Source organism: Jatropha curcas, chromosome 11, assembly GCF_041381405.1.
Source record: "Jatropha curcas cultivar XTBG-Jc1 chromosome 11, XTBG_Jcur_1.0, whole genome shotgun sequence".
Lineage (NCBI taxonomy): Eukaryota > Viridiplantae > Streptophyta > Magnoliopsida > Malpighiales > Euphorbiaceae > Jatropha > Jatropha curcas.
In genome coordinates, this window is record NC_143161.1 from 3621136 (window position 1) to 3740326 (window position 119191).

Genomic DNA, 119191 nt, shown 5'->3' on the forward strand with positions numbered 1-119191 from the left:
AAGAAATTATATTATAATAAAGAAAGAAAATAATAATAGAGAGAAGGGAAGAATAAATTAACAATTTAAAGCACTTTTGAGATCTTGCAAAGTTATCAGATAGATAGTGTAGGGCATAAAGGAATAAATTAAGGTAGATGGGTAGAGAGGGGGACAATTCTGGCCTGCTTAAAATATACATAGTTAAATATGTATGTGGTCTGGAGGGCACTAGGGCCAAAAAGGAAAAATTTGTGCCTTAAAATTTTATGATCCTGCTCTTAAATAAGAAAAAAAATCTAAGGGCACCAAAAGGGCTATCTAACCCTATTAGTATTATTATATATATATATATATATATATATATATATATATATATATATATGTATCTCTTTTTGCATGGGATTCTTCAGGAACTTTGTTACTACCTTTCAAAGGTATCAAAATTACTAATTATGACCCTTTATTTATTTGGTCCCATCTTTTACTTCATAGAAATTGTAGCAAAGGGTTGGGTTGTAATTATTGGAATGACAAAAGTGCTTCATTTGGCCTTCAACTACAAGGTTTTTGGAAACATTAAACATAAACTTATTAGGAAAAAGAAAAAAAAAATTATGTCTTGATTTTAACTATTGCTTTTCAAAAGAATTTTTAAGGTTGTTCAAGTTTAGAATATAGTAATATTATGCAATTCTCTGTTTTTATTTTATTTTATTTTAAATTGAGAATGGACCCTCAATTTCTATTTAATTTATGAAGAAAATTGAAAGTTCAGAAAATTTAACATTTTATTCAGGCCCAGCCCGTCATAAGTCTAGCATGAGAGTACATTCTTTAGCTTTTTAGAACCACCTACAAAACCCCACTTCGTTATGTGCATTTCACCTCCTTCGATTGCAGAGTCCAGTTAAGCTTGGATTAACTCAAACAAGCGGAATTTTAGTTAGAAATTTTAAAATTCTAATACCTGAAGCCACCAATAATTAAAAATGGTAAGAAAGAAGGCCTATTGTTTGCCAAGGAAAATCATGAACCCTACACCAACCTTTTCACTTTTCACTGATCTGATCAATTCAGTTGCCGATCACCAGATTACATAGTACATATGCCATTTGACTGCACCAACTATTTCTTAGGGTTCTGAGGAAAGTTGAAGTTTTTAGAGTACAAAAGTGGCCAAGTATCACTCCTCTTCTCCAAAGTCCATGAGAAAATCAGTCAAGTTTTCTGAATCTTCTACTGCCTCTTCAAGGGACATGGAACCCTTCTTTTTAGGTTTTGCCTGTAAGATTCAACGGAAGCAGGAAAATATTTAGTGGTTTGAGATGTGTAAAAAAACTGGTAGGTTAATTAGAATACAAATTGGAAAACCAATAGGATTCTTCTAACTAAAAATGATGTGAATGCTTTAAAACATTTTCAGTAGAATGATATCATAAGAACGATTTCTAACTCTAGAATAGATAACACTCGTATGTTCCCCCGTCAGGAGATGAGAATGATATAGGTCAAGAATGCTTTAGAACCACGAGATAGAGATTATATTTCTTCTGGCAGCATGTGTACTGGTGGGTCTCAGTAAGGCAAGAAGTCCCACATGATTTAATGAGCTGAGGGACACTACTCGGAATGGTCTAAAATGCAAGTTTTTTTTTTTTTTTGCATGTGTCCATCTATCTGTCTGACTCAGCTGAGGCAAAATAATCAGAGGATTTAATGAGGAATGCCGTACTTTTGATTTGCGAATCTGAGGAGTAGACTTTAGCACACTCCAATTGCGTGTAATTTCCCCCTCCTCCTCTTCTACTTCTTCTTCTTCTTCTTCTTCTTCTTCAACATCAGTATCCTCTCCTCCGTCCTATTCAAAGTGTCAATAGATAAAATGCCATCACATTTTTAGAGATATTTTCCACATATTTTGAAGAGACTGATGATCATAAACATCATACAAGATGATGAAACTCACATCATTTTCACCAATGTCAACCGCTTGCGCCATAGCTTCATCCATGTCTGTCATCTGCTTTAAAAATTAAAACGGATTAAAGGATGAACATATAAATGAAAAAACAAAAGTCCTAACCATCCATAAACCCAATATCCTTTGCTGTATATCGGTACACAGTTGTCCCCATTTTTACATGCTTCAAAATTGAACTATAATTTATCAGAAACTAGAGGCATATGTTTTCCAACTGCCAAGACAATTAATTTTGCTCTCAGTTGTATCAGTGCAGTCAATATATTAAGTTCTCATATAAATATCAAGAAATCTAGAACTTTTGTTTACAAGGTTAAGCCAGTGGGAAGCCGCATGCCACCCTGAATAGCTAAAATATCATGCATGTACATCTGAAATTCCTTTATAACAGATAAACCAAATCAGTGTTTTAAATATATAAATTGGTTTAGGATAATATGCTTCACAAAAGGCCTCGATTACTTCAACAAGTACCTTTCAACATGAGATAAGTTCATCAGAAAACCCTAGACGTGAAGAGCTTCTAATATTTTTAGTTTATTTCCCAGTGTTTCCCTTTGAAATTGCACTCAGACATCATGCATAACCATAATGAAAATATATTTTTTCCTGTTATAAAGAAAAAAATTATACCCAGCCAAAAAAAAGAAAACATCAAGTTGATATTTTCAGTGAATTACCTCAAGTTGTTCCGTCTTCTCTTTTGCCAAAGTTGCTTCAAACTCCTCCCTGGGTACAATTTTTCCATGCTGATCCATGCAAGTTGAGGAAAAAAAGCTGTTAATAAAAAACGTCAATGAATATAACCACATGCCTCACCTAAAGCACAAGTTATTCCACTCATCTTGCATATGATGTGATTTCAAATAGGTTGAGAAGACATTTTTGACATTATAAGCATATACTTGAGAATAAAGTTATTGCCAGGATCACCATAAGTGCTCTTGATGTTAGAGAAATTCTTGATGCTGCTTTGCTTTTCCAATTCCTTAGATAGAGCTCTCATTTCATACTTATGCTATCTTGGTTAGTTCTAAGGGGCGTTTAATTGCTTGAATGTTACGGGAAAGTGAGGTACATTCCAAATTCATAGGTGGATCTCATCCCTACTTTCCCCTCTCAAAGGGTAGAAAAGTTGAATTCCTATTGCAAAAAAAAAAAAAAAAGGATAATTAAAAAAATAAAGTGACATTAATACTCTTAATTATCTTAATTTCCTAAAAAAATTTATTGCCATCCAAACATGATAAAATTCAACAATCCTAAAGTTCGTTTCTAGGAAATCTACTTTTCTAGGAATGCATTTTTCCATAGGAGAGTTGAATTCTGGTAACCAAATGCCCCACTAATGTGATTTATCATGCTTGAAGAAATCCACCAAAGCAACCATGATTCAATTGGTTGAATGCCAGGTTTGGCAATAGAAAAGCTAGTTGACAAAACAAAATTAAAGTTGATTTCTTTAGGCTAGACTTTTGCAGTAAAACCTTATATCCAGGCAATGAGAATTGAAACTCAACCAGATTTATGAAACCTATATAATAATGATCAGTTGGACGATTGTAAAAATGATCCTACTTGAACTGACAATCAACAATACAATTCATTCAAATGCAGAAAAGCAATATAATACCTAAATAAGCAATGAAATTGAGGTTCTTAGAAATCAGATGAGAAGAGCAACTCAATCAATTTGCAGCAGACTGCTCGCAAGTTAGTTCCCCAGCAGCCTGCTGATTTCATTGACTTCTCGACTTCTCGAGATCATTTAACAAATGCTTCAGCCTTGAGCTTTGCACATGATCCCTCAGAAACTGATTAATTTCTATTCATCAACCAATTTTTGGTTTCATAATAAGAAAAACATTAAAGATAAATGGCCAGCTTCTAGACTATAAACCTCTTTATGATATGATGGAATGGATACGAAACAGATTATCCACCTCTTTTAGGTAAGCCAGCATATTGGGTGTCGGTTCATGAAAATCAGGGCCCCTGTAGTCAATTATTTCGTCTGGATCTTGGATGTAGTTGATTGTTGGATAAACTGGATCTCCACCCCAAACTGCAAAGATCAACTAAAATGTCAATCTCAAAAAGAGAATGAAGCAAGTTTCATTTTTATTTCTTCAAAACTAATTGGTTTTGAATAAGATACTTTGCTTTATTAGATCCTCTCGCATTCTCATTGCCAAAGGATCCCTTTTAATACGAATATCTGTCCCCATCATTATGCGATATTCCCGATCTGTTTGATGGCAGAACATTTCAATTAGTTGCGTGTTTTCATCTTCACCAGTCTCTTCAAAATGCTTCTGGATAGCTTCCTGTGAGGTGTCTCCCTTCCATGCTTTTACCCATTCTGAGTAATATGCCATAGGACCTATTTTCTCCAGTCTCTCATGTTCAGCTCGAAGCCTACAGAGAGTAGCAATGACATAAATCCATGCTACATGCAAATTTTTTTCAGTGAAAAACAATCACTGGCAGCAATTGCAAGGGATATCAACAGAAAAAGAAAAAAAAAAAGAAAAAAAAAAAAGAAAAAAAAAGAAAAAAAAAGAAAAAAAAGAGGGGAATAGATTTTAATCCAATGGGATATTATCAATTTTCAGGCAAGTTAAGGACATTTTCAAAATATGCGAATACAAAGAGGTGTAGAGGATCTAGAGTTCACATAATGCTATATCAGAAGTAGGCAAACAATCTAAGGAACCAGTTTGTTGCAACTAAGCAGGACTTGCGAAATTTTCAGTTCTCTGGATATTATGATGCGAGTAACAAGGAAATGAAATAAGTTTAGTATATTAGTTATTGAAAAGGTAATTTTCACTCTCCCTTATTCTGTAGTTCATAACGTAGTGTCTTAAACACATTGCCATACTAGGCAGATTAGCATATAGAATGTTCTTTTTTCATCTTCTAATCCTGTAATGCATATGTATAGGTTCCTTTCGGTAGGTGAGGAATGAGGCATACCCTTCTCTTTTCTCTTTACAACCCCCACCCCCTTATTCTCCTTCCTTTCCCATATGCAAGACTGAGTCCTTGAAGTTCCTTTAACTATGTTTACATTTTTCTCCAAACTTGAATTGAATTTACATTTCATATATTCAAGTCCAATTCACATGTCAGTTTTGAGTAGCTTTCATGTTTCTTATACCCTCGTATACTATAGTTAAACTTAAATTAAAATATCACGGATTTTTAATAAAAAAAAAATCGATTAAAAATATCAATATTACCTTTCTTCTTTGAAAAGATGTTTTCTAGCTCTGTAAAGAGCAGTCTCTGTCAGTGTTGGTTCCTCACCATGAAGCTTTACTTGCCCAGTTTCAGCCATTGCTTTGAGAAAAACCTTCAAAAATTAAAATAAGTGCATGATAACTGTGTTCCAGCAGGAAGCAGCTTATATATTATTGAAGAAGAAAATATTATTGGGCTATTGGCCTCAATGCTACAAATTTGAGAAAAAGAAAAAAATAGCAGTGAAATAGCATGGATAGCTGCCTAAGGTAAAAAAAGGTGTTCACTCTTGAAACCAGAAGTTGCAAGGAGCTGCTTTGTCTGAAAGTGCTGATCAATTTTACATACCAAATGAAAAAAAAAAAAATGGCAGAAAAGTGTTAATATTTTAAACTGAGTAGAAAAGATACATTGCTGCATAGCAAAATGCTATTACTGCTAAATGCTGAAAGGAAGTAAATTCCTAAAACTCATTGATCTTTTCTCTAAGACAACTATACTAACCGTTTCCACATCAGGCTTCCTCCTTTGCCATCTGGACCATTGTTCCTTCTCCGGCTTTCTCCAGTTCCACCATAATTCTTCACTTGTAAGTGTCCCCTCTATTGGCTTCTTCACTTTTGGATCAATGAAGGGATGAGGGCGTCCAAGTTTTTTGTCTAAATCATATCCAGTTTCTTGTTCTTCCTCAGGCTCTGTCTGATAAACCACATAATCAGACAAGACATCTTTAGGCTCTTCCGTCATCTCATCAATGCTTTCAGGTGCTTCTACGTTCACTATAGAAGATTCAGGAGCAGTGGCTGACGTTCTATACTTCTTCCTTCTACTGCCAGGCATTTCACCATAAGATGGAGATCCTGTCGACGTGCCTGTTGGTTCAGGAGCCCTGGCAGCCCTAACGCGATCGGCAGTACCTTCTGGCCAGTACTCCTGTCCTGGAATACTAGCACGAGCTCCAGATGCTGGTTCAAGTTGCCCAGATGTGGAGTCCATGTAACTATGATAGGGAGGACGTTCAACAGATACATGCTCAATATATTCATCCTTCTTCTCACACTTAATACAAGGAAGTAACGGAGCCTTTGGGAATGCCTTAGAGCCAAATCGAACTTGCGGTGTTCTAACTGAAAATGAACCAACAAATGATGTCTGCATGATCCAAAGAAAATTATATGTTACATAGCATGTATAACTAATGAGATGCTCCAGTGAAATGGTCTTTTGACAACCGAATAGAAAACAGGGAAATTGTCACCCCTCCGGCCCTCCCCCAACTTACTTGGTAAATTCTAAGCACACAAGAGCCACTGCGACAAGCGATTAAGTACTCATCAAACAAAACGTAATATCAGTACATTATTTGCATCATTTATTATCCATAAAACACTTTTAACATGGTTGATGGTAGAACTTATGTAGTAGGGGCATACATTTCTGTGCTGTTTTGCATACTCAACAGGATTAAAGATGAGACTAGGAATGAAAATCTATTCCCAAAATAAACTGGCAAAGAATAGACTGAAATTATACATAATTCAACTGTAGATTCTTCAGTATTGCGGCAAACAGATAGCAGCCTAGTTTGGGGACAACACTGTATTATGTACCAAGAAAGACAAGGTAAAAAGAGAAAAGGAAAGAAACAGAAATTAAACCTGTAGATGACTGCAACCTGGCTTCCCAGCAAAACAGCTATCTACATAAACTGTACTCCTCAGCCCCCTATCTGCCATACCCCCACCTACCCCCCAAAAAAAAAAAAAAAACTATTTAGTATTAAGTTCCATTTTTATATAGAAAAAACTCATCAAACAGATAAGAAGATAATGAAATACAAAACCCTGATAAATCCAAGTTGCCGGAGATGTCATTTTTATTCAACTAGCTATACAGCTATAAATTATCCAGAAAGGCACCAAATCATTACGTGGATATTGAGTCATTTTTTGAAAATTTAACCAATTAGTATCAATGTTAACAGAAAATAACAATATCAAGCGCACGCAAGTTAGAGGAAAGTTTGCTGAAAACTGAAAAGGAAATGGAGGGATGGGACAAGAAACGAACCGTTGTGGAGTCGAATTGTAGAGGGAAAACAAACAACAATCATGAAGTTCAGAAAGTTTTGATTTTGAACTTGAGGGTTTATGGAAATGGAAAAAATGGATAAGGGTTTTGGATACTGATGTAATTTATTGAAACATACGGGGGAAAGTGAATTGGTGAATTTGTACCCGGCACCGTTTTCCAGGTCGGAGCTCTCACCTCACCTCTCAGTCTCGGAATGCCGTTAAGCGGAAAGTAAAATTTTCTGAAACCGAACGACACGAAACGACAGGATTTTGTGAAACGGTAGGAACAGAACTGCTTGTCGAACGACCGTCAACTTTCTTTGTCTATTGTGGTATTATCCTGAAGGAGATACAAATTTCATACGACTAACGACACCATGTTGTAACTTTGGAGGAATATGGAAACGGAATTGGCTGTCAAAAATTGTCGTTTTTTATCTCTATTAGTTTGACGATTGTCAGGACAATTGTCATATTCTTGCAGGCCAGAATAATTGTCGTTTTTTAAAGATGACTTTCTAATTGTTTTAGTATAAAATAATTTTCAGTCGTCCTATCAAAAAACAAAATGTGTAATTTTCAATATAAAATAAAATTAGTTTTGGCTTGCATTTTGATATTATTTTAATTACCAAATTTAGTGAGCAATATAAGGTAATCAAATACATTATCAAAGGGAATGTAACATATATATATATATACATATACTCTCTCTAGATTAGGACATTAGGACATTGCACCCGCTTGCCTGTTGGGCCGGAAAGCCATACAGTAACCAACAATGTAGACCTCCTACTTAATTTCGATCGGGTAAGTGTAATTTCATGGTTATTAAAAATTTAATTAAGAAGTTATTGTTTTCTCAGAAAACTAAACAATATCTTAAGTCCTTCGTTATATTTTAATATCCAACAAAATAATATTTTTATTCATATTTTAACTATTTATTTTTTTGATAAATAAAAAACACACTGCCCATAAACACAAATTAAGAATAATTTTTTAAAACTATTTTAGACTTAAAAACAGCAAATTAATGCCTTTAAAATTAAATATTAGCAATATAGCGATTTGATAAAAATATTACATATAATGAAATTAGTGGATCTATAATTATATTTTTTTTCTTTTTTAATTGTAAAATTGAGGATTTTTAGATATAAATTTTACTACGTCCGTTTCATAATATTTGTCATATTCAAGAACGTAATTTATTTCAAAATACTTATTACATCTGTGATTTTCAAAAAATATATATTTTTCATGTTTACTTTTTATATTTATGTTTTCAAAATATTTCCACCACTGTAATTGGAGAAAATATGAATATTGAAAAATTTAAAATTTAATTTGATGTTTAGATATATTAAATTAAAAATAATATAATTAATTTATACTAAATAATTCATTATAAATTAAATAAATTGAATAATTTTTTAGGATGTGAAATTTCAAATCTAATGCTAAATGCTACGCAACAGAGTTAATATTAAATATTGAAGGTTTTAATAAGTTTTTCCTGAAATGTTTCATCATCAAGCCATGGATGAGAGAACGAGAATCCAACCAGGTGCATACAATTGGCAGACTCTAAAATTTGGCTTTACGAAAGTTTACATTTTAGTCCTTTTATTCATTTCATTTTCTATATGGGTCCCTATTCTAACCTACCCTACCCAGCCACATACACAAGCTGTAGATTGCAACATTTTACATTTTCGTACTTTCATTTGCTATTATTTGTCTGTATGATCCTCTAACCTACCCCCATACACACGTTTTAGATTACGCACTGTATTTTCTTTCTCTCCTCCCCCCACCCCCCTTCTCCACCCTGTCTGCTTTTCCAATTTGTTCTTTCCCTCAAAAGTCAAGTGTTTCACACTTTTCAGTTCCGAAATCAAGACTGCATTCGTTTTCCGGGTCTCAGCTTCTCTGATCAATCGATTAATCTTTCTGTGCTCTTTATGGGGGGAAATGTTGGTTAAACATTGACAAATTTGGGATTTTGGGTCCCAATTTTTGAAGGGTTCTGCATGTTTTGATGTTCAATTTGTGATATCGGTTAATTGCCAACTTGATCTCTTCGAACCCATCAAGGTTTGAGTTCTCTTTTCGTAATTTGATCCACATTGGTGTTTTTCTGAAGATTTAGGTACATTCGGTTTTGCATGTTCTGTTGGCTTTTAAGCTTATTATAGGTGCTTTATTTATTATTTAGCGCAATATATATGTGGGATTTCTGGATTTTATGAAGTTCAAATTGATACCATCAGAAAGGGGTTTGTTTTGAAGATTCGACCACGCATTTTTTTGTGCATTCTGTTGGTTTCAAGCTTATTCGTGGTGCTTTTGATTAGTTATGGGAGATTATTGGGTTTTCTAGTGTATTATTTTTGCTTTGGTTTTTGTTGGGTCTTATAAAATGAAGAGGTTAAAAAGTGAACCTCCGAATGGTAGGAGGTTCAAATTGTCACAATTCTTGCTGGGTATAGGAGCATTATACTTGGTGTTTTTAGCATTTAAATTTCCACACTTTTTAGAGATTGCAGCAATGTTGAGTGGAGATGATAGTTATGTTGGGTTGGATACGGCTGCAACAGAAGATGTGGAAGATTCAGACTTAAGCAGACCATTCTTTGGTTCTGTTTATAAGGATACATTTCACCGAAAATTAGAAGATAACCAAAACCAAAATGCACCGACAATGCCTGATAAAGAACCATTGGAAGAAGTAAAAGGAATGAATAAACCTATAAAGCCACATCAGCACCGATATGGTCGAATAACAGGAGAGATAATGAGGCGAAGAAATAGAACTAGTGGTTTGTCAGTGCTTGAGACACTGGCAGATGAGGCTTGGACTTTGGGATTGAAGGCATGGGAAGAAGTGCAAAAGTATGATGGGAAGGAGATTGGACAAAATTCTGTTTATGAGGGGAAGCTTGATTCATGCCCTTCATGGGTGTCAATAAGCGGGGAGGAGTTGGCTAGCGGGGAGAAGATGATGTTCCTTCCATGCGGATTATCCGCAGGGTCTTCTATAACAGTGGTAGGAACACCTCATTATGCGCATGAGGAGTATGTCCCTCAACTGGCAAGGTTCAGGAGTGGTGATGGCAATGTTAAGGTTTCGCAGTTTATGATTGAGTTGCAAGGACTAAAGGCAGTTGATGGGGAGGATCCACCAAAGATTCTGCATTTGAATCCTAGATTGAGAGGAGATTGGAGTAAGCAACCAGTTATTGAGCACAACACCTGCTATAGAATGCAATGGGGGACAGCTCAGAGGTGTGATGGCTTGCCATCCAAGAAAGATGAAGACATGCTGGGTAAGAGCCGTTACTGTTTGCATATCTTAATATTTTCATTGTCACTTGTTCCTTTTGCAAGTTATTCCAAATACATTAGGACTCAAAGTATCATCAATGAAATAAATACATCTTCAAGATGAAAAGAAATGTGCAAGAATAACAAAAAGTAATTTTGTAATAAAGGAAGATGAAATAAATTATGAAATTCTGTTTATATCTCAAGATGGGAGTAGAATAGATGGGTTGGGAAATCCAAATTTGATTATTTATTTAATTTTTGGTATATTTCTATTGGTCAATTGGAAGCATTGGCTTCTGCACTAGATGGGATCAATTTTGAGCTTCTAAAAAAAGGATTTCAGGAACAGCTTGAGCCATAACCTTGTGGCCAAGTCCCCTGAAATTCACATTTTGAAGTTTTAGTCATCACGTAGGCTCCTTGAAGCACTTGCAGGGACCCGTGCTTTTATTTGATATTTGCTTATTTTGTAAAGTTTGAGCCCATACACTTCTTATGTGTCTGTGGAAGCTTGACTCTGAAAGGAGAATCAAATTAGTAGAAATGAACCAAGCTGCTCTTGCAACTTTGCTTGTGGAATTATGATTGGTTAGTGAGCTCCTCAAGCCACCTGCACAACCCCATGCTTGATTGAATGCTTGCTGTTTATGTAAAGTTTGAGTTTCTTTGCTTCCTCTTTTCTTATTTTTATGTGGAAGCTTAATTCCGATAATATGAACTGCTGGAAAGTTTTTTTGCGAGGTAGGCGAATAGTCCCTATGCTGATTCCCTAGCCGTAAGTGACAGAGGTGGGCCCTTATATGGGTCCAGAGTGCTGTCAGTAAAATGTTTTTGCTAATCTGGTTTTGTACTGAACTACCTGCATTTTGAAGTGTTGCCTGTAAGGTTATGCATGACCAATTATGCTTTAATTTTTTTTATGTATTGTTAAGTTTATTTATTATCAATCCAAATGTAAAGGTGACTCCTATCTACGGTAGCCAATGAACTGAATGAAATTGCTCTATTTCTATTAAACCTGTGTGCACGCTCACACAGATGCACATGAAGAAGTTTTTGGTGAACTTTAATCCTTTCTACTCCATGTCATACCATTGAGATTTTTTAATACGTGCATTTGGCAGTTGATGGATTTATGAGATGTGAGAAATGGATGCGGAACGACATTGTAGATTCAAAAGAGTCCAAGACGACTTCATGGTTCAAGAGATTCATAGGCCGTGAACAGAAGCCAGAAGTGACATGGCCATTTCCTTTTGTGGAAGGAAAATTATTTATCCTGACATTGCGTGCTGGTGTTGATGGCTACCATATAAATGTTGGGGGTCGGCATGTGTCCTCTTTTGCATATCGTCCGGTATGTTGTTAAGGAAGAGAAAATATGATGTTACCTCTTATGACAGTTCCTCGTATGGTTAAAATTGATAATGTAGGCCTAGACTACATGATTGCATGTCTGATGCTTTGTGTTTATGTCATCAGTCCTAACTATTGCAGAGAAATTGTTCTTTTGAATTGTCTCATTCTTGCATTATTTTCTTTTAATGTTTTCTTCATTCTTTATTTTCCGGTATGTTGCTAAAGAAGAGAAAAAATTGTGATGTTTACCTCTTATGAAGTTCTTCATAATGATAAAAAGTGATCATTTAGGTCTAGGCAATAGGACTGCACATCTGATGCTTTGCATTTATTTTTTCGGTTCTAACTACTGCAGATAAATTGTTCTTTTGAATTGTCACATTTTTGCATTACTTTCTTTTAATGTTCCCTTCATTCTTTATGCACTTCCCATGTACTAAGCTTTTTGCTCTTTCTTTCTGGTTTTTGATCCCTTTTCCTGTTCTCATCTTTCTGCCATGTTTCTCTAAGTTGATATGTAGGTTTCATGCAAACATGTCCTTACTACCTCTGAATATTACAAAAAAACCTTCTCTTGTTCAACTGTTCACTATGCAAGTAGAGCTCCAAAATTTTCATTTTGTTGCATTAAGCTTGAAATGATGTCTTAAGAAATTTTATTTATCTTCAGGGCTTCACTCTTGAAGATGCAACAGGATTAGCAATCAAAGGAGATATAGATGTTCATTCAGTTTATGCCACCTCTCTTCCTAGCTCCCATCCAAGTTTCTCTCCTCAAAGGGTACTGGAGATGTCGGATAAGTGGAAAGCTCTTCCTTCACCGAAGAATCCAATTCAACTTTTCATTGGGATTCTGTCTGCTACTAATCACTTTGCAGAACGTATGGCAGTTAGAAAAACTTGGATGCAAGCATCACCAATCAAATCTTCAAAAGTAGTAGTTCGATTTTTTGTTGCTCTGGTAAGAGTTTGATTCACTGATACCATCTTAATTTTTCGATTTGTAAACATGTGGAAATGATGGGGTGATACAGGGGTAAGTCACACTTAGAAATGTGGCTAGCGGTACTTAAGAGCTTCAGCATTTTCATTAGAGGGACGATATAAGGATTGCTCTTCATGTTAGTTCAGGGAAAATGGAGATATTAAGGCACTGGTTGTTTGAAGACACTCATTAGCAATTATTAGCTCTCCAATCATGGGTTATTAGCTGAACTAGAGAGACAAGCAACCATTGATGCTAGGATGAATGAACTTGGTGAATCATGTAAAGCTAATTAGTTCTTTGAGAATAAATATATGAACATAAACAGTTGATATTACATTCCCTTGACATAAACATTGTTGTTGCATGGAGACACATTTTAGTTTATCTATTCTAGTATACAACAACAACCATTATCCCAAACTAGTTGAGATTGGCCTTATAAATCCTTTTTGATCATTTCCGCTCTGTTCACTTAATAGCAATTTATCTACTCTAGCATATGAGTTGGACTTGCATGGATGAACCTACATCTTATGGTTTTTGAATTTTCATTTATGGTTTTCCATGAATACATGCACGCAAGGTGACAAAATTATCCATTGAATATTGCAAAATAATGCATGTGATATTATCTGTCCATGGATGGCTTTCTGTCACATTCTTATGTGCCTAAAATTGTGATATCAAATTCCCATTCTTTTTTTTTTGCTATAGCTGTTGCTATAATTTTAATTATATCATATGCATAATTAAAATGTGTTTATCATTGCAGAACCCCAGGAAAGAAGTGAATGTAGTGCTGAAGAAAGAGGCTGCTTACTTTGGTGATATTGTGATATTACCATTTATGGATCGCTATGAGCTTGTGGTTCTTAAAACTGTTGCTATTTGTGAGTTTGGGGTATGTCTGCTTTATCCATTAGTTATCTAATCATAGGATCTCTTGGTAGGATTTTTTTTTTTAGAATCTAGTCTGTGTATATATCTACTTCCTTGGTTGTAAAATTTTCTGAATCACATCAAATATCCTTCACACAGGTTCAGAATGTTTCCGCTGCATATATTATGAAATGTGATGATGACACTTTTGTTAGGGTGGAGACTGTCTTGAAAGAGATTAGTGGTGTCTCTCCCAAAAAATCTCTTTATATGGGCAATCTCAACCTCTTACATCGTCCTCTGAGAACTGGAAAATGGGCAGTCACTTTTGAGGTATCCTCTTTATCCTTCTAGTAATAAGTTTTGATCTGGGAAAGGGGGTTGGTGTCGAGGGAAAATTGTTAGAAACTGTCAATAAAATATAAGCATGATGATATTAGTTTTAGGGTCTAAAAAACCAACCCCTATGCCTATCCTTTTTCTTGAAGCAAAAGTGGGTGCTTTTCTCTATAACAACCAACTACCATATGGCTAATCCAACAAAAAAACAAGCAGAGTGAAACAGTTTCATTTTTTTGTATAGGATTGAGTTTAAGTTGTCTTGCTATGCATGTGATTACTATTAAGAAGTAAGCAAATATTACTCTCAATATACACCCTACTTGCAATGGTTTTGTCATCGCCTAAAATACCCATTCTGTTCAACAGATTATAGAAGTTAAGGTAATTGCATTAATAAAGGTAGCTTGCCTGCTTCCTTAATCATTATTAAATATGAGAAGGAATTTTTAAATTATAGAGTGAAATAGTTGAGCTTTAAATCTATTGGCCTTGCTGTGTCAAGGGGATTGCAATTATGATTGAGATATTTTCAATGGCAGAAACAGGAAAAGAATACTTATTTACCTTCTCGCAGATACTGGTGTGTTGGAAGTTGGAAGCCATGTCTTATTAGAGTACTTTATGATTCTAAAATTTGATGGATTCTGTTACTTGAATTAGGATTTGAGAGTGGAAAAAGAAATGATATTCTACAAATGAGTCCTATATTGCTGTTATGTTCTTTAAAAGCAGTTTATTTGTTTGCAGGATAAACATAACTTTTAAATTATAAACTTCTATATCATGCATTCTAGCTTAAATCTGAATGGATTTTTTCATGTGACAGGAGTGGCCTGAATCAGTATATCCTCCTTACGCCAATGGGCCAGCATATGTAATTTCCAGCGATATTGCTAAATTTATCATTGCTCAACATGGCAATAGAAGCCTTCGGGTTAGTAGTATTTAACTGTTATCTAATATCTTCTTCACTAGGAAGACAGCCTCTTTATATCTCTCTCCTTCTTGGTTGCAGCTCTTCAAGATGGAAGATGTCAGCATGGGAATGTGGGTTGAACAATTTAACAGTTCCAAGCCTGTCCAGTATTCCCACAATTGGAAATTTTGCCAGTATGGGTGCATGGAAAATTATTACACTGCGCATTATCAATCCCCTAGACAGATGATCTGTCTGTGGGACAAGTTGGCGAGAGGGGGGGCTCATTGCTGCAACTTTAGATGATGACTGCCTTATTGTGCATCTCCACGGAGTCTTTCGAAGATAACAGCAGCTCTTACTGCACTAGGTGATCATATCTCCATTATCTTCTTGTTTCCCTACTTGCATCTAACACTTCCCATTTAAAATGGGATCTATTATAGAGATGGCTGTGTATTGAGTAACAGCTGCGCCATTTTGGAAGAACACGAATTGTTATCGAGATTGAGGAATGGCTGATAGTTAGGTCAAACAACATTTTGGCTCTGAACTAAAAGCAGGGAAAAATTGTAGAAGCATGTTGTATATCTTTTGACACTGGATATCTATTTAGTTTTGGAAATGGCAAGAAGCCTTAAAATTAATGCAACTTCGTGAAGATGCTAATGTTTTTCTTTAATTCCTTTTTGTTCCTTTAAAATAACTACTAGTCCTAGTAATATTAGAAGCATTGCAATGGCATGGATTTAAGTATGAACAAGGTAAAATAGAAACAAATGATTCATATAGTCAATCTTAATTATTTTGTGACTAGGACTTATTTTAAAGTTTTTGTGAAGGCAAAGGTTTGATCTTTCTTATGATACAAGCACTCAATTTTCGAGTTACTAATTGAATGATTATCCCAAATGAAAAGATTGAATAGTTGGATTGCATTTTACTCTTCTAAACATATAAATTTGAGTAATTATGTTTAGAATTTGTTTAAGATACGAACCATAATACTAATTTGAGCTGCTAAGCTTATAATCAATTTGTGGAGTCCCACCACACAACCCATCATCCAATTATCCAAATTACCAAATCAATACAAATTTCATAACTTTCCAACTGTTTTTACAATTTTGTGGAGCTCCTCTCAACGATTAGACTAATAATGAATCCAAAGCTGGTCCCCTCTAGTGTCGGGCTGTCACTAACTATAGTTTCTGTTGTGACTTTAAAGTTTCAATTTCTCAATTTATTTTTGTTTTATTTAAAAGGACAAGTATTACTCTTACTCTTATCTTTACATCCATAGACAATACATATTCTCCAATTTCTACACCTTTCGGATCCTGAATGTTTTAGCTCTCTCTCAGTAAAAACGTGCTTTCGAGTTACTTTTACAGACTTTCAATGAATTTTCTAGTCCACAACTGAGCTTAGTTAAAATTAAACCACATACTCTTCCTCTCCTAACTTGATCTCTCAGCACAGTCTTCAACTACCATTCTTCCTCTCGCTAGACCACGTTTTAGTACTAGGCCCAAAATGCCACCTCATACGTTGAAAAAATTGAAAGCTAAAAATAAAAACATGTGTCGAAAAGAAATATTATTTATCATATTTTTTATTTTCAGAGGATTTATTAATCAGGTGTGATTCATTTTTTTTTTCTTTTTATTTACTTTTTTTCTTATTTTTTTATATCTCCTCCTTTATTTGTACTCAAATTACTTTTTACATTGAAATTGATTTTTTTTTTTCATGCTTTAAAAATTATTTTTAAAATTTAACATATATTCATAATTTCACTATTCATAATTTCTATTTATTAAAATCATCCGATCCATGTTTGCGTCAGATGCCGTTACACAACTCTTCTGAAAACAATGTCGACTGTCGACGTGTATATTAATTATGTAATCGAACCCTCTGACTTAACGACACCTGCTCCGGTCATTCCCTGTCGGCAAACAGATGTACTGCCACGTGCCAGTCTTTATCCTTGGCCTTTCCTTTTCCTTCTAAACGCCGTGTTTGTCGTTTAGTGCAACCTGCAACGTAACATTTTTCAAAGTGAGCTGCGGAAATTTCACGAACCATACACACTTGTTTTAGGACGCGATGACGCGTCAATTGCTATAGTTTTGCGGTGTCGTTTTGATAGCTCTTTTGGGAGAGTGGAGTTAACTGGAGTGGATGGAGACTGTACAAGTGAACTGTATGATTAACTAAGGACAGGTTTTGGAGTCTAGTGACGCCGTGAAGGTGGCGATTTCACAGTCACGTACTCTTTACTGGATAAGGCGAGTAGGTGAGATTTACTCATTTCCTTTATTAAATGACAACTATATCCTTCGAATCGGCACATAATTGCAATCGGAATTAAAATTCCAATCCGCTCAGGTTGGGTTCAAAATAGTATAAAATCTGAACCAAAATGTAATTGATTTGGATTTAAGTGTATTAAATCCAGCTCTGAGAGTTAGATTTATATTCAATTGCTAAATCAAATGAGTTTTATAAGAATTTTAGAAGTTATAATCAACTATTAATCTATCAAAATTTTTTTCCTACTAAATGTTAATTGGTTTATATTTATACCGCATGTGAATCTATTAATGTTATGAAAATAATTATTAATAGATTTTTTAAAATAAATATTTTATGTGATAATTTTATTTATAATTATATAAAAATATAAATAAACTAATAAATACTACTATAAAAAAAATTTATATATCATCTTTTATTTACATCACATTATGATAAAAACTAATATATTCCCCTTTATATATAAAATATCTAATCAAAATTCATTAATTAACATTTATTAGCTGACAAACTTTATGAATAATCAGTTAACACTAATAGTTAAACCAAACATGTGCTAATAAGAACTAATAACTTAAGAGTTTGTCAATTAAAGTTTAATAAAAACAATATAGGAAATAGAAATTCTTGTCAGATACCTTTATATAATATAATAAAATCCATTTCAGCTTATTACTATTCTAGATCTCAAAAAAATTATTTTTTTTAAAAAAAAGTTTACACTATTTTCTAAAAATAAAGAGAGCCTAAATCAATGTATTTGTCACAAAACAACTTTTCACTCTTTAGTACTACAAAAGTAACATAACCACAAAAGAAAAATAATAAAATGAATCAATTTGTTAGAAGCGAACAAAAGAAAAATTAAAATATTAGTTATGGTCAAGATGAGCCGTTACAGACAGTTAAGTACCTAACGAGTTAACAGCTTTAAAGAAAATGCCCACTTTAGCACTTTCATACTTACTCCGAGCCTCTTCTCCCTGTCTCTCTCTTCCTACCTTCTCAATTCTCAGTATCACATGCTCGTCAAATCTCCTATTGGAAAGACTGATTTGAAACGGAAAACAGAGAAAGTAGGAGAATTTGTAAAACTAGAGAGAGAAGGAAAAAAAAAAAAAAAACAGAGAAACCCCACAGTAAAGAAAGGAGGAAAACAGTCACATATCAATGGCCATATTACAACCACCTTAGACAAAACCCCTCTTTAGATATTTTCTTCTTCTGCTTCTCCTTCTCTTTTCCCGTTTCCACGTTATAACCACCACCCGTTAATGAATGCTCTTCTTTATTATCTTTCCCTTTCATTTCCCTTTTCTTAACGGCTACTTTAATTTCCTTCTGTGTGTTTTATAATAACCAAAAACAACTCCTCCGAACCCGTTTCTCATTTTAAATAGACGAACAAGAAAGCTAGTTCAGTAGTGTCTGCTTTGAAGGATGGATTTCAGTTCATTCTTGACGTCTTTAGCGACGTCTTTTGTGATCTTTGTTATTTTGATGCTGCTTTTTACATGGTTATCCAGGAAACCTGGAAACGCTGTCGTTTATTACCCCAGTCGGATCTTGAAAGGCTTGGATGCCTGGGAGGGAGGGTCCCGGACTCGGAATCCGTTGGCTTGGATCTGGGAAGCGTTTTCTTCAACCGAACAGGATATCATTAATGTGTCTGGTGTCGACACTGCTGTCTACTTTGTGTTCTTGACCACTGGTTTGCCTCTCTGTCTGTCTGGATTTGGACATCTTATTTTTGTCAATTAATATTTATGTTGTGCTTATTGATCAATTATCATTTGAGCTATACTTTTCAGAAGCTAAGCTTTTTATTTTCCTTTACCTTCCCCATTTCTTCCAGAACAGATATTCCCCTAATCTGAAAATTTAATTTGCTTTCAATTTTAAAATTAAACAATCTTTGGTTTATGACTTCAACTTTGTAAATTTCATTATTTCCCTGGAAGAAATTAGAAAAGAAATCTACTTTGCCTTTTGTTGGTCATCTGTTTCTCTCCTCCTCTGTTACAGCAGCTTGTAATTGGAGTTGGAGGTGAACTTTAAACTTTTATTGTTATGATGACCATGAAGAAAAAGAGGATTGATTAGATAAGTGACAACTCGAAAGTTGGAGAAGAGAGGAATCAAACAAGGGAAGGATTGCTCAGGCTAAAATATAAATTTCCAGGCAGAAATATTTAAACTACAGTTTTTTTTTTTTTTTTAATTCCTTCATTATTTGGCATAAACATATGGACTTTTTTAAGGAGAAAGATTAAATTTTTAATGTTCTTTCATTTTATTAACAACGGCAGTGTTGTCCATATTGGTTTTATCCGGCCTCGTTCTTCTACCGGTTCTTCTCCCTGTTGCTGCGACTGCTAGAACTCTTACAACCGTAAATGGTACAAGTAAGGGAACTTTCAATGATCTTGAGAAGTTGTCCATGGGACATGTTGAGGTAACCTCTGCTACCTTTCAATTAAATAATTTATTCATATAATTGAGATAATTCCATTTTTTTATTAATAAATTCTTCGACCTTCTTTGTATATCCCATCATGTTTTAGATTATTTTACATGCAATTTTTACGCATACAAGTGTTGTCTTGCTCTTCTTACACGCAGGAGAAGAATCCAAGGCTGTGGGCATTCCTGATTGCTGCCTACTGGGTTTCTTTTGTTAGTTATTTCCTGTTATGGAAGGCATACATTCATGTGTCTGGACTGAGAGCTAATGCACTAATGTCTCCTGAAGTGAAACCAGAGCAATTCGTGGTTCTTGTTAGGGACATACCTCCTGTTACTGAGGGCCGAACTAGAAAGGAACAGGTGGATTCATATTTTAAATCCATCTACCCTGAAACATATTACAGATCAATGGTGGTCACAAACAATAAAGAGGTATTCATTCCACTGTTTTCTTTTCTTCTATTTAATAATTGTTCGCCCTTAACAAATGGTTGTTGAACTGAGCATCTAAATAGTTATGTGCTTCATATTGAGAAATATCTTCTTGTTTCTGATTCCCACATAAACGATTGCCTCTCAAGTTCATATTACTGTTTTCCTAGTTTCAGAAGTTTAACAATATAACTATGATGTTATGCAACTAGGTATCTTCCGGGTAATATATATCAGATGGTTACAATTCTTGACCATGTTAATTATGTGTTGATATGCTAGACAAGTTGTACTGATCATAAGCTACCCAAAACCAGGTTAACAAAATTTATGACGAGTTGGAAGGATACAAGAAAAAGCTTGCACATGCAGAAGCCGTATATGCTGAGTCCAAAACATTGGACAAACCTGAAGGAACAAGACCAACCACAAAAACAGGTTTCCTTGGCCTCGTTGGTGAAAAAGTAGACAGTATAGAGTACTATAACGAGAAGATTAAGGAACTAGTCCCCAAATTAGAAGCTGAGCAAAAAGTTACACTAAGAGAAAAGCAGCAAGCTTCTGCTCTGGTCTTTTTCACAAGCAGGGTGGCAGCAGCTTGTGCAGCTCAGAGTCTACATGCCCAAATGGTTGACAAATGGACTGTCATAGATGCTCCTGAACCTCGTCAACTCTTATGGACTAATTTCACAATTAAATTTTTTGAAAGGGAATTACGACAGTATGTGGTATACGTTATTGTGGCTCTAACCATAATGTTTTACATGATACCAATTGGATTTATTTCTGCACTAACAACATTGGACAATCTGAAGAAATTTCTCCCATTTCTAAAGCCAGCTGTGAATATTGCTGCAATCAAGACAGTATTGGAAGCCTACCTCCCTCAGATTGCACTCATTATCTTTTTGGCAATGTTGCCTAAACTGCTTTTATTTCTATCCAAGGCAGAGGGAATTCCTTCAGAGAGCCATGCAATAAGGGCTGCATCCGGAAAATACTTTTATTTTACTGTATTTAATGTTTTTATTGGTGTTACACTTGGTGGCACACTATTTAGCACATTCAAACAAATTCAGAAGGATCCAGGTTCTCTTGTTACTGTGCTAGCAGATAGCCTTCCAGGGAATGCAACTTTCTTTCTGACCTATGTGGCTTTGAAGTAAGATTTTCTTTCTTTTTGTTTTTATGTTTTCTCCTGCACTTACTTTATTTGATATTTTCCTTCTAAAACTTATACTTTATGCTAATGTACTGCCTTTTAAAAATTTTTCATCTTTGCTGAGATTACCGAGAGAAATTGTATTTGTTTTTGTCCCTATGATAAGTGGGAGAAACGAATGCTTCTATGTGTTGTATTATCTGTGAAATGAAATGTTCATTAACTTTTCCATATTTCATTGATACCAAAGGTTCTTTGTTGGATATGGACTTGAGCTATCCCGCCTGGTTCCTCTAATCATATTTCATTTGAAGAGAAAGTATCTTTGCAAGACCGAGGATGAGTTAAAAGAGGCTTGGGCTCCTGGAGACCTTGGGTATGCCACTAGAATTCCTAGTGACATGCTTATCATCACAATAGTTTACTGCTACTCTGTCATAGCTCCCCTAATTATTCCATTTGGGGTGGTGTACTTTGGCCTAGGATGGCTTGTTCTACGAAATCAGGTAACTATCTTGTATACTTGTGTTTATAAAATGATGGTAAATGTTAGTTATTCATTCTGATAATCATTAACATTACTTGAAAAAAAATATTAAACAGGCACTTAAGGTCTTTGTTCCATCCTTTGAGAGCTATGGAAGGATGTGGCCCCATATTCATATGCGTGTCCTCGCTTCTCTATTATTGTTCCAAGTCACAACATTTGGTTATATGGGTGTGAAGAAATTCTACTATGCACCATTTCTAATTCCACTTCCCATAATTTCATTGATATTCTTCTTCGTCTGTAAGAAGAAATTCTACCGATCTTTTTGTAACACAGCTCTTGAAGTTGCTTGTTGCGAGCTGAAGGAAGTTCCTAACATGGAACAAGTTTTCAGATCATTCATCCCACCAAGCTTGAGCTCTGAAAAGGTTGATGAAGATCAGTTTGAAGATGCATTATCACAAGTTTCAAGAATGGGATCATTTGCAGCTTGATGTGCATTTCTGTATTTTCACTTCCCATGTTTTGAAAATCTTGCAGCAGAACTTCTGTATTTCCACTTCGAACTTCTGTATTTCCTCTTCTGTTCATATTTTAAGTTAGAAAGGGATCATTCATTAGTTGTTTGTACCATAGGAAGTCCTTTCCTTATTCTCTTTTTTGTTTGGTTTTTTGGTAGTTTTTGTTTGGATGTTATGTAAAGCGATCCTGTTTTTAATGTTATAGCATAGTTAAATTTGATGCAAGAATTTTATTTGCACTAGAAGAGCCTTTTTGTGTTGGTACATTACAAATTCTCAAAACTTACTGCATTTTGCAGGACAGAAACTCAATCATTAGGCTACTACCCTTTACAAATCAGAAAAAAGGAAAAGAAATATAATAATAACAGACAACACAAACAACAAATCTAAAATGTTAGCTCATGATTCGATAATTCAGTACTAAATGGTGAAGGAATATCTTCAGGTTCTCTAGTTGGCTTAACCCATCTGCCATATTTGTTCAAAACAAGCCCTTTATGTGGCAACTGATACCAAAACTCAGGTATCTTTAGCTCTTCTATCAACATATCACTGCTCTTATTCACCAAAGCCAAATCTCTCCTTGCATGCCATCTGAACTGCAATTTCTTTCCCAAAAACCCATCTAATAAATGGAGGTAAACTTCCAAATTATGAGACCCTGAAAAATCAGATACATGCTTCAAATAGGGTGACATGAACATATCAAGCTTCAACTGTGTTCCCACATGCCTATAAACCCAATTCAATCTTTGAGTGATTGTATTAATCTTCCTTAGAATTTTATTCACTATAATCCCAGGAACTTTAGGTACTATATCTTGTTTAACAACCACCCTAAGGGTCTTAACCCCTAATTCATTAAGTTTCTCTTTAAATGCTAAATTCCCAACTCTAGGTGCACCAAAAGAAATAACACTAACAAAAAGATTAGGAATTGAATTTGCTGCCTCATAAGCATTAAGAACGGCTAATGCCCCTCCTAAACTATGACCAGTAACTGTCAAACTAACTTCTTCACCATTTTCTCTATAACAATTAACTAACTTTCTTATTTCTTGCATAACTTGCTCTGATGCGCTCAACTTATTATACCTAGTGAACTCACTTTTAGATTTATATATGCTATAAAAACCATATTGTACCTTAATTTTTTCATTTTCTTCATCTATTTCTTCTAGTTTAGTCTTTAAGTCGGTAAACCACTCGGTTGGCGCCACCGTGCCCCGCCATGCCACGACTATGTCTCTCCGGCCAAGTCTTTTGGATTCTTGATCATTGCTAACAGCAACGTATCCCATCCAATTAGAATCTTTGCTCCATATACTATGTGCCCTAACAAACCATTCAGGCACATCTACATGTGACATTGCATAAATGTACTTAGTCACATTATAATTATGCTTATTAAGCCCTAATTCTTCAAAAATCTTGTGCCGGTTATATCTACAACTTCCACAATACTCCGATAAAGGATCGAAATCGAAAGCATCATAAGTTGCAGTAGCAAATTCTCCATATTTGAGAATTTCTCGTCTAAGACATGGGTCAAGAGGATCTAGAAGATTCTCCCAGTTGCAAGAACCATGGATCTCGCGCCATTTTGCTGATACATTCTCTTTCGGAGATAGTGTAGGTGTCATTTGATCTCCTCTATCAATAAAATCAGATGCTGTATAAGGTACATGAAGAAGGTTTGCCAAGGTTTTATGGGGTTTGCTAGAATTTTTCCTTTTTTTGGCATCTTGATGGATATTAATCGTGGAAAGCTGTACACAACTTAATCGAAGAAGACGGTTCTTGCTTGTAAATGCTTTCTTGATAGCTTGCCATGTTATATTAAGCTTTAACTTCCATACTCTTCTTGTTTTTCTTGATCTTGTTTTCTCTGCTAAGACTCGTCGTTTCAATGGTGGCAGCTCCATGATTGGTGGTCTTAAAAGATTGATTTTGATTGACAGAATTATAATGAAAGCGATCCTTTTTATGGAAACGGAATTAAAGAAGGGTTTATATATAACTTCTGGATAGATGAGAATAGAATTTGAATTTCAAGCACGCCAGGAAGGTTGCTTAAGGCATTCTTGGAAACGGCTCACCCTCAAAATTGGACCAAACCAAAACCAGTGGTACAGTTGACCATTTTTCTTCCTCGACGTGCAATATTATTATATTCATGGAGATCAGAGACATTAATGGAGACAGAACGGATTAAAAGAGAGAAAAAAATTGGACTCACGTGATGTGGAGAAAGACTAATATATAATAATATACATTAAATATAGTATTTATTTGACCAGAACATTCTAAATAGACCAATAGCAAACCTAATTGATCGAGAAGCTTGAGTTAGCAGCCATTGGTGTCTTAAAGCTTCCATTAAATCTTTCCTCCTATGTTTCTACTGGCAAAAAGGATATCTGGTTAAGAATTGAATTCCCATTATAATTCTCAAATAATTCTGTTTAATGAAATACAAAGATTAAACGAAAATGGAAAATTTGTCTTTAATGTGCATAAATTGAGCATAACAAAAAAAAAAAAAAAAAAGAAGGAAATATTATATATCACATATCATTAAAAGGAAAAAATAAAATTAAGTTTTGCTTAGGGAAGCTAATTCATTAGTTAATGATTCTTCATATAATTGCATGGACTAGGTCAAACAATTGATCACCTACTCCTTTATTTTTTTTCCTTGATTCATCATGTTAGGCAAATATGGAAAGAGTGTAATTTCTTGGAAGGTATTATTCTTAGGTAATAAGATTAAAGCCCTATATTATTTGCAAATCCAATTCAAATTTAATGGTTAAGCTCCAATCATTTTGTCTTTATATATGATTCCAAAAGTAAAATGCAAATACTCTCTTGCTTGTTTGCCCTACCTCAGTAGTTGAGAGTTTGGGACTGAGAGTTTAACTAAAAGTTTCTATTTTGGGCGTTTAAATATTAATTACATTTTATTGAAATTTCAACTTATGATTTTACTATTAAAAAAATATTGTATTCATTCATTATGTATTGATTAGAATGGTAAGCGGCTTCAATTTTCATAAGATTGAGAATATTGAACACAAATTGAAATATCTAAAATTATATAAAATTCAAAACTATTATTAATTGAAAGGACTTTGCCTTAATAGTATTTAGGCATATATCTATTATTGGGATCGTGAAATCTCCAACCCATCTATCATACCACAGAGAGACCTACGAGCCATTCTATTCGAATGTTAAATACTTGTGTCAAGAAAAGATCAGTGAGATCATATTTTTTTTAATAAAAAAGGTCAGAGTAGAAAAGCATGGAAGTTGGGCCACTTGGACTAGGCCAGATTAGAGTTCTGGAAGTAGATTGGCCCATAGACAAAAGTATAAACATGTTAAACAAATAAAATAGCTAGGCCCAAAGACCAATCTTTTTCTCCTGTATGAAACTGAACCCGGATCAAAGCAGAAAAGTGCATTGAGCAAAAGAAATTTTGAGATAAAATAAATAAATATTTTAATTATTATTAAAATTTTCTTATGCACGTGTTAATAAAGATATAAAATAAAATATACTATCTCTCATCAATAATTGGTAAACTAATTAAAGAAATAAAATCATTTGATTCAACAAAATGTAATTTACTTCATTTGTCCCAAAATATAAGTCGTTTCAATAAGTAATAAATGATATTTTTCAATGTTGCCCTTGTTTACACTAAATATAATAAATACTTCAAAAGCAATTATTGATTTTGAGATAAAGGATAATTTGGTCAAATTACTCTTGAATTTGTTATAATATAGGAAAATTAATTACTTCTTTAATCATTATGTAAAAAACTTAAATGACTTATATATCGAGATAAAAAAAGTAATAAATACTTTTATAAATCTTCTATCTTTATGAAAAAAGAAACATCGTCATCTCAAATAGATTTTGCATGTCGGGACTGATGTGCATGAATAAGGTTAATTATTTTGATATTTGGTATTTTAATAGTATCATTTGGATCCAAAAACACAACAAAACCTAAAATCTATTGAACATAGCCGATCATATGATAAACATGCAATATGACACTTATTTCACATGAATCTCTTGAATTTATAGATATATGGATGAAATACACTTTTATGTTTTGCTGTCGAGTACCTTGGCCCACTTTTGTCGACTTTCTCATACTGGACTCTTGCCATCATGAATTGAGAACTGTAAAACTATGATCCTGTAAGTAAGGGCAAAGTCTCCCATCAATGTTCAGGGATCAGGTGCATCTGTTTGTTTCCATTATCTGCCATTCTATTCTTTACCTGCCATTCTCCTCCCAATAGGATGAGTTTAAGTGCTTGCGAGTAATTCTTAATTATTGCAATTGAATATTTGTTATCATGATTATTTAATTAGGGCAACATTAAACATTATTCACCCATAATATTTTAATTTTAATAAGAAATTTTTGCTATATATGCATTATTAACCCTTTCCCTCGTCTGTTTTTTAGTCTCATTTTGTGTAATTGGGAGAGTATTAAGAAATTTACACCACAATATTTGAATTCAATATAAATTAATATAATTCTTAATATTAAATCGGTGAAAACTTTTGTTCTCGAGAGGATTCAAAACTAAAACCACACACTCTCTCATAAATAATTAAGTAGACCAATCGGATTACATTTAATTAATTAATAATGAACCTATAAAATTATTTGGCAAGATATAGAAACTACTTTGATATATGGAAATTTAAATAATTTTGTATTGGGAAATTTATATTTGTGCTATGTATGATATATTTTGAAATAATTTACTTTTTTTTCTTTGGCAAAATTATTATAATATTGTTAGGAAAATGTCATTTCCAATAATTATTGTAATGTTGTTAGGAAAATGTCATTTTCAATGATGTTGAATGTGGAGAATCGGACCCCTAATATTCATTTTGAATAATTGGATTTAATCCAACTAATTCTACTATTAAGGGCTTTTTCAATATGAAGAGTTGGATTGAGTGTTTTTTTGTTTCTTCTCTCAGCGAGAGCATCCCCCCTCCGATACAATCACAATCACCAATTATTATTATTGTGATATTAATTATTCCCTGAGAATTATTACAATAAGATAATTAATTGTAAATATTATTTTTTTTTATTTAAAGGACTTGAATCATTTCTAGTCAAATGTATCCCATCTATAATTGTATATATTATTATTAAATAGTAAAATAGCTTACAATTTTCAATCACATCTTCTGGGGCTTGCTGTGTGCATTAAATTTTTACATTTGCAGAATTTTTGTTTAAAAGATTTATAAATCTAAAATAAATGAATCATATATGTCTGGAATTATTGATTATGAATTTAGTAATACTAATTTTTTTAATTAATATTAGTATTAATAATTGAGTTTCTTTTTTAATTTTCACTATGCAAATTCTAGATATTCATATTATGTTTTAGTTAGTGGAATGTAATGCATGGCACATATTTATATAAACACATGACAATTGTTGATAATTTCTAAGAAAGAACATTGAAATTAGATAGAACACACCTGTAATTACTTTCCTAATTAACTTTTTTTTTTTTTTTTTTTAAAAAAAAAAAAGTAAACTTTCTCTAGTACAATTTTCAATGCGTTTAGTTGCATTCATATGTCTTCATAAACAACCAATATGCTTTGGTGAGAAGAATGTGACAAATTCACCTAATTGTGGTTTCTATATTTTACTCATAGCCACCTTAATAATAAATTGATAAAATTATATAGTTACTAGAACATTGTATTTCCTCAGATTTGTATTTTACAAGGTTGTTTTTTCAAGTGTGGCTCCTCGTATTGTCCTATAAACAATAATCTAAAGAGGAAAAAGGGATTGAAACACTTCAAGTACAATAACATTTCATCCACCTTTTGTTTTCAGTTTTAGGCTCTACTCATCATTTGACTGCTAAAAGGAAATTGAGATTTTAATTTTAATTTTAATTATAGATTAACAATAAGAAGAGATAACACTATCATTTCCACATTTTATGATAAAAAAAACTTTATTTGTATAATTTCTATCTTTTATAGGGACGAAGTCATAATGTAAATAGAAAGTGGTTGGAGTGCCTTGAAAAAAAGTAGAGAAAGTAGGATTTGTACCGTAAAAATATAAGCCAAACTAGGTATTAGTTGGAGCAATAAGCCATATCAATTCACTTGAAGATAATAATAGAAGTTTAACCAACTCATAAGGAGAGCTAAAAACTTTTTCACGATTTCCACACTCCATCGACCCGTCCACTATCTCTGTAGCCACCTGATTTGAGCAAAATAATAATAATAATAATAATAATAATAATAATAATAATAATAATAATAAACATGGATGTATTGAATCACTACAACTATAAATAGACTCCCATATCCCTGCATGGAAAAACATGCACCAATAAAATACAAAGCAAAGCAAAAGCCTTAACTATCATTTTCATTCTCTCTTACATTTCCATTCCAAATGGGCAGCCTTGATTTCAACCTAGACATCGATAACAAGCACAAAACTGTGAACCCTTTAAACGCAGATGAATTTAGAAGGCAGGGCCAAATGATTATAGACTTCATTGCTGATTATTATCAGAACATCGAAAAATACCCAGTTTTAAGCCAGGTTGAACCTGGTTATCTTCAAAAACGCTTGCCGCATTCTGCCCCTGACAATCCTGAAAGTATAGAAACTATTCTTCAAGATGTGCGAAAACATATACTTCCAGGCATTACACATTGGCAGAGTCCTAACTATTTTGCGTACTTCGCTGCAAGTGGAAGCACTGCATCTTTTCTTGGAGAAATGCTTAGCACTGGCTTTAATATCGTTGGATTCAACTGGTTGTCTTCTCCAGCCGCAACTGAATTAGAAAGCATTGTAATGGATTGGCTTGGTCAAGTACTTCAGCTTCCAAGCTGTTTTCTTTTCTCCGGAAGTGGTGGTGGTGTTATTCAAGGCACTACCTGTGAAGCCATTTTATGCACTCTAATCGCCGCAAGAGATCAAATGTTACGTAGTATTGGCAAGGAAAAAATTGGAAAATTAGTTGTTTATGCTTCTGACCAAACACATTCTGCACTCCAAAAGGCAGCTCAGATCGCTGGAATTAGTCTAGAGAATTTTCGAACTATTAAGACAAATAAATCAACATTTTTTTCAATGTCTCCTGATTCACTGAGGGTGACTATTCAATCAGATATAGAAAAAGGTCTAATCCCGTTGTTTCTCTGTGCAACCATAGGCACAACTTCAACCACAGCTGTTGATCCATTGAGGCCATTATGCGATGTAGCGAGAGAATTTAACATTTGGATTCATGTGGACGCTGCTTATGCCGGAAACGCCTGTATATGTCCAGAGTTTCAACATTTTCTTGATGGACTAGAGGATGCAAATTCTTTCAGTCTGAATGCACATAAATGGCTTTTGACAAATCTTGATTGTTGCTGCCTTTGGGTTAAGGATCCAAACGCTCTTATAAAATCCCTTTCAACAAATCCTGAGTACTTAAAGAACAAAGCTTCTGATTCAGCACAAGTTGTAGATTATAAAGACTGGCAAATAGCTTTAAGCAGAAGGTTTCGGTCACTGAAACTTTGGCTTGTGTTGAGAAGCTATGGCGTGCGTAATCTTAGAACATTCCTCGGACGGCATGTCGAAATGGCTAAAGTTTTTGAAGGACTTGTAAGAGAGGACAAAATGTTTGAGATAGTTGTGCCAAGGAATTTTGCAATGGTTTGCTTCAGGATTGTACCAGGAGCCATTGAAATGGGAAAAGATGGAGTTCAAATGTTGCCTGATCGTGAGATACTTGCAAATGAGCTGAATAGAAGATTATTGGAGTCAATTAATGCCTCAGGATGCATTTTTATGACTCATGGGATGGTTGGTGGAGTTTATTTCATGAGATTTGCTGTTGGTGCCACTCTTACAGAAGATCACCATGTCATTATGGCTTGGAAGGTTGTTCGGGAACATGCAAATGCCATTTTAGGAATGTCTTGAATCTTCTGCTCCATATATATGCCTACCTATATATGTCCAATGCTGTTGTGATTTTTGACTTTTGTTTTTGTTTTCTTTTGAGCTTTATTTTCCTGTCCTGGGATGTAACATGTCTCTTTTAGGCATGTCAATAATAATTTGAAAAATGTGAGAAGTTTAGTTTTGATTAGCTTCGGAATTTTGATGAACACGTTGTTGTCAGGTCATTATTCTATGCAAAAAACGTTGGCAGCGATCACAGATTTTAAGAGCCTTACAAGATTGCATTGCAATAGTTATCTTTCAGGAGGGAAAAATTATGTGTTTAGGCCTGAAAGACATATGAGTAGTAACTGAGGGGATTAATAAATGATTCTAAAATTAGATGCTGAACAACAAATTATATATCTAGATTTAGAATAAAAGGACTTTTAATTATTAAAAAATAAACGGAGAAAAGAAAAAGACAAGAAGACCTTGATTTGGCCTGCACTATTAATGAGTATTTCTAATTTATCTTTTTTTTTTATCAAATATATGATTTGAAATACCTCATTTTAAGAAAAATAATCATTTTTTATTGATTTAATCCATGAATCGATCTTAAGACCACATATCTATTACTCATCCATAAAATTAATAAACCTAATATATACGGATTCTACTAACTGTAAATACCATTGCACAAGACTAATATTTGGCCTGAATTTGACAAGAGAGGCATAGATTACTGACTATGGAGTATTTTATATATATATATATATAGAACAGCTCTTTGACATCAAATTAATGAATTGTCGTTTTCTTAATCTAGGAACACGTACTATATGAAAAATCACGTAATTTGATCTAAGTTTTATTATCTGTGCAACAAAATTCAAATTTTAATCTCTCTCTCTTCAGGGTTTTGTTAAGTCTGAATTGCAACTTCCAGACTTAATTCATTGGAGCCGTGACAATAAGGTAATGTAGATATCGTTATTCATTCGTTATATATATTGAAATCACCACTAATGCCAAATATATACATTTTAATATTATTTTATCGATATATCTTGTCATAATATATAATATTACGCATATATTTTTAGAAATACATAATTTTATCGGTATACATTAACATCTTAATTTTCAATTTTATTCTAACACGTTGTACCTTACTTTGTTACCAAATTCCATCCAAATTCATATTATCGAGAAGGCCAGACTTCAATGAAAAATCTCTATCAATTTCCAGCCTAATTGATCACTTAGCATATCTAAATTAGGGCAAATTGACGCTAGACTGAAAATACCCTTTCCTAACCCCCCATAAATGTAAAATTTGCTTCATGAATTTCATTCTTAAATTGTTAATTAGGATTTGAGTCTCAAAATCAACTACATGAATATAACTCTTTAAACGTATCATTCAGTTTCAAATCCCTAACTTTATAAATAAAATTAACTAAAAAATGCAGTTTGCGATCTATTTGTATTTTCTTTTCTAATTTATTGTAATAAGGTGCTTACTAATTAATGTATCATCAGCTGAGTCAAGTTGTTGGTAGGTGAAACATATTTGGGGCCTTTGGATTGAAACACAGCCAATCTTGTGCATGCAACCAATTATATGAAAATAATTTTCAAGTTAATTTCTTGAATTATAAAATATAAATTGCTTTTTATTTTAATAAAATACACTAAATAATTACTCACTAAGACTAAATTTACTTTTTAAGGTTAATGAAATCTCATCATCCCTAATGTTAAAACTAAAATAAAAATATTATGGATAGTTGATTTTATTTTTGCCCTTAATTAGTTTTAAGTAAAACAATTATTAAAAAGCATTCCTATAAAAATGTTTTAAAGGAGATTAGGTAAGCATATTTACTTATTTAGAAATAAAAATTCTTCATAATTAGCAATTCCATCCCTAATGAAATTCATCTTTTGCTTTTTATTTTTTTTATTACTAATTATAACGAATTTGAATGTCACAATAAAAAAATCAAGCAGAAAAATTGAGACTCTTCAAAACTAAAAAGACAAACACAAGAATTTCAAGAATTTGTTAATTTAATGAGGTACATAACTACTACATCTAATATATATATATATATATATAGATAGATAGATAGATATATATGTTGTCCTTACTCCATAAATAGGACCGGACCATGCATTTTTTTTTTCTTTAAAGTAATATTACAAATAATAATTACTTCCATCCATAGGATATTATTGTTATTTATGTCCATTGACAAATGGGCAATTAGTAAGTTCAATCAAGAAATTGAAGACAAGTACAAAATGATAAACCCTTAAAAACTCGAGTAATCTAGAAAGTAGAAAGTAATAAACAACCCCATAATATTTCATTTTCATTTTTAATCTTTTAAAATCTTAGTATTATCAATTTTATTCTGTTTTAAAAATAATACTAGTTTCAATTCTACCATATTATTTCAATTGTTTATTAAAATAAATAATAATAAATAAATAATAATTCGCAGGGTAATACTACACAGTCTACGCTATAAAGCCATAAAAAGTGTAAAGTTATAACCATCATTTTGATTTCTATTACCTTGCATTTCAAATGGGCAGCCATAATTTCAACGTAGACATCCACAACAAGCACAAAATTCCGAACCCTTTAAACGCAGACGAATTTAGAAGGCAGGGCCACATGATTGTAGACTTCATTGCTGATTATTATCAGAACATCGAAAAACACCCAGTTTTAAGCCAGGTTGAACCTGGTTATCTTCGAAAACGCTTGCCGCTTTCTGCCCCTCACAATCCTGAAACTATAGAAACTATTCTCCAAGATGTGCAAAAACATATACTTCCAGGCATTACACATTGGCAGAGTCCTAACTATTTTGCGTACTTCGCTGCAAGTGGAAGCACTGCATCTTTTCTTGGAGAAATGCTTTGCACTGGCTTTAATATCGTTGGATTCAACTGGTTGTCTTCTCCAGCCGCAACTGAATTAGAAAGCATTGTAATGGATTGGCTTGGTCAAGTACTTCAGCTTCCAAGCTGTTTTCTTTTCTCCGGAAGTGGTGGTGGTGTTATTCAAGGCACTACCTGTGAAGCCATTTTATGCACTCTAATCGCTGCAAGAGATCAAATGTTACGTGGTATTGGCAAGGAAAAAATTGGAAAATTAGTTGTTTATGCTTCTGACCAAACACATTCTGCACTCCAAAAGGCGGCTCAGATAGCTGGAATTAATCCAGAGAATTTTCGGGCTATTAAGACAACTAAATCAACATTATTCGCGCTATCTCCTGATTCACTGAGGGTAACTATTCAATCAGATATAGAAAAAGGTCTAATCCCGTTGTTTCTCTGTGCAACCATAGGCACAACTTCAACCACAGCTGTTGATCCATTGAGGCCATTATGCGATGTAGCGAGAGAATATAACATTTGGGTTCATGTGGACGCTGCTTATGCCGGAAACGCCTGTATATGTCCAGAGTTTCAACATTTTCTTGATGGACTAGAGGATGCAAATTCTTTCAGTCTGAATGCACATAAATGGCTTTTGACAAATCTTGATTGTTGCTGCCTTTGGGTTAAGGATCCAAACGCTCTTATAAAATCCCTTTCAACAAATCCTGAGTACTTAAAGAACAAAGCTTCTGATTCAGCACAAGTTATAGATTATAAAGACTGGCAAATAGCTCTAAGCAGAAGGTTTCGGTCACTGAAACTTTGGCTTGTGTTGAGAAGCTATGGCGTGGGTAATCTTAGAACATTCCTCAGACAGCATGTCGAAATGGCTAAAGTTTTTGAAGGACTTGTAAGAGAGGACAAAAGGTTTGAGATAGTTGTGCCGAGGAATTTTGCAATGGTTTGCTTCAGGATTGTACCAGGAGCCATTGAAATGGGAAAAGGTGGAGTTCAAATATTGCCTGATCGTGAGATACTTGCAAATGAACTGAATAGAAGATTATTGGAGTCAATTAATGCCTCAGGATGCATTTTTATGACTCATGGGATGGTTGGTGGAGTTTATTTCATGAGGTTTGCTGTTGGTGCCACTCTTACAGAAGATCACCATGTCATTATGGCTTGGAAGGTTGTTCGGGAACATGCAAATGCCATCTTAAGAACCTCTTGAATCTTCTGCTCCAAGTATATGTCCAATTATTTTTCCCATATATCCCATTTGATAAGTTCTCTCAATTCGAAATAAAGTTCTGATGTCTTAGAAATTTTGAGAGACACCTTCTGGTTATTATTCTAAATCTTCGAAGATATAGGCAATGGGAAGTTATTTGTTCATTTAAACTTACAGAGATCAGTAAGTTTTATCATTTATCCGTAACATGGGACGTTTACGTAAAAATAAGACAAAAATTAAAAGATAAATGACAATTATATTTTATAACGATTATTACAATAATAATTAAGCTTGCTTTATTATTATTATTATTATTATTATTATTATTTTGAAGCAAAATATGCTTTAAAATTTCCACTATCTTTATTGAAATGGAAATACATTCAACGATATACAAATCAAATTTTAATCTCGTAGATTAGTCCTAATTTTAGGTATGTAATCAATCAAATATCAAAAGAGATTAATAAATTAAGAAATTCATCCTAACAGTTGACAATCTTCTTTATATAATATTATTGCAAGAATGATTTATTTAAATGCAAAAGAAATGGGATTTCCTCTGTAATTTTTTTTTTTCAACTATACTATTTTGTTGCTAATTCCTCTGGAGTTCAATATCATATGATATAAATGACAGCCGCCACACTAGTGTATAAATTTTATTTATTTATTTTACTTGAAATTTTAAGCAAACTTATCAAGGTACTGATCAACAGCAGCGTATTTGACTTCTGGATAAATCTCAGAGGCTTCTACCCCCAAAAGATTCCTCAATCTCATAGTTTATAGCTTCTCCCTTCACGAATGCAGAGTGGCTAAGAGCCATTATTAAATTCATTGGAGAAGGAGCTTCTGCACATGCACAAAACCAAAAAAAAAAAAAAAAATGAATTTCGTAAATAATTAATCTATAACTGTTTTTTAATATCAATTTTAATTTGATCCCTATTTGAAAAATTGAAATTTAATTGAATTGGAGTCTGCGTTTTCTAATTTGGCCAAACTAGACAAAATCTATATCAATTTGACTCAACTTGATTATACTCTAAATATTTCTCAATCGAAAAAATAAATCCATAGTATAACTGATTTTAGATAATTTATCAAACATTCAATATTTTTAACCAGTTGCTGTTCAGGAACATAAATCTTTTCAAGGGTATTGTCAATCTTCTTCTCACATATAGCAACTATTTCTTTGAATGATAAAACATTGGCAGGTGGCTTTATATACAGGGTCTTGTTCAAGGTTCTTGGATCATCCACTGCTTTTACGGTGTAAGTTGCTGTATCTTCTTCAGCCACCAAAATTAGTGACAAAAACATTAAAATAACATCCTGTAAGAACTATTAATTTCTTTAAAAATTATATTAAATTATTAATTAGATGGTCAAATTTTGTGTACCTTTAGGGTTTCCATCTCCCAGGATGACAATCTTGTCTCTCGGAGGAGCTTGGACATTGCTTGTCCTAAAGTAGGCAAGAAAAATCCAGCAAAGCCACTGGAGACTATGTAAGTGCAGTGAATCTCCGCAGCCTCAATAGCTCGCCGGATATTAACTTTTTGCCGGAAAAATGTTGCGGCTGGCTCCACCGGTTGGCTACGGTCAACTTCTGTGCCAAATTCTGAGGGCAGAAATCTCTATATGCACGTGTGTACATCCAACGACTAAATTATTTTCTTAAAAAAAATTCTATTATTACATTTAATGGAGTGTTAGAAACGTCGACGTATATTCATACACTGACATTGCCGGCTTCTTTTATGGCAGCGATAATCTTGGTTTGATCAGGCACCTGCAATCCTCCAACTGCTGAGATCACAACATCAACTTGCTTGATCGCTTTCACTAAGCTTTCATGATTATAGATATCTCCCTGTAAAAAATCACAAATTAATAATGGTAATTAACTAAAAATATACTCCTTAAAAAAAAAATAAATTAAAAATACTAGCTGGTTAATTTTAGGAACTTACGTAGAGGATAGTCACTCCAGAGCTCTTGAAACTGTGGATGAGGTTGGACCTGTTAGGATTAGAAATAGTGAGTTCTCTGACAAATGCAAACGTTGGGTGACCTAGTTTTGAACTTGCCTCTACTATGAATTTTCCTATGTGCCCTGTTGCTTCAACTACAAGAACTTTGTTTTTCTCAGCCATGGAAACCTTCGTCTTCTTTTTTCGATTTTTTTAATCTGTAATGGAAGTAGCTAGCTAGTCTGGTTTTTGTTTAGAGAATAAACATTTTATTAGGAGACTTAGACTCAAAGAGATGAAACGGGGAGTTTTGAACAAAAGGCAACACAGCAAACAAAAGAAGGAATTAAGTAAAACGGTGCGGATTAATTAATTTATTCTAGAAGAATGTTAGTTATGCTGTCAGTCCTAGTCGGCACTAGCTGTTAGCATAACTAACATTCTTCTATATTCCAACGGTCCCTCACATAAATTATCTTAATGGTTTTTTCCAATGGTCACATTAATTATCTTAATTATATCCGATGTTTATATTTCATAGTTCAGGAAATCGAATATTTCTGATGATTAAAAAGAAAAGAAAGAGGCTGATACTTGATAAATATAATTAAATTCACTCAATTAGCAATTAATATTTGCTTTGGTTGGTAATGTTACTTTCATTTGTCAAATTTGAGAACCCAATAGCCATTTAGCAGAAGTTATTGATGTATTTAATGACACCTGGACATTTTAATTGAACATTTAGTATCCGTTTATTTCCGTAACATAATTTGCAGTAAAATATTTTTTACAATTTTTAATTGTTTGGGCGCTCAAGAAAACAATTCAAGGAAAAATATTTTTCTGATCAAAGCAAAATTAAGTCATTTTTAAAGAAAATAACTTTCTATTTTTGAAAGAGTAAAATATTTTTCGGATATTAACAAATCTTATAAATTCATATTTTTTAATTTATTTATTACCATAGCCATTATCACCCGTCACGATTTACCACCGACCACCACCACCGGCTACCGGGGGCTTTCATAATTTATATATATATATATATATATATTTTGCATTCTTTTCATGTTTAACAATAAATTTTTTAAATTGTAAAATTTCTATTATTAATGGTCTTATGAGATAAAGATTTCAATATTTTCAACTAATTTTTCAATATTACAACCAAACGAGAGAAAATAAGTCATTTGAAAAATATTTTTTAAAGAAAATGTTTTCTATAAAAATATTTTTTAACAAATTATTTTAATACAAGTTATTTTATAAACAAACGGAGCCTTAATGACAAATTTCTTGGAGGAGGAGCCTTTCCACATACATTAAAAGACTGGAGTAAATTTTTCTTTAATTTCATAATAAATTTATAAATTTCAATTCCACTAAACTAAAATTAAAGAATTCATTATAGAAATAATCAAACCTTGATATTCTTAAGCAACTTCAGCAACATAGATCTTTTCAAGGGTATTGCCAATCTTCTTCTCCCATATCGCAACTATATCATTCCGGGACAAAGTATTGGCAGGTGGCCTCGTATACAAGATCTTGTTCAATGTTTTTGGGTCGTCCATTGCTTTAATGGTGTAAGTTGCTATATCTTCTTCAGCAACCAGAATTGCCGAGATATTAGAAATAATCGAAAGAGATTAGCTCAAGTGGTATATTTTTCTTTAAATAAGAAAGGTTTAGCTTATATTATATCACTTTTTGCATTTCCATGTCGCACTCCCAATATGACAAGCTTGTCTCTAAGAAGAATTTGGCATTTGGTTGTCCCAAAATAGGCAAGAAGTATCCAGCAAATTCATTTGAGACAATGTTAGTGTAAGGAATCTCATCAGCCTCAATTGCTTGCCGGATTTTACTTTTCTGCCTGAAACTACTTGCAGATGGCTCCACCGCATGGCTCCGGTGAACGCCTAACCAAAATTCAGATGGGAAGAAACTCTGTATCCATCCCATATATTACGATGAAATGGAGAAAATTTGAAAAAGAATATATATTATACATAACAGTCGAAATAGTGGGGAATAATGAGATTTTTTATATCACCCTTAATGAAATTTAAAATGTTCTTAGATATTTTTAATGACGGCTAATTAAAAAATCACAATTTGTCAGTTGATTGAATATAATTTGTAAAAATTATTTTTTATTTTAGCCCGGCAGGCCTCCTAGTGAATAAAAAAAATAATTTTAAATAAATACATATAAATAATTAAGCATTTCAAAATTTTAAGTTTTATCTTTATTAGATTTTTTTTTTTTAACGAATATATATGATAATGAGATATTTGAAAATTTTTATATTTTATTTATTAAATATTTAATTCTTTTAGGAAATATATATAAAAAATAAAGAAAATATTTTTTTTCTTTATGTTTATATAATATGATTGGATATTTTAAAAAAATAAATAAATTTTCAAATAAAAAATATATAATATTTTATTTAGGAGAGATAAAAAAAAAAAGAAAAAAGTATATTATTTTTATTAATGTTCTTGTTTTTTATTCGTAAAATTTGATTGGATAAATTTTTTAAAAAGTAAATTTTCAAATAGAATTTATATAATTAAACTTACATGGTAAACAGTTGAAAATTTTAATTTTAAAAAAATATATTTTATTGATATATTTATATATCTATATATTTTGAATTTTTTTTTGTTAGGTGAGTTACCAATTTAATTGTTGTATAGCTCGCAGTATTATTTCGGCCATCAGGCCTCCTAATGAATAGAAAAAAAATATTTTTTTAAAAAAATACATATATATAATTAAGCATGTCAAAATTTTAATTTTTATATTTAATAAATTTATTTTTAATGAATATATATGATAATGAGAAATTTGAAAATTATTTATATTTCATTTATTAAATATTTAATTCTTTTAAGATATAGATAAAAAAATATATTTTTTTATTAATATTCTTTTTTCTTTATGTTTGTATAATATGATTGAATATATTTTTTTAAAAAAATTTCAAATAGAATATGTATAATATAATATTTTATTTAGGAGAGATATAAAAAAGAAGAAAAAAGTATATTATTTTTATTAATATTTTTATTTTTTATGTTTGTCCTATTTGATTGGATATATTTTTTAAAAAGTAAATTTTCAAATAGAATTTACATAATTAAATATGGGATGGTAAACAATTGAAATTTTAATTTTAAAAAATATACATAATATTCTATTGATACATTTATATATCTATATATATTCAAATATTTGTTTGTTATATGAGTTTTGAAAGAGTTTTATTCTTAATAATAATTTTTTATTTTTTTTCATTACTGAATAATTTGTAATTACTGTTATTTTAATTTAGTAAGAGATTTATATTTCCCTTGCAATAAATAGATGGCTATTGATGGTTAAACATTTTTAAGTTTCTTGATATTTTTTCTCTTATATTCTAAATTTGTTTAACTTAAAAGTATGTGCATATATTCCTTTCTCTGATACGCTGGGTAAATAATAATGCTGTCACTGTAGTCAAAGTGATTCTATTATCAATTCAGATCATCTTCTCATTTCTTTTCTTTGACCTAGCAATAAAATAATTTATTATTTTTTTCATTATAATTGTATATAGATATTGATTTGGGGTAGAGAGTAGGGGTTGGAGATTGAGTAATGACTTGATTTTCTTTTTAAACACATATTAGAGTTTTAAAAATCTGCATTTATAAATTATGAACTAAAGGATTAAGTCTTAGGATTGTGCTGAACTTTATTCTAAGATCACTTCATTATTTAAAAATAAAATCAAATACATAATAAGTAACACTACAAGTAATTTGTACGGCAAAGTGGAATACAAATTAACTATTTATATTTATTTTAATCTAAACAAAATTTATGATATATATATATATATAAAATGAGTATAGTTAAAGTAGATCGCACCTCATTCAAAAAACTAGTATATATAAAATTCCAGAAGATTTTATTAGAGCATGTCAGGGTTAGAAAAAGTGCTTTCTCTAACACAAGCAAAGGTTGGGCGACCCAATTTGCCACTTGCCTCTAATATGAATTTTTCCTATACACCATGCTGCTCCAACCACCAAAATCTTGATCGATATACCAGCCATGAACATAGCCATGCCCTAAATAACAATTTAAAGCGAATCATCTGTTCTTAAAGTTCAGTTCTTTTTTTACCCTTTATATATGTATTTGTTTTCGTTTGTCTAACTTTAATCTAGCAATTGCCATCATCTATGTACAAATGATTTCACTTTCTTTATATGTACAGAGATTATAAGACATGAACGAAAGAAGCCAAGAAAAAAAGATTATAAGTACAGAGATCATAAGAGAAAACTTAGGCTACAGCAATCAAGGAAAATAAATTAAAAACTTCCAATGAGAATTCACTAGTATGTTTTTTTTCATGGTTTTCATTATAAAGTTGCTTGTGAGTTCTACTTGATACAATCTTGGCACCAGCCATCACCATCAGGGATCTTTCTGCCGCTCAAATCTCCTTTTATATATTGTCTATTGGGACTATACTCAAACCATCATAAATATACATCTGGAGAGAAGCACAAAACAGCAATCCCACCCATCAGTCCCCAGCATGCCACATGATGTCTGTCCGACATAATTTTCAAAAAAAAAAAAAAAACCAATCAGCCAAATAAAGTGAAAAACTTGAAGGAAAATACAGTTAGCTTGGCAAAGCAATTGATAGGAAAATATATTATTCGAAACATGAGGGCTTTTGGGTATGTTTAGTAATCCAACTATACCTTACCATGTTTTCTCATGTTGGGCTGTCATTTGCCAGAAGGACATTTATAGTCCATTTTGCCGTCTCCTCTAAATGAATAAATCAAACACCATCACAACTATTAGGCAACATGAAAGTAGTTTCAAGAGACGAAAAAAGTAGTTCTAAATTTAAAATTCATTTCAAAGAACATGTGTGTATATTATAATAACCAAATACTCCATACTTTTGCATATCTAGAGATTGGAAGTTGTAACATAAAAATAATGTGATAGATGAACAAAGACCTGGTCTAACCATCCTGATTATTATACCCCGAGAAAGTTAAACATGGGTACTTAATTTCACGATATAGAAAGAAGATGGTCAATTAACAATTGTCATTGAGTGCCATCCGGTACTACACATGAGCAAATGAAATATATAGAGGAGCAAGAGGTAAATGTGCAATGTAAAAAATGCAAGTGATTTAAAAAAAAATGTTATATAGTCAATATCCATTCAAAGCTCAGTGCAATGCAAATGCAATTCAGTGAAAACCTTGTTATGCTGTTTCTTCAAGCTCTCAAGACCAGGTTCTATTCCACTTCTTTTCCTATCCTTATTATTACTCCCATCCTTGTTGCGATGTTTATGCTTCTTATGATCCTTGTCCTTATTCTTATCTTTGGGCTTTCTGTGCTTCTTTGTCTTATCTTTTGTGGATTTGCTGCTTGCCTTCATCACTGGAGTAGGGATACCTTTATCTGCCTGTTCACAGCAAACCAACCATACAAGCAGAAGTGTCCATTTCAAAAATGAAAATGGTTTTTCCTTTAAGCCACCCAATCATAAATTTACAAATCAAAACTAGAACTTCAAGCATAGGGTACACCATACTAATGCTAAGCCAACAAAAATATATATGCAAAGCAGCAATTTTTGTTTTTGATGTGTTCAGGGGGCTGTATAAAAGATAACTTGGTCATGTTAATTTGATCCAGTTTAGAATAGCACAGTCAACTTCAGATATTAACATATATATACATGTCTAAAATACGTGTTATGCTAAAACAAAAGTCTTTAAAACTTGAAAGCAGGCTGTTGTCAAGCAGCACTCTTTCATAAATTTTCCATGTACAAAAACAAAAGATATAAATATATCCGCAGAAATTTTTCTTACAGAAGGTAAGACAACAGGAGTAGATTCTCTCATCTGAAAGGCCTCCCTGAGTACACCTAAATCAAAAGGAAGTATACGAGCATGAACATTTCTCTCTCTCAGATTGGGGGTGTTATGAAACAATTGATCCAATTCCATTCCTTCCCCTTTCCTAATTTCTGTGTCACCCACAACATTCTGGAGATAGCGAGTTTCAGATATTGACAAAGGGAGTGACCTCTTGCAAAAGAATTCATGATGAGGCCAAAGCTTATACTGACTTACGAGATCAACAGCACCACCAAGCTCCCTTTGCCCTGATTATTCCAGAAAGAGCCTTGTTACAAAAAAATGAACAGGAAAAAAACTCTCTTCAAATTAAAAGATACAGAATTGAAAAGGAACTAAATGATAATAAAGTTTGAAAGCAATAGAATCAGTGGAAAAGGCCATTGGCAAACCAAAATAAGTGCCTGAATGTCAATTATTATAACATTAATGAAAAAATATTAATATGTTAGTTATTACTTTAACTGAAACAAATATTACTGTGCCTGCATATAAAATATTCTACAATCCCCAATTTTCATCGCAAACCACAGGAGCTTTAATCATAACAAAACCAGAGTGGAAAGAGAGGGGGGGGGGGGGGGGGAAGGAGGATATCCTGCCAGTTCTGGTTCCTGCCTCCCTTGGTTCAGAAATGGAACCAGAACCGACAGTTCCAGTAACAGAAAAGCTGAAAAGGACTGGTTCGATTCCAGTCCTACACTGCTGCCAATTATTTTCTCTACAACAGTCACAAATTTTCAGTGGTCTAGACTTCCCTGTAATCAGCTAATCCAAAAACTGATTTTAAGTATTATATCTTGGTGCACAACCTCCTACCCTAAATAAACCTGAATGTCCCATATATTAATTGCTTGAGGGCCTGCAGAGTAAAACCTTATAAATTACCAAACTTGAAGCAATTAAAACGCCTCCCTCTATAACATGTCAACTATCAAATAATTTCAAGAAGGAAGCACTAAATTATTTTAATCATGGAATTTTAAATGTGTTGAGATTGCCTTCTCAAGGCTCACCCAAGTGATCGTTTCAAGATCAGAAGGTTCAATAAAGCTCTAATTGCTATATCACTGTGTTTAAACCTCACGTGATACTTAACAACGTGAGGCTCCAATAGGCAGTGAATTCAAAAGTCAAATTACAAGGTCAAAAATAGTCAGAAGTTTTGTAGAATTCCTGGAAAGGAAGTGTGTATCAAAACCATTCAGCAAATAATAAGCGTACCAAATCATGGATAGGACTGAAAACTAGTGACATGAACAAAGGTCAACTTTCATAAATTGAAACACAGCCAGGTAATAAGAGAAATTTCGATGTTCCATTTAAACTTGATCCTCAAATATAAAGACAAATATAGAGAAATTTGCAGTTTTGGAATGATAATGTGATAAATGACCTGTAATCACTAATTCAGTCACTCCCAACATATCAAAATTTAGCAACCAAACAGTAACTATTTTGCCATTGTATATATAATTCGAGAGTCTAAGTGAATGAGCAAAGAATGGATATGATTCAAGAGACTATGGCATAAATAATAATGAAAATGATTCAGATATTGTTTGAACTTTCAATGAACTTACAAAAGAAGACGCATTGCATTTTGCTCGCTTCAAAGACAATACAGAAAAACCCGAGGTCTGAAGGACACTATCACAGCACTTTTTTCCCTTTTGTAGAGGTAAATACAAGACAATAGCACATCCTTTGTACTTTGTTGACAATATCACAAAATCTCTTGTAAAGGGAAAAATCCAGTGTCAAACAACTCAACTCTACAAACTCTATGAGTTCTTAGATAAAAATAAAAACCAGAGGAAAACTACCTAAATCTCTCTTCAAATAATAGAGGAAAAAGAACAGGAAAAATAACCTTTGTTTAAAACACCATTATATTAATACCAAAAGAGTTCAAGTACGCAGATGAGACAGATTACGCAAAAACACTTAATAACTAGAAAATCTTACCCCTTCCAAATGTCTTGCCTTCAAGATCCATCAGTTTAACAAGGGAATAGGGGGCCAGGCTCACAAGGAAAGAAGTGACAGGCAGATCTTCATCTATCATTAATAAACAATGTAAAAGCTCTGTAATTTAGTAGCTATCAAATTGTAACCCAGTTGATACATGTCCTCCTATATACAGATTACTCAAACAATATGAAGCATATAATCACAAGCAACAATAGCCTAGAGATGAGATAGACATGTATATTATTTAGTCATTTTGCGGAAAAAAGAAAAATGCCAATCAGATGAATGCTGAGTGTGTATATACACACACGCACAAAAATGTCCAGATCTCGTACCGAGTTCTAGACACACATACAAAACATTCAAAACTATTCCACTTTTCAATGCTGAGGATGAAAAATGTATCTCACAAATAGATGGCACAAGCATAATGCAGTTGGAAGATACTATCTAGCTGGCCAAGATGATTGATCATAGCCTAAGATTATATCATGACCGTAACCCTGCTAAAACATCAATGATAAACCATTTGGATCGAAATGCAATAAGTAGTAACATTAATATTTCTCTTCCTCCTCGACTAAAGCCTCTGTACAACCATATTATCCATCCATGAAGCATTTGAAAAAACCAAGTTGCTGCTCCTAGAAAACATAAAGGCTCCAACTTTCAACAACTCTCAGATCACATCTGAAAACCCGTTAACCCAATAGCTGAAAATCAAGAACTACAGAGCCAAGCATGCGTCAAAAGGTGAAGATTGAAGAATCTACAGAAACCAAAAAGAAGATTCTTGGATGTGTCTATCTTCAAATTCACGCCAAAGAAGAAAAAGAAAACAAAAGCATCGATTTCCAATAGCATGAAAAATCCAAATTATCCAATTAGAATTTGAAGCTCCAATTTGAACATCATCTTCAGAAAAAGAAAAAATAGCACGCTATCCATCCTGAGTTCGTAAATAAATAAAAACATACTAATATCACCATATTCATGTAGAGATAGAGTCAGAGAGATAGGGGCCGAGAGGTTACTTACAAGTGGGAGGGAATAGACGTGTGATCGTTGCAGAGAGAGTTGAGAGATTGCTCGTATTGTCGTTTTGAGTTCAAGCAGCTTGGAAATAGTGGGAAAGATTCATGGGCAGTCTGCGACATTCATAGGTCTTGGATTTATAGCTTTTTGAGTTGTACATTTAGGTACGATAAGTTTTTTTAGACGCATATATTTGGATTTGGTCCTCCGTATAGGTTCTGATTAATTTTTAAGCCCAATTAGCAATCATAAAATTCTCTCTATGTCGGCCCAGTAAATTAATTAATTTTAGAAAATTACTAAAATTTTCAAATACTCCCTATAATTATTATAATTTAATCAAAAAAACTCAATTTGATTGTTTTTTACGAGAAAATATTAACATATTGTAAGCATTTTGTATTAATAAAAGCATTAGCTGTGAACTTTATTTTGACTATGAAGTATATAGACATGTATATTTTCATTAACATTATCATTGTATGAAATTTTATTTATGGAATACTGTGTAACGCATTGAAAAGTTAAATCGTGTGTAAATATAAATGAAAAAATTTTAAATGTGATTTATTTTAAATTGTATAATTTTAAATATAATTCTACGTAAATATAATTCCTTCAGTTTCTTTTAAAGGAAAAAAAAATGTCTCGGTGACTGGTGAGGAGGGCAGGACATGCTTTTCATTCATGTTTCTCCTTACAAGGGAAATATTGAAGACAGCACAGCAGAACATAAAAATAGCATCTCCACACACTTTATCGGTGATAGAGTAAGTGGGCCATGATCATATCTGATCAATGATAACAATGGGCCCTAAAATGGACAACACTAATATGGGCTTTAAATCATGTGATCAGGGCATTATATGAGACGGCCCCATTATAATGCTTGTTTGGTGCGTTACTTGTTGCCGACGTGGAAATTGGAAATCCATCCTGGCTAGATCATTGTATCATTGCAAGCCACGTGGACTTGTAAGTCCCACTTCATATAAATAATCATGATGTAATCTGTGCCTGTTATTATCGAGTCCAGGTTATCATTACATGTGATTTAATTGATCTTTTTTCTATAAGAGTTTTTAATTTTTATTTTGATAAGTAAAAAAAAGGAATACATTTCTTATATAGTCAATAATATTATTTTCGTTTATTTTTAATTCGAGTCTTTTCAATAAAATTGATTTAATTAAAATGATTATATTATCTTATAATAGATAGTCATAACTCTATTTCTAAATTCATTCAATTTTTGGTTAATGGCTTAATGATGATTAGCTCTCTCAAACTCGCAATTTCTAGCTAGTTTGTTCTTCTATATAATACGACACATACATAGGTAGTTGTTACCTGCCACCAGTATGCCTAATCGGCAATTACTCCCATTAACATAAAACTTTCCCTTTTATTGACCGTTGCTATTTTAAATTTTTAATGACATGTTCTATGAAACAAACATTACTTTGCGTACATTCTAAATTTTGCATCAAATTACTAAAAAAATCCTTAGTAATATGTCCAAAGAAACTGAATTTTCATGCATTACGCAAATGCAGTTGAATAAAAGGTTTCGAGTTATGAAAACGTGTGAAGTTTCGAGTTTAAATACTTTGACCATAAAAAATTTTCATCAAATTGATCAATTAAGTGACAATATTTTTATTGTGTAGTTTATAATATTATTTCGACTTGTTTAACACTTAATGAATCAACAATATATCATTTCAACATATATTTCATATATATATCACCACGCTTGAATCAGGAGTAGTTTTCAAGTAAAACTCTTACGAGTTTCAATATTAGTGATTCAAGATTTAAAAAGCTCTAACCTTGCACGTGTCCGTTCCATGGAATGAGAGCTATCTTTCTCGCGAAAATTTTTAAAAGCTCTTAATCAAATATTTTATAGGCTTCGTTTGTTTCCGTAAATAACTTGCAGAAAAATATTTTTCACAATTTTCTATTGTTTGGGGCGTTCAGAAAAATAAATCGACGGAAAATATTTTTCTTGGTTAAAGGAAAATCAAATCATTTTTAAAGAAAATAACTTTTCATTTTCAAGAAAGTAAAATATTTTATAGACATTGGCAAACCTTATAAATCCTTATTTTTTAATTTATTAATCATCATGATTACTGGCACCAGTCACCGTTACCACCGACCACCACCACTAGTGTAATACCCCGAATTTTTATTTTCAAAACCTTCGAATTTTTTTTAAATCAAAAATCGCAAATTTTGGCCGTGTGGGCTGTAAATGTAAAACAGGCTCAATTCGAGCCCAAATTTTCAAATTGGGCCCAAGCCCAAAAATCGAAAACCACAAGAATAATTCAAAAACCAATTGAAAAACTTGAAAATCGAGCAAAAATCGAACCGAATCATTAAATTAGACCAAACCGATTCGAATCGAACCGGAATGGTCTAGAAGCCCCAAGATTTTTTTTCTTTTTTCTTTTTTTCTTTTTCTTTTTCTTTTTCTTTTACTTTTCTTTTTCCCTTCTTCTTCCTTGCGCTAGCACGAAGCGCGCGACCTCCTCTCCCCCTTTCCTCCTCCGTTTCCGGCCACCTGAGCCGACCGAACCTCCATCGTGCCACCATCGAACGGCAGCGACCTCACTGCCTCTCCTCTTCCCGTTTTTCTGCGGCGCAACGACCTCACTGCCTCTCCTCCTCTCGTTTCTGTCCGACCACCAGAACCAGCGCCACCTCGCCGTCGCGTCACCGCCGCAGATGCTCAAGCCTCCTTCTCCTCCTCTCTGGCGAGCGCAACGATGGCAGAAGTCGCAGTTCTGCTCCACCGCCAGATCGCGTCTCCTGCTCGATTTCCAGCGACCTCATCGTTTTTCGGCGATCCACGTTAGCAAGGTGAGTCCCAAAATGCCTTCTCGTTATCTTTAGATAAATAATTAATGGACAAATTGAATTTGAATGAGCCACTTGAGATGATTGAAGATTTAGGTTTTGTCAATTGATAAAATTTGGGGTTTTAGTAATTAATTGCCATATTTTGTAGATATTGATCTCAAAATCGAACTTACAGGAAGCATTCTTTATTTTCAGTATACTGTTATTTGATCTCAGGCCTGCTGGCCGTCGGGCCACCGTGGCTTGTGGCGACGGTTGATGTTTCCGGTAACCGGAAAGTGCTAAATAGGCAGAATTTTGCACTCAACCAGTAGAGTATGACTATAATGTTAGATTTGTAATCTGACATTGATTGATATTCAAACTATTGTTTGACTTGAATTTATAATTAGGCTTAGAAAGTATAAGACTGCAGAAAATTTGTTAATTAAGGATATTAGCTACATAATTACATGAATAATACCTAAGAATGAATTAGTTATACAAAAGTAATGTTTAAGATAGGAATCTATCTCCTTGTGGATCTGTTAGTTATTAAGCTTCAATATATTAGTTAATAGTAATCTTTAGTAATCAAAGCTGAAGTAATGCTTAATTCTATTAGAAAATGGCTTAAGTCAATTTGATCTGGGTCTGAATTTATTTGTGATTATTTTCTTGTTTGAATTTTATAGCTTTATATGGATTTTTAATGTTTTCTAAGCATGAAAATTGACATGAATTGGGATAAGAGGGGTTTTAATTTTATGTTGAAAATAGGAGTGATCGAATAGGCCTAGTTAAAATTATTATGATTCTTGTTAGAGAACCTTGATAGGTAAATACATTTAATTCTGAACTCATGAATGCGAAACATTCAGAATGATTATTATGAATCCAAACGCGAAAGATAAACTGAAACATTTGAAATAGTAGGTTTAATTCTCGCTAGGAATAGTTAATCGATATATTTTAAGCTGTAAGTTAAATCTCTTAGTATATGTATTCTTTAGATTTTAATTTAATAAAAGCATTTGTTCGTATTGGCTAATATAAAATTTAACAAAGGTATAAATATGTGGCTATTATCTTTAAGCAAGAATGAAGAAATGAAAGATTGATAAAGAGTACTATAATAGTTAGACACTACGAAACTATCAAGTGAAAGTAATTGAAATTAACTTAATGATATTGTTGTTATGGAAGGAGGATGGGATTTTAAATTGATTGATTGCCCGACGGATGGGCTGTGTGCATTGATTGATAAAGATATAATGATATTGTGATATGTGAGCAGGTAGATAGTTCAATTTTTAGGGGAGGTGCTGTCGAAATTTTGATAAAAATTAGACTAAATTTTTATTTAACAACATAATTAATAAGTTTATTTAGATTAGTTCTATAATTTGGTATATAATAAATATAGTGCTCTGATTATTTACTATCTTTATTATTCATTTAATTATTTTACTATGTAACTGTATGTATAAAAGGCTATGTATATCAAACAATTAGTGACTCTGCAGTTGTAGAATTTACTTACATTTAGTCGTGTATTATCATAGACGAGATGATTTTGTGAGCCCATATTAGAAACGTGATGTATTGTAAATTGGGCCTGAACTGTGGAATTTTGTAAAAGATAAATTTGGGCCGAGATGTAATAAAATCTTGAGGTTTGTTTTTTTTAGTAATATGGGCCGAATATTTGAAATTTATATTGAGATAGCAAATTTTAGTGTTTCAGGCTTACTACGGGCCTCGGGAGCCTTAAGCTTACCTGGGCCCTAGTGCCGGTCCGGCCCATGGAAACGGGTCGTGACAAAGTTGGTATCAGAGCTTAGGTTAGAAATTTTAGGACACAACTGCGGAGCATAGGAAATTTCTTTATGTTGGGATCGGCCGTAACCAACATAAGGAAGGAAACTTTGTGATTTTCCTCCCTAGGGATGGTGGACGCACTAGACCCTATGAGGTGGGAAAATATCACACTTATTATGTAGATTGTTAGACTATAGAGGTTCGAAGTGAAAGTTGGGAACAATAGGATAAGTCTATCACAATACTTACAGGGGCCTGAGCTAATATCAATCTTTAGGTTAGGGAATAGAGTAATACCTGGATGGTAGTGGATTGGCCTGATCACCCAGTGCACTACTTTTCATGTGAGCTCTATTCCTATCAGTGAATAGGTTAGTGTAGAGAATAAATAGGTTTTCATTTGTATGGTGGATTGATGAACTTTGGGTGGTTAGGAATCGGTATTTTAGCATTCAGCTCAGCTACTGACTTTCTTTAGAATTTATTCAAAAAAAAAAAAAAAAAATTTCTTTTTAACCGTTTTACTTACTTGATATTTGATATTTGATATTTAAAACCCCATTTTGATTTGAATTTAAATTATGTTATGACAAATAATCTGAAATTGATTAATTATGTAAAAAGTTATTTTCGTAAGTTGTCTATTTTTATCACAGGGCCAGTTAGGTGAAATAACAAGGTGAGTCGATCATGAGTGTGGTTAGAACTTAAAAAGAATGTTTTGAGAAGAACAAGATAAAAGGTAGTAATAAGAAATGGTGGTAATTAGTAGTTGAATTAAGGACACAAACGTTGGAAAAGTTTGAGGAGACAACTTTAGTTTAGAAGCTAGGTTGCAAAATAAATGGAAAGAATAACATTAGGAATGGACTTGAATGGTTTAAGGATATAGAAATGGTATATATAACAAAGTGTAATATATGTTAGGAGCAAGTGGTAGACAAATTAGAGTAATTTATAAATATCTTACTCAACTTGAATAAGAGAATATTGATTGATTAAGGACAAATGAGATAGGAAAGTTAAATATAAAGTCGACTCAAGTTAGTGATAGGTAGATGTATGGCTAATTAAGACTTTTAAATAAATGTTTAAGACTATAGTTTAGAAAATTCTAGTCCATGAGAGAGAGAAGTTGTTAGTATATATGCATTAGGCGATAAGATGCTAATGAGATTGATTTGATGTGATATTTGGGTGTTAAGATAGCATTAGGTCAGGACTTAAGAAAATTTTTGTAGGAATGAGATAGCTAAGGGCTGTCGTGATCTAGGAGCTATATAACATATGAACTAGTCTATGGTAAAGATATTATAGGGACAATCGAATTTGTATAGATGAGAAACAAAGACAGTTATTTCGAAGTGCCCTATGATATAATAGACAACGGAAGTCGCAGACGATTTTTCTTAAAGTTTTGAATTAAAGTAATAAGTTTTTGAATTTTTAATCAATAAGAGTTTTAGTAAGTCTATATGTAAATGAAATGAGATAATTCTTATCACTATAAAAAAAATCAAATTTCAATTAATCGCTTTTTGTAAAATTATATGCTTGGTTTTCATGAAGGAATGTTTAAATTTTCAAATGAATCATATAATCTTGAATATATATATATATATACATATACACCTATAAATGTGCAACTTATTGCTAAACCAGTTTTAAGATAAAATATTATTCAAAGAAAGATTTCCTAAAGATTTCAGTAGCTGTCTAAAGATAGTAATTGGAGATTAAGGCAATAAACGCGAGTTTCTTATAAGTTTCAGTCAGGTGGCACTAAGTAGGATGATTGACGGTAGAAGTACTATCAGAACGCCCTAACTATTCCCTTTACTCGGTCTATCTTATTCGCTTTTGAGCAGACTTTTTAGTATTTGGAATATCACTTCTGACTTTAGAATCACCTATTCTTCTGTTCTTATTACCCCCTGTTAGATTTCAATTCGAGGACGAATTGTCTTAAGGAGGGGAGATTGTAATACCCCGAATTTTTATTTTCAAAACCTTCGAATTTTTTTTAAATCAAAAATCGCAAATTTTGGCCGTGTGGGCTGTAAATGTAAAACAGGCTCAATTCGAGCCCAAATTTTCAAATTGGGCCCAAGCCCAAAAATCGAAAACCACAAGAATAATTCAAAAACCAATTGAAAAACTTGAAAATCGAGCAAAAATCGAGCCGAATCATTAAATTAGACCAAACCGGTTCGAATCGAACCGGAATGGTCTAGAAGCCCTAAGATTTTTTTTCTTTTTTCTTTTTTTCTTTTTCTTTTTCTTTTTCTTTTACTTTTCTTTTTCCCTTCTTCTTCCTTGCGCTAGCACGAAGCGCGCGACCTCCTCTCCCCCTTTCCTCCTCCGTTTCCGGCCACCTGAGCCGACCGAACCTCCATCGTGCCACCATCGAACGGCAGCGACCTCACTGCCTCTCCTCTTCCCGTTTTTCTGCGGCGCAACGACCTCACTGCCTCTCCTCCTCTCGTTTCTGTCCGACCACCAGAACCAGCGCCACCTCGCCGTCGCGTCACCGCCGCAGATGCTCAAGCCTCCTTCTCCTCCTCTCTGGCGAGCGCAACGATGGCAGAAGTCGCAGTTCTGCTCCACCGCCAGATCGCGTCTCCTGCTCGATTTCCAGCGACCTCATCGTTTTTCGGCGATCCACGTTAGCAAGGTGAGTCCCAAAATGCCTTCTCGTTATCTTTAGATAAATAATTAATGGACAAATTGAATTTGAATGAGCCACTTGAGATGATTGAAGATTTAGGTTTTGTCAATTGATAAAATTTGGGGTTTTAGTAATTAATTGCCATATTTTGTAGATATTGATCTCAAAATCGAACTTACAGGAAGCATTCTTTATTTTCAGTATACTGTTATTTGATCTCAGGCCTGCTGGCCGTCGGGCCACCGTGGCTTGTGGCGACGGTTGATGTTTCCGGTAACCGGAAAGTGCTAAATAGGCAGAATTTTGCACTCAACCAGTAGAGTATGACTATAATGTTAGATTTGTAATCTGACATTGATTGATATTCAAACTATTGTTTGACTTGAATTTATAATTAGGCTTAGAAAGTATAAGACTGCAGAAAATTTGTTAATTAAGGATATTAGCTACATAATTACATGAATAATACCTAAGAATGAATTAGTTATACAAAAGTAATGTTTAAGATAGGAATCTATCTCCTTGTGGATCTGTTAGTTATTAAGCTTCAATATATTAGTTAATAGTAATCTTTAGTAATCAAAGCTGAAGTAATGCTTAATTCTATTAGAAAATGGCTTAAGTCAATTTGATCTGGGTCTGAATTTATTTGTGATTATTTTCTTGTTTGAATTTTATAGCTTTATATGGATTTTTAATGTTTTCTAAGCATGAAAATTGACATGAATTGGGATAAGAGGGGTTTTAATTTTATGTTGAAAATAGGAGTGATCGAATAGGCCTAGTTAAAATTATTATGATTCTTGTTAGAGAACCTTGATAGGTAAATACATTTAATTCTGAACTCATGAATGCGAAACATTCAGAATGATTATTATGAATCCAAACGCGAAAGATAAACTGAAACATTTGAAATAGTAGGTTTAATTCTCGCTAGGAATAGTTAATCGATATATTTTAAGCTGTAAGTTAAATCTCTTAGTATATGTATTCTTTAGATTTTAATTTAATAAAAGCATTTGTTCGTATTGGCTAATATAAAATTTAACAAAGGTATAAATATGTGGCTATTATCTTTAAGCAAGAATGAAGAAATGAAAGATTGATAAAGAGTACTATAATAGTTAGACACTACGAAACTATCAAGTGAAAGTAATTGAAATTAACTTAATGATATTGTTGTTATGGAAGGAGGATGGGATTTTAAATTGATTGATTGCCCGACGGATGGGCTGTGTGCATTGATTGATAAAGATATAATGATATTGTGATATGTGAGCAGGTAGATAGTTCAATTTTTAGGGGAGGTGCTGTCGAAATTTTGATAAAAATTAGACTAAATTTTTATTTAACAACATAATTAATAAGTTTATTTAGATTAGTTCTATAATTTGGTATATAATAAATATAGTGCTCTGATTATTTACTATCTTTATTATTCATTTAATTATTTTACTATGTAACTGTATGTATAAAAGGCTATGTATATCAAACAATTAGTGACTCTGCAGTTGTAGAATTTACTTACATTTAGTCGTGTATTATCATAGACGAGATGATTTTGTGAGCCCATATTAGAAACGTGATGTATTGTAAATTGGGCCTGAACTGTGGAATTTTGTAAAAGATAAATTTGGGCCGAGATGTAATAAAATCTTGAGGTTTGTTTTTTTTAGTAATATGGGCCGAATATTTGAAATTTATATTGAGATAGCAAATTTTAGTGTTTCAGGCTTACTACGGGCCTCGGGAGCCTTAAGCTTACCTGGGCCCTAGTGCCGGTCCGGCCCATGGAAACGGGTCGTGACAAAGTTGGTATCAGAGCTTAGGTTAGAAATTTTAGGACACAACTGCGGAGCATAGGAAATTTCTTTATGTTGGGATCGGCCGTAACCAACATAAGGAAGGAAACTTTGTGATTTTCCTCCCTAGGGATGGTGGACGCACTAGACCCTATGAGGTGGGAAAATATCACACTTATTATGTAGATTGTTAGACTATAGAGGTTCGAAGTGAAAGTTGGGAACAATAGGATAAGTCTATCACAATACTTACAGGGGCCTGAGCTAATATCAATCTTTAGGTTAGGGAATAGAGTAATACCTGGATGGTAGTGGATTGGCCTGATCACCCAGTGCACTACTTTTCATGTGAGCTCTATTCCTATCAGTGAATAGGTTAGTGTAGAGAATAAATAGGTTTTCATTTGTATGGTGGATTGATGAACTTTGGGTGGTTAGGAATCGGTATTTTAGCATTCAGCTCAGCTACTGACTTTCTTTAGAATTTATTCAAAAAAAAAAAAAAAAAATTTCTTTTTAACCGTTTTACTTACTTGATATTTGATATTTGATATTTAAAACCCCATTTTGATTTGAATTTAAATTATGTTATGACAAATAATCTGAAATTGATTAATTATGTAAAAAGTTATTTTCGTAAGTTGTCTATTTTTATCACAGGGCCAGTTAGGTGAAATAACAAGGTGAGTCGATCATGAGTGTGGTTAGAACTTAAAAAGAATGTTTTGAGAAGAACAAGATAAAAGGTAGTAATAAGAAATGGTGGTAATTAGTAGTTGAATTAAGGACACAAACGTTGGAAAAGTTTGAGGAGACAACTTTAGTTTAGAAGCTAGGTTGCAAAATAAATGGAAAGAATAACATTAGGAATGGACTTGAATGGTTTAAGGATATAGAAATGGTATATATAACAAAGTGTAATATATGTTAGGAGCAAGTGGTAGACAAATTAGAGTAATTTATAAATATCTTACTCAACTTGAATAAGAGAATATTGATTGATTAAGGACAAATGAGATAGGAAAGTTAAATATAAAGTCGACTCAAGTTAGTGATAGGTAGATGTATGGCTAATTAAGACTTTTAAATAAATGTTTAAGACTATAGTTTAGAAAATTCTAGTCCATGAGAGAGAGAAGTTGTTAGTATATATGCATTAGGCGATAAGATGCTAATGAGATTGATTTGATGTGATATTTGGGTGTTAAGATAGCATTAGGTCAGGACTTAAGAAAATTTTTGTAGGAATGAGATAGCTAAGGGCTGTCGTGATCTAGGAGCTATATAACATATGAACTAGTCTATGGTAAAGATATTATAGGGACAATCGAATTTGTATAGATGAGAAACAAAGACAGTTATTTCGAAGTGCCCTATGATATAATAGACAACGGAAGTCGCAGACGATTTTTCTTAAAGTTTTGAATTAAAGTAATAAGTTTTTGAATTTTTAATCAATAAGAGTTTTAGTAAGTCTATATGTAAATGAAATGAGATAATTCTTATCACTATAAAAAAAATCAAATTTCAATTAATCGCTTTTTGTAAAATTATATGCTTGGTTTTCATGAAGGAATGTTTAAATTTTCAAATGAATCATATAATCTTGAATATATATATATATATACATATACACCTATAAATGTGCAACTTATTGCTAAACCAGTTTTAAGATAAAATATTATTCAAAGAAAGATTTCCTAAAGATTTCAGTAGCTGTCTAAAGATAGTAATTGGAGATTAAGGCAATAAACGCGAGTTTCTTATAAGTTTCAGTCAGGTGGCACTAAGTAGGATGATTGACGGTAGAAGTACTATCAGAACGCCCTAACTATTCCCTTTACTCGGTCTATCTTATTCGCTTTTGAGCAGACTTTTTAGTATTTGGAATATCACTTCTGACTTTAGAATCACCTATTCTTCTGTTCTTATTACCCCCTGTTAGATTTCAATTCGAGGACGAATTGTCTTAAGGAGGGGAGATTGTAATACCCCGAATTTTTATTTTCAAAACCTTCGAATTTTTTTTAAATCAAAAATCGCAAATTTTGGCCGTGTGGGCTGTAAATGTAAAACAGGCTCAATTCGAGCCCAAATTTTCAAATTGGGCCCAAGCCCAAAAATCGAAAACCACAAGAATAATTCAAAAACCAATTGAAAAACTTGAAAATCGAGCAAAAATCGAGCCGAATCATTAAATTAGACCAAACCGGTTCGAATCGAACCGGAATGGTCTAGAAGCCCTAAGATTTTTTTTCTTTTTTCTTTTTTTCTTTTTCTTTTTCTTTTTCTTTTACTTTTCTTTTTCCCTTCTTCTTCCTTGCGCTAGCACGAAGCGCGCGACCTCCTCTCCCCCTTTCCTCCTCCGTTTCCGGCCACCTGAGCCGACCGAACCTCCATCGTGCCACCATCGAACGGCAGCGACCTCACTGCCTCTCCTCTTCCCGTTTTTCTGCGGCGCAACGACCTCACTGCCTCTCCTCCTCTCGTTTCTGTCCGACCACCAGAACCAGCGCCACCTCGCCGTCGCGTCACCGCCGCAGATGCTCAAGCCTCCTTCTCCTCCTCTCTGGCGAGCGCAACGATGGCAGAAGTCGCAGTTCTGCTCCACCGCCAGATCGCGTCTCCTGCTCGATTTCCAGCGACCTCATCGTTTTTCGGCGATCCACGTTAGCAAGGTGAGTCCCAAAATGCCTTCTCGTTATCTTTAGATAAATAATTAATGGACAAATTGAATTTGAATGAGCCACTTGAGATGATTGAAGATTTAGGTTTTGTCAATTGATAAAATTTGGGGTTTTAGTAATTAATTGCCATATTTTGTAGATATTGATCTCAAAATCGAACTTACAGGAAGCATTCTTTATTTTCAGTATACTGTTATTTGATCTCAGGCCTGCTGGCCGTCGGGCCACCGTGGCTTGTGGCGACGGTTGATGTTTCCGGTAACCGGAAAGTGCTAAATAGGCAGAATTTTGCACTCAACCAGTAGAGTATGACTATAATGTTAGATTTGTAATCTGACATTGATTGATATTCAAACTATTGTTTGACTTGAATTTATAATTAGGCTTAGAAAGTATAAGACTGCAGAAAATTTGTTAATTAAGGATATTAGCTACATAATTACATGAATAATACCTAAGAATGAATTAGTTATACAAAAGTAATGTTTAAGATAGGAATCTATCTCCTTGTGGATCTGTTAGTTATTAAGCTTCAATATATTAGTTAATAGTAATCTTTAGTAATCAAAGCTGAAGTAATGCTTAATTCTATTAGAAAATGGCTTAAGTCAATTTGATCTGGGTCTGAATTTATTTGTGATTATTTTCTTGTTTGAATTTTATAGCTTTATATGGATTTTTAATGTTTTCTAAGCATGAAAATTGACATGAATTGGGATAAGAGGGGTTTTAATTTTATGTTGAAAATAGGAGTGATCGAATAGGCCTAGTTAAAATTATTATGATTCTTGTTAGAGAACCTTGATAGGTAAATACATTTAATTCTGAACTCATGAATGCGAAACATTCAGAATGATTATTATGAATCCAAACGCGAAAGATAAACTGAAACATTTGAAATAGTAGGTTTAATTCTCGCTAGGAATAGTTAATCGATATATTTTAAGCTGTAAGTTAAATCTCTTAGTATATGTATTCTTTAGATTTTAATTTAATAAAAGCATTTGTTCGTATTGGCTAATATAAAATTTAACAAAGGTATAAATATGTGGCTATTATCTTTAAGCAAGAATGAAGAAATGAAAGATTGATAAAGAGTACTATAATAGTTAGACACTACGAAACTATCAAGTGAAAGTAATTGAAATTAACTTAATGATATTGTTGTTATGGAAGGAGGATGGGATTTTAAATTGATTGATTGCCCGACGGATGGGCTGTGTGCATTGATTGATAAAGATATAATGATATTGTGATATGTGAGCAGGTAGATAGTTCAATTTTTAGGGGAGGTGCTGTCGAAATTTTGATAAAAATTAGACTAAATTTTTATTTAACAACATAATTAATAAGTTTATTTAGATTAGTTCTATAATTTGGTATATAATAAATATAGTGCTCTGATTATTTACTATCTTTATTATTCATTTAATTATTTTACTATGTAACTGTATGTATAAAAGGCTATGTATATCAAACAATTAGTGACTCTGCAGTTGTAGAATTTACTTACATTTAGTCGTGTATTATCATAGACGAGATGATTTTGTGAGCCCATATTAGAAACGTGATGTATTGTAAATTGGGCCTGAACTGTGGAATTTTGTAAAAGATAAATTTGGGCCGAGATGTAATAAAATCTTGAGGTTTGTTTTTTTTAGTAATATGGGCCGAATATTTGAAATTTATATTGAGATAGCAAATTTTAGTGTTTCAGGCTTACTACGGGCCTCGGGAGCCTTAAGCTTACCTGGGCCCTAGTGCCGGTCCGGCCCATGGAAACGGGTCGTGACAACTAGCCACCGGCGATTTTCATAATTTATAATTTTTTCATTTTTTTCATATTTAACAATAAAAATTTTTAAATATAAAATTTCTATTATTATTAATATTTTTATGGTTTTATGAGATAAAGACTTTAATATTTTTAACTAATTTTCAATATTACAACTAAACAACGGAAAATAAGTTATTTGGCAAATATTTTTTAAATATTTTCCATAAAAATATTTTTTTCAACAAGTTATTTTCCTGTAAGTTATTTTACAAAAACAAAGGGAGGCTTTAATCTCTAGTGATTTTTCCACATTAACCACTCAGTTGGTAAAGCATCTGTCTGGCTGAGCTAAGCAAATTGTTAATACTTAATTATCCCTTAAAAAGTTTGTAGTTAACTAACTTAAGCAACGAACACAAAAATATTAATCTTCAACTCTCGCCACACATTCGATCAATCACCAAACTTAAGTAGACATCCAATGGCTAAGATTAATCCTAGCACATTGCTTTCTGGGTCCCATATAACTTCAGTTTTTTAACAGCGAAAAGGATGCAGAGAAACTATTTACAACCTTGGACTAAACTATCAAACCAACCACATAAACCACGTTAGCTCGATAACGTATGCAGTAAAAAACAGATATGAATGCTTTTATTAGAGAACAATATTAAAAATAAATAAATTCGTTTAGACTTTGTTTGTTTCTTGAAAACAATTTACTTCAAAAAAATATTTTCAAGCCAACCTGGTGAAGTATTCAGGTATAGGTAGTTTTCTCACTTATATGAAGAGTGAAAAGTTTTAAATTGGATAATTACCTATCACAAAATTTTTAAAAAATTTAATGAGTAAAAAGAATGTTACTACTATTTTATTTTATTGAATTATAAAAATATCTAGAATTATATAAATTTTGTATTTTAAGAATAATTTATTGAATTAAAAAATAAAAATGATGAATTATGATAATAGTTCATAATCAGTGGTGGTGGTCGGCAATGTTTTGTTACCAATAACTATTAATAACAGTGATTACTAATGATGAACAACAATAAATATATATGTATAGTAAATTTGTCAATTTCTTTTTTTGACAGTAAAATAGTAAATTTGTCAATTTCTATCAACGATAATAAATATATGTGTACATGCATATCAAGAGTTAGCCAGTGGTAAATGTATATATAGTCTGATAATAATTCAAGGTTCGAATTTTTCTTTCCCGATACTCAAAACAATAAATATATGCATACAGTAAATTCATCAATATTTATAAAATATTGGTTAAATGCATAACTTTACCTGAATTTTATTACTTTAACACTGTGATTATCAATTTTGAGATATTATATTTATAAAATTACGAATTTTGATAATATTGTACATTTTTTTCATTAGCAACTATAGATTTTAGAATTTTTTAAATTTTATATATAAAATATTGATTTGATCGGTGGTCAGCATCACTTGTAAAATAATAATTTTTATATTCAAGTGACTTTTTTTTAAAAAAAATAAATTTAAAAATAAATTTATATATTCAGCTTAGAATATTTCACTCTTTTAAAAAATGTGGATTGACCAGGAAAGTATTACTCAAAATTTTGAAAAACAAAAATTCGTCTTTAGGTAAGAATTTTCCACACACAAAAATAGCAGACACCCCAAAAATTTTTTGCTGCTGTTGGATGCTTGCTTTCTTAAACTGTCGGCAACTCTCTGCTTAGCTGTCACTGCAAACAATTTGACGTTCACCTTACACGTGGAGCTATTCTCATTGGTTCAATCACCTTCCCGTCATTTTTCTCTTGTGTGTCAAGCAAAACTCCTAAAACAATTTTTTTTCCCAAAAAATCGTATTAAAACCCCCACCACGCTACCGCTTCCAGCATTACACTCTGTATCCCTGTAAATGTCGGCAACTAAGAACCAAAGATATTTTCTCTAATTTTCCGGAGAAATTAAATGGGTATTGGTCCTTAAACTTTTCGTTCATTATTTTCCCGGGAAAATGATGAAGAGAAGCTCCAATGTGTATGGTAGAATGAGTGATAGCTCGACGACAACTACAACGACGTCGTCCTCGTCTGGTCCATTAAGAGATGAAAAGGCAGAGTGGGAGATGAGACCAGGAGGAATGCTGGTTCAGAAAAGAAACGGAAAGAACGATATTCCTCCAGCCATTTTACGTCTCCGAATCCCCTATGGTGCTCTCCGATATGAGATCTCTGTGAATTCTCAAGCAACTTTTGGTAAGATATACATACAAATGTATAAACTAACTAGCTGGATCCAAGTTTTCTCGATGCTTGTTGTTTAAAGTTTTTTATGTGTGTCGGTGGCCGCGGCGGTAGTGCATGTCTTTTTGCTTAGCTGTTTCGGCTGAGAAAATGAGCAATGATTAATGAAAATGTGTGTTGATTGTCGGATTGCCGGTGGTTTTACACAGTGAATGTACTGTATATTGGTTATGCAACTATATATATATATATATGTGTGTGTGTGTGTGTGTGTGTGTGTGTGTGTGTACATATATAAGTATAAGCATGCCACGTTCTTTCTCTATATTCGTACTGTAAAAATAATTTGAGGGGTAAAAAGGTAATTTGGATGTGTGGTTGACTGATAGGCGAGTTGAAGAAGCTTCTGATGGCGGAGACAGGCTTACAGCCAAGTGAACAGAGGCTAGTTTTCAGGGGAAAAGAACGAGAAAATGGACAGTACCTGGACACTTGTGGAGTCAAAGATCGATCAAAAGTCATACTAATCCAGGATCCAGCAAGCATCGAGAGGAGATACATTCAGATGCGTAAAAATGCCAGGATCCAGAGCGCTTATCGCGCCATCTCTAGCGTATCCATCGAGGTTGATAAGCTTGCAGAACAGGTAAGCATCAACATCTCGTCCTTTTCCTATTTAATTGTTATTTCTGGATTATTACACCATTTAACAGCAATTCTAATATTGTTAGTATTGTTAGTGTTCGGTCAACACTGGGAGTAGGTGTTCGTCAATATGTCATGATCAAATAGCTGTCTTTTTAGAAGCAATGAGGCATACAAAAGGTTTCTGTGTCACCATCAAGTGTAAAAATTGAACAATCAAAGTACTATAATTTGGGTCCGTTGCCTTCGCGCCTAACTGTACCCCACCGGCTGCAATTTGGGGGAAAAAAAAAAAAAAAAGAAAAGAAAGTGCATGCAGTTCCATGATAATTAGTTAAATCAAGCTTAGTTTTCCTCTATATCATGAATTAGAGAATTAATTTTGTCCATGTATAGGTTTCTGCAATTGAAAAATCTATCTCAGATGGAATTAAGGTGCCAGAAGTTCAAATCACAACATTAATTGAGATGCTAATGAGACAAGCAATTAAGCTAGATGGCATTTCTGCAGAAGGAGATGCTTCTTCTCTAAAAAACTTGGAGGTCTATTTGCATTCTCTTTTTTTACCGTTTAGAGAGATCTTATTCATGCTATATTTGAATAACATTTTAGTAATTTGCTTCATGCAGAGTAAGAGAGTGCAGAAGTGTGTGGAAACTCTTGATGTGATGAAGATATCGAATGCAAAAATAAAGCCTGTTATTGTCACAACCAAATGGGAGACTTTTGATTCTTCTCCTCCAGCTTTGGCTCAATGGGAACTTTTTGACTGATTTTCCTGCACTTACCTTTTTTTTTTTTTTTGTAACCTTTTTGTGATGTATCTATCTAGTTCCACATAAATGTAAGTGAGCTACTCCACTTGTAGTTATAGTTCTTCAGTTCCCTTGCAAGCTTTGCCAATAAAGGGTTGGTGATTATAATTTAATGCCATTGGTTGTTTTGTCCAAACCACTTTGAATTAATGATACTTACCTAGAAAATTGTGGATTATTATGTTAAACAGGAAGGTTTTGATCTCTTGGTGCCTTTTTGATACTTTCAATTCGATTAGCTATCGAGAAAGTAAACAGAAAAACAACGTTAGGAGGTTATTTATTTGGTTAGTTTGGGCAAATTTCGTACACCGACCCTTTGTGTGGCGGGTATTAGAGGTGTGGGACAAATGGTTAAAGACAAGAAGTGTAGGCCCTTTCTTATGATTGTAACTTCGCCATTAATTATTAAAGGTTACGTGTATATAATATTCTCTTGGAAGAAGGAAAAAAAAAAAAAGAAGAAAAAGCATAAAATGGGAATGAAAACCATTTCCACAATTCCATTTCTAATTTCACACTTTTTTTTTTTTAAGTGAACTGGATTTCTAATACCTGAACTGATATGCAAATGAAAATAAAATTATATGAATGCCGCATTTTATGCGGGTTAATTTATCAATTTGTAATTTATAATTTATAATGATTGATATTTATAATATATAAAATGTACTGATTTCTTTTTTTGTGGGTTACTTTATTATATTACCGTGTTATATATAAATTATAATTTTATTAATTTATTTAAATAATTGTAAATTTCAATTAATCCTATCAAATTTTTAGTTAGAGTTTATAATTCGAACAATTTTAAACGCTATTTTTTATTCTAGATAATTCTATATAAACAAAACTCTACAATTGCAATGTAATAATATATAGCAAAATTTTGTATAATTTAATGATAAAATATTTAATTTTTAAACTTAAAAAAATCCAATGAAAACATAAAAGAAAAAAAACATATGTACCAATTACAAAAAAGTCAAATTATCTATACATATATAGAGAAATAATTTCAAATAGATAAAATAGTAACAAGCCCAGCTGAGTTATGTTTATCTATATTAAATTATCCTCTAAGTGAAACCTGTAATTTTTAAATAAATTATTTTGAATACTTAAAGAATTCATGTTTACAAACAAATTATCCTCTTTTATCCGAGTTGTTTTCATTTTGTTTGGAAACAAATTGAGAAATAAATTATCTAATAATCTTGGTATTTATATCACTATATGTATTCGTGGTTTTTAATTATAAATCCAAATTCAAGCAGAAATAAATAGATATATAAAATTAACTTTTTTATCCCTTTCTGTCCAATCTTTTGTCTCAGCAACATAGAAAATAGGCAAATGGTAGAATAAACTTTTAAATAGCATAAATAACTAAATGTTATAATTTCACAAGTCAAAGCCATGGTTTTACATTTTTTAAGCTAATATTTTCTAACTCCTTAACTATTTTCTAAATTCATAGTTATGAATAAATAGAAAGGCAAGAAAGGTGATAAAAAAATGCAAAATTTTGTATTTAATAAGAATCAAACTCAATTTTAATCTGCATTTTAGGGAGTTACCAACAATATTTTTTTAATGCCTCAAATCTATAATTGAAAATTGCAGTCAAAATAGTCAAAGTGGCCGGTAATCAAAGAGTATGAAGGCAACAAAATAGCAAAAAAATTTAAAAAACTCAATCCAAGAAAAATAGCAACAAAATAAAATCCAAGAAGAAAAGCGGAAAAAAAAAAAAATTCACCTAATCTCGCAGTAAAGAAACAAAAAGAATAAAAATACAAACAATGTATAGTGGACATATGGTTAGAGAGAGATAAAAAAAAAAAAAAAAAGGAGAAATTCAAAAGTTTTCAAATAAGAAGGTACATAGAAAAATATGATTAAATTTGTTAAATTCAATTTTCAAACAAACATACAATACAACTCTTTAAATATAAATATGAATAAATTTAAAAAAATATTTTAGTGGCGAATCAAATTATAAAAATAAATAAAAAATGGTAAAAAGAAAAAAAGCTAAAAATTTATAAAAAAAAGAAAAATATGAATATTTAAAGTTTTTTTTTTTAGGATTATATATATATATATATATATCTATATAGATAGATAGCTTGATGCATAAGTGAACTTAAACATTAGAATTTTATTCTTATTGCACTTAAAATTTTAGAGGGATCTATTATATCCTTAAATTTATATTTTTAATAATAATTTTGCACCTTAAAATTTATGATTGTAATATTTAGTAACAATTTTTATAGATTTATTATGCCTTTGAAAATACTTATTTATAATAAAATTACAACTTTAGAAGCATTGCAGTTTAAAAAACTTTAAATTGCTATAAAGATAAAATTCTAAAGTTCAACAAGTATTAAGCCAAAATAAAATAATGAATGTTAATAAATTGTCAATTTTGAAATTATGATGTGTTCATGTTTTATTTGATCATGTGCATATGCAATTGCCTCCGTCCATTGAAGATTGATACTTCAAAGTACCCTTCAACTCTTGCTAGTCATATTACTGATCTCACAAGTGTAAAAAATTCTCTTCAAAATACCCTATTTGATGTGTATCAAAAAGTTAAATAAGAATAATAATAATGCAAACGTGCTCTCACATCTCACATTAATAATACTTCCTCGTCTTAAAATTATAATCTTTTTTTTTTTGACACAGTTCAAAAATTGTAAATTAAATTAGTTTAATTATAATTTTTTTAATTTTCCATATATATGAAAATTGTATATTAATAAATTTTTTAAAACTTTTAAAATAGCACCGTATCAAAATTCCAAAATTAGTTATCTTTAGACTTTTTTCCTATCCAGCAAATTCAATTAATAGTAATTATTCACATAGATTATTAAGAGAGTGACAAAAAACATTTAAAAAAATATACATAAATCAGACTTATTATTTTTGGACACTCAAAAGAGAAACTGAGACCGGACAATTTTGGGACTTTAGGCAGTAATATATAACACTTTCTCATTCTCTCACACTCAGATGTTCTCATGCACTCAAATATCAGAAGCAACTTCATAGCTCCAAAATCAGCCATAGCCTGTCCAGAAAACTCAATACCTTTCATTGTCAAAAAATGCATTGCCCTTCTGCAAAATTGTGCTTCTTCCAAATTCAAACTGAAACAGATTCATGCCTTCTCAATCAGGTATGGTGTACCTCTCAGCAATCCAGACATGGGCAAATACCTCATATACTCTATTGTTTCTCTTTCAGCCCCCATGACTTATGCTACCAGTATCTTTACCCAAATTGAAAACCCAAATATTTTTACCTGGAATACTATGATTAGAGGCTATGCTGAGAGTGAAAATCCAAAACCGGCCATTGCATTGTATTGTTATATGCATGTGAATTCCATTGAACCAGATACACATACATACCCTTTTCTTTTAAAGGCCGTGTCTAAGGTGGTGAATGCTAGGGTTGGTGAAAAGATACATTCCATTACTATAAGAAATGGGTTTGAATCATTGGTGTTTGTTCAAAACAGTCTCGCTCATATGTATGCCGCTTGTGGACAATACAATAGTGCCCACAAGTTGTTTGAACTAATGCCTGTGAGGGATCTTGTGGCATGGAATACTGTGATTAATGGCTTTGCTCTCAATGGAAAACCCAATGAGGCTTTAAAACTTTACGAGGAAATGGGTTCGGAGGGTCTTGAACCTGATGGGTTCACTATTGTTAGCTTGCTGTCTGCTTGTGCTGAGATTGGTGCCTTGGCCTTGGGTAGAAGGGTTCATGCCTATATGGTCAAAGTTGGTTTGACTGAGAATTTGCATGCAAATAATGCCCTTTTGGACCTTTATGCAAAGTGTGGAAGCATTATGAATGCACAGAAGGTTTTCGATGGGATGGGGGAAAGAAATGTAGTTTCTTGGACTTCTTTGATTGTCGGGTTGGCTGTTAATGGTTTTGGTATGGAAGCACTTGGGCACTTTAAGGAGATGGAGAAAAATGGATTTGTGCCCAGTGAGGTCACTTTTGTTGGTGTGTTATATGCTTGTAGTCATTGTGGCATGGTAAATGAGGGGTTCGATTACTTCAAAAGAATGAAAGAGGAATATGGCATTGTGCCTAGTATGGAACATTATGGATGTATGGTTGATTTGCTAGGTAGGGCAGGTTTGGTGACAGAGGCATATAACTATATTCAAAATATGCCATTGCAGCCTAATGCTGTTGTCTGGAGGACCTTGCTAGGGGCATGCACAATTCATGGGCATTTGGCTTTAGGAGAGACTGCAAGATCCCAGCTATTACAATTAGAGCCTAAGCATTGTGGAGATTATGTGCTAATTTCTAACCTTTATGCATCTGAGCAACGCTGGTCAGATGTGCATAGTGTGAGAAGGACAATGCTTAGTGAAGGCGTAAGGAAAACCCCAGGGTATAGCCTTGTCGAGCTGGGAAATCGTGTCCATGAATTTGTTATGGGTGACAGAACTCATCCTCAAAGCGAGGCAATATATGGAATGTTATTAGAGATCTCAAAGAGGCTGAGATTGGAAGGTTATGTGCCTCACACGGCAAATGTTCTTGCAGACATAGAGGAGGAAGAAAAGGAAAATGCTTTGTTTTATCATAGTGAGAAGATTGCAGTTGCTTTTATGCTTATTAATACACCTCCAGGAACCCCAATTAGGGTTGTCAAGAATTTAAGAGTATGTGCAGATTGTCATTTGGCAATCAAACTCATTTCAAAGGTTTTCAATAGAGAAATTATTGTGAGGGATCGCAGTCGGTTTCACCATTTCAGAGATGGTTCTTGTTCTTGTAGGGATTATTGGTAAACCTTTTTTCGTTCTTTTTCTGGCTGATGCATAAATTTTCAGACAATTCAGAAGCTTTTCTTATGCGTGTCATTGAGTTTAGTATTTTCGTTCGCTTAGTATATTTTTAAGAACTCTATAGCGAGAGACTAAAGAATGCCAGTCTGCTGCCTCTATCCAATACAAGGGTGTGAGGAAAACATTGATATTTGAGAGCACACAAGGTCATATTATTGAGTACATAAATTACTGATTCTAAAAAATACGGATTTTAATAATTTGGTTTGATTAGTTTTTCAATTTTTTAATTAGACATATAATAGTTGATGAATTTTAAATTTCATCTCTAGCAATAGTACTTTTTACAAAAATATATTTTTGATATCTAGCACTAACAATGACATTATGAAGTTTGTACAAATTTATACTATTTTATAATGTATAATTTTATTTTTCCAATTAATTATAGCGTATATTAAAAAAACTCTATAAGCCAAAAACTCTAATCAAATATGTATTTATTTTATTTTTTACCAGTAATCTCATAAAGATATACTCAATTTATGTTCACTTGTCTAAAATTATACTTCTTTTTCCTTTTTTAAAAACATTTCCATTTTATACATCAAGAACATCAATGGAATATCAAGTCACAATAGTTATAGTTATAGTTATAGTTGGACAAATCAATATTTAAATTCTCTAATCAAATAAAATTAAATACCATACTTTAAATTAGACTTTCATAAAGAATGAAACTCTAAATGCTCATGGGAGAAGAGACGAAAAAAAAAAAATCCAACTAGCAACAATAAAAAATAAAAAAATAAATTTACTATGAAAATATATATTTAATTCACTAAAAGCGAATAAAAGTAAGAAAACAAAACTAAATTTATTAAAAATAAATAAAAGGGTAGAAGGTACTAAGGAGAGTAACTCATTATCAGCAATAACATTCAAACTAAAATCTATAGAAAATAGAGAGAGAAAAACAATAGAAAGACATTTCCTTGCCTTAAACAATAAATTTTAAATAATTAAAGTTGAAAAATTACTTTGATTTGTATTAAAGAAAAATTCCATTTTGAATCATTTTAAAATATAATTTAATATGAATTATTTAGTTTTAATTGAATAAAATTGATTATTTGATATCATTATAAGACATATTAAGAAAAAAGTAAGTAAAAAATATAACTTAATTACATTAATTATAGTAATTTTCTTAATCTATGTAAAAGTTAAATTTGGCTCTTTTGTTTGTTTTTATGGTAATAAGAAATTAGGGTTATTTTTGGTAAGAGGGAGGGTGTATTTTTTATTTGTCCCTAAGGATATCGGTGGGAATTTTTAAAGTGGACACTGATTTGTGAGGGAATGTCGCTATTACCTTCTCGAGTAAGATTTATGTGCCCGCCAAAGTAAATAAAATTTGGCGGGTGAACAAAAATTCAAAACACGACGCAGATTTAAAAATCAAAACTTTCCTTTGTCTTTTTAAAATTCACATTCTTCGTTTTCTCTAATCAACAGCCTCTCTCTGGAAAAAAATAAAAAAAAACCTCTAGGAACTGTTACTTTGCAGCTACTATGGGGGATCAAAGTCACCTTGAGAAAATGGGTAGAGAGCTTAAGTGCCCCATCTGGTAATCTAAAGTTCATAGCTCAGTTTCTGGTTTCTCTGTGTTTGTTAAAATTTATCTGTTGAAACTATAATCTATCAGTTTTCCATTTTAATTTTGCAGCTTGAGTTTACTGAATTCGGCTGTTTCGCTTACATGCAATCATGTATTTTGCAAGTAAGTTCACTTCGTTTTATTTTCCTTCTTTTTTTTTTTTTTTTTTTTTTTTTTTTTTTTTTTTAATTTCAGATTCGAAATAAGCAATTGCTTTTTTTTTTTTTTTTTTTTCAATTCAGTTCGTGTATTCTGAAGTCGATGAAATCGGGTTCCAATTGCCCAGTTTGTAAGGTACCATATCGGCGCAGAGGTATGCATTGGTTATGTTTTCAGGTTAATTTAATCAATTTAGATCGCATTCATCAATGGATGGGTTTTTCCAATTTTGATAAAGAAATGCACAAATATAGGAGTTACAGCTGGTTTGGTAGCACAAAATTGTGCATTATCATTGTCTTGACGCAGTATGCGATTTCTATGGCTTATTACTCAGTTTCAGGATTGTTAATGTTGCGGGTTGAAATGACATCTTTAAGAACTTTGTTCTTTTAAATTTTAATTAGCATTTTGGGTTGCTCAAAATGACTTCCTGTTCTATGTACTAATATAATTAAATGCTTGAACTCCCTGAGAAATATTATAATCTATATGAGACTCTGAATTGAATGCATGATTATGGTTTGATATCATGATGAATGAAATGGCAATTTCTTTACATTCCTTTGGTTTTTACGTCAAGAACGTGCTTGTTTTCTTTGAACTTTATATGAATGTGAATGATTTTGCCACAGAAATTCGAGCTTCTCCTCACATGGATAGCTTGGTGAGCATTTACAAAAATATGGAAGCTGCTTCAGGATTCCAGATATTTGTCACTCAAAATCCTTCATCAACTAAATTATCTGGTAATATTGCAAAAGATACACTTGGATATGCAATATGCTTAGACCTTAGTGAACTTATTAATCATCAGGCTATTGGAAAATAAATAAATCAATGTTGGACCTTATCGTGGACTACATTTAACATTTATTTTATTCTGTTTTTAGTTCTATTCATGTTATGCTCTATTGCCATGCTTTCTGCTACACTTTGCTGCAGGTGGTTGGTCTTTCTTTTGCCCTGTTAAGGCAAAAAACTAACATTTTTTGGCATGCTAATTCTCAAGGAAAGAATTATTTTCACTTTATAAAGCAAACAGCTACTTTTGGTTTACCGTTAATTTAAAAATATCATTGGCCCATCATATTTTTTTCAGGCATTTATCCTTTATGTTTTCTGGCTTATCCGAAAGTTCTCTACAATAATCTCATTGCATTAGACTTTGGATGATTGGCTTATGTGACTTATCATATTCATTTCGTTCCTTTATCTAATCTTGCAGATGAAAATAAGCGAGCAGAAGATGGTACAAACAGTAATAGAGAAAATGTTCATAGGCTTTATCAGGACAGACTGGAAAATCAAAAAACATCCAAAAGAAAAGGGTCAAGAAAAACTATTAAATCCAACTTGGATGTTTCTGATTCCATTGCTGCAAAACCTGCCTTCCCAACCAAGAAAAGAGTCCAAGTTCCACAACATCTTCCTTCAGAAACTCCAACACGACCTGACAAGCTAGAAATGGGAACCGGTGAAAACATAGGGCATGGATTTAAGAACATTTCATCAATCACAGGGGAGAATCCTGTCACCAAGGAAAATGGTGAACCTGTGCTTGCACCTTTCTTCTGGTTGAGAGATGAAGAAGATATAGAGAAGTTAAGTCAGCATACTATTGGCAGCCAACTTTTGGATATAACACCTCCAAATATTCCTACTTTTAGTGATATCAAGGATTCAGATAATGATAACCCCTCTCAATTATCCCCCACAGTAAGTAATGGATTAGTTTAATTCTGTCTTTTGAATTTATCCTAAAATCATATGTAGATGTTGATTTTCCCAATACTGTACTACCTTAGTCTTTGAGATGTGAATTTAGTTTGTGTAGCTGTTATGCTAGGCTCATTCAGATTCAACTTGATTAAGCTGCCAAGTTGCTTCTATGTACACTGATCTGTTACTTGTAACTCACCTTCTAATGCATGCTTAAGTTTATGTAACCATTGCTAAATTGAAATTTTGATATTTGGAGTATACAGTTGCTACGTTTATCCAAATTGACTTGAGCCTATGTGTCATGGAGGTTTTCTAAAATTAGCTTAGCATTAATGTCCGATGCCATGGAGTTATTCAGCTGTGTTTTTTCTACATGATGTAGGAAGAAGTTTGTGGCAAATCAAATGATGCAGATCTTTTTGATAGTGAAATGTTTGAATGGACACAAAGAGCTTGCTCCCCTGAACTTTTTTCAAGTCCTTCTATGATACAGGTATCATGTATAGTTTTCTGCTTGAATTTTTCTTTTCGTTTGCTCAAATCATTTGGATTTTACTAAAATTCAAGTAATATGCAGGACGAGAATGCAGGTGATATTGATGGAATTCAAGAAAACAAACAAGAAGCACTGTTGTTGAGTTCAAATACAAACGAACATAGGATTGAAAATGAAAAATGTTTCGATACTGAACATGTAACGGCAATTGCAGGTGATGAATTGCCTAACCCATCACCTCTGAGACCAAAAAGTTCAGGTATTCAAATTGCATATAATAGATCCAAGAAAAGAGGTAGGACTGCTGGGGAAGCAACGTTGAGGAAGTGTGCTAAGAAATATGCGGAAAAGGATTTTAAGGTTCCTTCTGATGCAAAGACAAAATCTAGAAAAATTATGCAAAAGGAAGCACCTGATAACATGGGTAACTCTTCAAACATTACGAAAACTAAGAGTAAGGCTGTTTTTAGTACTGCAGCAACTGAAACAAAAACAAAAAACGTTCCTCTTATTTCTCTTAGAGCAGAAACCTTGAATCTTGGTGACAGAAAGATGGCTGCTGAGTTGCGTATTTCACAGGGCAAGAATCAAATTGATAATGGAAATCTTGGAAAAAGAAAAATCTGTGGGAAGGTCAGCACCAAGGACAAGACTGATTGCGCTTTGAGGTCGAAGAAACGAAAACCGAATTCTTCTGATATCGACATGGTTAAAGAAATTTGTACAGTTCAAAACCCGGTGGAGGAAGATACAAGACCCTCTGATATTGGTGATAGGTCCATCTCAGGTACCAAGCCGAAATGCCAGAAACATGGCAAAGAAGTTAACTCTGAATTAAGTTCAGAAAGCAATCAAAAATTAAGAAGGCCGAAAACTATGAAAGTTTCCCTTTATGGTATCTCAGAAGATGGATTGGCTAATGACCATCAAGAACGTTGTAATGGTATATCTGCAAAGGAAACTGAACATACTGAAAAAGCAACAGATGTCCCTCTAAAACAAACTCAAATCAGTGAAAAGGTAACTAACGTCTCTGGAAAAGAAACTCAATCCACTGAAAAAGTTCAGGGCAGTCTTTCAAGAATCCTTGATAATTCAGTAACACTAGGGAAGCTTAGGCGAGCAAATGGAGTGGCTTTACGTGCTTGCCAAACACTTGCTCAGAAAATTCAATGTGCGTTTTGTCTTTCTTCAGAAGACACAGAGGTATCTATCACTCCCTAGTTTTTGAGTTGCATATTTTTTATGTTTCCTCCTTTCCATATCTCCATAAGCCGTTGATCTCTGTTTCTGAATATGCAAACAAAATAATAGGCCTCGGGAGAGATGGTCCACTACTACAATGGCAGGCCTGTAGTTGCCAACTACAATGCTGGATCCAAGGTCATACACTCTCATAGAAATTGTGCTGAGTGGTAAGATTCTACTTCAAGTGAACTATCATAGCATATTCTTTTCTTTTCTTTTCTTTTTTTTTTTTTTTTTTTTTTTTGTTTCTTAATCCAAGGACATCTAGTTGGTTGCTTCATTTAGTTTAACAGAGCTAGAAAGGACATGAGTAAATTTGTATAGAAATAGCTTTCGAATTTCTTTCATTTTTACCATCATATACGTCAAGGTACTTGTGAAACAATTCAGGCAGTCATGATTCAAATAAGCTGTTTCAAGTGCTCTGTAAACTTATAAACTCCATAATTCAGATATTTCCTTTAGATATGACTATTATGATGCGAGTTCTAGCTAAAACGACCAACGAGTTTTCATATATTTGGTTAACTTCTATTAGCAACATTAATGATAGACGGGTTGATCTTTGCAATCCTTCTTGGTCTGTCTTCAATGCTTGTAATGTTAATGTTACAGACATGATACGGATACTCAAATTTGTCTGCGCAGGGCGCCTAATGTTTATTTTGAGGATGATACTGCTATTAACCTTGAAGCCGAATTAACTAGAAGTAGGAGGATGAAGTGCTGCTGCTGTGGACTCAAAGGTGCTGCTCTAGGATGTTATGAAAAGAGCTGTCGTAAAAGTTTTCATGTCCCATGTGCAAAGATGATGCCCCAGTGTCGATGGGATACTGTTAAGTGTCACAAATTAAACTTCTGTTGCCCCTTACTCAAAATCTATTTAGCGTGCCTAGTTCAATATCGTTTAATTCTCTCAAATCTGTTGCAACAGGACAACTTTGTCATGTTATGCCCTCTTCATACTTTTTCTAAGTTGCCTACCGAAGAATCAGAATCTCAAGAGAGAATTAGAAAGAAATGCATTCCAAAAAGGTATTCTGAATCTTTAGTTGGATTTATTCTAATAGTCAGTGGAGCATTTATTTGACGTAGGAATCTGTCCTATCTTGCAGACAGAATCCCAACAAGTGCAATCAAGTTGTTTTTAAACATGATGCAAGTACACATCCAAGTTGGAATTGGAGTGCAACTCCCAAAAAATTGATTCTTTGTTGTTCTGCTCTGACAGTTGAGGAAAGGGTAATGGTCTAGAGACACATTTCAGCTTGGTATTATTTAAACTGAAAAAAAAATATAAATAAAAAATAACCTTTTGTTGTTTGCTGCAGGAATTGGTTTCTGAATTTCAAAGGTTATCTGGAGCTACAGTGTTGAAAAATTGGAATTTGAGTGTCACCCATGTCATTGTATCAACAGATGAAAATGGAGCATTCAGAAGGACCCTTAAAATTTTAATGGGTATCTTAGAGGGCAAATGGATACTGAATATTCAGTGTTAGTACCATTTCAATTGAATGGTTTTATTTCCTTATATTTTGAACTTTCACATGCACCTGTATATGTGCAATGCAAATTCATATGTATATTGAATTGCATAATTCTGTTCACACTAAACTTTTAAATTTATCTCCTTTTATGTAGGGATTAAGGCTTGCATGAAGGCCATGAAACCCGTTCAAGAGGATCAATATGAAGTTATGGTTGATACTCATGGAATTAGGGATGGTCCCCAACTTGGAAGACTGAGAATCCTGAACAAGGTTTACTTTAATTTGATTGCAAGTCCACTTTGCACTCTTGGGAATTATGCTCTCATTTGCAAGCCCCAGTCTCGTGCATGTCTAATATTAATGGGGCTTGATGCTTTCTTGCTTTCTTTTTTATCTAATCATCTCTGTCAAATTATTAAGTGATGGTATCGTGCACAACCAAAAAAAAAGAAAAAAAAAAAAGCTGTTCTTTTGAAATTTGCTTGTGTTGGATTTGTAACATTACACCACGCCACCATTTTTCTCAGAAATGGGATATCGTTTATCTTGCCACCTTTAGGAAGCTTCTCTAGATACTATATATTGATTGTAATTCTTGCCTTTATGGAATGGGGGTATTCTGTTACAGTTTCTTTCATGCTGAGCTTAGTAATATTATGCACTCGCATCTTCTTGTCTGCTAAGTTTATAATGATTTTTTTTTATTTTTTTGCAGCGGCCAAAACTTTTTGAGGGGTTCAAATTCTATTTGATGGGAGATTTTGTAGCTTCTTACAAGGGATATATTCAAGATCTTCTTGTTGCTGGTGGAGGATCTATTCTGCATAGAAAGCCCATTTCTGGAGGTGATAGTATCTCATCATTGGGTTCCCCTTCACCTTCAACCTTCGTAATTTATAGCCTGGAGCTACCTGGTAAGTGTGATTTAAGCAGGAAGGATATGATTTTAAATCGAAGGAGGTCTGATGCTGAAGCTCTGGCAAGTGCAACGGGAGCCAAGGCAGTGAGCAATTCTTGGATTTTGAATTCCATAGCAGCTTGTAAATTGCAAGTTTTGCTGAATAACGGTGATACGTTCAATTGAGATACCCCTGTATATTATCAGAGTTTTTTTAAGTTTTATTAGATGTTATAAGCATGTATAGACATACCCAGAACAATTAACAAATTAAAGACCCAATTATTTTTAATAACATTTCTCTTGTATGTTCAAATATTGTTCTCTGTACTATGGACGGAGAGATTTGAAGCTTACCATTTGTCACATATGGTATTGAATTATAAAAGCTTCCGATTAATGTACAGAAACTGGAGAAATTACATAATGTAATCAAGAAGAAAACAAAATTTGGAATTGTATAAACTATTTGGAGATAGACAGACAGTAAACTAAGCAACTCAACTAACCAATTGAACATGAACTTGTAATATGCTTCTAATTAATTACTTGTACTTCAACACATCACAACTGCTTCCCTCTTAACAATAACTCATACCGAACATCCAAAATTTTGCATCTTCTTCTGCCAATGAATTATATATAACATATAGAAAACCAAAATCAGCAGCAAAATTCTAAAGTGTGCAGCTTTGGCTTTTCTTCTCATGCGAGAAGAGGTTTGCTGGGGCTAATATTAGATTTTGGTTTACCACATTCAATATTCTTTTCCTCATGTCTTAGTATTTTCATATTAAATCGCTCGAACATTTGCTCTAATGCTGAAATCTCCTCTTGAATATCTGCTGATTGATCTTTACTTGAGGCCATTCTTTGCTTGAAGCTACGAATCTGTTCAAGACCAGATGTTACTTCCGTCCCAATTTCCTCCATTGTTGTTCGAAATCCCAAGTTTTCTTCTTTTAAGTCCCTGTATTTCCTCTTTAAAGATCGATAACTATCGAGTGACTTAAGAAGCTGAGCTGAAAGTGCCTTGTTTCGATCCTCGAGAGCTGCATTTCCTTGAGATTCACCTCCATTAGTTTTCTTATTCTCTGCATGGTGAGATTGTAGCTTTGCTAATAATGTCTCATTTTGCGTTTTCAGGTCATTAACAAGTTCTTCCATTTCATTCACTTCATGAACTTTTCTTGCAAGCTCAGATGACATAATTGCCCTTTCCTTTCCTAAACTTGAACACATAATTTCTAGGCTTTTTCTTGCTGCAAAGCTTGCACTAAGTTGTCTTCTTAGCTTCTCGTGATTATTATCTTCACCTTCTTGAGGCTTCTTGTCCCTCGGAGCGCGATTAGGCCTTAGGTCCGTATTGCATCTCCTTAGCTCAGCTAATCTTTTCCTTGCAGATTGAGATTTTTCAATTCTTGATTTTACGTCATCTAGAATTGTTATCATTCCAGCAATTCTTTGCATTTTCCGGTCATCATTAGTACTTGCTCCATTATGTTCTTGAATTAGTTTTAGCAATAGCTTCACATTTGTAGCAATGCCTGCAACATATATAATTACCAAAGAAAAAAAGAAAAAGAAAAATATCTTGATTATAATAAATTAATCTTTTAAAAAAATGAGAGAAAGAAAAGATCTTGATTATAATTAGCTTCATGTTTGATCTTGTCATTTCATGAACAAGAAAAAAAAAGAGATAGAGAGAGTTATTAGAGAAGAAAATTAAATGAAGGAATTGAATTATATTTGTATAATTAATATAAATTACCTTCTAAGCTGTAATCTTCTGGCCGTATAGCTTGACTAGTAGAAGAAGGTGCCAAATCAGGAGATGAGAAAGCTCGACTTCTGGCAATGCTTTCCATGAAGAAAATTTGCAGAAGGGATCTTCAAAATAAATATGATCTTGGTCTAAGCTATTATATCTAGACATCAACCAAGTAAAATTATTTAATTAATTGAATACAAAAAAAATTATTATTATTATTATTATTATTGTTGTTGTTCTTCTTCTTATAATCAAGAAGAAAGAAGGAAAAGATAATAATTAAAAATTAATCTAATAATAATACTTTTGTGTTGTATAATGTGTTTGTTTTAGAGAGATTCAAAAAAGAGAGACTGCTTTCGCACTCTCCCTCCTTTTTTCTCTCTTGTTTTTGAGTGATTTGTTTATCTTTGTAGTATTTTATGCATTGATGGTGTTTAGACCGCTTCACGAAAATGGATGGTTCTTAGGTTCTAAGCCATGCGCAATTATTGCTTAATGGCTTTGACTTTTTCATTTCCCGTTTCTTTCTCTGACTTTCTTACACTAAATTAGGAAAATAACTATCTCTTCTACCTAATTATTGACACCTGCAATCATTTTTTATGTGGTTTTCTTGGCAGAGACCTGGAGGCGTTGAAGGTTTATATTCTTTCAATTCTAACAATAAATGTGCATAATTTAACTTTATGTCCAAGTTTATTTAAAATGCAATCTTTACTAAGTAACCTAAAATATAGATTGAGTGCGTATAAATCAAGAGCTATAAACGCCACCATAAGAGGAGAATAGAAGACACATGTTGCTGATAGTAATTAGAAAATTACCAGCTGGAAGTTGTAAGGATGCTTGCTAGTTGCTAGCTAGCTTGCAACTAAAAAATGTTGACATAAGCTAAGCTAATAGATTATAATGTTTGGTTTTATATATGACATGAATCTTTGACAATATTCTAGAGCATTCTTTTATTATAAAATGCTTTTCGGCAATGGTTTTATAATATTTGCTGTTCTTTTATTGAACTCGTGAGACTGTGTTTGAGGATAACGTTTTAAGTAGTCTTTATTTGATATAAACACGGTTTTTTTATAGTGTTCGATAATATACCATTTGGACTAATTTTTAGAGGTTACAATAATAAAATTAACGCATGTAACTTTTAATTTTTAGAATTTTATGAAAAGTTAATAAAACAACTAATACTTAAAATGTTATCAAAATAGTTAACGGTAATCAAAATAGTTAATTTTGTCGAACAATCTAATTTTGCATTCTGAAAATTGGTTCTCAATCTAATCGAAGGCCGGTTAGTGCAATTTATTTATTTTTTAATTTAAAATCAAAAAGAGGAGAATTGTTGATTTAATAAATGACTTTGGCCCAATTTTGGTTTAGAATTTGTAGGAGAGAGATAAAAAAAAAACAAATTTTTTTTTTTTTTTTTTTTTTATTTCTGGCATGGTTTAGAAACTGAAATTTTCAAACTAATTTTGGTTCAAACTTTTTTGAATTCGATTTTAGTCCCAACCAGTCATAACTCATAACCTGTGATGCACGGACACGTAAGAGGCTTGATGTTTTTTCGAAAATAGAAATACCCAGAAACGGTTCGAAAACGAGTCGGGTCTGTTTATGTAAATACTGAAAATCGGACACTAGTTTCCTCTCTCTGGAAACGTTTCTTGCATTAAAGAAAACAATCAGATTTCAAATCCAAATCAAATTTAGATGATTTGCAAATCCTATTTGGAAAAGCACAAATAATCCTACTTTTAATTTCAATATTCAAACTTCAAATTTAACAGAATTTCATTATATTTTTCCATTTTGACATTTGAATATTTTGTTTTCTTTGTTCTTTCATGAGCATGGAACTTATAAACATTTTTTTTTCTCTCTTTTAGATATAATTTATTTTTAATTATAGATAGAAAAATTTATCTGTGGTTGATTGTTCTTTAAAATTATAAACATACTCTTTCTAAATTATTTTTATATTTTTAAATTTTATAAATAAACTTATATATTTTTAATATTTACACATTTTTTTCACATTTTTATTTATAATATTTAAAAAAATATCATTTTCCCGACTTCATATTTTCCTGTGCGTGCATCATAGCTCATAACTTAAGTTTGAATTCTAATCGAATTATATTTAATTATTATTATCAAATAAATGTATATAATGTCTCTCCTAAAAGAAAAACAAGCCACGTTATTCTTAGTGTCCCGCTTGTCGTAAGCACGTCTACAGCACGTGCAGAAATGTGAATGATGAGGTCCCACACTCGACACTCCATATACGGCACGTGGGTCCGATTCTTCAATCGACTATATGAATGTTTCTGCTTGTTTCTAGAACACATGGCCACTCACTTATACTCAATGTCAGATCACTCCTTATTCTCTGACCACGTGGCACGCACTATCTCGCCTTTATGATGTACCATCATAAGCTTGTCCACAGGGAATCTTTGCTCAATGTCCGTTGCTCTCTCCGTCTTCTTCAACGCCAAGAAAGAAAACAAAAAACCCTAGATGAGATAAGCTGTTCTTCTGCAGCAAAAAAGCAGCAGTGCCAGTGGACCTCATCGGAAGCTTCTCTCTCCGAGTTCAGATCTTGTCATGTCATCACACTGTGGGTCCCGTCCGGGCTTTTACACTTTCCCTCCAAATCCAGTCCTTTAGTATTTGATCACTACAAAAAATAAGTAACAAACATGGCTCACAACTCCAAGGAAGAGCCTAAAACGGCTCCACAACCCGGTCGCTGGTACAATCTAACTCTAGGCCCTTCCTTCAAAGAAGACGCCTCGAATAATAAGTACTGCACTTTGCGATGTAAGAGTTTGTTTTTTTAGATTATTGTTTTTGATTTGTGAAAAATGCAGGAATTGAATTTCAATGGCAACTATGGTTTTGGTTCTTTGGTTGTAGATGAATTTAAACCAGCTTCGATTGATAAGAGTAAGGTTGGATCATTGCATAAAAATAAGGAAAATAGAGTTTCTGTGGAGTTTCAAAACAATCAATTGGGAAAACCTAAAGTTACATTTGAAGGAAGTAGCGAGGATTACAAAGAAAACGATGGCGTTTTATTCTTCGAAGGCGAGACATTGAGAATGGAGAGGCTTCACCGGGCTGTGAAGCAGCTCCGACACCTCCGGCTACCGGGTGAATCTGCTACTGCTGCAGCAGTGGCAGCTGGTCAATCTGGGCCTGCCATTGAGCCCCGGTTATCTCCGGTTGGGAAGGGTTTGAAACCTATGCAGATTGGGAGAAGCACCCCTTTCCCTCCTGTGCCGGTGAGACTTAATTTTATATGTATTTGGAGTAAATTTTGATGTTTTGGTTGGTATATTACTAACGGAAGATCAATAGTTAAATCAGTGAATCAGGAAAATCCTAGTGTCCGATACAGCAGAAATTTGCTATCAGTACTAAAATTGAAGAGGTGGAAGAACATAAATTGTCTTGTAGTGTCAGTTGCTGAATATAATATGGTTGATTACAACAGTGTACTATGCAATGTATGTGATTGCTAGTCCCAGGCATTTATTCCATTCACAAATAAACCTTTGAGTTAGATTAGATAGCAGAAGGAAATAAAATCATGTATGACCATTTAGAATAAAATGAGGCCATCTAGTCCATAAAATTCAAACCTCTTCCCGCTCCTTTGAAGCATCACTTGTGCTGTTTCTGATAGCCATAAGACTGATATATTTTTACTTTATGGGACCATGGTTCCCCCTTCCTTTTTGATTGTCTGGCTATTGCACTCATTCATGTACCTGTTGATTTGGTACTTGTGGGCGTAATTGTTAATTGTGAGTACTAGTCTGGTCTTTTGTTTATCAATTAAAGGTTTTAAGTTTTTTGGTCATTTTTAAAGCTTTTTAATTTAATTGATTTATTTCAGGACTTAAGATAACTTTTATTGTTAGTTGCTGCTCCAATTTAAGCTGGCCTTTAAGTTTTTTATTTCTTTTTTCCTATGTTTTGCCCTTGTTTTCTGAATAATTTTCTTATCAAAAGAAAACTGAATTATTTTCACTTTCTTCTTGACGTGTTCTGATTGTTCTTTGTTTTTTTTGCTTGACATCGCCACAGGTTGAGGTGGAAAGAATTGATGTTGGTGAACCACAAATTCCAGGTATGCAAGCTTTTGGGGTTTTGGCATATCTTTAATGTTTTGCCATGTTTTGGTCATAAACTTTTTTCTGGATAACTATAATTCCTTGGCATAATATCAATCCAGTTTCAAAGAATATGAAACCTGATAAATTTCCACTTGAAAACAGAAAAATTAAATTTTCTGTTAGAAATGGTGAAGTGACTATAGAAATAGGTTTTTTTTTTTTTTTTTTTTTTGGCAACAGGGCCTTCCAAAATTTCTTGAACTAAGTAACTTCTGCACTTCTCATCTCTTATGTTATTCATGTGTTTTGTGGAATCATGGACTGCACACTAGAACATTTTACTTGCAAGAACTGTATAGAGATTAATCAAAAGAATAACAAGTGGGGAAAAAATCATTTTCAATTTGCATATACAATTATAGAAGAGATTTGTTGAAGATGCTTCCTAAATATTCAATGATCAACCTTTGTTTCTTGGATTTCTTTCAGAACTTGCAAAAAAACCCTTCAATTTCTGTTTTATGCTTTCCACTGACATTTTTTTTTGGGCATGAGGCTTGTCTGATTTTATGGAGGAAATTAGATGGTATTCTTTTCTGAGCAATCTTTTCTCCTCTAAGACTCATCATCATGGATTTCTTGCATATTTGCACGTCGATCTCAAGGTTGAGACCCTTCTAAAATTTATATTTTAAAAATCTATGTCCAAAATCACTTAGTATGCAAGTTCATAACCCTATTATAAAGTTTAGAAATTTACAAACATAAATTGCATCTTTTGTTCTATTTTGGCTTGTTAGCTGTTCCAGCTTCTGGTCTTAAGTGTGTATCTTCTTTTAGGCAATTTTCTTTTCTGCGTCTCTGCACTTGTGTATTCTTGATATCCAGGATATGTTTTAAGTAGCTGAATTTTCAGCTAAGTAAAAGATCTAACACTGGCCCTCACTTCTTCCCTCTTCAAATGTGTTGATAACGAGATAGTCAAATCTCGTAAGTTATGATCAATTCATTCAATATTTTCTTTTTTAGAGGACAAATTTCCACATTTGATTTATGTGTCAGATGTATTAATACCTTACCCCATCCATATAGAAAAATTAGTTCAAACCGACCTCTAACAAGTAGAAATTGGTGCTTAGAGGTTGTTTCTGGTGATTTTTTTGCATATGATTATTAATTGAAGAGTATGGGTATTATTGATAATTAATGCTATAGTTTGGTAATATGTGAGACTGCCAAATTGCTTTTACATGCTCCATCCTTTTGTGCATAATAATACTCTTATGCAATGATAGGTGCCAAAGCTGCCAGTAAAGGGATTTCTGGGAATCCAACTGATCAGCCAAATGTATCGAATTCCTGGCCAAGTCCTAAAAATGAAGAAGCTGAAGAGCATCAAGATATAGATATTGAGGACATCTTTGGTTCTAGTTCACCATATGATAACACAGCTGAACAAAAAGGCGATGGTGGAGTTGATGTCCGTGTACCACGACAAAATGATACAGATGATGAGATTGCTGATGTTGATGATAGTGGCGATGAAGTTGAAAAGGGGCGCAATGCTGCAGAAGCACTTAGAGCCCAGGTTAATGCCCAAGAGAGGGATGAACAGACCTCCAGTTCTAGCAGCAGCAGTGAAAGTGGAAGCAGCGGAAGTGGAAGTGGCAGTGGGAGCAGCAGCAGTAGCGACAGTGAAGGCAGCGATGAAGATTCGGTTAACTCTATTTGAGCATTTGAAGAACTTTCAGAAACTTGAAGAACAGAACACAATGGGAAAACAATCAGAGGGTAACAAATAGGTATCTGGAAACTATTACTGTCTTACAGAAAGAAATAAGCCATTCTGGTCTTCGCAGGATGGCATTTTGCGCTGAGTTAAGTTTCTTTGGCGATAATACATCATGGTGTGCAAGTAATTTAACCATATTGTATGTCAAATAATAAACAGATATATTGCAAGTTCAATTAAAAAGATACAACTGTAATTTTCGGTGAGTGAGGTTGTAATAACACACTATTTGAGATTGCCTTGGAATAAACAAAGAATTTTGCTGCTAGTGATTTCTTTTATTTCTTTCTTTTTTTTTTTTTTTTTTTTTTTTTTTTTTTTTGTGAATTTCTTAATAAAATGTGAATGGAGACAATTTATAAAGTGAATTCCGATTACACTGGAGCATGACCATAATAAGAAAAATTTACGTTTCAATTATAAGCATATGCCACCATACAACTTTATTCCTTCCTTTTCTTTTGGGCATTTAATATGATACTAAAACACCCAATTTCACATGCATAAATCTAAAGTATATACTTATGGAATAAATACAAGAATTTATTGTGGACGTTCCTCTCAGAATTATTTCCTGCTGTCGGTGGAGAAAGAAAGATGGTAGGCAAACATAATCCATACTCGCAGCTAAGTGGCTAATGTCTCACAAACATCTTAATTTGATTTTGCTATACACTAATAACAATGTACTAATATTAACACATTTTGTGTGTTCTTACTATGTTATGATTTTGCTTTTAGAAAAAGCAATTTTACTCTAAAAAACAATCTGATCACTTCAAATATAGCATGTGGATGTGCCAAATAATTAGATCATATCAACTCTATTGAATGCGTGCTTTCCCATTCTATTTTTTGAATTTTTTTTTTTTTTAAAAAAATGCATTGAATTATAAAGTAAATGAATTGAAACATTATTGTGTTTATGTTGTTTTTTTTTACGTATACTTATTAAGGTGAATATTGGTGGTCGCATATGCTGATATCTATTATTTATAACTAATTTTATCACTTCAAAATAATTTCTTTACCCACCTCATTCTTATCTTAATTAATTAAATATCCTTTTATTTATCCTTTTAACTTAATTTGATTTTATCTTTTTATTTCATAACATTTAATTAAACCAAACCAAATTAATAATAAATTAGTTAAAGGATTCTAACAAAGAGAAAAATATCATACAATACTCACCAGAAAAATTACATGGAAAATAAGGAATTACTATTTGATCCATTTATGTATGCTCTTAGGAGTCTAATTTTTAAAATTTAATCACATAAGTCCTTAGATTTTATATCTAATTACTTAATCCTTTTGTTAGATTTAATACTGGTCAGAAGGATTAAATAGTATTAATTGAAATAAAATTAAAAGACTATGTCATTAAATTTTAAAAATAAAAAATTCTAGTTGGTGTATTGAATATAACCGAGTAAAGTCACTTTTACATACGTAATTATTGATTAGCACATATATTTGTTAAATAATAAAGAAATTTCACTAACAATTGAGGATAAAAATGAGTAGAAGGATTAGATAGGATTACAAAGATAAAATATTTTTAAAATTTGAAAATAAGATCCGTAATCAGTGTATTTAAATATAATCAAGAGATTTTAGATAATAATTTATTTAAAAAATAATTAAATTATGATTGAATATCTTCTTTTTCTTTTGAATGGAATTACGATGATGATGATATTGAATATCGAAAATTAACTTATCATTTTATTTATATCAATAAAAAGAAAAGCATGAGCATTACTTCAATAAAATTATTAATGAAAAAATTATTAAGATATATACGTAATAATAAAAATAAATAACCCCAAATTCGAACAAATCTATAAGTGAAAAAAACATTTTCACTCACATTCCAATCACCGAAAACAATTGAGCACTTCCAGATTCCGTCGGTCAAATAAAAAAAAAAACAGAAAAAACAGCAAGAAAAGGAAATAAAAATCACACTTCTCCGACACTTCAAACTGGCGCGTGGATTGCATCTCATAATCCAACGGACAAGAAAAGAATCCACATCCCACCGTGTACAAATGTTTCTCCTCTGTGGCGCGTGGATTGCTCCCTGTGAATTCGAAGTGAAAATCTTGCAACAGATCACCAAAACTTTTTTTTTTTTTTTGACATTAGATCACCAAAACTTGTTGTTACTCACACGTAAGTTAAAACTTATTTCTTGGATCAAAAATCGACATAAGAATTGTCATTACAGAGGCTCGCAATTTATTTTCCATTTCCCTCGCTTTGCAAGAAAATGAATCTTGCCTGAAAACCCTAACCCTAATCTGGGAAGTAGTAAAATAAGAAAAAGGATTCGAACATATATTTATGCACATTCATTCAGTCAGAGAGAAACAGCAGAGAGTAAAATAGAGAGTGTGAAAGAGGAAAAAAAAAAAAAAATATTCTCTCTCTTCAACATTGAGCACCCAATGTTACCTAACTACCCTGAACTTCACACCAGACCCACAAACTTCAAGATCCCCACGTACCCATCTCTCTGTTCCATCTCAAACCCCGAATTCGACTCCAGAATCTTCATATGACAGATAGCCATCTCTTTGTTTGACCTGAAAATTTGAAATATGCCCCTCAAAAAGCTTTAACTTTTGTTTATACCCATCTTTTCTGTTTATCATCAGAAGCCTAATGGCTATGGTTAGTGTTCAATCGTTCATTATCCATGTCACAATTTTCTATCTAAACCTTCAATTTAGCTGAAAATTTTGTTTACTTAGATTTGATTTTGTACCACATATGCCCCATCATCAAGTTGATCGCCTACTACAAGAACGAGGGACAGATTTGACATTAGAATATCGTTAGTATTATGGGAGCAGAGAAAAGATGGCTTTTCACGCTCTTCTCTGCAACATTTCTTTCTCTCCTGTTTCTCTTATTCTACTCAATCTCTGCTTTCAGCTCCCCAAAACCCTTCCCTTCTGTAGTCCAGCATGGGACCCACTACCCTCCTGCCTTCGCATACTATATCTCCGGGGGCCGGGGTGATGGTAACCGGATCCTCCGGTTGTTGCTGGCTGTCTATCATCCGAGGAACAATTACTTGTTGCATTTGGGTGCTGATGCATCAGATGAGGAGAGAGTGAGACTTGTTGGGGCAATAAATTCAGTGCCTGCAATAAGATCTTTTGCAAATGTTGATGTGGTAGGGAAGCCTAGTCGGCTTGTATATATGGGCTCCTCTAATTTGGCTGCAACGCTGCGTGCGGCTGCCATTTTGTTGAAGGTGCACTCAGGATGGAACTGGTTTGTGCAATTGAGTGCATCGGATTATCCCTTGTTGACTCAAGACGGTATGTGATTTTGGATTTTTTTTTTTTTTTTTTTGGGTTTGTTTGTTTGAATTTTTCTGATTGGTGTGTGGTTTTGAGATCGAATACGTGTGATTTGGGGGGTTGTTCATTTTTAGGAGTAGTTCATAGCATCTGTATTGTAGTTAGTTTATCTATATTTGGAGAAAACTTATTGGTTAACAATATAATTGATAATTGATGCTGAAAGGTTATTATTATTTTTTTTAAATGAATATGCTGGCAAAGAAACATGAAAATTGGGACTTCATTTGTTCAAAATTTAATATGCATTGCCAGTGATATTTGTTTAGATTTATTTGTGTATTCAATTAAGTACATTGTCGTCTCTTGATAATAAGGTTCTTGCAATTGTCATTCTTAAAGATCAACATATATTGATTTGCTAATTTTCCCATGAGTTGCCTTTCACACTTAGCGTCTTCCTAAAGTCTTAATTATTTGGACACATTTGATATTAGGTGTTCTTGACTTTGAAATCTGTTATTTACGGTTTGGTAATTTATATAATTTGAATGAATGATACTAGTCAGTAGACCCGTTTCTGTTTCATCCTAGTTGACTTTTCTATATGCATAACAGACTCAACAAAGCTTTATAAAATTCTTGAGTAGGCTAGTTTTTTGCTTTATTGGACCATCTTTGCCATTTTGAGTAGGCTAGTTTTAGCATAATACTCAAAACCATACTAGAGTGTTAGTGACGGCACTTATTGCCGGGCTATTGTTCAGAACCAGATCTGACTGATGCCTTATAAGCTGCACTGCTAACAGGTGTGGGTATTGGGAAGAAAACCATTTTACGGTAGTTTTAGGACAGATTCTAGAAGTTAATTGTGATAAACTTTGTAAGCCAGTGAATTTTTGCAGTTAACCATAGTGCTGCATAGAAATAATGAGTTAGATTTAGGCTGGATGAATTCTGTGGATAGTCTCAAACAAATTGAAGTTTCTATTGAACCTGTTCTAAATTGCTCTTGAGCTCAGAGGGAATTGAATTAGTATGTAGGTAGCTTATAATGGCTCTTTACTCAATCTTGCCTAACATGTTCTAGGGAGCCAAGTGCTATAACATCAGAAGCTTTTCATTATATAATAACTCATTCTCTTTCCTTTTATTGTGATCCATCTGTGTCACATATTTGGACTTTTGAAAGGGGGATGATCATTTTATATCAGATGCTGTGCAGGGCTGCAACGTAATAATGTGTGAGTGTGGAAGCATGCTTTAATTGTATCTTGGTTAAACAATACATGATAATTAAAAGTGTTATTAGAAATCTCAATCTACCCAGAAAATGAAGACAGCGATTTTTGCAGGTTCTTTATTACAATAAACCAATTTGTATACATTTGTTTTATAGCCTCAATGGTGACTACCACTGGCCTTTGGAATATCAAGCTGTAGTCTTTCCCTGATTTGATCAGGATATCACAACAGGATATGGCTTCTCTTTTAATTTTTTTTCTCCACCTGGAGAAATATTGAGGCTGTTTCAAATTACACTGATTTGTTTAATCTTGAGATTATTATTCTTTTTCTTTGTGCATGGGTAAATGCATTTTGTTGCATTGAATATTTGTATTTTTTCAATATTACCAGATTGGCAAATAATTTATGTTACGATCGTACTGTATTGACATAGAATACACTATGTGACGAGCATTTCCTTTGCTAAATTAGCTGTGACACTATTGAGATTAAAGCACAATGGAAATATAGAGATATCTGTATTTATCATAGCTTTTGCTATTTTAGGCTACAGTAGAATATAGACATTGCTTGAAGTTGCATGTTCTTTCAACAGATTTCAGCGAGTGAAATGACGAATAGGTAACAAATACACAACAGAGATATGATTGTTTAAATTTAGAGCTTCAAAGATTATAATGTGGTTGGAACATATGAAAAAAATGACTTTATATATTTTAGGTCTCTTGTGCATGTGAGAGAGAAGGGGATTTTTGTTAATCAACTGGCTTTATCTTTCATAAGCACTTCGATATCTGGAGTCTCCATTTTTTTTTCCTCTCTAGATTATAGATATGATGTGGATTGCAGAAACTGAAAACATCAACTTGATGCTTATGAATGACGGCTTGATGCTGTTCTATAAAGATAAACAGAATGAGAGAGAGATTGGACAAATGAAGTTGGTCTCCTTTGTAAAGCTCACAAATGTCAAGGCCCAACTGAGGCAAATTTTTGTCGATTCTCTCATTGACAAGATAAGATTGACACTGGTTTGATTTCTGGGGTTCATTTAAAGATGCCGTGCCCCTAGTTGATATGCTTATGACTTTGAATTTCTTTTGATGCAATTGATGTATATATTGCTCTTGCATTGTATTACAAAGGTTTTTAGTCTTTATTTTTTTCTTCCATGTGCTGTTTGTTTTGTCAACAAGCTTTTAGTATCATGTACCCTGGTCGCTGTTAATTTAATATGTTCATGCACCTGTTTATATAATTTCATTCTGCTTGTCATTTTCCTTTAGTGCTATTCTAACTTTTTTATATTTTCTTTCATTATCTGCTTCCAGACTTGTCCCATGTATTCTCTTCTGTTAGCAGGGACCTCAATTTCATAGATCATACCAGTGATCTTGGGTGGAAAGAGTAGGCAACCCCTTCTTGGTAAATTTAATTGTACTTTTGTGGTGTGGAAGTAAAAGTAAATCTGAACCACATTGTCCTGATTTTGGTGCAGATCTCAAAGGTTCCAGCCTATTGTTGTTGACCCTGGAATTTACCTAGCAAGAAGGAGCCAGATTTTTCATGCTACAGAGAAGCGGCCAACACCTGATGCTTTCAAAGTATTCACAGGCAAAGTCTAGTCTCAATAGTATACTGTTTTCACAGAGTTATTACTAGAAGCTGAAGCTCTGGATATTCTTTAATTTTGTGGAATGTTATGTGCAATAACAGTTATTTCTTATGTGCAATAACAGTTATTTCTTCCACTGCAGGTTCCCCATGGTTTATCTTGAGCAGATCATTCCTTGAATTTTGCATTCTTGGTTGGGATAACCTTCCTCGAACCCTTCTTATGTACTTCAACAATGTGATGTTGTCTGAAGAGGGCTATTTCCACTCTGTCATTTGCAATGCACCAGAGTTTAAGAACACTACTGTAAACAGTGATCTAAGATATGTGATCTGGGATAATCCTCCAAAGATGGAACCGCACTTCTTGAATGTTTCTGATTATGACCAAATGGTTCAAAGTGGAGCTGCTTTTGCAAGACAGTTCAAGAGGAATGATCCTGTACTGGACATGGTTGATGAGAAGATCCTGAAGCGGGGATATAATCGAGCTGGTCCAGGTGCGTGGTGCACTGGCCGGAAGAGCTGGTGGATGGATCCTTGCTCCCAATGGAGTGATGTCAATGTTGTTAAGCCTGGGCCTCAAGCCAAAAAATTTGAAGATGCTATCAAAAACCTTCTTGACGATTGGAATTCACAGATGAATCAATGCAAATGAAAGTTCATATTAAAAGCTCATTGTCCACAACTAGATGCAAATTTTGCATCTGAATTTTAACGACGAATTCAAAGGATGAAGACCTTCGCTAGAGATTGATTCTTTGGCCTTTAGGTCCATTTGGGGTCTTCTCCAATCGTAGGTCATGGATAATTATACTTTATAGGATGGCAGAGTTAAAGGAGAGCCGAGTGAATTCACTTGGGGGTTTTTGATTGTATTCTGTCATGTGGGCTGGCATTTATTCTTAGAGCCGCTATCAGTTTCAATCAATAAGAGGATCTCCCTCTTTCTTCTGCCATTGGCATGCTGTTGTATGTTAAAATTAATATTCTGTTTAGCACTCTTCCATAATGTTGTAACAGAAGATCATTCATTGAATTCTAATTTTGTGATCAGTTAACCTTGTTGTCTTTGAGAGTTTTACTATCTCCTGTCATTCCTGAACAGGAAAAAAATTTCAGGGCAAGAGAATCTCTTAAACGTCAGTAGTGAGTTTGTATTAGTCGGTAAGAGTAAGACTACTTGGGGGACAGTCAAGAGAATCTCCTAAATATCAATAATTAATATAAAATGAAAGGCAGAATCAGAGATATTGTTGGAAACTAGCTTACCCACCGACCATTTCTGTTTCACCTCGGCCTCTTCCTGCCTGTGTATTAGGGTCCGATAAATCTAATTTCTCTCGAGATGGGTCGCCTTCGATTTTTATTTCTTCTTCAGAGAATACCAAAAAGGCACCATCTTTACTCTTCTCCTCTATGTCATCAATCCTTTCTTATCCGATCACTCACTTGTTCACAGGAGAGCTTCAAGAAGCAAATTTTGACAGAAAAACCGTATAGGTTTCCGTTAAAGCCTTGTTTTTGCTATCACAGGTCAATTCATTCTAATGTGGAGCAAACTCAAGTCTTAATCGACGTTGACAACCAAAACCCAGAAATATCAACCTGTAAAATCACTGAAGATAGTGAAAAAATTTGCGGAATATTGTCAAAAAACCCCAATTCTAGCATTGATACTTTGCTTGATAATGTTTCGATTGAGGTATCACCAGCTTTGGTTCTTGAGGTATTGAAGAAATTAAGCAATGCAGGTTTTCTTGCATTGTCGTTCTTTAAATGGGCAGAAAAACAAAAAGGGTGTATGTACAGCACAGAGAGCTACAATGCCTTGATTGAATCTCTGGGCAAGATCAGGCAGTTTAAAATGATATGGAATTTGGTTAGCGACATGAAGCGAAAAGGTTTATTAAGTAAGGAGACGTTCACCCTAATTTCGAGAAGATATGCAAGAGCAAGAAAAGTCAAAGAAGCAGTCGATACGTTTGAGAAAATGGAGATGTTTGGATTGAAGATTGAATCATCAGACTTTAATAGATTGTTTGACACTTTGAGTAAGTCTAGGCAGGTCCAGAGTGCACAAGACATGTTCGATAAAATGAAGAAAAGAAGATTCGAGCCTGATATCAAGTCTTACACAATATTGCTAGAAGGGTGGGGTCAAGAGAGAAACCTTTTGAAGTTAGATGAGGTTTATAGGGAAATGAAAGGTGAGGGTTTTGAACCAGATGTTGTAACTTACGGTATTCTTATCAATGCATATTGTAAATCTATGAAATATGATAATGCAATTGAGTTGTTCCACGAGATGGAAGCAAAGAATTGCCAGCCTAGTCCTCACATTTTTTGTACTCTGATTAATGGGTTAGGTTCTGTTAAGAGGTTGAGTGAAGCACTCGAGTTTTTTTCTCGATCAAAGGCCAAGGGTTTTGCTCCAGAGGCGCCTACTTACAATGCTGTTGTGGGAGCTTACTGTTGGTTGATGAGAATGGATGATGCTTACAGAATAGTTGATGAGATGAGGAGATATGGGATTGGTCCAAATGCGAGAACATATGATATAATTCTTCATCATCTGATAAAGGCTCAGAGGACAGAAGAGGCTTTGTCAGTTTTCGAGAAAATGAGCAGTGAGCAGGGATGTGAGCCAACTGTTAGTACCTATGAGATTATAGTTAGGATGTTTTGCAATGCAGAGAGAGTGGACAAGGCAATACAGATTTGGGATCAAATGAAGGCCAAGGGAATCCTTCCTGGAATGCATATGTTCTGTACAATAATTAATAGCTTGTGCCATGAAAATAAGCTTGACATGGCTTGCAAATACTTTCAGGAAATGTTGGACGTGGGTATCCGGCCTCCAGCAACTTTGTTTAGTAATCTGAAACAGGCTCTTCTTGATAATGGCAAGAAGCATATTGTTGTGCTTTTGGCACAAAAAATTGATAAGCTAAGAAAAACTCCATTTGTCAGTTGAAGAAGCATGAGAGGTGCTAAGGCCTATGATTAATAGCTTATCTGCTGCCTGCTGGATTTGGGTCCTCTAAGCTCTAAGGTGTGATGTTGGATTGAGACTGTGTTTGGAAGCGTGTATGACTACATATTAATGCTATAAAATTTCCTTCATATTTTTCCTTACTAAATTGTTGATTGTGAGATGGTAATATCTAAATTCTGAAATATGGTAGATGATTTGGTTATTCTTATATTGATTGAAAGGGATTTTTCATAAATGGGTTTCATGTATTCCAAAACAATGCCAATTGGCAAACTAGTTTATGACGATGAACTTGTCAATCACAAGATCAATGAGCAATTCTATCCTGAACTTCGGAATTAAAAGAATATTCCATTTACGGCATCTAAACTTCTAGAACACAGTTCTTTCAGAATAAAGAACATGAACTAATTAAAAGATGCACAGAAACAGAAAAGAAAAGCCTATGATGAAGATAAAGTCAGGTGCTACTATTTTCTCACAGTCATTGCTTTTGCTTTCAGTTGAAGAGTGTTCTGTCTCTTCTTGCACCAAAAAACTATCTTCAAGACCATGAACTTCAAGCCAGTTATTGTAGTACAAGCCAGGAGCTGTGACTTGAACTCCATTAAGCATCACACTGTAACCAGATTTTGTAACATTTATCATAAATCCCTCCAAATAAGAGGGTAAAACCACCCCATTATCAAAATTAACTAGATCATTTATTGAAATCTTGCAAGGCACAAAATGCCTTAAAAAGATTGACCGATACTCTCTAAACTTACTTATATACCCCTTCATTACTTCATCAACAGGAGCAAAGATTGTTACCATCATCTCGTCATTGAACTCTCCCAACTGCAAATCAAGAAACATGGCCAGTATAGAATATTCTTTTGATCTCAAAACCCTAATTGCCTCCTTCAAAGAATAATCACTATTATTATCCAAAACGGAGCAGTCAAGACTAGAAACAGGCCTGCCACTGATTAACCCCGAAACTTCAAAATCTGGATCAAGAAACTTATGAATTCCAAAAATTACGAAAGACCCATTACTATATATCGCAGACTCATTAATCTTGACACCATTTAGGGAAACTTGGTCTTCACAAGACGGTGTCGAAGTGATGATGAGTGAATGATTAGAAAACAGAGTAGGAATCTTGGTTCCAGGAGGTAGGGATTTGAGTGTATTGAAACGGAAAGTTTGTGGAGAGAAATGGAAACGCAGGAGAGAGAGCGAGGGTTGGCCTGATTCAGTGAAAGCAGTATCAGAAGGACAGAAGATGGTTAGAGAGGTGGTCGGTGGAATTAAGGTTTGGGAGCCGAATTCAAGAATTAGGGCCATTGAATTGAAGCCGGAATTCGATAGGGTGGCGGCGGCGTCGAGAATGGTCTCCGTGGAGAGAGAAGAGGAAATGGAGAGGAAAGAGAGGAGAGTGAAAAAGATGAGAAATTTGGTTGCCATTGATGGAGGTTTCCCCGATATTGGTTTCTGGTTTTCAGTTGCAGAGAGAGATTGAGAAAGAAGTGAATTGTGCTTATAAATGTGAGCGAGCTTGGTAGCTTATGGGAAGATAATTTTGGCGGGAAAATGTTTGATATGTGGAGGGGTGTGATTTGTTATTCTGGGAGAGAATCAAAGGTTAGTTATGGAGGATTGGATAGACAGTTACTATGGTTTTTATGTTTTTCTTTATTAGTTTTTTAAATATAATTTGAAAGGTGCTAATCTACAACTTGATGGAGAAAAAGATATATATATATACCATAAATGTATGGGATTGGTATATTATTTTTATAAATAAATTTAAATGTTAAGAAGGTCCATTAATTAATTACATTCTAATAAAAGAAAATTATTGCTATATATGTACATCATGAAAAGCATGCAAAATGCTTCAGGGAAAAAAAACACAATCAAATGGAAGGAAAACCCATATATCTTAAAATAACTGTTTAATTATTATTATTATTTTTAAAAATAAAAATACCAATTATTATTAAAATAATAACTTTTAATTATTAATATCTTCAAATCATGATAATTTTAATAAAACATATCATTTCATATGTCTTACTGTCATAGCATCAGTATATAATAAACATATATATGAAATTTGTGCATTAATTTCCAGTAATAACATCAGTATCACCATAATACATGAACATAATAAAGAAAGAACAAACTAATCATTTATTATTGTAAATATAACAATATCATATCAACCCAGTAAACTTTTTCTTATTACACAGGGTATAATTAATTATTTCCTAATTCTTAATATATTATTATCTTAGAAAACCTAATAAGACTTTTTTTTTTTTTTTAAAGGAACCTAATAAGGTTTAATTGTTTCTTCACCAAGCATAATTATCTATAAGGTTATGATCATTATTGTAGCAACATCTACGATCATTTTCAAGGTGAAAACCGACTAATCTCTCCCATGATTTCTGACGAAATTCAATCTGACCCTCTGGATCTCGAATATCATATCTCAAGCTTCGGTTATATACATCATAGTTAATCAATTCTCGTTGATTCGAATCATGCGAAGGAGCATCTTCTTGTACTCCTGCATTTTCTTGGTTATAGTTAGTAGCAGTTTCTTCCTCAGGCTCGTTATTAGTAGTATTAACCTCAGGTTTTGCACTCTCTACATATTTGTCACTTGGCTGGGAGTTCACTGCCTGAGCCTGATTATTAGAAACTTCCATTTCAACATTGCTTGGAGCTTTTGATTTCTTCTTCCCTGAAAAACGATTTAGCAAACAAATTAATTAATTAATCGTTAATACATAAAATTAAAGAAGGGAAAGAAAAGCCCTGCATGAGGAGGATTCTGTATACCAGAGAGTTTGGAAAATACGCGCTTCATTTTTCTTTCACTGTGATGACTACAATTACCAAATTGACCTGCCCCATTTATATATTAAGTTTAGGGACAATTTATGGTAATTATTAATTCATTAATATGAGGTAATAATGCCTTTTGTGCATGCTTTTGGATTAAAATTGTATCCAATTAATTAATTTTATTTTGGATATTATGAAATTAGATATGTTCGCATGGTAACAGGAGATTTATGATAAGATTTTTTTTTTTTTTTGGCATTGTCACAAAGAACATTAATAAACCCTTTCGGTAAGTCCTATCCACTTTGTCATCTGTACAAACCAAATTGGGCCAACGAATTCAAAGTTTATGGGCCTACGCACCTCCTTTTGTTGTTGTTGTTAGTGCATTGGGCCTCATGTCTAGCTTGGATGCTAACTCAATGATTAGGCTAATCTTCTAAAGAGCCTCATGTCAATTCATCCAGCATGCACACTAGATGGTTAGTTTAAATTTAAATCATTATTTAATTAGCAAAAACAAATAATTGATCTTTGAAAATATGTATTTAAAAAAATATATGAAAAGGTAATTATGTCATATTTAATAAGCAAATTTTAAAAGTATGGGACAAGAAATCGCCAAATATATATATAATTCAATTTGCATGCTCCTTTTTCACTTAAAATTTCCTTGCTCTTATTACAAGTCTCCATATATATATATATATATATATATATATATATATATATAGACATATCATCTAATATTCTAATTTCACGTAAGACTTTTATATCCTTATAATTGTGAATTATGTGTGTTAATAGATAATACCATCAATCAAGTTTGCATTACGTGGCATGTCCTAACCCCCCAAAATGACATGTGTATTTGATTCATCATTAATTAAATAGAACTACTAATAATTAGGAAAATATACAAATAACGAATGGCTTAATTAAGATGGCATGATTTGGGGAAAGATGTGACATTTGTGATAAGAATAGGACAAATTTATTATCATGGGCATGCCCTTGCCCTTCATACTCTGCAACCTTAATGAATTTAGTTTTTATAAATATAATTATGACACTCAAAGCTGCATTGATTTTATTTATTCATAAGAAGAGGCTCGATGAATTGAAAAAATATGCTATATATAATAGGAATATAAATCTTTTTTAAACAATATCCGTCAAATTATTAATAATTTTTATAATTGAGAGGACTTAAATATAAAATTTTTTACTTATTATATTCTTTATAGAATATGGGAAGATCAACTAAATCACTTTAAATGATCGTAATATTGATAGAGATGATTATAAATTAGAAGCTATATATATATATATATATCCACATCAAAATTAAAATAATGAAAATGCTGGCTGACATTTTTTGATAACATGAATAATTCCTAAGCATTTTGATAGTGATAAATTTCATATACAGTATGTGGCTATATATATCAGTTTATTCACAGAAGTTTTTAATTTTCATTTTTTTCTATATTATAGTTGTCGCTAGCCTATATTTGTCACACCTTACCTTATTGTAAGACATGACATGTCACTCGTAATATACTTAATAAGCATTTAAGTCTTATAAATGCGTACTAAGTATACTACAAGGGACTCTGCCATAGTTGAGGCGATTGCTCTTCGTCAAGGACTACTTTTTGCTGTGCACTTCTTCCACAATGCAGGATGTTTTTATGTGGACTCGCAGCTTGTTATTTTTGCTCTCAACTCTAGTGTCCCAGATTTCTCTTTTTTTGGTCTTGTAATCTCAGATTGTCTCTATTTACTAGGACTTCGCCCTGATTTTGAGGTCCGTTGGGTTCGCAGGCAAGCTAATATAGGAGCTCATACTCTAGTTAGAGCTGCCTATCGCCATGCTCGCCATGTTATTTGGGATAGTATTCCACCCTTTATGTTGAATTTGTTCTCTTAAGTAATGAGATTTTATCTTTTCAAAAAAAAAAAGTATACTACAAGGGACTTAATACTGTTGATTCATTCATTTATATCTTGTAGAAAAGTAGATTTAATTATTAAATGTAAAACTCCTTTTGGTTCTTTCATCTGTTATAAAGAAATGTCTTTTTTCCGTAATTTACTAAACATATGAAACATAACTTCCATTAAGCTCAATATGATTTCTTAAACATCAATTATATTAGCAAAAATATAAAATGGTTCCATAACTCATAAGCCTATGGATGGTTTAATTACATACTGAAATTATTTTCAAACCTTAGATACATAATAGAAATTCATACAATCATAATTTACATATATCTGCTCAAATATACATAGATGTTCTGTTAATGTTTAATACATCATACATATTCCAAAAGAATCAAATATACAATAGCTACATCAGTAGCATATTATCTACATCAAATAAAAATGATCATCTCCTAGTTCTTTTTCCTTGCCTTTTCCTGCGATAGCACAAAAGCAACTATCGCTAAGCATTTTGCTTAGTGGTGTACTATTATAAAATAAACACTAATTTATCAAATCAAACTCTTTATATGAAATAATGAACCATAAGTCATAAATCCACCATGTTAAAGGAAATAAGAAAAAAAAAACAATACCATTTAAATCATAAATTCATAATGTAGTCTTTACAGCTTTTATAGAATCGATTCCGAAGGCCATCAATGTCTAATGTGCACCTCTAGACCTGCTATCTACAACCTCAATCTGTGATATGATTTCAACAGAAGAGAGAGCAATTTACAACCTCAACATGGAGGGAGAATTTCATATCAATCATATATCATCTAGTGATGATATCCATGTCCAATCGATCGTAATATCAACTTCAACAAATGAAGTGATATTCGGGGTAATAACCATGTCTATATCAGCTGTAAGACTTTTAAACCATTCTATTCATGTAATAATATTAAAATCATTGTGGGCAACATTTCATTTCGCAAACACTACTAAAATCATTCAGTCACGGCCACCCCTCATACTACAGTTATCAATTGGCCAACATCCTTCTCTTTCAAGGTATAAGAATTATAAAATTTATTTGCATGTGTCATTAGGTCGTATGATTTCAAAATAAGCTTTATTCTTTAAAAACTTATGAAATCATTAATACTTTTTATAATTATGATTCATAAAGTAAATCCATTGAAAATATTTTGCAAAATCAATCTCATTTTGTTTAAATAAAAGTAAAAAAGACATAGTACACTAACCTGAGCTAGAAGGCTCCCCTAGCCTTTTTCCTCTAGCAACCACCCTCTCCTCAACTCCCTTACTCTCAGAAACTATAGCATGAGATTAATACTCACATTAACTTCATACTATACAATGTACACACATGCATTTCTATAGGAATACATAGTGTTTACCAAGAAGTCATTCCTCTTTACCTCATTTTTTATTTCCTTTAATCTTTCAAATTGATTTGTAATCACATTAATTACCATTTAATTAATATTCACATCCTCAATATATATTGTTTCCCATATTCTAAGTTTTCCTTTCATTCGGATAACCGAATTCATCGAAAAAGTTAGAATAGCAGGAACTATAAAGTTGAGGATATTACAATATTAGCCAAGTCTAATCATTCTCGTGTCACGTCAAATTTGTCAAGTTTATAAAAAAAAAAAAAAAGTATTTTTAGGTCTTATCCTACAGTAACATTTGAACTAGCTTTTTACACTATAGTATTATAGGTTAATTGTTATATAACATGTCTTTCAAAGTTTAATCTATTCGTACCAAAAAAAAACAAAAAATGGAAAGTGAAAATGCAACAAAGACGTTTACCAAATCTTCAACTAACCTGTCGAATGGTCTCACTCTGGAATTTTAAGAGCTGTAATCAACAATTATATGAATAGAAATGAGGAGAAAATATCTCGTGTGAACAATTATCAACAATTATTTCATTGCAATAATTATTTGCATATTGTCAAAGCAATAGTATGTATAGTAACTGATAGGTTGGTACCAAAATGGTACTTGAAATGGAAACTACATCAGTTACATAAGTTGAATTGATTTCGAAAATGCCACTGTTTTCTTAGGGCCAGAGCAAAAGGAAAAGGAAAAATCAATTTGTTGCAACAAATTATATTTATACAGTTAGGAAGTTGGTGGCCATTTGTGTTTTTTTGCTACTTCCAGCGTTCAAATAATTTGTTAACCTCTAACTATATTGAGATTAATTCTTATAGAAGATTATACGTTATAATCTGAATTTTATTAAAATGGAATAGAGAGTGCAGGAAGCAAAGTTGTTTTAGTTTTGCTGTATAGCCTAAAAATAATGGAACGGCATGGGATTTACTTCACAATATATATTTTTCCATCTGTAAAGGAGAAAAACTTCATGCGTAAGTGGGACCTTGTCCCTCAAAACATGAGTTCAGGTGTTCAGGAGGTCAGAAATAATGTGGGTAAATTTATTATAAATTTATAAACATGTTTTTTCTTTTTCTTTTATTTAATAAATAAGAACTCATAATCTTTCAGTTCACGTCAAATTCAAGATTAATAAGACTCTGTTAACCGTTTGTTGTCCTTCAATATTTAAATCAATATTCTATCTCTTACTTATATTTAAAACCCGACTTCATTCTTTTAATTTATTAATACGGATTCGCTTTTAATTTATGTAAACAGAAAAATATAATTATATACATAGATATAAATATAAGGATCTTACAGCTTGTGGCTATTGTTGGATAGATATACATGGTGTATGTGTTATACTAATAAATAGTTGCATTTCGGAAGGATTGAGGCTTAGAAGAAAGTCCCTTTCATGTGAAAGGGCTAGATGAAGCCAATAATGCATCTACCACAGATTCTATACGGGCAACTTCATAATTTCTTTTGTAGGCTAGCTACTTCATTCCCTAGAAAAATACTAAACCATTTCCCTTTTTTTTTTTATTTTTTCGGCCCTTTTGAGATTGAAATATAATCTCCATGCTTCAGAATTTCCGGAAAGATAAATAGAAAAATTGAAGGATTTGTGGTGGCAGTTTTTGGACGAATGCATGCGTTGTTGACTGAAGCAACCAGTGGAAAAATTAGAGAAGATGACATTTATGAATATGAATAATCGAAGGGTTTTAGAGAGAGTTTTGCAAATTGCAAGCCATGGAAATTTCTTTCTGTCAAGTGGGTGTCATATTTAGACGACTTAACGTAAGATTGAGAGGAAGGGTTGCAATCTTGGACAGTAGCTTCACCTAAATTCTTCAATAATTGACCCCATCTCATTAATTATTAATAATACTTTATATTTCATTTCATAGCTCAACAAATCTTACAGTTTTCGTAAAATAGTTGCAGGATTTGCAGGGCTAGGAATACAACTAAACGCGGTGTTAAATGTGAAAAGGTTGTAAGTAGAGGAGAAGAACCTGCTGGCTTCACCCTTTGCAATCATGAAGGACAGATGGGCTCCAGATCAATTTTATAATATATAATATGAAAATTTGTCCTATAAATTTTTGAATTTATATCTTAAAATAGTTTTTTTTTTTTTTTTTAAATTTTGCCCTTCTAATCTTTGATAAATTTTTTTCCCTAATTAGTGTTTAATCCCAAGTCTTGTCAACATCATTTCAAAATTTAAATTCAACTCGTCTCAATAAATGAGTTCAAGCATAGCTCATTAGATTAAATTTACAAGCAACATCAAATGATTTTTTAAAAAATTGAATTTAGAATAGCTCACAAGCCATTTTAACTCCTTCTACGGCCTTAATCAGAAGTTATCAATTAATAATTTCTCCTTGGTATAATAAAACTTTTCATATAAAAAATTACAAGTTTGACCGGTTGATATATACGTAGCCCATGGTTTGTAGAATGTGTGGCTTTCGTGGGCTAAACTCAAGACTCAAGAGTTGCAATAATTGCAGGTTCCATATATAACCGCGTCAACCCAAAATATATTTCTATATATGTTTGCAAATGATTTTGCTTTGCATGCAAGACAACATCAAACCAGTATCATATATTAAAACCGTGGCTCCTACTATATAGTATTAGTTATAACACTCCACAAATTCCTTTATTCAGTTTATTAATTAATTCATTCGATCTATTAATACGTGCAGCCAGATTATGCAGTTTATACACTATAATCTATATTATTAATTAGAATATGATTATCAATATTATTTAAAATAAAAGAAGAAAAAGAAAAAGAAAGGGAGAGACTTGTTTTCATTTTCATTTTTATTTTTTTCCTATATATATATAAATAGATACACATGAAGCAACAAACGTATGTAGGCCAGTGTGCAGCAAGTAAAAAGAAACGCAAAACACTTTACAACAGTTTCCTTTTCTTTGGGTTAAAGAAATAAAAACAGCTTCCCATTACCCAATCATACAAGAAAACCAACTAAGACAACAAAAAATCATCTCATGTTTTCTTTTTTAATTTTTATTTTTATAACAAAAATAAGATTTTAAGTACTTTTGGAGCCAAGCAAAAATCCCAATTGGATAGCTAGCATTAGCTTGTTGTGAACTGTGAAGCATGATTCATATATTAAAAAAAAAAAATGGGACACAACAGAACACAAGTCATTATCTAATTAATTAATTAAATTTGTTTACATAAAATAAAATATAATTTAAAAATAAAGGACAACTTGCAGCAAGTAACCCGGTTCCTGTTATGATCAATCATAGTTACGTTTACCCTACTATATATGTATATATATATACATGAAGAACGCTACATTTATTTCCATCCTCCATCTCTCTCCTCCTGCGTACTCCTCTCTCTCTCTCTCTCTCTCTCTCTCTCTCTCTCTTTAAAAGACTGAAACTCTTTGAAGCCTTAGCTTTGAGAATCAAATGGGAGCTCTTGATTCTCTCTCAGATTACCTCTCTGATTTATTCACCATCACAAGTAAAAAGAGGAAGCGAAAGCCAATGCAGGTGAACTCTTACACCAAATCTCTCTCTGTAATTATATATTTGCTTCTTTGATTATTTTCTAATTGTTCTTTTTTCTTTGTTTTTATACAGACGGTTGATATCAAAGTGAAAATGGACTGTGATGGTTGTGAAAGGAGAGTCAGAAATTCTGTTTCGCACATGAAAGGTATAACTTAATTAATTATTGCGTTCTTTTCTCTCTTCGTTCTTCAATCTTGCTAGTAAATTGGCCACCAAAACCTATTCTTGATTAGACGATTCAAAGGAAAAGTCTCTTCTTTTCAAGAGAATCTGTTTCTTTATCAACTTTCTGTATTTGTGTATTTTTCTTTCTGGGAATTATAGCTATTGGCATGCCATGCATATGTAGCCAAAAAAAGAAAATGTCATTAAATAATAAATAATCAGTCAAAGAAGATCAGAAATTTTTTGGCTTCTTTGTATTGGGAACAGGAAGAGTACAACACCTAATAGGAGTTGACTCTGTTTTTTTTCATTGAAGTACTCTTCAAAAATCTGCCATCATAAATTTTCTGCTCCCATAAATATTGCTATTTGCACTGTTCCACACACCCTTTTGCTACTTCATTTACTTTTCCAGATAATTACAAATTTTTACCAGAGTTTAAATTTATGATTTCATCTTTCACAATTACAATTGTATACATAAATCATTTTAACTCGATGCATGGTAATTCAGTCAAAGTTTATCAACTTAATTTAGGCAAAAATTTTGGAACAAGCAAAAGTACAGCTTTGAATAGCAAATATATTCCTAGAAGCAATATTAACAGGAAAAAGACATCATTTCCATCCACTAATTAGAATTGCAGCTGCTGAAGCTAGTCTATTACCACAATAAATGAAGCCAACCAAACACAACCTTATAACTTAAGGCTGTAAATGAACCAACAAGCTATCCTCTAACTAGCTATATGTGCTACTAATACTAGTCATTAATGTTCTTATACGTATTTACTTACCGTAGCTTATTTGTTTTTGGCTATTTAATTAGGTGTGAAGTCGGTGGAGGTAAACAGAAAACAAAGCAGAGTAACGGTAAGTGGATATGTAGAGCCAAGCAAGGTGTTAAAGAAAGTGAAAAGCACAGGAAAGAGAGCTGAGTTTTGGCCTTATGTCCCGTACAATTTGGTGGCTTATCCTTATGTAGCACAAGCCTATGATAAGAAGGCACCATCTGGTTATGTAAAGAATGTGGTTCAAGCACTTCCTAGCCCTAATGCGACGGACGAGAGACTCACTTCCTTGTTCAGTGATGAAAACCCACATGCATGTTCTATTATGTAGGATTATTTTACATAATTAATTTGTGATAGAAAGAGAGAGCTTAGGACTGGTTGAGCTATATATTTTGTCTTTGGATGAATTTGGAACTTATAATCTTAGTTTTAGTTAATTAGGTTTTTTTTTTCTTTTCCTTTTCTTTTTTACTTCAGGAGTTTTGGCTTCTACTTTTGGATGTTGTGGTGATATGTTATGCTTAATCTGAAAATTTTAAGTTTTGGACCTGTCAAGTTTACATGAAAATAATATTTGCCGTTGGATTAACGAAATCGATTTGTATTTTGAGGTAAATTTTGTCTAAAACATTAAAGTTCCAAAATGAAAGCAGTCATTTTTAATTTATTGGAGGTTTATATTGACCGAGATAACACTGCAAGCTATACAATAGATGATAGCTCTCTCTTTGATGTATCGAATTGGTGAAAACAACTGTGGACGAAAGGTTTCGAACTCACTCTTCACATAAGTGAAAAGACCAATCAAACCATCACCTGATTGGCAAATGAAAGTGGTCATTGTTGAAAGAACTTTACTTAAATGTCATACTCGGTGTAAATGTGAATTACATTTAGAAACTAAATTCACAGGTCATTTCGTTAATATTAGAATATCGAAATCATATTTCATAATTTACCAATCGAGTCGGACTGAAACTAAATTTACATAATTAAGCAATTTGAATGAGAATTTCCTTATCCGTCTGCAAGAGTTCACAAATTAACAATTAGAGAGATGCAATTAATATAAAGTACAACTGATGATGTCAGGTGTCATTTGTTTAACAAAATTAAATATATGGATGCTGTTGTGTGCCCTAAAAATTGGGGATTACTGGGAGAAAGGTCCTTTATCATAATTAATTAATGTATAATTGATCATATATTAATATAAACATACCTACCTAACCGATATATTAGTGTCTACTTACTCAAGCACTTTACTGCTAAAACTACGTTAATAATAATTTTGAGATAATTATAAAGTTGGGTTTCGAACTTTTATCACTTTTTCTATTCATTTGGTGAAAATTTCTTGCCAAAAGTGAATTATTTTATTTAATTTTCCTTCTATATATATATGCGTGTTCGATAAAATTAGTTGAACAGGATCACAAATTTTCTCTTTTTATTTTATTTCTCTCATTTTTGTTGATTTTATTTCCAAATAGAAAAAACAAAAGAAGAAAAATTTGAGTTTTTTTTTTTCTAAAGAGATATAGTATATAGAAAGCAAAAATAAAAAAGAAAGAAAGATAAGCATAACGAATATTTACGTGCGATATTATTTATTTAATAAACTTATCTATTTTCATTTTTATTCTGCAAAAAATTATAGTTAAATATATTTAATTAAAAAAGTATTCATTGAGACACTTAATTAATTAAAAATGAATTTTAATGTAAAATAAAATAAAATAAAATAAAATTCATAAACAAATTGTATAATTATATTTAATAATGTTTAATTTTTTTTTAATAATGTTTAATTGATATTGTATTTTCCCGTACAAGTTGTAAACTATTGTTATAGGAGCTATAATTAAGAAGCTTCTCCCCAAAGCACAAACATTCTATTTTTAGTAATTGTTTGATTAATAATAATGCATCCCGACAATCAGCCAGCAAATCCATTTTTAATTCAAAATAAATCTCTTTCTGTCATTTTAATAAACAAAGTCATACGTACGTCTCTCGAGATATCTTTTGATCTGAGATTTCCTTAGATAAACTTAAAACTAATTTTGTCGGAAAATGGCTCCCACGTTATTAATTACTTCCATTAATTATTTATATTGCACACTTGTCATCATCTGGTTGGCCACAACTTTAATGATATAAACATTAATCAACGGGTTTAGACTATGCAACTGATATATCAAATCTCGAACTAACAATTTTTGAGCCAAAAATTTAGTAATTAATATACAGAAACTTTATTAACATCAAATATTGTTGATAGTAAGAGAAGAGTCCCAATCACCTGGATGTTCGCCACGTGTTTCAGGCTCAACCTTGTGATATTGGCAATGATTATAAAAAAGGGCCTACGTTCATGTATAAACCCTAATCCTTTCGAAACAACTCAAGGACTCGTATTTGATAAGACAACAAAATGACAGCATTTAGAGATGAGTTTCATGAAAATTTCCACTCCAATAGTGAAAAGCAATCAAGGGATTGCATTTGGATTTTGGAGATAGGCTGCCTGAAATTTCAATCCTTTACTTTTTTTTTTTTGAAAAGATTCAATCCTTTACTTATCTTAATAAATTTGCCAAATTTCTTAAAACATGACGCAGAAATCTTTGGCAATGAATTTGACAAAGATGCAATTGACATAAATCATTAATTAATTTACTCAAATCACTCATTATCTTCTATATATCAATATATTCATTACTACTTTTTTTTTTTACCTTAATTTTGATTCACATGCTTGTTTGTACACTGGAACGATAATATTTAGATAAATCTTTTAATAATAGTGATTCTATTGGATAATAGTATATAGATAAAATTCTTTCCATGATTCTAAATTTTGAACTCCTAATCTCTTCTGATTAAGTCTACTTAAATATTTCATTCATCTAACGGATTTTAACTTGAAATAACTTTTCCTATTGATTGCTTTACCTCGTCCAATAATTTTTTCTTAATAAATTTTGTAAGCAGATAGTATCATAGGCCAACATTTCGGTCAGCTTTCATGTTTTCTAATTTCAATTAGACCGTCCAAATAAAATAAAATAAAATAAAAAGGAATTTAGGCGATGTTTAGCCTTAAAAGTAGCTTGGCGTTTTAGGGCACCTTTAAGCTAACTTTTAAACTCACCTAAACATGTCTCCCATGTTATTAATGTTGTAAAATATTCTATGTATATGTATCCACCCCCAATTAATCAAATTATTTTTATTACCCAGTTTAATAAATAATCAAATACCTTACCTGTCATTTTCTCTATTTTCACAAATCAAAAAATAATACATGGAATTACGATTTTATTTAAATTGTAGCGTTTTGATTTATTATGGATATATATATATGCATGTGAATATTAGGTATGTGGTGAATTGGGCATCAAATATATATGGAATGCTATGGTGTAATATACAAAGCTAGAATAATATTATTCTCATTGAGGCTTAAGCTTTTCTTTTTTACATAACTGGAAAATAATTTGGAAAGAAAAGAGAGTAATAGCAAGGAAAGGAATTCAAGAGATGCTCTAATTCATGGATTTGAGGGGAGGGAGAGACAATTATATTCTCCGAATTAGAATGGATGATTGCTTTTGTTGATGATTAAAATGCTTTGTGGTATCTTTTATTTATTTATTTATTTTAAGGAGTATAAATTAATGCTTCTTAATTCCATCTATTACCAAGATTTGTTACTTTATATCATCAACTTAATTACAATTTACAAGTTTATGAGTTTTATTGGTTCATTAATAAAAGGAATAAAAGGAAATCTCCAAATATAACTACTTTGAATATGAAACGTGTCCATTTACTGCAAAATTGACAAAATGAGATCAATACTGTTGAGTTGGAGCTTGATTTCAATATATATATATATTTTTTTATTTGAGCTCAACTTGATGTCGAAAATGAAGATTAAGCTCAACTGCCAATACTTCACTAATTAATTAATTTGGTAATAATCTTGAAAGATGGCAAAGTGATCTTTACTTATGAAAATATGAATGGCCTTCTCCATAGATAGTATTATTTAGTTATAAGTGTGATGATAAGTTATAGATTTGGTTTTATAAGGGGCAAGAACAAAATCAATGCTTATATTCTAATAAGCTATGCATTTCACCTTTCAAAAAGAATCTCTAAAAATGAGATCATTTCATATTGATTAGCATTCCTCAAAACTTCCTTTCTCCTTTTTTATAAGACAAGTTAAACTCTTAATGGGCTGGTTTACCCTTTCTATCTTCCCTTTTTTATAAGATAAAAGGAGATAAAGACGTGACATGGAATTACAAATCTCTCGTAATTTTTGCTTCTATTTGTATGTGATTTTGGGACACATATATATATATATATATATATATTAATTCGTTATTATAAGTTTGATTAGAAGACCACTTACTGAGAGAGAAAAAAAATGTTTCGAATCAACCGTGTGTGAAGTTCGAAGATTGGTCCACTAAAATCTAAAACGCAAATTGAGTCTGAGTTGTGTAAACGTATTGTTAAATAGATCCAGGCCCATATTGGATAAAAACAAGTCCAAAAAGAAAGTATTGAAAAATGTGGACCCATTAACGACCCATAGTTGAGCTTTGAGGCCTTGGGTTCTCAAATGGGCCTTGCCATGGGTTTCATATTAAAACTAGCAAAGTAAAGGTAAGATTATCGGAAATGTTAAAAAATGGGAGATCAATTGATATGGCAGAAAAGAGGAAGAAAGATTGTTGTGACTATTGAAGTTAGCCACTATATGATTTTTGGGGCACGAGTGTAGACATAGGCCAATAGGGATAGAACAAAGTATCAACATGACTAAAATTTCATGCACAACTTTTTTCTTCTTCCTCTTTTTTTTCTTTTTTTGTTTTTTAAAAAAAAAAGGGAATGAAAGGTGTCAAATGGATAGATATAAACAGCATAGCTTCATCAAAAGTTTCTTGTAGAGTGGTGAAGGACAGAAGGATTATGGCTTTTTGGTAGGGAGTTTTGGAGCAGCCTCCTAAAAATAAGTAAGAAGGACAAAAAAACATGTGCAAGAGTGTGTTGTATTTGTTTAATGGAGTTATTGTCTCTATTATTGGAATTTTGTACGTTGGTGAAATGAATTGTAAGGCAAGTTGAATTGTTTGGCTACCACTTATTCAAAACTATGCCTGTCACCAAACCAAGAAGTAGCTAAGGTTTTCATGAGAACTAATTATTTAAATTATAAAAAATAAAAAATAATTTGATAAAATTATTTTTTATTTCAAAATCAAAAGTAACTCACGAAAATAATCATTATATTTAATATAAATAAAGAAAAATTGAAAATATCATTTTATTATTTTTTAAAATACTCAAAATTTGTTATACTGGACAAAATAACCAGCCTCAAACTGTTTATATTTTGAAATATTTTGAAACTGATAGAGTAGTTTTTAATTTGATATTAGATTTTTATTTTTACAATTAAAATATTTAATTTTTAATATGAATAAAAGGGAAATTGCAATGGGCTTTATCTTGTTGGCCTGCAAATGAGTCCTACTCTTACAAACAGAGATGCCATCATATGGAGAAGATCGAAGGTGGGACCCAGTGAGAGATTAGGAATGATGATCATGACTGACTGCCACCGGCCTTGCCCTGGGCGATGATGGGGCATGGGATCCCAATATCGCTGTGGTGTGGACCCCACCTGAACAGGGTATTAAAAAATAAAAAATGAAAACCATCAACTTTAAAATCTTTGATTGATGGTCCCAACCTAATCCGTAACCCGAACCTAAACCCTCCATTACCTCTCATTTGATTTTCCTCAGAAGCTGAGCTCAGAGAATTTTTTACCTCTTTTGGGGAATTGGAACAATGGCACTTCTTAGATACTCAAACCCAATAAAATGACAATTTAGTCAGTTGCAGTTAAAGTAATTATGATGTCAAATGAATAAGATAAAAAAAATTCAGAGAATTGATACAGAAGCAAAGGCAATTAATTAATTAATTATTCTCTCTGTCCTGTAATTTTTGTTCTATTTTCCGTCCTATTAATAGTGATTAATTTTTGTTCTATTTTTTATTGAAATCGAAAGATTATTTAATTGTCTTTTCAGAAATAAAGTAAAGAAAAATCTGCATAAATATCAATCTCTTTAGCATTGAGAAATTTTGACTTCAGCTATATAAATATAAAGTATTTAATATATAATAATAAAAAAATAGAAAAGAAAGAAAATTTTGAAGAGGGTCTCATTGGAGACAGCATGCAGAGAGATTTGCAGGCTAGAGGGAGCAAGTAATGATGGACCTAACATACTCATTAAACACTCCCTACTTTGCACCCTATACTATACAAATTCTTACCATTTTTTGCCTTTAATTTTACCTTTGTGTGTGATTGCGTGCTGTTTCCGGTCATAGCCCTTGGGTTTAGGACCCAAATGTCACAAACAAGGCACATATGCCCCCCCACAACCCAAGGGCTAAGACCCTTTTTAAACCCTTTTTTTTTTAAAAAAAAAAAAAAAAAAAAAAAAAGAAGACATAAAACGCAAAATTGAAAGGAAGGATGTTTGGGAATTGTGTTCCATAAAAGGATAAAAAGTGCACCTTTTCACTTTGCTTTTGGTGTTTTTCTTTTCCCATTTCAATGGCCAGTTACTTCCTATCAACTATGGTCAAGTCCAAAAAGTTCTTTTTCTTTGTGCCTATTTTCATAACTGACCCTTCAATTTTTTTAAAAAGTTTTATTCTGCCATTAATTTTTCTTAATTTTACATTTTCTTCCTTTTATAATTAAAGCCTATACCCAAGGCTTTCATGGTGGATTAATGTATTCCTCTGCGGAGGAGCCTACTGCTTTGTTGAAGAATTTTTCGTTGAATATTTCAATTTATAATAATATACTTATAAAAATAATTTAACATGTGAGAATCATTGCTTTCAAAAAAAATTGTGAGAATTATTGTATTGAATTCTTCGTCTTATAAGATTAAATCAAATATATTTAATAGATAATTGAAAATTGTAAAAAATTACTGTACCAAAAATTATACTAATCAAATATTAAATAGATATTTTATATATAAAAAATTTAAAAACAATAAACAAAATTTAGATTGACAAAAAAAGAGTACAAGGTTGAAGTTATTTATTGGCAAATTATAATTTGGTTTTCAAAATTGACTTTCTAAATGGATTATTATAGTTGTAAATTAAGAGGTGAAAAAAAAAAAAGGGATGGAAATTGAAAAAGAAAGGGAAGTGAACAATTTGTCCTCGTAACTGAAACCCTATTTGTCGTGCACTCCACTGTGGAGTAAGGTAGGCCCCAGAAGTCACGGGGATAAGCAACATTAATTACTGGATCGTCTATTTCTCATTCTTCTCTACTTATCATCTCACCTTCAATTTCTCGTTGTTCTGGGCTTTACATGGGCTCCTTTATAGTTGGAAACAAGCACATTTACCACTTCTAATATATGAACAAAATAGTACAAAGAAAAGCTAAATCGCTATTTAAATGAACAGTAACTTCTAATAGATGATAAAGGGCAAAATGGAAATAGCATAAAAAATATTTGGTTTTAGTATATATATAATGTTTGTTTAACTGCTCCAATTAAATCTCAGCCATTACCATTTCAAATTACTCCCCGCACGTCAAAATATATTTTTTAGAGATTAAAAAAATTATTATTTTTTGAAAATTATTATAAAATTAAATATAATTTAATCAAATTATTTTTTTTATCTTACATCATTATATTATATCTAAATAAATAAAAAATAAAAAATAAAAATTATTATGTTTAAAAATATTTAAAACCATTTATATTTTAAAATTTTTTTAGAGACACAGTGATTATGAGAGATATTAGATAACCTACAATAAAAGCATATCATAATTCAACAAAATACATTAAAACTATAAAATTCACATTGAACAGGCCATTAAATTGGTTAGAACATTACCAAAATGATCGAGAGGCGCACGTATAATTGAATATATTTTATTAAGTTAATAAATTATCATGAAAGCCAATTCCACGACCTAGTAGGCTAGTGCTGTTTGTAGCCTACCCTAAGGACAGCATAAAGATCCTGAGAAATTTGATATGAAGCTCTCTTTCAATTCAAGACTTAGGAAGCCCGTTGGGCCCAACATCCAAGAAACTGACTCTATCTCTGAAAAATAAATAATAAGCCCAGAAAATAACCGAAAAAAGAAAAATATTTTGCATTTCTTATTTTCACGAGAGAAGTGCACATGTGAGTATGTGACAAAGCGGACAGGGATAGAAGTCGGCCTGTCAAGTCGCTGTTCTTTTACTGTTTCTCTCAACTCAGTGTTTAACGTTAAATCACATCATTTCAGATTTCAGATTTCAGATTTCTGAGAGAAGAGAAGAGAAGAAGAGAAGCCAAAGAGAAATAGAAAAATAAAAAGAAAAACAGAGCATCCCATTCTCTCCCTTCTCTCTCTCTCCTCCCCCCCCCCCCCCCCTCTTCTTTCACGTCTGACTTTTCTCATTCCCTCTCTCCTCTTTTTATATCATTATATATTAATAAAAAAAGGGAGAAAGAAAGAACGTTTTGAAGCTAAAAACACCCATGTGTTTTTGTTTTGGTTGCTTTTGATGAGAACTGAAACAGGAGAAGCCCAAAAAAATTAAAAAAAGAAAGTGATCAAGAAGAATCTCTGTTCTATACTTGGCTGGTTCTCTAACTATATCAAACTATACATTTCACATGATGCTAGCTTCTGCTTATTATTGCTATTAGGTAGTGGTCTTTACTCTTTACTTTTATTTTTCTTCTTTTTACTCTCTTCTTTCTAGCTGAGAGTGGGAAACAGAGAGAGAGAGAGAGAGAGAGCGAGTGTGTGTGTGTGTGTGTGTGCGTGTGACTCTTTCATTCCAAACAGCACTCAAGAAATGACTAAAGAAGAAGATTTTAAGCTCCTCAAGATCCAGGTCTCTTTCTCTTTCTTAACCGCACATTCTTTCTTTCCTTGTCTGTGTTTTCTTTATCGTTATATTTATTTATTATATTTCATTTTGTATATATTTTTTTCTTCAAGAATCTTTCTTCCTGTTTTTGCTATTTTCTTTCTGTCTAATTGTTTTCATTTACAGACTTGTGTTCTCAAAGTGAACATACACTGTGATGGGTGTAAGCAGAAAGTGAAGAAGCTCCTTCAGAGAATTGAAGGTGCCTACTTTCTTATCATATATATATATATATATAGTCTTTTGCTTTATTACTTGACAGTATATTATATACTTGAAACTGCTTTTCTTGTTCTCTTTTGTTTTTTCTAATCAAGTAAATATACTTGTCTTTCCTTATGGTTGTTCTTGTTCCTTTGGAAATTTAAATTATCTATAAATGCTCAAGCTAAAAAGTTAATTTATTCCACTTGTCAGGAATAAATTTATGATCATATCTCAGTTTGTAGCATTACCTTTTCTTTGGGGAATTAAGCAAAAGTAAATAAATAAATAATAATTGTAGTCCTTTTGATTTCTGTTTGTTATTTGGTGAAAAGGAACAAAATCAGATTAGACATAATGTGATTACCCAAAATCCAATTTTTTTTTTTAAAGTTCAAAACGCTCTCTGCTTAAAGAGTACAATTCTCCAGATTTGATTGGTTTATCTTCAGTTGAGAAATTATCTGTGTTTTATCTTTAGCTGGAGATTATTGAGATACTTGTCCAGACCTAGGAATAAGGTGATGACTTAGTTTGAGGAATAATTTTCCTTTCCGTCGCTCAATAATGTTAACTTATTTGATTTTTTTTTTGTTTTTTTAAATCTTTTGAGACAGGGGTTTACCAGGTAAACATAGATGCAGAGCAACAGAAGGTGACAATATCTGGAAGTGTAGATTCTGCAACTTTGATTAAGAAACTAGTCAGAGCTGGTAAACATGCTGAAGTCTGGTCTCAAAAGTCTAACCAAAATCAAAACCAAAAAAACAATTGCATCAAAGATGACAAGAACAACAACAACAACAACAAAGACCAAAAGCAAGGCATTATTAAAGGTCTAGAAGCTTTCAAGAACAAACAGAAATCTCCTGCATTCAGCTCTGAAGATGATGACTTTTTTGATGATGATGACGAGGAGGAAGATGAAGATTTTGATGAAGATGAGCTTAGATTTCTTAGGCCAAGTCAATTGGGTTTTCTCAAGCCACAAATCGATGCAAATAATGCAAAGAAAAATATTGCAGCCTTGGCAGCAGCAGTACCCAACAATGGTAATAACAAAATGAACAATAATATTGGAAATGGGAATGCACAAAAGAAAGGAAACCCTAGTCAGAATGTGGGAATGAAATTTAATGAACATCATCATCCAAGTGGAATCGATCAAAAGGCAATGGCAGCATTGAAAATGAACAATGCACAATTAGGAGGTGGAAATATAAATTCTGGGGATGGCAGAAGAGGAAATGACATAGCAACAATGATGAATCTTGCTGGTTTTCCTGGCCATAATGGAAGTATTGCAAATTCTGCTTCTGTAGCTGGTTTTGGAGGCAACAATCCCAATGGTTTAGGATTTCAACAGGTTCAATCAACTGCTGGGTATCATAATCAAGGATCAGCTGCAGCAGCAGCAGCAGCAACAGCAACAGCAGGGTTTCCTAGTGGTGGGTTTGCAGCGGGTCAATATCCACCATCTATGTTAATGAACACGAATGGCTATAACAACCATCCAGCTGCAGCAGCATCAATAATGATGAACATGCAAAACAGGCAGCAAGTCATGCAACACCAACAACCTCAAATGATGTATCACAGATCTCCTCTTATTCCACCCAGCACTGGCTATTACTATAACTATTGCCCTGCCCCTTACCCTTACACTGAACAACTGGAGCCCAATTACAATGGTGATAATTCTGCCCCAGCAATCCACATGTTCAGTGATGAAAACAATACCAGCAGCTGTTCAATAATGTAAACAAAAATAAATAAAATATTAAAGAGTATGGTGGTTTGACTTGAAAGGAAAAGGAAAAAAACAAAAAAAACAAAAGGGTGTGTTTTGGTGGAGTCAGTGGTCATGGCTTTTTGACAGTATTCTCTGGTATGAGATGTCATGAAGTGAATCTTATCAGTGTGAGGTGTAGTAGTTAGTATTTGTTTTTATTTTTATTTTTTTTGTTTTACTAGTTCAACTCTGTCTCCTTGTTTTTTTCTCCGTATCTGGACAGACTTGATATGTGGTTTGCAACGCCACACTACTATTACTACTAGTAAATGATCAAAAGAAAGGAGTGGTGATTAGTATATAAAAATGTTGCTTCTTTTGTTTAAGTGAATGCTTGTTTATTTATTGAAAGTTTAATTTACTTGCACAAATGGACAAGGTGGCTTCGGGTATTGTTCTTGAGCAGAGAGACATGATGACCCTCTGTGAGAAGGAAGAACAGGAACAGCTGGGTTGAAAACGCTTCACCATTTGTTAGTGCTTTGTGTGCACGTTGGGTGGAATTGCACGTGTGTCTCACGTGGATTAATTTCTGTTTATAGCTCTCACCGACAGGACCACAACATTGCTAACCCAAAGTTATTGGTGCTACTGACTTGGATATAGTTGAACATAGATAACAATTAGCCACCATAAATGATCAATTAGAGCTTCAAATAGGATGGTGGGAAAATTTCTTGCTGGTTTTGTGTTCGAATTTAGAATTTAATTCTGTTTTTCAAACTAAACAATAAAATTTGAATTTCACAATCTAATAGCATTCTAATATAGTGATGGAAAAACCCTCGAGCACCATTTGCAGGGACTTGATTTCTATGTAGATATCAACAATAAAGATGCCATCTTTTTTAGACAACGTTTACAGCATAGGATTCATAGAGCGTTGTACTAAAAAGGGCTGCTGTATCCATGTGACTTGACTTGTACAATTGACCTTGTTTCATTATATAAAATTCGTACCCACAAAGCAAAGACTTTTAATTTGAAGCATTTGTCACTTTGTAAAGTGGAAAGGAAAAGAAAAAGCATCTGGAATCAATAATAAACTCAGCATAAGCATTTGTCACAGAGAAAGGGAGTTCTTGGATTGATTAATATTTTTTTAAGCTGTGTCCACAAAGTGTTTGATGAAATGCCTGCTTGGCAAAGTACCAGCAGAAGTGACTAAAGCTAAAAGGAAAACTCTAGTATTCCTGTTAATTGTACCTTTATAGGTAAAAGGGTTTGTCTTTATGATTGCCTATGCAGTATGCACCAACTTTAAAAGAAATGAGACATAACAGAGAAGGCAGTAATGGTGGATGAACCATAGAAATAGGCTAAATCAGAAATTTAAAGTGTGGTAAAAGTGCATTACGAGATGAAAGGGAAAAGAAAAAGAAAGATGAAAACACTTTTTATAGGCATAAGCAATCAATGGAAGGTGAATGAATAGACAGGACAGAAATTAAATTTATCTATGGTCCCATATAATAATTTCTTTTGGCATAAATTTTCAATTTCAAGGCCAAAATTATATATATGACTAGGGCATTAGCGAATTATTCTCATCAAAAGTCCTTTAAATAGAATATTTTTTTTGAATGATTTGGTTAGACTTTTTTGTTTTAACTTATCAGGAGATCTGTAAATAGTCAAAAGGATTTACCACACATGATCAGTCACCCTTTAGTGTTATTATTGCTTTAGAGTTTGATTTTTCATAATTACTTTTATTTATGCAGTTTCACTTTTATCATTTTTATTTATCTATAAATATGGTGGTTTAAACATTTTCAATATTTTACATGCATATAAATAAGTACATTTTTAGGAAAAGAACAACTAAGTTTATTTAATTTTTTTTCTCAATAAAATGATATATATATATATATATATATATATTATTGAAAATATATCATTCATATTATTATTCTTTCTATACACAAATATTATAAATATATATTTAAAATAAGTGCACTATATTTATTTCACGTGTCTTCTCTAATAAGCCCAAGATAGTTTGGAGATGTCTTCTCTAATAAGCCCAAGATAGTTTGGAGAGAACGGCAAGCACTTCAATTGCAGTATTGTATTGTTTTATACCCTTTTCATAACTTTTCTTTTTGGGCTTTAAGCCCAAACTAAGATCCATTTTGGTCATAGCTCAAATCTGTGTTTCTGCGTTTGTTGGGACAACTCAATCTCATTGCATTTTGGGACTGTAATCCAAAATTTCGATTTTTTTTTTTTTAATAAAACATTTCGAGTTTTATATACATAAGTTGCTCAAAACTCAAAAGCCAACAAGTCACTTTCTTACCACTAGAACGAGTGCCTTCCAAGGTTAAAGTTGACAACTAGCCAATAATAATTTAAAAAATAATAAATTTTTTAATAATTATTATTGAACGAGATCCACAGCTGGCCAAGTCCAAATTTAAAAAAATTGATCTCCACGAATAATAATTTTTTTTTTAATAATATTAATACTTTTGACCATCTTAGTCTTCTGAAAATTTTTTATTAACTCAAATATGATAATTCTAACATTCTAACATTTATTTATTTTTTTAGATAGATATATATCGAGTTCAAATAATCAAATGACTTCATAGAGTCAAATTAACTAAAATTAATAATAGGGTCTGCCTTTTTTGAATTGTTGGAACTTTATGGAAAACAAAAAATAAATTGCATTTTTCTGGCAAAAATAAAACTTTTCAAGGAAAAATATCTCAGATTTTCTAAAGCCACTAAGCAAACATAGTGGAAAACTTTTTGTGTGTGATGTGGACATTCAAATCAATTTTGTGGAAATGCTTTTTCTAGAAATCCACTCTATCGGCGCACATCTCTAAACCTTTTCAATTTATCTAATAGTATTAATAAATTTTTATTGACTTAATTAATTGCTTGCTAAACTTCTAAATCTATATGGTGAATCACCCATTCCTTACACATTTAATTAATAGTTAATCGTTTAAAAAATAATAATTAAATTAAAAATAAACTCACCAATTGAAGAAGACATTTATGGTTAAGAGAACTCAATAGTACACGTAAGAATAAGAAAATCAATCAGAATCGGAAAAATAAGGAAATTGGATCAATCAAATAAGGAAATGATCGGATCAAGCAAATAAGAAAAGGATCGGATCAAGTAAATAAGGAAAGGATCAGAATCAGAAAAATAAGGAAATTGAATCAAGCAAATAAGGAAAGGATCAAATGCAATTATTGTAAATATTCTATATGTTGTGTATATAAACACTGTAATTTACAGATTGAAAGGTATGAAAAAATAATTCTTTTTAACCCTAAAAGCTATCATGGTATGAGAGCCAGTCTTTCAATCATTAGACCCAGTTTCTGTCTAAGGTCATCACCTACCATTGAAACTTACCTGAAATGTCAGACGAAGTTAGCTCGTCTACAACAAAATCAATGGAGCAATCTATTCTAGTGAGCCAATTACTGGAACTGTTTCAACAAATCAACAACAACAAACCTACCACAGAAAATACAACAAGTTAAACAGTGAGTATCTCAGAAAAACTAAACAACCAAAATTATATCAAATGGTCCAGACTGATGTATTTGGCAATCAGTGGGAGAGGAAGACTCAGACACATCACAGCCCCTTCACCACTAACCACCAATCTAGAATATCCCAAATAGGCACACTCAGATTCCAATGTAACCACATGGATCATAGAGAATATAGAATCCGACTTGGTGAACCAGTATCTTGATTACCCAACTGTAAGAGATCTGTGGAAGGGAATAGAGGCAATGTATAGTAGTGGTCAGGATGGTCTACAGATCTTCAATCTGACTGTGAAAGCCAATAGCCTAAAGCAAGTTTCAGATTCAATTGAGAATTTTTACAGTAAGCTCCTAGCTATTTGGAAGGAAATTGACAGAAGAATGCCAAATCCTATGAAATGCTCTAAGAATATCACGATCTACAATGGGCTAATGCAAAGGAACAGATTGTATCAATTCCTTGCAGGGATAACTGATGGGTATGACAAGGACAGGAGAGATCTCCTGAATTGAGATCTCTACCAACAATGGAAGAAGCATATGCGATGATCAGAAGAGAAATAGCCCGAAGAGAGATCATGAAAGGGGGGCCATCATCGGGGTTAAACTCCTCAGGAATAGGGAGTGGCCTCGCCACCAGAAGTCGGTCAGACACGGCCAAGACAGGGGCCAAATCTTCACTCCGGCGGGAGGATGATAAGAGTGGTCTGAAATGGTCGCACTGCGAAGGTTCAAGGCACAACCAAGAGGGGTGTTTCAAACTAATTGGTTACCCTGAGTGGTGGCCAGATAGCAAGAGGAGGACCAAGGGTGTTATCGCCGCCGCGGTGGGCGATCTTGGGACCACTGGCACTAGGGGAGATAGCCAGCCTCTTGGATTTGGTGGAATGGCAGGCGGAGCATCACAGAAAGGAGGAGGCAGAGATGCGACTGAGACACAAAAAGGGAACCCTAGGGTTCTTAATGTGGAGACACCTGGTAAATTTAAGAAAGGGACTCAAAATTTTGAAATTTTACAAACTAACCCTGTAGACTTTGTTTCTTTGGACACTAACCACAGAACCCATAATAATGTTGCAATTGGATTTGGAAGCATGGAAAATTTACAGATTTACCCCGAGTTTTTTGAGAACATTCATTCTGTACCCCTGGCTATAAAAAATTGCAAAGAGGTACCTAGCGTGGGCCTAATTGCTAAAAATAAACCCTCAAATGAGACAGAATGGATATTTGACTGTGAAGCTACTGACACTATGTCACCAGATGCTTCAGATTTCCATACTCCTGAACCCTAGAAAAAACAAATTCAAACAGCTAATGGTGGTCTTGTACTGGTTGAGGGAGCGGGCAGTATTGATTTTTCACCAACACTTAAACTAGAAAACTGTCTATATGTTCCTTCCCTGTCACATAAACTGTTATCAGTCAGTCAGTCATGTAACCAAAGAGCTAAATTGTGTGGTTCTGATGTATCATACTTTTTGCATTTTGTAGGTTATTCGGACGAGGAGGATCATTGGGCGTGGTACTGAAAGACATGAACTTTACTATGTTGATGAAGTGAACCAACAAGGTA

General features: G+C 32.7%; 17 protein-coding genes and 1 pseudogene across 25 annotated transcripts; 12 read left to right on the forward strand and 6 right to left on the reverse strand.

Annotated features, from left to right (window-relative positions):
- Positions 1–991: 991 nt before the first annotated feature.
- Positions 992–7608, reverse strand: PTAC12 (plastid transcriptionally active 12). 4 transcript variants are annotated; one of them, XM_020679314.3, is made up of 10 exons: positions 7280–7605; positions 6868–6953; positions 5714–6361; positions 5209–5321; positions 4122–4381; positions 3907–4028; positions 2644–2712; positions 1949–2005; positions 1715–1840; positions 992–1264 (listed from the first exon to the last, which is right to left on the reverse strand). In XM_020679314.3, the coding sequence occupies exons 1-10, from the start codon at positions 7320–7322 to the stop codon at positions 1166–1168; spliced, it is 1623 nt and encodes a 540-aa protein (XP_020534973.1). In that variant the 5' UTR covers positions 7323–7605; the 3' UTR covers positions 992–1165. The 4 variants fall into 4 exon arrangements, 2 of the variants coding, with proteins under 2 accessions (XP_020534973.1, XP_012072179.1); XM_012216789.4 differs by having other exon boundaries at positions 1949–2002; positions 7280–7602; XR_002284348.3 differs by lacking the exon at positions 992–1264 and having other exon boundaries at positions 1768–1840; positions 1949–2002; positions 2644–2740; positions 7280–7608.
- Positions 7609–9063: 1455 nt separating this feature from the next.
- LOC105634031 (Galactosyltransferase family protein) lies at positions 9064–15783 on the forward strand. The gene is made up of 7 exons (XM_012216790.4): positions 9064–10616; positions 11742–11974; positions 12647–12937; positions 13737–13865; positions 14003–14176; positions 15012–15119; positions 15201–15783. The coding sequence occupies exons 1-7, from the start codon at positions 9710–9712 to the stop codon at positions 15405–15407; spliced, it is 2049 nt and encodes a 682-aa protein (XP_012072180.1). The 5' UTR covers positions 9064–9709; the 3' UTR covers positions 15408–15783.
- Positions 15784–18374: 2591 nt separating this feature from the next.
- On the forward strand, positions 18375–22722 carry ERD4 (Early-responsive to dehydration stress protein (ERD4)). Its single transcript, XM_012216791.4, has 6 exons — positions 18375–19134; positions 19733–19878; positions 20046–20321; positions 20639–21483; positions 21734–21989; positions 22087–22722. The coding sequence occupies exons 1-6, from the start codon at positions 18864–18866 to the stop codon at positions 22465–22467; spliced, it is 2175 nt and encodes a 724-aa protein (XP_012072181.1). The 5' UTR covers positions 18375–18863; the 3' UTR covers positions 22468–22722.
- On the reverse strand, positions 22705–24785 carry DLAH (alpha/beta-Hydrolases superfamily protein). The gene has a single exon (XM_012216792.4). The coding sequence runs from the start codon at positions 24420–24422 to the stop codon at positions 22884–22886; it is 1539 nt and encodes a 512-aa protein (XP_012072182.1). The 5' UTR covers positions 24423–24785; the 3' UTR covers positions 22705–22883.
- Positions 24786–28994: 4209 nt separating this feature from the next.
- LOC105634034 (tyrosine decarboxylase) lies at positions 28995–30530 on the forward strand. The gene has a single exon (XM_089716534.1). It carries the CDS (start codon positions 28995–28997, stop codon positions 30528–30530), a length of 1536 nt encoding a protein of 511 aa, XP_089572660.1.
- Positions 30531–33093: 2563 nt separating this feature from the next.
- On the forward strand, positions 33094–34629 carry LOC105634036 (phenylacetaldehyde synthase). Its single transcript, XM_089716348.1, has one exon. The coding sequence runs from the start codon at positions 33094–33096 to the stop codon at positions 34627–34629; it is 1536 nt and encodes a 511-aa protein (XP_089572474.1).
- Positions 34630–35152: 523 nt separating this feature from the next.
- On the reverse strand, positions 35153–36889 carry LOC105634035 (eugenol synthase 1-like; annotated as a pseudogene). The gene is made up of 5 exons (XR_016318835.1): positions 36615–36889; positions 36380–36514; positions 36030–36278; positions 35745–35936; positions 35153–35487 (listed from the first exon to the last, which is right to left on the reverse strand). The product of XR_016318835.1 is annotated as a eugenol synthase 1-like (transcript).
- A 4063-nt stretch (positions 36890–40952) lies between these two features.
- LOC110009442 (putative mediator of RNA polymerase II transcription subunit 19b) lies at positions 40953–45749 on the reverse strand. 4 transcript variants are annotated; one of them, XR_016318833.1, is made up of 6 exons: positions 45597–45749; positions 44553–44645; positions 42537–42832; positions 41915–42124; positions 41399–41492; positions 40953–41235 (listed from the first exon to the last, which is right to left on the reverse strand). XR_016318833.1 is itself a non-coding variant. In XM_089716350.1 (6 exons), exons 2-5 carry the CDS (start codon positions 44581–44583, stop codon positions 41440–41442), a joined length of 561 nt encoding a protein of 186 aa, XP_089572476.1. In that variant the 5' UTR covers positions 44584–44645; positions 45597–45749; the 3' UTR covers positions 40953–41235; positions 41399–41439. The 4 variants fall into 4 exon arrangements, 2 of the variants coding, with proteins under 2 accessions (XP_089572476.1, XP_089572475.1); XR_016318834.1 differs by having other exon boundaries at positions 41394–41492; XM_089716350.1 differs by having other exon boundaries at positions 41399–41463.
- A 15310-nt stretch (positions 45750–61059) lies between these two features.
- LOC149492382 (BAG family molecular chaperone regulator 3-like) lies at positions 61060–63090 on the forward strand. 2 transcript variants are annotated; one of them, XM_089716733.1, is made up of 4 exons: positions 61068–61453; positions 61831–62087; positions 62483–62629; positions 62717–63090. In XM_089716733.1, the coding sequence occupies exons 1-4, from the start codon at positions 61213–61215 to the stop codon at positions 62858–62860; spliced, it is 789 nt and encodes a 262-aa protein (XP_089572859.1). In that variant the 5' UTR covers positions 61068–61212; the 3' UTR covers positions 62861–63090. The 2 variants fall into 2 exon arrangements, with proteins under 2 accessions (XP_089572860.1, XP_089572859.1); XM_089716734.1 differs by lacking the exon at positions 62483–62629 and having other exon boundaries at positions 61060–61453.
- A 2771-nt stretch (positions 63091–65861) lies between these two features.
- Positions 65862–67847, forward strand: LOC105634264 (Tetratricopeptide repeat (TPR)-like superfamily protein). The gene has a single exon (XM_012217102.4). It carries the CDS (start codon positions 65944–65946, stop codon positions 67747–67749), a length of 1806 nt encoding a protein of 601 aa, XP_012072492.1. The 5' UTR covers positions 65862–65943; the 3' UTR covers positions 67750–67847.
- Positions 67848–69221: 1374 nt separating this feature from the next.
- Positions 69222–75742, forward strand: BRCA1 (breast cancer susceptibility1). Its single transcript, XM_012216798.4, has 14 exons — positions 69222–69377; positions 69477–69530; positions 69650–69720; positions 70202–70315; positions 70795–71285; positions 71674–71784; positions 71869–72993; positions 73102–73202; positions 73684–73870; positions 73970–74070; positions 74151–74277; positions 74367–74532; positions 74680–74798; positions 75244–75742. Exons 1-14 carry the CDS (start codon positions 69322–69324, stop codon positions 75610–75612), a joined length of 3192 nt encoding a protein of 1063 aa, XP_012072188.1. The 5' UTR covers positions 69222–69321; the 3' UTR covers positions 75613–75742.
- A 124-nt stretch (positions 75743–75866) lies between these two features.
- On the reverse strand, positions 75867–77594 carry LOC105634266 (myosin heavy chain-like protein). Its single transcript, XM_012217103.4, has 2 exons — positions 77201–77594; positions 75867–76973 (listed from the first exon to the last, which is right to left on the reverse strand). The coding sequence occupies exons 1-2, from the start codon at positions 77295–77297 to the stop codon at positions 76132–76134; spliced, it is 939 nt and encodes a 312-aa protein (XP_012072493.1). The 5' UTR covers positions 77298–77594; the 3' UTR covers positions 75867–76131.
- Positions 77595–79743: 2149 nt separating this feature from the next.
- LOC105634039 (RNA polymerase II transcription elongation factor) lies at positions 79744–83222 on the forward strand. The gene is made up of 4 exons (XM_012216799.3): positions 79744–80044; positions 80141–80508; positions 81317–81359; positions 82641–83222. The coding sequence occupies exons 1-4, from the start codon at positions 79924–79926 to the stop codon at positions 83075–83077; spliced, it is 969 nt and encodes a 322-aa protein (XP_012072189.1). The 5' UTR covers positions 79744–79923; the 3' UTR covers positions 83078–83222.
- A 2122-nt stretch (positions 83223–85344) lies between these two features.
- LOC105634040 (Core-2/I-branching beta-1,6-N-acetylglucosaminyltransferase family protein) lies at positions 85345–90380 on the forward strand. The gene is made up of 4 exons (XM_012216801.4): positions 85345–86475; positions 89037–89112; positions 89204–89319; positions 89463–90380. Exons 1-4 carry the CDS (start codon positions 85992–85994, stop codon positions 89975–89977), a joined length of 1191 nt encoding a protein of 396 aa, XP_012072191.1. The 5' UTR covers positions 85345–85991; the 3' UTR covers positions 89978–90380.
- Positions 90381–90515: 135 nt separating this feature from the next.
- Positions 90516–92445, forward strand: LOC105634267 (Tetratricopeptide repeat (TPR)-like superfamily protein). Its single transcript, XM_037639872.2, has one exon. It carries the CDS (start codon positions 90668–90670, stop codon positions 92294–92296), a length of 1629 nt encoding a protein of 542 aa, XP_037495800.1. The 5' UTR covers positions 90516–90667; the 3' UTR covers positions 92297–92445.
- Positions 92446–92628: 183 nt separating this feature from the next.
- Positions 92629–93930, reverse strand: LOC105634268 (putative fasciclin-like arabinogalactan protein 20). The gene has a single exon (XM_089716280.1). It carries the CDS (start codon positions 93767–93769, stop codon positions 92729–92731), a length of 1041 nt encoding a protein of 346 aa, XP_089572406.1. The 5' UTR covers positions 93770–93930; the 3' UTR covers positions 92629–92728.
- A 7964-nt stretch (positions 93931–101894) lies between these two features.
- Positions 101895–103617, forward strand: HIPP20 (Heavy metal transport/detoxification superfamily protein). The gene is made up of 3 exons (XM_012216802.4): positions 101895–102088; positions 102179–102254; positions 103104–103617. The coding sequence occupies exons 1-3, from the start codon at positions 102005–102007 to the stop codon at positions 103394–103396; spliced, it is 453 nt and encodes a 150-aa protein (XP_012072192.1). The 5' UTR covers positions 101895–102004; the 3' UTR covers positions 103397–103617.
- Positions 103618–111788: 8171 nt separating this feature from the next.
- Positions 111789–114301, forward strand: LOC105634042 (Heavy metal transport/detoxification superfamily protein). The gene is made up of 3 exons (XM_012216803.4): positions 111789–112055; positions 112218–112293; positions 112913–114301. Exons 1-3 carry the CDS (start codon positions 112017–112019, stop codon positions 114055–114057), a joined length of 1260 nt encoding a protein of 419 aa, XP_012072193.1. The 5' UTR covers positions 111789–112016; the 3' UTR covers positions 114058–114301.
- Positions 114302–119191: the final 4890 nt, after the last annotated feature.

What these genes read in the sequence shown, in the direction of transcription:
- ERD4 (XM_012216791.4), top strand. Translation starts at nt 18,864, where the DNA reads ATGGATTTCAGTTCATTCTTGACGTCTTTAGCGACGTCTTTTGTGATC. An exon ending in CTTTGTGTTCTTGACCACTG is followed by an intron (nt 19,135 to 19,732) that starts GTTTGCCTCTCT and finishes TAACAACGGCAG; the next exon opens with TGTTGTCCATATTGGTTTTA. An exon ending in TGGTCACAAACAATAAAGAG is followed by an intron (nt 20,322 to 20,638) that starts GTATTCATTCCA and finishes ACCCAAAACCAG; the next exon opens with GTTAACAAAATTTATGACGA.
- LOC105634266 (XM_012217103.4), bottom strand. Translation starts at nt 77,297, where the DNA reads ATGGAAAGCATTGCCAGAAGTCGAGCTTTCTCATCTCCTGATTTGGCA. An exon ending in AGAAGATTACAGCTTAGAAG is followed by an intron (nt 76,974 to 77,200) that starts GTAATTTATATT and finishes TATATGTTGCAG; the next exon opens with GCATTGCTACAAATGTGAAG.
- PTAC12 (XM_020679314.3), bottom strand. Translation starts at nt 7,322, where the DNA reads ATGATTGTTGTTTGTTTTCCCTCTACAATTCGACTCCACAACG. An exon ending in CAGGTTGCAGTCATCTACAG is followed by an intron (nt 6,362 to 6,867) that starts GTTTAATTTCTG and finishes TGGATCATGCAG; the next exon opens with ACATCATTTGTTGGTTCATT. An exon ending in GGAAGCCTGATGTGGAAACG is followed by an intron (nt 5,322 to 5,713) that starts GTTAGTATAGTT and finishes TAATTTTTGAAG; the next exon opens with GTTTTTCTCAAAGCAATGGC.
- LOC105634036 (XM_089716348.1), top strand. Translation starts at nt 33,094, where the DNA reads ATGGGCAGCCATAATTTCAACGTAGACATCCACAACAAGCACAAAATT.
- LOC105634031 (XM_012216790.4), top strand. Translation starts at nt 9,710, where the DNA reads ATGAAGAGGTTAAAAAGTGAACCTCCGAATGGTAGGAGGTTCAAATTG. An exon ending in GAAAGATGAAGACATGCTGG is followed by an intron (nt 10,617 to 11,741) that starts GTAAGAGCCGTT and finishes TGCATTTGGCAG; the next exon opens with TTGATGGATTTATGAGATGT. An exon ending in TTGCTATTTGTGAGTTTGGG is followed by an intron (nt 13,866 to 14,002) that starts GTATGTCTGCTT and finishes TCCTTCACACAG; the next exon opens with GTTCAGAATGTTTCCGCTGC.
- LOC105634040 (XM_012216801.4), top strand. Translation starts at nt 85,992, where the DNA reads ATGGGAGCAGAGAAAAGATGGCTTTTCACGCTCTTCTCTGCAACATTT. An exon ending in TCCCTTGTTGACTCAAGACG is followed by an intron (nt 86,476 to 89,036) that starts GTATGTGATTTT and finishes ATCTGCTTCCAG; the next exon opens with ACTTGTCCCATGTATTCTCT. An exon ending in AGTGATCTTGGGTGGAAAGA is followed by an intron (nt 89,113 to 89,203) that starts GTAGGCAACCCC and finishes ATTTTGGTGCAG; the next exon opens with ATCTCAAAGGTTCCAGCCTA.
- DLAH (XM_012216792.4), bottom strand. Translation starts at nt 24,422, where the DNA reads ATGGAGCTGCCACCATTGAAACGACGAGTCTTAGCAGAGAAAACAAGA.
- LOC105634267 (XM_037639872.2), top strand. Translation starts at nt 90,668, where the DNA reads ATGGGTCGCCTTCGATTTTTATTTCTTCTTCAGAGAATACCAAAAAGG.
- LOC105634034 (XM_089716534.1), top strand. Translation starts at nt 28,995, where the DNA reads ATGGGCAGCCTTGATTTCAACCTAGACATCGATAACAAGCACAAAACT.
- LOC105634039 (XM_012216799.3), top strand. Translation starts at nt 79,924, where the DNA reads ATGGCTCACAACTCCAAGGAAGAGCCTAAAACGGCTCCACAACCCGGT. An exon ending in TAAGTACTGCACTTTGCGAT is followed by an intron (nt 80,045 to 80,140) that starts GTAAGAGTTTGT and finishes CTTTGGTTGTAG; the next exon opens with ATGAATTTAAACCAGCTTCG. An exon ending in CCCCTTTCCCTCCTGTGCCG is followed by an intron (nt 80,509 to 81,316) that starts GTGAGACTTAAT and finishes ACATCGCCACAG; the next exon opens with GTTGAGGTGGAAAGAATTGA.
- HIPP20 (XM_012216802.4), top strand. Translation starts at nt 102,005, where the DNA reads ATGGGAGCTCTTGATTCTCTCTCAGATTACCTCTCTGATTTATTCACC. An exon ending in GGAAGCGAAAGCCAATGCAG is followed by an intron (nt 102,089 to 102,178) that starts GTGAACTCTTAC and finishes GTTTTTATACAG; the next exon opens with ACGGTTGATATCAAAGTGAA. An exon ending in TTCTGTTTCGCACATGAAAG is followed by an intron (nt 102,255 to 103,103) that starts GTATAACTTAAT and finishes CTATTTAATTAG; the next exon opens with GTGTGAAGTCGGTGGAGGTA.
- LOC105634042 (XM_012216803.4), top strand. Translation starts at nt 112,017, where the DNA reads ATGACTAAAGAAGAAGATTTTAAGCTCCTCAAGATCCAG. An exon ending in TTAAGCTCCTCAAGATCCAG is followed by an intron (nt 112,056 to 112,217) that starts GTCTCTTTCTCT and finishes TTTCATTTACAG; the next exon opens with ACTTGTGTTCTCAAAGTGAA. An exon ending in GCTCCTTCAGAGAATTGAAG is followed by an intron (nt 112,294 to 112,912) that starts GTGCCTACTTTC and finishes CTTTTGAGACAG; the next exon opens with GGGTTTACCAGGTAAACATA.
- LOC110009442 (XM_089716350.1), bottom strand. Translation starts at nt 44,583, where the DNA reads ATGGATCTTGAAGGCAAGACATTTGGAAGGG. An exon ending in AGGCAAGACATTTGGAAGGG is followed by an intron (nt 42,833 to 44,552) that starts GTAAGATTTTCT and finishes TGGAATAATCAG; the next exon opens with GGCAAAGGGAGCTTGGTGGT. An exon ending in CTCCTGTTGTCTTACCTTCT is followed by an intron (nt 42,125 to 42,536) that starts GTAAGAAAAATT and finishes TGCTGTGAACAG; the next exon opens with GCAGATAAAGGTATCCCTAC.
- LOC149492382 (XM_089716733.1), top strand. Translation starts at nt 61,213, where the DNA reads ATGATGAAGAGAAGCTCCAATGTGTATGGTAGAATGAGTGATAGCTCG. An exon ending in GAATTCTCAAGCAACTTTTG is followed by an intron (nt 61,454 to 61,830) that starts GTAAGATATACA and finishes GTTGACTGATAG; the next exon opens with GCGAGTTGAAGAAGCTTCTG. An exon ending in TTGATAAGCTTGCAGAACAG is followed by an intron (nt 62,088 to 62,482) that starts GTAAGCATCAAC and finishes GTCCATGTATAG; the next exon opens with GTTTCTGCAATTGAAAAATC.
- LOC105634268 (XM_089716280.1), bottom strand. Translation starts at nt 93,769, where the DNA reads ATGGCAACCAAATTTCTCATCTTTTTCACTCTCCTCTCTTTCCTCTCC.
- BRCA1 (XM_012216798.4), top strand. Translation starts at nt 69,322, where the DNA reads ATGGGGGATCAAAGTCACCTTGAGAAAATGGGTAGAGAGCTTAAGTGC. An exon ending in GAGCTTAAGTGCCCCATCTG is followed by an intron (nt 69,378 to 69,476) that starts GTAATCTAAAGT and finishes TTAATTTTGCAG; the next exon opens with CTTGAGTTTACTGAATTCGG. An exon ending in CCTCTCAATTATCCCCCACA is followed by an intron (nt 71,286 to 71,673) that starts GTAAGTAATGGA and finishes TACATGATGTAG; the next exon opens with GAAGAAGTTTGTGGCAAATC.
- LOC105634264 (XM_012217102.4), top strand. Translation starts at nt 65,944, where the DNA reads ATGCACTCAAATATCAGAAGCAACTTCATAGCTCCAAAATCAGCCATA.